General features: G+C 44.2%; 1 protein-coding gene and 1 long non-coding RNA gene across 3 annotated transcripts in view; both read left to right on the top strand.

Annotated features, from left to right (window-relative positions):
* The first annotated feature begins 9,107 nt into the window (after positions 1-9,107).
* On the top strand, positions 9,108-90,674 carry USP12 (ubiquitin specific peptidase 12). The gene is made up of 9 exons (XM_058277030.2): positions 9,108-9,302; positions 44,806-44,886; positions 59,233-59,446; positions 69,698-69,927; positions 75,260-75,336; positions 75,458-75,541; positions 81,156-81,353; positions 85,415-85,493; positions 87,470-90,674. Exons 1-9 carry the CDS (start codon positions 9,255-9,257, stop codon positions 87,569-87,571), a joined length of 1,113 nt encoding a protein of 370 aa, XP_058133013.1. The 5' UTR covers positions 9,108-9,254; the 3' UTR covers positions 87,572-90,674.
* Positions 90,675-131,978: 41,304 nt separating this feature from the next.
* Positions 131,979-144,179, top strand: part of LOC139436483 (uncharacterized) — a 14,165-nt gene continuing 1,964 nt past the window's right edge. For both annotated transcript variants that reach the window (XR_011645744.1, XR_011645743.1), the window contains exons 1-2: positions 131,979-132,157; positions 141,674-141,717. This is a non-coding gene — a long non-coding RNA (uncharacterized lncRNA). The remainder of the gene's footprint in view (positions 132,158-141,673; positions 141,718-144,179) is intronic.

Consider the following 144,179-nt stretch of genomic DNA (forward strand, 5'->3'; position numbering starts at 1 on the left):
CTCTCTGGGGAAAACCAGGCATGCCCTGCACGCATGTAACAGACCACAGGATCCTTGCATCACGTTTCCTCTACGGTCTTGTGGATGGAGTGGCAGGAGCACCAGGAATGTAAGGCCAGAGAGGAATTTCTGGGTTTGTCTCCCTCCTCCTCACCTCTTATTGCCCCTTCCCCCCACCCCAACTTCTTATATCATGCAAGAGCTCTTAAATCCAGGCTGGCCATTTAATTCATGAGTAAAAGGTCATTGTCTTTCTTTGCTAGTCAAAACCAATGATGGGAGAAGATAAGAGCCCTGTGCCAGCCCTGTGGAAGGAAAAGAGTTCAAGTCCATGTTCTACTTGGGAGAGTGGAATCTCAGTAGAACCAGGCTCACGCTGGTAAATTATCTGTAAGAAGAAAAATACCTTAATTGTACCTAGTAATTTAAAAAACATACTGTCATATAAATATGTCTTTTGTTTATGTTTTTAAAACATTCAATTTACTCACTTTTTTGGAAATAGTTATAGATTTGCATGGTTCAAAACTCAAAAGTACACAAAAAAGTATACAGTAAAAGGTCTCTCCATCACCCCATCCCACTATGTGCCCATTCCCACATGCAACCCCAGGAAATCACTAGTAACAGTTTTCTGTGTGTCTGATAGGAGTAAATGCTAAATAGATTTTTAGATTTTTGCTTTTGTTTAATATTGCTGTGCTTAGCTATTTTAATCGAGGATTTTTGTTTCTTAAAAGAAGAAGTGGAAGTCACGCCTCTTTCTCTGACTGCTCGAGCAGCTTGAACAGTTTAGGAAACCCCCAGGGGGTCGACAGCTTGCCCAGGTGCAGAGGTGGTGGGCTAACTAAGGCCCAGCAATGAGGAGGCGTGGTGGATGCTAAGATGCAAATCTGCCCGTACAAGTGCTAGTATGATCACAAGTTGGAGCCAAACTTCGACAATATGAACTCCAAACACGTTGAAACTCTGGTCAACCAGTTGGAAAGACCACTCTGAGAAATTCGAGAAGCAGGGAGTAGGGTGAGGCCAGGACGAAGGAGGAAGGCGTCTCCCTTAGGAAGTAACCTAATGGCACAACTAAAGAAATCAGAGTTGTGAGCGAGGAAGTTAGGCATAGGTGCTTGAGGCCTTTTGGAGTGCAGAGGATGTTGCATTTTGGGGATTTTTTATTTATTTCTGACGGACTTTATCTTGAGAGCTGAGCAAATGCTGAGGAGAAAATGGGGAACTCCAACCTGAAAAGAGTCTGAGAAGCAGGCCGAGGTCTGTGAGTGCATTTACCACATGGGATAGAGAAGCTAAAGCAGCTGGATCATTTTCATTTGCTCTGGAGTTGGTCATTCTTATGTTCAGGTGTTTATCCGTTCAGTTCATCCAGTAACAAGCACTTACTGCGCACTTACTCTTCTTTTCCAGGCTCAGGGGATACAGGGTTCTTCCTCTCACAAGCCAAGCATACCCTGCGAGGAGGGGAGGCCTACTGTAGACTGCGGGTAGGGCAGGACTCCTCGAGAAGGTTTGTGTGAAGTGAGACCTGATGACAGAAGTCTCCCTTGTGAAGAAGTGAGGGAAATGCTCCAGGGAGAGCAACGGCTGGTGCCAACGCTCTGAGGTGGCCTGGAGCCTGCTGCCATCTGAGGAACAAAATGGAGGCCAGCGTGACTGGCACGGAGTGAACGCGGGGAGGACAAAGCGAGATGAACCTGCAGAGACAGGCAGGCGCTGTTGAAGCACTTGACAAGTCCTGACGAGTTTAATCCTCAAAACAACTCTAGGAGGTGGTTAATATTACAAAACCATTGTAGAGATGAAGAAACTGAGGCACAGAGATGAAGCAACTTGCCTCAAATTACACATTAATTGGCAGACCTGGGCTCTGGCAGGCTCCAGGTCACGCGGGGTTTTCGGTAGAGGTGGGCAGGGTGTGATTTAAGTTTTAAAACGATCACTCTTTCACAGTTGCTCTTTTTTTTTAATTTTTTAATTTATTTCTCTCCCCTTCCCTCCCCCCTCCCCCCGCCGCAGTTGTCTGTTCTGTGTCTGTTTGCTGTGTCTTCTTCTTTGTCTGCTTCTGTTGTTGTCAGTGGCACAGGAATCTGTTTCTTTTTGTTGTGTCATCTTGCTGCGTCAGCTCTCCATGTGTGTGGTGCCATTACTGGGCAGGCTGCACTTTCTTTCGCACTGGGCAGCTCTCCTTACAGGGCGCACTCCTTGCGCGTGGGGCTCCCCTACGCGGGGGACACCCCTCCGTGGCACGACACTCCTTGCACGCATCAGCACTGCACGTAGGCCAGCTCCACACGGGTCAAGGAGGCCCGGGGTTTGAACTGCGGACCTCCCATGTGGTAGACGGACGCCCTAACCACTGGGCCAAGTCTGCTTCCACAGTTGCTCTTTAATGATTACTTAAGAGAGGTAATTGTTATTCTGAGGTTTTCTCACTATTCCCTTTGGCTCCAGTGACCTGACTGCTTTGTATGTGCTCACTTTTGATGATCTAAAGGAGAAAAAGCATTCTCTTCTCCAAACCCTTGTAAAACCACCAGTCACACAACTGGCACTTTACTACATGAAAATTGTGTGTACATGTCTACTTGGTGGCCAGCTTTTTGAAGGCAAGCATCTATTGTCCTGAAGATTCTACTGCCAAGCCTTTAGATTAGGAGGTACTCGACCGACACTTATTGTCGAAGGAAATGCAATCCAGAAACAAATTTCTGAGTGTTTGGGAGATGAGTGGGATAGGGTTTGTGCTAAAGGTTTCCGTCTAGTCTCCTTATTACTCCTTTTCACCCTGGGCCTCCTTCCTGACACAGAAGAAAAGAGGGATGCAAGTACTGGGAAAGGCCATCCCCATCTCAGGTTAAGCTCAGCAACTTTTGAACTGGTTCTGAACAGCCGAAATGGTGGCATTATCCTCACCAGCATCTTGCCAGCCTGCTCTCGTCAGACCCTGCTCAGTGAGGACCCAAGGACACAAAGAAAATATTCTGGTTCACCTCAGGCTCAGAAGAAGGCAGGGTTTCTCCTGTTAACAGACCTATCCGGTTAATCTTGACATTTTCTGCCATGCTTATTCTCAGCAAATCGCAGGCCTGGGATTCCAAACGGAACGTCATGAGGCACAGGGAGCAGGTTTTCAGGCCAGCTGGTTCTACCCCTTCTTAAGGCTGGGTACGAAGGCAGGAGTCGAGCGTGCAAGGCTTTGGCTGGCGGGTTGGACTGTCCCCTTGACATTCCGCACTCATTCCCACAACCTCCCCGCAGCTTGCCTGCCTTCCACACGCCTCTGGGCTCCGAGTTTTGTCCCTCCGCCTGGAAGACACGACCTTCCCCTCCCCCAAGGGCTCGTCTTATCCTTCCAGATCCTGAGCCCTTCCCCTGCTTGCCCCTCCCGCAGGCAGAGCCCGACACCCCTCCTTGGAGCCGACAGTACTTGGCCCCTTGTTTCCTCATCTCGCGTTCCATAATAACCGTCTGCTTGTGCCAAGGGATGTGTGCTTCCGAGGGCGCAGACTTCTCTTAGTCATTATTAAGTGTGCTCACATTTCAGTTTTAAATAGCATAAACAGGACTGTGTCTTTAGCCCTCTTCTTTCAAACCCACGGTTAAATGATGGGAGAGTTTAAGATAAATTGGCTATATGCCTTTTGCCCAGCACACCCGAGTCATATTTCCATTGTGCGGATGCCTCGACTTTACTCATTTCAACTAGAAGTCAACCCTGATTGAAAGTAAATCACTGATTGGTTGCTTCAGATCAATACAAGGGTATCACTGCTTTTATTTTTTTAACTTCTTATTTTGAAATGATTTCAAACTTGCAGGAAAGCTGCAGAAATAATACAAAAATAGTGCAGAGAACTCCAATATACCCCCTACCCAGATACCCAGATTTACCAATTTTTAACATTTTGCCAGGTTTGTTACATCATTCTTTATACCTACTATCTATCTATCTATCTATCTATCTATCTATCTATCTATCTATCTATCTACCTACCTACCTACCTACTATCTATCTGTCTCTATCATCATCTATTAGCTACCAGTTTTCTAAACCTTTGAGAGTAGGTTGCATACATCATGCTCTGCTACCACTTAACATTTCCACGTATATTTCCTAAGAAGGAGGACACACTATCGCTGTTTTTGATTGGCATCGTCTGCTCTGCGAGCTGGAGGTATGAAGTAATGCCACCAGGAGGGTCCGTTCATTCCCCTGCCAGGGTCAAAGTAGACGAGGGAACCACCCGGGGTTTAGAGCCAGAGGAGCTGGGTGTGGCTGCCCGGCAACGCTGTCATCAGCGTCAGCGTGGTGCTGGGTCTTTGCAGTCTGGGTGTCCTCTTGAGTCAAATGAGCACTGACTCATCTGTCCCTGGCTCGTTGTAAGGTTACCCTAGAAAAGTCTCTGTTTTTTTTTCACCCCCCCCCCCCCTTGCAACTTTTTGCTTGCTGTCTGCTCTCTGTGTCCATTCGCTGTATGCCCTTCTGTGTTTTTTTGCTTGCCTCCCTTTTTGTTGGGTCACCTTGCTGAGTCGACACTCCGTGGTTCTCGCCGGCTGGGTGGCACTCTGCAGCGCTTGCAGGCTGGCGGTTCTCTGCAGCGCGCGGACGAGCCTGCCTTCACAAGGAGGCCCCGGGACACGAACCCAGGGCCTCCCATGTGGTAGATGGGAGAACAGCTGATTGAGCCATAGCCCGAAATGTCTCTAAACTACCTGATCCGGAGCCTGGTCTTCGAGAGGCTCCCGAGAGGTAAGGCTGTCTTTGCCCACACTGAGCTTTAGTATTTTACATCTGAAAGTCCGTTGAATGCTCTCCTCCTAGTGCTGGGTTTTTTTTTTTTTTTTTAACAATATACTGAATTTTTTATTTTATTTTATTTATTTATTTATTTTTAAAGATTTATTTATTTATTTAATTTCCCCCCCTCCCCTGGTTGTCTGTTCTTGGTGTCTATTTGCTGCGTCTTGTTTCTTTGTTCGTTTCTGTTGTCGTCAGCGGCAGGGGAAGTGTGGGCGCGCGGCGCCATTCCTGGGCAGGCTGCTCTTTCTTTTCACGCTGGGCGGCTTTTCCTCACGGGCGCACTCCTTGCGCGTGGGGCTCCCCCACGCGGGGGACACCCTTGCGTGGCACGGCACTCCTTGTGCGCATCAGCGCTGCGCATGGCCAGCTCCACACGGGTCAAGGAGGCCCGGGGTTTGAACCGTGGACCTCCCATGTGGTAGACGGACGCCCTAACCACTGGGCCAAAGTCCGTTTCCCCTAGTGCTGGGTTTTATCCTCACAACCACACCCATCAGAGATAAGCATAATCATTACCTTTGTTTTCCAGATAAGGAGAGTGACAGGTAGAAATGCCTGAGTATATTTTGTCCCAAACGAGTTTCTCTGTCTTACTCTCTCCCAGGGCTGCTGTGACAAAGTGCCACCAACTGGGTGGCCTCAAACAACAGACATGCATTCCCTGGCGGTTGAGGAGGCCAGGTATCTGAAATCAGGGTGCTGAAATCAGGGTGTCAGCAGGGCCGTGCTCCCTCTGAAGGTTCTAGAGGTGGGCCCTTCCTTGCCCCTTGCGGCGTCTGGTGGCCCAGGCACTCCCTGAAAAGGGGCTCCAGTCTCTCCCTCCGTCCACCACCTGCTCATCTTCCCTGCCTGAGTCTCTTCTCCTCTCCTCCTCTAAGGACAACAGTCATTGGATTTAGGGCCTACCCCAATGCAGTGTGACCTCATCCTAACTGAGCACAGCTGCAAAGGCCCCATTTTCAAATCAGGTCACATTCTGAGATTGACGTGGACATGAATTTTTAAGGGACACCATTCAATGCGTAAGAACCTTCAACCCCATCCTCCCCGAATCAAAACGGCTGGTCCAGCAGAGGGAATATAGGTGAGGTCCCTGGAGCCGGGGTCAAACCAGTTCCTTCACATACTAGTTGTGCAACCTTGGGGAAGGATCTGTGTGCCTCGGTTTCCTCGTCTATAAGCTGGGGATGATAATAGCACCTACTGCACTGGGCTGGTAGGAAGACTCAGTGAGTTGATACATGCAACATGCTGATGGGTGCAGAGAAGGCCTCGCGTGTTCCTAAGAGTCACTGGGTGTTGGACGTCCCACCACCACCACTGGGCAGAACCTCACCCATTTCTGTTAGCTGGTGCCAACTCGATTGCCTTCTGGGAGAAGAGGAAGCAGAAATATGTGGAGTGGCCTGTAAGCTGTAAACTGGAGGCAAGGTGAGTACCCGAAAAGGTGAAGTGGCTGGAGGCCGGGAGAGGGCGGAAGTGGGTAGAGGTATTCCACTGAAAAATGTTTAAATAAAAGCACCAGGCAAGCGGATTCAGCTTGGCCCTGGTTTGTTCACGTGCTTTACCCGGAAGGCATTTTGTTGCTAACGATTCAGGCAGGCACAGAGGAATTCGTTGTGCACAAACACAACGGGTCCTTCCCTACGTACAATGAGGTCCTTGTTAAAGCCGATACAGGGGTAGGTAAACGAGAGCTTCCAGATCCAGAATACTCCCTGCATGCCCCAGGTGCGAGAGCACGGGGCTCCAGCCAAATCTTATCCTCAGCTGCACTAACGCAGAGTGGAACATGGCCAGGTACCGCACCTGGCAGAGAGAAGGATCTCTCTTGATAGTTGAGTTTCTCCACTCAGCCTCAAGCTGCGGAGATGAGACATTGGGAGGTTCTGCATTCTGCCAATTTAGATGGCTATCTGCGGGAGAGGACTCCACATGGTCCTATCAGGAACCACTTGAAAAGGCCTTGGTCTCCTACAACCTTAGTGTGAAGCTGCCTGTGTTTAGGACTCATGCACAAAGAGGCGGGGGTTGAACTCTGGCACATTCGAGCTGCTCACTGGAATCTCTGGAACCCACTGGAAGGACTGAATGACCATGGACATTTACCAAGATGGGCGAGACGAGCGGGGGCCAGGGGCGCGGCAGACGGGGCCCGGGCGGACCTTTGCGGTTTAAGACGTGATAGCTCATGTCCAAACGGTGGATGGAACACAGTAAAACAGAATTCAGGTAAGGATGCTTGCGAGTCTGGGTAGGGAAGCAGGGCACAAGCCTGCCACACACCTGCCCGGGTGGCCCTCAGATGGGCCTGGTCGCTGGCTCAGGTGTCAGGGCCAAGAGCGAGGGCCCGGGCTTCCGTGGAGAGCCAGGCTGGCTACCACCGGACATGGCTATATTCAACTTGAATTCATCGCCCCCCGCACAAGCTTATAACGGGAATCACTATGGAAACAGCATTCATGTCACAGAAATCTATTTTTTCACCAAAATTTTGTTTGAATAAAGCAATTTTGTTTAGATTTTGACGGCTTTTCACCTCTGAGGCAAGGCTTCTCTGATTTTAGAGCTCCGTCTAATTTAAGCCCCAGGCGCCCAGGGCAGCTTCGGGTCATCATAGATCGCGATTTTGAAAAAATATCACAAGCTTTCCAATGTAACACATTATAAGGCTAACTTCAAGGGGTTGTCATACAGGAAGATATACAGCTGGGCTGTCCGACTCAGCGCACAGGGTGCGGACGTGAACTCTACCAGACTAGTGGAGAGGATATGGGCTCGTCAGCGCTGCTTTAGGACTGCCCTCCTGGCCAGACTTCACTTCTGGTCTGGGAGCATCATTTCACTGCTGGCTCAAGTGCGTCCCTATTTTACAGGTCCTGTTGTCTAGGGCAATTATATTTAGATATTATATTTAATTTTTAATTAATTTTTTATTTTTTTGTCTTTATTCATTTTTTAAATATTACATTCAAAAAATATGAGGTCCCCATATACCCCCCACCCCCCTCACCCCACTACTCCCCCCACAGCAACATTCTCCTCCATCATCATGAGACATCCATTGCATTTGGTGAATACATCTCTGAGCACTGCTGCACCTCATGGTCAATGGTCCACACCATAGCCCACACTCTCCCATGTTCCATCCAGTGGGCCATGGGAGGACACACAATGTCCGGTAATTGTCCCTGCAGCACCACCCAGGACAACTCCAAGTCCCGAAAACGTCTCCACATCTCATCTCTTCCTCCCATTCCCCACACCCAGCAGCCACCATGGCCACTTTCTCCACACCAGTGCCACATTTTCTTCGATTACTTATCACAATAGTTCATGAACAGAATATCAGTAAGTCCACTCTCATCCATACTCTATTCCTCCATCCAGTGGACCTTGGATTGGTGTGTCCATTCCACATCCATGTCAAGAGGGGGCTTAAGATATTATATTTATAAACATAGTCTAAATTCGCAGCCACAGGCAGGCAGAAAGGTCGGCTCCCCTATCACTTATCTTTACTCAGAGATAAATTATTCAAGATATCTCTATATATCTTCACATATATATAAACTCAAAGATAATAGCTATATCATTTCTATCTCTATCTTTACTTAACTTCTCATTCCCTAAGTTATAATGTCTCGATCCGGGTACGTTTCCAATATATAGGGTAAAAAAAACCCCACAAAAACCCAAACCGTTTACGTTTGGGAATGTGTGGGGATGGCGTGCTAACCGGGTTAACCCCCACGCCCGGGGGTTTTCTCTCACCCCACCCGGAGCTGTCGGGCTCATCGCCTCCGTTTTCTCTTTCGGCAGTGGTGGCTAGCTGACTTTGGGCCCTGGGACCGGGCCGCGGATCACGTTCCTGCGAAACCGACCCAGACCGCTCCCGCCCCGCCGGCCCGGCCCCACGCAATCCGCGCCTCCGGCCCCACTCCTCCTCTCGGCTGCCGGCGGGCTCTAGGACCGCGCGGGCAGCGGAGCTCAGGAGGCGGTGCTACTCGCGACCCCGCCCCCGGCCCCTCGCGGGCGGGGCGGCCCCCGGCGGGTGGGCGGGCCGCGCGCGCGGGGGGAGGGGGCGCGCGCGGCGGGGGTCGCGGGGCGCGCGGGAGAGGGCGGTGCCGCTGGGCCGCGCGGCTGCGGACGGCCGGGCATTAGGGCCGCGGCGGAGCCGCCGGCCGGGCGCGCGGGGCGGGGTGCGCGGCGGCGGCTGCGCGGGCGGGCGCGCGGGCCGGAGGCGGCGGCGGCGGCGGCGGCTCCCTGCGCGGGGAGGAGCCGGGCCGGAGGCGAGGCCGGGAGCCCGAGCGGCGGCGGCGGCGGCCGAGCGGCGGCACACGGGGCTCGGGCCCGCCCGGGCTGCGGCGAGAGCGAGCGCCGGGCTGCCTCCTCCCGCGCCCGCCGCCGCTGTGACTGGGTGGAAGATGGCGCTGGGCGGATGGAAATCCTAATGACAGTCTCCAAATTCGCCTCCATCTGTACCATGGTAGGTGCGGCGCGCGGCGCGGGGGCGGCCCGCGGGGCCTAGCGCGGCGGCCGGGCGGGGTGGACGCGGGCCGGCCGCGGCGTGTGGGCGGCCCCGGGCGTTCGCCCCCGGCCGGCGTGCGAGGCTCGTGCCCGGGGCCGGCGGGAGTTCGGGGGGGACGAGGGTGCGGGGCGCGGACCCCGGGGCGGCGGGGGGACGCGGCGCCAACGGCTGGGTCTCCATTTTGGAGGGGCCGCGCGCCGGGCGGGAGCGGCCGCGGGCTGGGGCGGGGGTCCGCGGGACGGAGGGTCCGGCCGGGGCTGGGCAGCGGCCCGCGTCCCTGCCGGCGCGGAGGACGGAAGTCGGGCGCAGATTTCCTCCCTGCGCGCGACCTGGAGTCCCCCCGGCCGACGCTGAGGGGGCAGGGGGTGTGTGTGAGGGTGGAAAGTTTAAATAAGTGCCGCGGGGATTTTCTCCATTTTCGACTCTAGCCGAGAGCGCCGAGCCCTCCCGCTGCCGGCCGCGGGTCCAGGTGGCAGTCTCGTCCCCGGGAACGCACAGGAGCCTTCGCGTCCCTGTCATTTGTTTACTCTCATACACCAGGCACGTCTGTGTGTGGTTTCAAGTATTTCTGTGCAGAGACTTGACCGCAAGGGTGATTGCATTTGTTTTATTAGGGGTTTTAAAGAGACTTTAAGGGAACACTGGTCATGTCCTTTGAATGGCCCGAATTGAGCAAAAGATGGGCGCGTTTAAAACTTGGTGTTTTTGTGTTTGACCGCAAGGACCACGGTTTTCCACACAATGGGGCAGAACTTCTTTGATTAGCTCCTTATACCATGTAGGGATCATAATTACGAGTCATTCCGGAAAAAAGTTATTCTTCGCAAAGTGGGCCTAGTGCTTATACTATTGAAGATTTCTGAAATCTTTCCTTCTGTTTCAAGTCTCGCTAGCTTTTTTTTTTTTTTTAATGCGCCTGATTGCGTGTAGGAGATCCCTGAGCAATCCTCGAATCCTAAGATGGTCAGTTTTGTGTGTTTTGCTTTAAGGAGTGGAGAATCAGGTCGGAAAGATGCTTTAAAGGCAGCTTCTAGACACACTCCTGCACACTGAGGAACAGTATAAAAAATGACCGAAATCAGGCGAGTTTAAAATGAAAATCTACAGCATTAACGAAATCATATTAAAGAATGAATCCTTGAAGAGCTCATTTCCCCAAGTGGATGTTTGTTCTTTCTCACCATGTACCATTTCGGAAAGCATTGGTATTAAAGGACTACATTAAAGCGACTTTTGCAGATCGTTTGGGTTAATTATTTTTAGATATGCCAGATATTGTCTTACTCAGTTTCAAAAGGAAGGTGATAATTAAATCTCTTAAAGTGGTAACTTTGCAGGATTGCTGAGCTCTGCAGGTCATAGTTCATTGGCAGAGTCTAGGGTTCAAGGGAGTTTGTGGTGAGTTTCTCCATACTGACTAGTCATTCATTCATTCACTCACTCAGGAAGGGAATGACTTTGGCACCTGCTGAGAGTAAGGCACTGTGCTGAGTGCTGGGGCTGCAGCCGTGGGCAGAGCTCCTCCCCTGATGGTGTGTATTTTCCAGTGGAGGGAGGCAAAACATATTCATTACAGTATATGCTGTAGTCAGATTAGGAAGTGAGGCCCAGAGATTTGCCAGGATCTACAGTGAGTAAATGGCATTCTCATCTCAGGAATGTCGGGCTCCGTAGCCCTTTCTAGGGCTTCCCCCCCCCCCCAGGGCCATTAATTGCATTGGCATGTGTGTATTGTTGGCCAATAGGAGACATCCACATGTGGCCCAATGAGGTTGTTCCAAAGGTAGTATTAAAATTGGTTGGGTCCATATCCATATCTGATGTGCTCCCAAAATAGTGCTAACTATTTTGAAGTAATTTGCAATCTTATTCTTTAAACTAAACTGTGCGCATTCTTCTGGGAAATACAAAATTGACAAAGGAGTAGAGACGTTTTCCTCTGTGCCTTTGTTTTGAGGCCTTAGGGGAAGGGTTATCATTTATTTCTCTATCCCTAGTACCCAGGTCAGTTTGATCTGGAGCACTAACCTCTGCAGACAGTAAAACGATTTCCCAGAGTCCTTCCTTTCTCCTATCCAGACCTGGGGAAAGGGAGTTTGGTTAAGTACCCATGCGATGGGGGGTGCGGGGTATATGTGGAGCCCCTAGAGACGTAAGGAGGGTGATTCTTCTTGGATGATCAGCTGCTGTGAAAGTATTAAGATGAATTGGAATTGTATTCTAAAATAACAAAGTCTATATGATTGTTTCAGTTGTCAAAATAAGGTCCCTGGGCAAACCTGTCATCCCTAAATTGGGTTAACTGTTAAAACAAATCTCAGTTATGTCTTATTGTAGGTCACTGTCCTGTGTTTCCATGTGAAAATTAGTAAAATTTGTTTTTCTGAAGTTAATATTAAAGCCTGACCCAAAGCAGTGATTTTATTTTGATTGCAATGAATTTGCAATGCTATTTCTAGAAATGCCCCTACTTTTTAAAAAATTTGTCCACGAAATAATACATTTTCATTATCATGGGGTGTTTCTTTTGCCTATGAAATAGCTTCAGACTTAAGGACCTGGCACAGGGTAACTACATAATATTTAATATTATACCAAATAATATTGTAATCATGGGGAAGAAATGGTAGCCATTGGTAGAAATAGCTTTATTCTAATCTTAGGCACATGTTCAGTAATTAATATAAGGCCATTGGAATCTGAAACTTTTAATATACTTAAAAAGTAATCATTTCAAATACCATATGGAATTCTATAAAGGTTATGGTCTTATGTTATATGATAATCCTTTGCTTCCTTCTGGTAGCTTTCTCTCCCATCCCTCACCTTTGACTCATCTTTTTTTTTTTTTCCTTCAACTTTTTATTTTGAAACTTATAGGACAGTTGTAAAAATAATACAAAATCCATACAGAGAGCTCCAACATATCCCCCACCTCTATACCCCATCACCAATTTTAACATTTTGCCACATTTGCTGTATCATTTTATTTATCTTTCCATCCTGTCTGTATGAAGAGTTTGAGAGTAGACTGTATGCATCATTCTTCTTGGACATATAATACTTCCATGTACATTTCCTATGATCAAGGGTATTGACTCATATATAACCACCTTAAGTGCATTTATCAAGTTCAAAACGTTTAACATTGGTGTAAAGCTTAGTCTGTGTTCCAGTTTTTTTCATATGTTCCGATAATGTCATTTTGAGCCTTTTCTCCTCCATTATTAGATCCTATCCAGGACTGTGTATTGCATTTAATTGTCATCTCTTTAGTTGCTCTTAGGCTAATCTTTTTATAATACATCTCAAGGCTGGTTAATTATCTACCCTATTTGACCTTCCATGTCAGCCAATTTCACATAGACTTTATCACATCTTGTCTTAACTTGATTCTAGACTTTTGACCAAGTCACCAGAGATTACGTCCACCTCTTTTGTCACCGAGTTCCTTTTCTTCCTGCCTTTAAAGCCTTATTTTTTCTAGCTCTCCTGAAACTTTTACTGTCTCAGGAAAGATTATTTAATCGTTTGTGTACTTTGTGTAATTATTTTCTAAAACCTTAAATTTTTCAGGTTTAAATAATATAGTTTTGTCTCGGTTTCTCTTTCAGTAGCTGTATTTCAGAAACTTAATATAGTGTTTTATTATGTATTCTGCAGTATAGTAAATTAAAAGAACATTTGAACCAGAGGGTAAATTCTCATCTAGGCTTGACATTTAGGTCAGCAGGTATGTAAAAGTCTCATAAAACTTGCTGATGGGAGCCAGTGTGGCTCAGTGGTTTGTGTGCTAGCATCCTACATATGCGGTCCCAGGTTCAATCCCAGATTCTGGTACCTCAAAAAAAATAACAAACAAAAAAAACCAAACTTTCTGAGCATTGATTTTTCTCATCTGTATGTTAAAGGAATTGGACTAAACAATCTTCAATTAAAATACTCCTCTTAGGTTTGTTTCCTTCTAGACCAAAAATTCTGTATTCTCTGATCCTTTGAAAGTTTGTGATTATTGATATCATCATCATCAGAGCTTCTAATTATGTCTCAGATATTATATGGAGCATGAAATTAGACATAATTATATATTAATTATGCCTAGTTTCTCTGTTTTTTTAATGTGATAGAATTTGTGGAAAATTACAGTCTACATACAGTTGTCTTCCTTTAAAAGCATTTATTCATTAACAGGCTAATCCACATTGTTATTTGTTTTTGATGCTTTTTCTATGCCAGTATCATTGAAAAAATCTTGAGATCGCACATTTATTTCCCTAGCTGTGAGTATAACCATGAGCAGGTTCGTCTCTGCAGCATGGGGTCTCGTCTGTGAAGTGGTGAAGATGACTCTTTCATAGGGCTGTAGAGTAGTACCCGGCCCGTGCTAGTCACCCTGTAAGTGTTGGCTGATATTATTACTTATCTAAATGATTTCTGCCCCTTGGTATGGTGAGATGTATTCACAGGCACTATTCATTTACCTGTCAGATCAACAAATACTACTACTGGAAGTGGAATTAGTTTTATGAAATATAAGTATTTTTTTATAATACTTATATTTAATTTTCACCTTAAGAAACATTGGTTTATTAAGTTATGCCTCAGAAGGCACATGTTTATTTTGAAAATAAAAGTAAATTATAATTATAAATTAAATTGTATTACAAACTAAGAATGTAGATTATCTTTCCCTTTTTTAACTAGTTTGTAGAAGGAAATTTTATTCCTTTTGTCTGGGAACAAAAATGACTGGTCTAATTTGTGACATTCTTAGAGGTATCTTCTAAGTTTAGATAAATTGGGAAAACTACTTTTAGTAGAAAAATCTTATCTTATACTAAACAATGTGCGCAACTTTACGCCAAGGAGTGTGTTTTGAAAGTCAGCTTAGGGAAACGGACTTGGCCCAATGGTTAGGGCATCTGTCTACCACATGGGAGGTCCGTGGTTCACACCCCGGGCCTGCTTGACCCACGTGGAGCTGGCCCACGCGCAGTGCTGATGCGCGCAAGGAGTGCTGCCCCACGCAGGCGTGTCCCCCGCGTAGGGGAGCCCCATGTGCAAGGAGTGCACCTGTAAGGAGAGCCACCCAGCGCGAAAGAAAGTGCAGCCTGACCAGGAATGGCGCCGCCCACACTTCCCCTGCGGTTGAGAAGGCAGAAGTGGACAAAGAAACAAGACGCAGCAAATAGACACAGAGAACAGACAATGGGGGGTGGGGATTAAATAAATAAATCTTTAAAAAAAAAAAAAAAGAAAGAAAGAAAGTCAGCTTAGACTTGTTACTCTCCAGTTTTGCCTGAGTATGTTCTGGAATGGTGTGTGACGGTTCTCAGTGAACACCGGGCCATTAGTTGTGGAATTCCCTTAGCCCCACCTTTTGGTGGAATAACATCTCTTGTTGCCCTGCAGTATAATTAGCCAGCTAGCTTTTAGACACCCTAAAACCTGCGCTCTGCTTTCTCCTGTGCCTGGAGAGGATTAGGTAAATATCAGTAAAGTACTTGAAGGTGCTGGAAGTGTAAATGCTAGCTATTATGAAGAGTGTGGGTGCTGAGTTGAAAACTCTGTGAGTATCCAGTATTGTTGGAAATAGCTGTATATTAAGAATGTGATATTTAAAAATCCTTTGTACAGCATTTGTATTAGGAGGAGGTGAGAGAGGCCGTATCTATAAATAATTTGTTTTGGAAGGAAAACGATCGTCTTTGCCTTCTTTCACAAAAGTACTCAATGAAGAAGAATTTTTTAAATGCCAAATGTGACTAGAGTTGTGTAACATGCAAGGTGCTTGCCTGGAAGGGGGCGGCGGAGGTGCCACTCCGGCCCCCCACTCACAGGCTTGGGCTCTGCTGGCGCTGATTTCCCACCAGCCTTGTCTGAAAATTGTGGCACATCTGAAGAGGGGACGTAAGCTTGCTTAGGAGCTCCATCTGTAGGAACCCCGTGTCTGAGGTTACATATAATAAAAATTGATGTCCAACTTAAAAGCAGTGGAAGCTGCTTTCAGTGGTGAACTGACAGGTGTCCTCATCGGACTCTTTCACAGGTGCCCACCTGCCTGTGAGTGGTTCTGGAATTCAGGCTGTTAGGGGAGTGCGGGTACTGTCGCCTTCAATTTTATTTTAGGGACCTGATCACCTTCTGCCTTGATAGTGATCGAATGTTTTTCATGGGGGCAGGGAGGAGGATTTTTTTTTTTCTTCAAAGCTAACAGTGGCTTCTCCCCCCTCTTGGTAGAGAATGCCGTTTCTTCAGTGGGTACTCTCAGGAGGTGTTAGTGGAGACCTGTGTCGGGTCAGGGAGTGTGCTGGGTTCTGGGAATGCAGAGATAACCCAGATAAGCCCATTTGGCGTGCCCTGAATGGGTTACAGTGGTGTGAGACAGTGCTCCTCTTGGCCCCTGGACAGCCAGGTGGTACTGTGTAGGCAGGAGCACATGCTCTGTGTTGTCATATAGGCTGGGGCAGAAAAAGGCTAGGCACCAGCTCTGTTTTCCCTAGTGTAGGGAAGGATAACATACACACGTGAGTGTGAGGAAGCAGTGGTAGGTCCACATAGAGGAGAACGTGGTTCTTTTTCCTGGGAGAGTGGAGGGCTGCAGAAAGAAGCTGCATAGAAGGGGCATGAGCCTTGAACAAGGAGTGGTCATTTATTGTGTGGCTAGGAAGAGATGGGATTCTGGATGTGAGTAAAGGTAGAGGACCATGGAAAATGCTGCTTTCAGGATCTGCAGGTGGTTTGGCATTGAAGGGGTCTTGGAAGAAATACAGTGGGAGAGTTAGAAGGGGCCAGACCAAATATACCAAGAGTTTACCAGCCATAGACTCACTGAAATAATCATTGAAGTGTGTACTTAGTCCAAGGAAATATAAGTCCAGAGGAAAAGTGTGGGAATATAAGAAACATGGATGGGCACAGGACTTGATTTTTAAAAAGTCAGTAAACTTAATTATTATATTCATTGTTAAAAAATAACTTCTTTTTTTTTGAAAGCTAAGACAATAATAACCAGATGGGGAGGGGTGGAAGGACTATTCAGTGGATAGTTCAGATCTCTAAAGGATCTTGTTCTTGTTCAGGAGCAAAAAGAAAAAGAAAATTTAAAGTTATAAAGGCATGTTAAAAATTAAGGGTAAATACACATTCACACACACAGTGGATTTTTTTGCTTCCAAACTAGCAGAACTTTAAACTTTTATCACTGAGACGTTGAAGGCTGGAAAAAAGGAAGAATAAGACACACAAAGAATCTAATAGAAGACCAAAATAGAAGAAATAAGCTCTAGTTCCTTCATTACAATAAATCTAAGTGGATTAAACTCATCTATATCATGTTAAAAGAAGGTTGTCAGATTGGATAAAAAACAACGCTGCTTAACAGGAAACCTATGTAAAACAAATGGGTAAGTCTGTAAAACAATAATGCTATACTGTTATCACACCTGAAAAAGCTACCATATATAGGTTCCTTTTTGATATATTTTAACATACTTCAAAATCCTCATCTTTTTTTGGCTATTCTCATCCTCTTGTATCTGTGATCTTAAAGATCCCTTCAGAGTTAGGAAAGATTAGGCCCTATTGGTCCCATTTTTACGGAATGTGAAAACAAGCTTAAAGTCATCCCTTTGTATCCTTAGGATGAGGTCCAGATTTCTTGACTCCAAATTGTTTTCTCTATCAACAAGCCTATATGTTGCAGTTTTGATGGCTGGGACAAAATAATTGTTCTTTCTTCTATGAAAAAGAACTTGGGATTTTTTTTTTACCACTAACTTACTAGCGTGTGTATGTAGTGTTCCATATCACGTACTTCCTAATTATTTGTGCTTAGGTGTACCTCTTAGCTGATTTCAGTTATGAAATGGAATAGTAATTGCCTTACAGGGTTGTAGAGATCAAATAAGATGATACTTGTGAAAGTCCTTTGTACTATTCAAATAAAGTGAAGTCACTGTTGTGTGGTCACTATTGATAAGACCCTGCCCTCATAAGGGAAGATATCTTGGATTGTGGGAGTTACAGCGGGACTCACAAGTTACCTTTGACAAAGCTAGCCAGGTCAGAATTTGCAAATCAGTGTTTTAATGGTCCTGGTCTCATCAGGGTGCTCAGGTAATCCATGAAGCCACAAAGTGTTGGATCACCCTTAAGAAAACACAGCTTTTCAATGTGTTAGGAATTTATGTTTCATAAAGCTTTTTTCTTATTTTCTAATAAGGCATCTGTGGACTTGATTTTCTTCTTGACATACAGTACTTTTGCTAAATGCTGTAAGGGAACAGTTACTTTCCAATGTCCACAAACTTTCTGTAATTCCCTTTTAGTAACATTTTTTTTTTTTAAAGGACTGAAATTGTAGTGAATAATGAGTGTTACTTTCCACAGTATTGGCCTACCTGGGCTTTTAAGGGATCCCTGAAAAGAATTTTAGTAATTCTAATTTCAAGTTAGGGTCCTAGAAAAAGCCCATCCTGGGCACCGATATGTTTACCGTGAATGGCAGTAATCTGCTATTAATTCATAAAATGAAAGCATTCTTGTTCTCTGAAATGGAAAACATGTTTATAGTTTGGCTTCCTGTAGATGAACATTTATTATGCTTTGTATGTGATTATCTCAGTCTAAAAATATGGCCATTATAACTTTGAAGAACTGATTCTCATCTTTTTTTCTAGAATATTGTTCCATAATTTGCTGATGTTGGCAAGATTCCCTGGTGTTGAATTTGCTTTAAATTAAACACCTACTAATAAGTAGGACGCCTAAGGTGGTACCTTGAGGGGAGCAACTGGCACTTTGAAGTTTGCACAAGAAGATGTGTTTTGACAATAGTTCTCTTTTCTACAGAAACAGGATACAGTGTTTGGGTTGCAGAAGTGGTGGGCTTGGGTGGGTTCCCTTTGGTTCATTGAGTAATGAGCAGGTGAGGACTAGAAATCACGTGTTTCTACCCTTGGTTATTTGGTGGGCTTAAGAGTGAAACTCTGATGATTCCCCAGGCCGCTTATTTAAAGGTGAGCAAAGTTTGAACAATTTTGAAATATCAGAGGTGCAAAATTGGTTATAATTGATCAAAATCAAAACTAAAAATACTCTGGGTTGATTCTGCTGGCAGTTATTACGTTTTGTGTGTGTGTGTCTTGTTGTTAATTGAGAATGTTTCTTTAAAAGGGTTGTTTACATTTAAAAAATAGTCCCTTTAGTTTGCTTCTTAGTTTCATTTAGTTTTTTATTACTTTAAAAAAAAAATTGAGGCAGCGTACCTTTCACCCAAGGGAGCCCAGCTTAAGGAAGATCCCCATGTTTTTTGACTGATAAAAGCAGATATACTTAAACGATCACTTTTGCAAATAGAAAGCTGAAAGGAGGCAACTAATAGTTTCAGTAATTAAAAAAAAAAAAAGTTTTGTTTCCCTGTAAAGGTCAAACCATAACCTGATAATCATACTTGCATATTGGCCTCGGTGTTCTCCTGTTTGAAGACATTGTAGATTGTGGCTCTTAACTAAATGATACAAGTGAGCCTGTCACCTTCTTTTGTTCTCTGTAGTTTGTGGAGCTATTTTTTTATACTTTTAAGCCTGCCGGGTTGCCTTTCCAGGCAATCTGGGCTCATGCCATTGCACTGGTTTTGATTTCCTTGTGACATCTCCCCCCTGTGTATGTTGCGCTTTTCCACCCCAGACATCAGTTGCTTTACAGCCTACTGTCTTCCCTTTTCACTTGTGCGACTGAGTTGTCATCTCAGTGCTCATCACCTGGCTTTCTCTTGAGGCGCTTGCCAGTTTATGTTAATTGTGACTTAGGTTACCTTAACTGACCGGGTGAAGGTGAATGTGAGTGCTGTAATTCCCAGCCTTCCCAGGGAACTTTTATAGGGATCTGCCTTTTATTGAGTGAAGGTACATCACAGAGGTTTCCTTAGTAGGGTTTGGATGTAGGTAAATTTATAGGTGGTAAATCTAGAATGGATTATTAAAGAGACTTAGGATTTGGGTACATTGTTGGTTGATATCCAAGTGAACAAGGCCCTCTACAAATATTACTTAGTGGTGTCATACAGAGAAGGCTGAACTGAGTATGTGTGGTCCTGTTGAGAAATGAAATTTAATAACAGAAGATTTGTAAAGCCTCCAGAATTACATAAGCTGGTAGACATGGAGCATTGTTTGGTAATGTTACCTTATTTTCCTTCTATTATGATATTTTTAGGAACAATCTGTATTTAATACTGACTCTGAAATATAATAACTTGGTCATTCTTAGAAATGGAGTGTAGATATACCTTTGTACTTAGTAGTTTAGTAATTAATGAATTGTTTTGAACTATAAAATGAAGAATTTGTTAGTGAACTAAATTACTCAGGCTTAACTGTGTATTGAGTAATCTGACATGTGATTAACTTGGAAATAGTAGTTTCTTTTAATTCTGCATTTTAAAAGAGTATATATATATTTTAAAAGATTTATTATTTATTTATTTATTTCCTCTCCCTTGCGGCTTGCTTGCTGTCTGCTCTCTGCCCCTTCGCTGCGCATTCTTCTGTGTCTGCTTGTCTCCCTTTGTTGTGTCATCTTGCTGCACCAGCTCTCCGCAGGCACAGGCCAGCTTGCCTTTGCAAGGAGGCCCTGGGACATGAACCCAGGGCCTCCCGTATGGTAGACGGGAGCCCAAACCATTGAGTCATAGCCACTTCCCTAAAAGAGTATATTTTTAATTAACCACTTAATATTTTAAAAAGTAAAAAAAAAAATCCATCTCCTGCAAGGAAAAGGGGAGCATCCCTTTCCCCAGAGATAATCATTAAGACTGTTTTGTGTATATGTTACCAGCCCTTGCTTGTACATATACAGGGATGGTATTTGTGTGTTTGTGTCATTTTTTTACCCTCGCAATTAGAAATAGGCAGGTTTATTTGCACCTTGAATTTTTCACTTAGCATATAATGTGTATTTTTCTTTGTCATTACATTGTTTCTTTCTGGATCAAAACTCTGCATTTTCAATCTCTGTTATCTTCAAAGTATCATAATAGAAAGATTTGGTTATATAATACTATTTTCACATTTGCAATTTCTTACATACCAGTGGAGCAGTTAGGTCCATTTTTATGGTGGTCAGTTCCAATGAAGGTTCTTTGAGTAGGGTTCTGTCTAGACAATTGAGAGGCAGAGATGTATATGTTTCAATCTTTGTCCTCAGTGGGCTTGCGATCTAGTTGAGGAGCCCAGACACATACATAAGGAGGTAAATAATGACACCCACTTGATTTGGGAAGCCATGTAGGTTTTTTAACTGGAGGACTGGTTGGCATTTGGAGTGAAGCCTAGAGCAACTGGAGAAGGCCTTTGGGAGCATTGGGGAGGGGAGCTTGCAGGTTTCAGAGATACTTTCAAGGAAAATGAAAGTTCTCTGAGGAGAGGAAATGGCTTTGGAGAGGAGGTGTTAATTAAAATAACTAACAAAGTATTCACCAAATGCAGTGAATGTGCCACAATGATGAAAGAGGTTGTTGATGTGGGAGGAGTGGGGGTGGGATATATGGGAACCTCTTATATTTTTTAATGTAACATTTTTTGTGATCTCTGTATCTTCCAAAAAATGCAGTAAAAAGAAATAAATACGAGTTTACCCATTAAAAGTACTAGCGTACTTCATTTTGCCAAACTTATTAAATAGATTGGATTTGTATTGGTTTAGGCAAAGACCCCTTGGTGTAGTGGTTAGGGCGTCTGCCTACCACATGGGAGGTCCGCGGTTCAAACCCAGGGCCTCCTTAACCCGTGTGGAGCTGGCCCATGCACACTGCGGATGCGCGCAAGGAGTGCCGTGCCACCCAGGGGTGTCCCCCGCGTAGGGGAGCGCCACGTGCAAAAAGTGCCACCCAGCGCAAAAGAAAGTGCAGCCTGCCCAGGAATGGCAAAGCACACATGGAGAGCAGACACAAGATGATGCAACAAAAAGAAACACAGATTCCCATGCCACTGACAACAGAATCGGACAAAGAAGAACACACAGCAAATAGACACCGAGGGCAGACAACTGGGGCGGGGTGAGGGGAGGAAGGGGAGAGAAATAAATAAATAAATCTAAAAAAAGGTATGTATACATTGTTAAAAATCACCTTTACAGCCTACAGAACTCATTTTTGCTGACAGTTAAATGAAAAGATGAACCTTTGATCTATTGGGAAAAGGAAAGTGGGCGAGATCATACCCTCACTTCTTTCCTTCCCCAATGGATAACAGAGGAAAAAAAATCTGTAAAACAAAATGTGGGTCCATTTCACCTATGACACTCTTTCTTTGCTTTTTTAGCTTATATGTAAAACCTATCAAGTGAAAAGGAATTGGAGGAAGCAGTTTCATAGAAAATTTATTGTCAAAAGTTACCAAGGCATGGTTACTGTGTATTGGTTATTAGAAATACAAAAACAACTGTTATGTAGAATGTTTTTGTAGCAATATTTGTAAAGAATCACCTTTTACATTTCAGATCATTTTATTCATTTTTTTCTGAATAGTATCTGTAAAATCTATGAAATGAGCCTATAGATAGTAGTATTCTGTGTTTTATAGATAAGGAAAGGACAAATAGATTGCTTCAGACTTATCCGCAGTATGTCGGTATGTTGTGACTGAGTTGAGAGTTGTTTCTGAGATTTCTATAGTCAACCTAGGGTTTTTGCCCTGGACTATATTGTTTATAATCTAAGTGTGGACTTAAAAATTTTTTTTCATCTCTAACTATTTCAGTCTGTAGCACAAAGAATGAGGACTTTTTTTTTTTAATGCAACCATAATGTCATTTACTTCCTGCTCCCTTTTGCTTACATAACACACACACATACAAGTTCTCAATGCCGTTAAATATCCAGTCCTTGTTGAAATCCCCCTGTTGTTTCTTGTGGCTTTATATAATTGGGTCCATGCATTGCATTTGGTTGCTATTTCTCAAGTATGGGTTGTGTCCCTCTGCTCCTTTTAATTACAATTTCTCTGTTGAAGAAATCAGGTTGTTCCATAGCTTTTTATGTTTCACCTGTTCCCTGTATATTCTGTGAACTGGTAATCTAGGCACATGGCCCAGATTCCTTGGTTTTTTCTTTTTTAAAGCTGAGAGGGGGATGGTGGTGGTAAAATACTTCATAGGTGGTGTTCTACCTCCTATTACATCACATTAGGAGCACATAATGTCCTATCTTTCTTTTTGTGATGGTGGATGGGTAGGTTTAGGTGTTGTCAGCCTGAAAGCCTTTTAATTTCTTTTGTGATTTTTTTTCAACATATATATTTTTATTTTTTTTAGTGGTTGCTCTGGGACTTAGCATACTTTTTTTCTTTTTTTTTAAAGAAGGTACTAGGGATTGAACCCAGGACCTCATACATGGGAAGCAGGTTCCCAGCTACTGAGCTACATCTGCTCTCCAATATGAGTTGGGTTTTTTTTGCTTATTTGTTTTTAGGAGGTACCTGGGATTGAACCTGGGACCTTGTATATGGGAAGCAGGTGCTCAACCACTTGAGCTATATCTGTTCCCCCATTTTTTTTTCTTTGAGGACTTTGAATTTGTTATCCCACTGCTTCTGGCCTCCATTGTTTCTATTGAAGAGTCAGCTGCTAATCTTACTGGAGCTCTCTTGTATGTGAAACATTTTTTTTTTTTTTTGCAGCTTTCAAGGTTTTCTTGACTTTGATTTTTAGCATTTTTACTGTGATGTGTCTGTGGGTCTCTTGGCATTTTTGACATCATATTCTTAAATTTAACTTTATATTAAATTTCCATAATCTTTCTCCTGGACATATTGCTTTTTTTTTTTTCAGGCAATAGTCTAAATAAGAAACTGAAAGTTACCTGCAAACCATTATTTAGTTATTGGTAATTGGTAACATTTTTGGGTATATTCTTTTAGTCTTTCCTATGCATGGCAAATGTGATTTTAAAAACAAAATTTGGATCATTAAATCTTTAAAAGTTTCTTGTGTATATTTTCTTTTTAACAAATCAATTTTATTGATACACATTAGTAAACATACAATTCATCCAAAGTGTACAATCAGTGGTATTTGCTATAATCACATAGCTGTGTGTTCATCACTTCTTGGGGATAATTTGAATTAACTATAAATACTAGTGCTTGCAAAATCAGGCTTTTTTTTTTTTTTTTTTTGCTTCTGTCTCCTTCCATTTTGGGGACCAAATCATATTTATTCCCATTGTTTCTCATTTTCTCTGTTCAAAAAAAATTTAGCGTTAGAGTATTGGAGCTGTGAGGGACTTTAGGATCAATAACCCTTTATCGTGACAAGTGAGCACTGCAGGGGAACTGAATGGGGTATCGTGATACTTACCAGTGATGAGCAGGTTCTAAGCTTGACTGTCTTCAGCACAGTCATTTAGATTAAAGTATTGTAGGAGTTAGTTTAAGTTATTATTAATTTGTCCTTCCTTCTGTAAAGCTACCAAACTGGAATAACAAGCATTGGAAGAAAATGGTTCTGCAGGAAATCTTCAACTAACAAGCAGATTGATTTACAAAGTTCCTTTTTAAAGTCAGTTGTTTTGTGTTCATTACTAATTTTACCATAGATAAAAACAATGTTTAAGTACAGTTCCTCAGCCAAGTGGACCAAGTGTATTTTAGAATTATTCTCACTTTAGTTCAGCTACGTTACAAAAGAAAGTTCCTCTTCAGAGCTGCTGTTGCCACATGAGAAAAGTGTGGCTCAGAATTTTATGTCTTTGCTACCTGTCATTCTTCCAAGAATGAAACGCGCTAGGACATGTTTTATACTTTGAGTTATTTGAGGTGAACTTGCTTTTGGGGAGGAGGGAGGGTGGGTATGGTGAGAAGAGTGAGAGCTCTGCATTTTACATAGGCACGTATTCACGTTTCCCTTTTACCATTTATTTCTTAACTATGAATGTAGTTTAAATTACTCTTACCTCTTTGAGTTTATTTCCTCTGTAAATTGGGACCAAAAGTATTATCTAGTAACAATTGAGACATACTTAATATATGCTTGGGGTTGTTCTATGCCCTTTACATTCTTAACTCATTTGGTTTCCATGGTAACTTTTTGTCATTATCACTTATGGATTAGAAAATTGAGACACAAATAATTTAAGGAACTTTCCTAAGATCATACAGTAAATAAGCTAGTAGAACTGGGATTTGAATCCCTGGAGTCTAGATCCAAAGTCTTTGTTCGTAACTATTATACTCAATGGCCTGTCCCAAAAGACTGCTTTGAGGGTTATTGGGACAAATAAATAAGATAATATATGTATAGTGCCCCTTCTGTAAATATTGATTTCCTTCAGCTCTTTAGGTGAATCCTTTATTTTCTGCTAGGAACCTTGTATTTTCATGACTATGTACTCAGCCACAAACTATGGATTCCCTGCATCAGCAAAATAAGTAGTTGAATAGCATAGCACCTCTCTTGATTGGTCTACACATTAGCTTCTTACTGAAAGTGAAGACTTCCAGTGAAAATACCGGGTGGTTTCATGTGAGTGGAAAGGGGAAGGGAGAGAACATGGAGAAAGATGTGACCAGTGCAGCGGCAGTGCCGTAATAGCCCAGAGTTACTGGAGACCACTGGTACCTCAGAGCATTTCCTCCTCTGGAGAATAAGCCCCTTTTCTTTCCTAGTTTTGAATTGTACTTACCTCATTTCTTCCTTAACTTAGATTCTAATGAGTAAGTTAAAATTCTAGATTAAAAGTCATAGATGTTTGATGACAGAATTGAATTCTAAGGATTGAATACGTAGGCAGTTCCTAGATGTATCATCTAAAAATAAAGACATGCTCTTATAAAACTCTATTTTCTCACCCTGAAAATTAATGATAATTTTCTAATATCATCTCATATTCAGACTATGTAAAAATTGTGCCCCCATTTTTCAAAAAAATCTCTTCTGTGGTGGTTTTGTTTTGTTCTGAGTCACGGTCCATTCAGAGTTCATGCCTTGCATTTGGTTGGTAGGTCTCGCCTGTCTCTTAATGCTGAATAGCCTCTTCTTTTTCTTCATGACACTGTTTGAAGAGACAAGACTAGTTCTCTCACTTGACCCTTTCTCGTTTTGTCTGAACATTACCATAAAGTGCCTTTTAATTTGTTCCTCTATTCCTTGTGCTTTCTATAAAGTAGTAATTAGGTCTAAAGGCTAATTCAGATTCACGCTGAGTAGTTTTTTGATAACAGTACTTCATAGGTGATGTGCACTCCATAGTGCACCTTGTCGTATGGACCATGTCAGTTTATCACTCCCAGTGATGCTGAATTTGGTATCTTGATTGTTATAATTAAGAGATTTATATATACTATATACTATTATTATAATATATTTAATTAATTATATATTATGTAATTATAAGTGAAAGAACTCACTTTGCAGTTGGCAAGTAGGTTGAGGAATTTGGTGTTTTGCCAGTATTCTATTTCTCAAGGCATCCATCGGTTATCCTTGGTTTTATCAATTATTTCATTGGGTTTACAAAGTGACCATTTTCTAATTCTGTTATTCCGTCCATGTTTATTAGCAGGCATTATTCTGTAAAGAAGCACCTTCTTTCATGATGGGGGTTGAAGTATAGTTCTTCCTGAAAAAGCAAAGTAAATATTTAAGTCTTCAATTACCAGTTTTTGAGTAAGGAATTAGTATGATAACTCACTGCTAATGGTGTAAATGAGTTCCCTCCCTGGCTGTTCTTTTACTTTTTAAAAAAATATTTCTGTGGAATTATGTTTATTCAAATTTTTTTTTTAAAGATTTATTTATTTACCCCCCCCCCCTTGCAGCTTGTTCCATTCTTTTGCTGTCTCTTCTCTGTGTCCATTCGCTGCACATTTTATTTCTGTATCTGCTTGTCTCCCTTTGCTGCATCAGCTCTCTGTGGGCACAGGTGAGCCTGCCTTCACAAGGAGGCCCCAGGACGTGAACCCAGGGTCTCCCAAATGGTAGATGGGAGCCCAACTGCTGGAGCCACAGCTGCTTCCCTGTTTATTCAGTTTAATAATCAATTGAACTTGGTTAGATAGTGAATTATAGTCTTTTTTTTTCTTTTTTTAATGTTCAAATTATTCCAGTTTTATCCAGTAGGAGCCCCTCTAAGCTGGCTCCTGTGGCTTTTTGATGTAACTTCAAACTTACAGAAAGTTGCAAGATTAGTATAAGAAATTTCCAAGTATCCTTCACCAAAATTCACTGATACTTCAATTTTGCCATATTTGCTTGGAAAATGTCATTTCTGTACATGTGTACACACAAACACACATGATTTATTAAAGCATTGAAGAATTAAGTTGAATCATGCCACTTTACTCTTATACTTTAGGGTGTATATCCCAAGAACAAAGATATTCTCTTATGTAAAAACAATATAATTTAAAAAGCTAATTCTGTCTAACCCACGGTTCATTTTCAAATTTAGTCATTTGTTCAAATAATGTCTAGTATCAAAGATTGTCATGCATTGTAATTGTCACTCTTTTTTCCTTTAACCTAGAACCGTTGCTCAGCCTGTCGTCACTTTTATTTACCTTGACGCGTTGAGGTGTACAGACCAAAAGTGTCTCTCCTTTGGGTTTGGTTAATGGTTTCTCATGATTAAGTGCTGGCTGTGCATTTATTTTAGCAGTAATACTACAGAAGTGATGTATCCTTGTCATTGCATTAGATCAGGAGGTGTATGATGCAGGTTTGTCCTAATATTAGAGACATTAACTTACTTTTGAGCATTTGTTTAAAGTGGTATCTTGCAGGCTTCTCCACTGTCAAGTTACTGTGTTGTGTTTTTTGTTTGTTTTTTTTACTTCATAGTTAATCTGTGGGGAGATACTTTTGAAACTTTATAAGTAACTATACCACTCTACATCGGATTTGCTGGTTTTAGCTCTGTCATTCCTCTGTATTACTTGGCATTCTACTACAAGAAAGAGGTTTCTTTCCCTTGTGTAAATTTTGTTTGTTTATTTACTTTCAGCATGGGCTTTTTTCTTCAGTAGGTTTTGATTTGTTGCTATTATTACTCATTTTTAGGCTCAGATCACCCATGTCCTGTCTTTTGACATGTCTTCATCAGTCTTTGAGCCCTTCCTAACTATCTGGCACAAAAAGATACTCGTCTTGTTCTTTCCTTTCCCCAGTCCTGTAGTCAGCCATTTCTCCTAGGAGTCCGGGTTCCTTGCATTGGAGAATAGTGTTTTGGAACCAAGATCAGGGCTCTAAGTTTGTTCATTGCTGCTGGGGTGTGATGGCTTTTAGGCCCTTGTAGTGAACATAGCAAGGCAACAGTAAAACAAAAATGAGTTCACATTGATATTTCCAAATCAAATTTAATATTAGAGTTGGTTTTTTTGGTCCCCCCTGACCTTCTTTGAAAAATTTATTCCTTTTTAATTGGAATAGCTACAGAAGGCTTTAGAGAAATACTTGTGTGGTTTTTCTGAAGTTTAGTATACCTTAGAGTCAATGTGTTGTTTGGCTAGATAGTCACTGTTAACTGCATTGGAAATAATCCTTGTGAAATCTGATCTTTTGATAAAGTAAATAAACATTTTGCAATTAGAAAAACTTAAATTTCAAGTTCTTTCTAAATGATCGTATATCTGGATATCGCTTTATTTACATATGAAGAATAACATTAATGACATTTCCTATTTAGGAGTCTATTTAGAAGTCAACGTGGTCATTTAGAGAAGACTTAAGTTTTATTATCTATAAAATTAGGATAATATCCAAGAGGGATGTTTTGAGGATTAAAATGAGATCATGGATGCAGAGTACCTTGTCCAGTCCCTGGCCCCATGTTGATACTTAATAAATTGTTTCTATTATTATTATTATATTATTGTTATTGGGCTCCATAGTGCCCATAGGCACATGGGAAATATGAACAAATGTTTGATTATTATTCTTTGTGGATGTAGATTTAAGATTTCATATCCTAAAACGTTTGACTTTCTTTGTGTTTTCATAGCTGCATTTGATCTGAAAATGAAGAAGTCACGTAAATGTAAAGTTAAATAAATTTTCAGATTAAATCTCCTTGTGTAACCAGCTCCGGTATAGCAGAAAATTATCAGCCCCTGAAGCCACCCTCAGGCTCCCTCCCAGTCAGTACTGGGCACTTCCTTATGGACAGTGCATGCATTTTTTCCTAAATTTTCTCTAATTTGCCATACACAAAACATAATGTATATGGTTAAAAAAAACACCTTTTTAAAACCTTCAGTTGCATTAGATGAGAAACTTTAAATGGATTCTGTAAATAACTTTATGTTGCTTATTGTGATATTAAATCTAAATGCACTGGTAATAGATCTTAAAAATAGAGAGTAAACTGTTAGTTTTTGTCTTACCCAATTATAGGATAATCAACAGAATCTTTGTGAGGGACAAGAATTTTAGAACATCTTTTTCATTATCATTAGTTTATTAATAGTGTGTAAACAACAAATTAAATCAATATTTTTATTTCGGGGCAGTCGTGTTTTTGAATCCTGCAGCAGTGGGGAACTTGGCTGCTCTTTCTAATTGCTTTTTTTTTTTTATACCCCCCCATGTCATTTTGCGTGCTGTCTGCTCTCTGTGTCCATTCACTGTGCATTCTTCTGTGTCTGTATTTATTTATTTTATTTTCCCTCCCTCCTTGTAGCTTGCTTGCTGTCTGCTCTTTGTGTCCATTCACTATGTGTTCTTCTGTGTCTGTATTTATTTATTTTATTTCCTTCTCCCCCTTGCAGCTTGCTTGCTCTCTGCTTTCTGTGTCCATTCGCTGTGCGCTCCTCTGTGTTCTTGCTCAGTCTCCCTCTTTTTGTTGTGTCACCTTGCTGAGTCAGCTCTCCGGGGAGCGTGCAGGTGAGCCTGCCTTCACAAAGAGGCCCCAGGACGTGAACCCAGGGCCTCCCATGTGGTAGACGGGAGCCCAACAGATGGAGCCACAGCGGCTTCCCTCCAATTGCTTTTTTACAGTTGACCTTGGTTGGGGAAACAGTCCTTCTATAACCTAACTCAGCAGTAACTCGGGACTCCAGCGGGAAGAACGAGTGGCTGTTCTAGTTTGCCAGGTCTGCTATGACAAATACCACACAGTGGGTTGGCGTAAACAATAAGAATTTCTTGGCTTACAGTTTTAGAGGCTGGAAGTGCCCCATCAGGTGGTGCGGGGGGGGGGGGGGGGGGGGCTGGCTGCCGCAGGACCTGTATCTCCGCCCCAGCAGTGGCCATGCCTTTGCTCTCCTCCTGTCTTTCTCTCACTTTCTCTAACTTTAGTTTCTTTGAGGCCTCAAGTAATACAGATTAAGAGCCACCCCCATTCAGTTTGGCCAAACCTAAGTAGTAGCTTAGAAGATCTTGTTCACAAATGAGTCCACCCTTAAGCTGATTAACACTGTCTTCAAAGGGTCCTATTTCCAGGTGGGTCCATACCCATAGGAATGTGGTTTAAGATTAAGAACATGTATTTATTTATTCATTCTGCCACAGTGGTGAAAGGTACTGTTGTTGCCTGAATTCTAGATAAGATGAGCCCTATTTAAAAAAAGCTCTGTTTGGGGGTAGGATATTTTCACCAAAACCACTTCATTTATGCCAATTTAATTGTGCTTTTTAAAACTGGAAAATGAAGGAAAGCATGTTTTCCTTTGCCACTTCCCCTCCGTCAGCCTGCTTCTGGCAGAGCGAGCAGAGAAGAGCTGATGGTCGTTGGTCTCCACAGCAGACCTCGGGGTTTTGTCCCACCCTTGGAGTCCCCCTGCCTTGGGTGTGCCTCCCTGCTCCTCTCCCAGGAAGTTCAGTTTCACAGCTGAAACCAGCTCTCTGGCAGGACAGTCAGACCTGCAACGCTGTGGAGGAAACCCATGCCAGGTTCTGGGGCAGCCATCTTTCGTTCACAAATCTGAACAGCTAACCAAGGATTTCCAGACATTTGAGGAAAATCGAGAGCTTGAAAGAGAAAATGAGAAACATGGAAAATTCTCCTTTGAGAATTTTAATGAGAGATGGTTGTATAATGTTTCTTTGCCCCCCCCTTTGCCTTCCTATCCTGCTTTTTGTTCAAGCGATGACATTTTCTTTATTTTTTGCTAATTACCTATGAAATTTTAAAAGACAACTAAATTTTTCTTAAGTACCTCTATTTTCCCCACTGCACGATTCCAGCAACTTAAGTGTGTGCATTAGCTCCTCTTTAAGTAACCCCTTGCTAGGTATTGGTTTTCAGATAAACCTGTAGATAAAGTATGGTTATAATTAACTAGACTTAGTTATACTAGAAACCAGTGTAAATGTTATAATTCCTGAATATACAAAAACTCATAACCACCGGTAAATTGGGAGGTGGAGGAAGCAAGAGGGGAAAAGGAAAGGTAAACGTGTTCATTTCCTTTTGTTTCACAGCAGGAATTTCCTGCGTACCACATGAAGTTGGTAAATCTAGCTAGAGATTTAATATGGAAGCACTAAAAGCCTTAAAACAGTATTATACCTGGTAATACCTAATAAAAATTAGTAGGTGACACATGGAAAGGGAATTGAGAGGTTGTGTCAGTTTCTCATCTTACATGGCACAGAATTAAAAGCTACTGGCTGAGACTGATAAAACAAGCACCGAGAGGTATGGAATATATTATTTAAAATCATGATAATAATCACCACAAAAACAAAAACTTAACTGTTAATGGTGGTTGACTCCGGGGAAAGGAACCTAGAGGGAGGGAACAGTGAATAATACTTTTATGTTTTATTTGTTGCCTTCTCTATTGTTTGAATTATATTTAGATCTGAACTTGCGTTACTTATAAAATTTCATTGAAGGCGACAAGAGATTTGATGCTTATTCTAGCATTTGTAACAATTGTCCCTGGGAATTAACTTCAGACTTTTACGTAATTTAAAGAATGGTGTATTTCCCCTACCTACCTAGTAGCTTTCAAAACAGAGTGCTCTTAAACAAAGTCCATTTGTTGTCTCCTACTGGAATTTTCCGTTGTTGCTCAGTGTGGTAAAATGATCGCTTAGAAGAATTTAAATGACTGATGTTTCTAATTATACCTTTGCCGAGTGCTTTAATGCTGTAGAGTACTTTCACAGTACTTATTTGATTCCCACAACAGCCCTGTGAGGTAGAGAGGGAAGGTGTTTTCCTGTAATGTGAGATGAGGAAATGAAGACTGGTAAAGGGACTCGCTGAAGGTCGACTGGCTGGTGGAGTGGTGACGCAAGGAGCTGCTGGCCGTAGCCCTGGGTGCTTCCCCCCCTTTGGGCCTGTCCTGGGCCAGCCGACAGGCCACCAACCAGTATCTTAGTTCTGCCATGGGTTTCTTCCTACATCTGGTTTTTTGTATTCTAATTGTGTTTAAAAGATAGAAATCTGCATTTATTTTAATAGATGAATTTTATTGCCCCTGTTAAGATCCCACAGCTAAATATCTGTCACTCGGCCTTTTGTTACCCCTGCAGCTTGACAACTCCTCTGCCTCATTCCTCAGCCTGCTGGACTGTGCTCTTCTCAAACAATTCTCTGATATTCTTGTTTTGAACTGAGCCGAAGCAGCAGAATTTAAATTTTGTTTACTCAGAATTAACTTATCCTTCTGGGCCTGGAGTACTGAGCCAGGCACACTTGGCCTCATCTGAACCGTGCAGATACCGCCTTTCGCCCTAGGAGGTCTGGATTTCAACAAGTGACTTGCTCTGGATAAGGAGGACCTTGTGGGGGAAATGAGGGTATGCAGCCCTGGGAAGCCCAGCGGAGCACCCCGAGCGTGTTGGGAACGAGCAGGACGGCACGTGGTGCCAAGTGCAGCCAGTTCCTTTCTGTTGCCCCAACCATCTGTCAGAAGAGGAGTGCTGCTTTGTTTTTCTTTTTTTTCCAGAAAGAGGCTAAATACTGCATTGATGTGAGGAAGTCCCTTTGCAGGATTTCCCTAGCACCCTTCACAACAACTGCATACCTTTAGAGGGATGGCACCATTTTCTGGGACTTGGGCTGTGTGGTTGCTAAGTATGGTCCTTATTCTGGCAGAAAGAGCCTCGATTCTTCCAGAGCATCATAGCTGGAAAGATCACCAAGAAATCACCACATTTCATAGGTCAAGGGAACTGAGATGTAGCCAACAGAACCAATAGTGGTGTTCTTGTTTAATATCATATTCCTAGAGTCTCAAAGATAAGGAAAAGAGTCACAGGTAACTTTTTTTATTGTGCTAATAATTAACTCTTTCTGAGGCAGTTCTTCACATTATTTTATTTGAAGCATATGGAATATTTTGATTATCACAACAGTATTTAAGTTGGATGATAATTTTACTTTTTATTAGGATGAGCTGGAGTGTAGTATGAAATATGAACTCTTGTTAATATAATCTAAGTCAGGATTGCAAGGTACTTTACCCATACTTCATTATACTACAACATAGGATTTTGGAAAATTAGGAGTGTTCGTGTTTTTATAAGTGGCAGAGCTGAACACAGGGCTTTTCTGATTGAGCAGCATCATACAAATCAGTTACTCAAGTGAGGTTCCTGAAAGTTCTGCCTAGTACCATTCCAGGACTTTGTGTTTAGAGAGTTGAAATACTAGGTCATGAAATAGAATATAGAAATTGCCAAGTGTATGGGAGAATCAGCTTAAAATGAGCAAGTGAGCTCCCCCCTGCATGGCAGTAAAACCCAAATCTTGCCCTTTTTTGCCCTTCTGCCAATGGTAAAAGATAGGTGAGGCGCTAGTAGTGGAGCTCAGGTAGTTATGCTTCAAATGTTGAGCTGTCCTTGAGAGTATTTTATGAAATTTTTGGGAAAGGTGTTTTTTTTTCCTTTTGGTATTGGTATAAGGGTAGAGAATGTGTAAAATGTCATTTTGAATGCTCAAATAAATTTGTCATTATGCTAAGTTTGCTCATATTTGAGAGTTTTCTTTTGGATGTTATCATTAAGCCAGCTGTGAAGGCTTGGCAGAGTTGCTTTTGCAAAGTCTAGTATCACTATAATTACTTTCTGCTGGGGGTGAAATAATCAGATTTCTTTCAGTAGCTCATTGTCTCCCTGTGGGCATTTTTGGATTTGTCGTGTGGTCAGTGAAACTTTGCCATTCTTTGACTGAGTTAGAAGATTTAAGGTGACTTGGAATGCTCCTTTATTCTCCATAAGTAAATATTCTGTATACAGCACACATCTAGCTGTGAATTATAGCACCATATTTTTCATTAAAGATTTTGAATCAATAATTTGAAGATCATAGCTTTTATACTAGCCACTGATGATAGAAACATTGAGTTTCTAGCAGATAGTTGAACTCTCTGGAAGTTAAATTATATGTCTGTTGTTTTTGGTTTATTTTATCATTGAATTATAATTATGATTCAGATACGTAACTTGCTGCTTTGCTTTCATTTCTTACATGGTATATTTGCATACCTATTATTAGATGAAAAGGGTTATATAAGTGTGCAGTAAATTTAAATCTGAGTAAGTTTAAATTTGCAAACATTTGGCCAGTAATTAAACATAGAATTGGATTTTCCTGAGTTGATTAGATGAGGAATTTACATGTTTTAATATGATATAAATGTGCACTGTGGTGGCAGTTGAAGGGGAAAATAAGCGACTTTGATTTCTTTTGGGAAGAATAACTATCCTGTTCTTGAAAATTTTGAAAAACTTGCCAGAAGTCTTTCCCCATTGTTTTTCTGGGGGTGGGCTGGTGGGTAGAGGGAGGGTGGGATATAAACACAAACATACACACACATCATTAGAAAATAAATTTATATGATTTCTCTTCCTGCAACTTTCACAAATGACTTTCAGAAGATTTGTCATAGTAATAGGCAGAGGCCCTTCAGGAATGAAGAGCAGATAATAATTGGTTGTATAATATTTCAGTTCTCAGACTTAGCAAGATATTTTGACTTGGTACACATTAGGGTTGGAGACTGGCCCTCCCTGTCCATTTTGTGTCATCCATCATCCATATGGTGTCACACCTTATTGCACCCTCTGGCGCCTTAGAGTTAGTTCTCTGTGCTACTGCTGACTCCAAGATGCCTTTTGCAACCTTCTTTTTTTTAAAGATTTATTTTTTTCTCTTCTCTTCCCCGCCTCCCCCCACCCCCCTCCGTTGTCTGTTCTCTGTGTCCATTCACTGTGTATGTTCTTCTGTGTCTGCTTGTATTCCTGTCAGTGGCACTGGGAATCCGTGTCTCTTTTTGTTGTGTCATCTTGCTGTGTCACCTCTCCGTATGTGGGGCACAACTCCTGGGCGGGCTGCGCTTTTTTCACACAGGGTGGCTCTCCTTGCGGGGCGTACTCCTTGCGCGTGGGGAATCCCTACGGGGGGGGGGACACCCCTGTGTGGCAGGGCACTCCTTGCACACACAGCAGCACTGCACATGGGCTAGCTCACCACACAGGTCAGGAGGCCCTGGGTTTGAGCCGTGGACCTTCCATGTGGTAGGTGGATGCCCTATCTGTTGGGCCAAATCCGCTTCCCCTGTGTCTCTTTTTGTAGCGTCATCTTGCTGTGTCAGCTCTCTGTGCATGCAGCGCCACTTCTGGGCAGGCTGCACTTTTTTTTCACACAGGGCAGCTCTCCTTGTAGGGCATAGTCATTGTGCGTGGGGCTACCCTATGTGGGGGGACACCCCTGCATGGCACAGCACTTCTTATGCATGGCAGCACTGCACGTGGGCCAGCTCACCACATGGGTCAGAAGGACCTAGGTATCGAACCCTGGACCTTCCATATGTTAGGCGGACGTTCTGTCAGTTGAGCCACAACTGCTTCCCTTTTGCAACCTTCTGTGATACATGCTAGGAATGGTTGGATGCCATTTTTAAGTCTGGACCTATCCAAGAATCCTTTGTACTCTTTAAAGAGCACATTATAATTGATGGGATGGTCAGACCCCCAGGTGGCCACTATGGAAGGCCCAAACCAAAATTCTTACGATGATTTGGCAAATCAATGTGGAACCCTCAAATATTTTTTTTTTAAAAGATTTATTTGTTTTTCCACTCCCCTCCCCGCCCCTCCCTGTTTTGGCTATCTGTGTCCACTCGCTGTGTGATCTTCTGTTTCTATTTCTTTTTGTCCTGTAGGATTTATCAGAATTTGATCCTGGGACCTCTTATGTTCCCTGTCAGCTGTACCATCTCAGTTCCTGGTCTTCACTGCATTTCACCTTGACTCTCCCCTTCATCTCTCTTATGTTGTGTCATCATCTTGCTGTGTGATTCACTTGCACGGGCACTGGCTCGCCATGTGGGCACTTGCTCGCCATGTGGGCACTGGCTCTCCGCTCAGGCACACTTTCTCTTCTTTTTCACCAGGAGGCCCCAGGGATCAAACCCATGTCCTCCCATTTGGTAGGGGGAAGCCCTGTCACGAGCCATATCAGCTTCCCCTGAATATGTTCTTAACCATTGATACTGAATCAGGACTGGGAACTTCAGGTTTTTGAAGGGTTTATCGGCAGATGGGAGTAGTAGAGGCCACTGTGCTGGATGGGAGGGACTAGGCGCACAGGAACTGCTCTGTTTAGCATCTCCCTTGCCAGGCGTTGCTCTAGGCTTCTCTACATTTCTCACAGCAACAGGCCACGCGGACAGTGCAGGTTAGGAAATAGGGGCTCGGAGAGGTTAAATATCTTGTCCTTGGTTCCAGTTTGGTGATTCTATATTGTTGCTATTTTAGATGTGCAGTTATAGATGCCATACATTTTGGTCTCCTTTCATCCCACAAGCGAGAAACCAAGGCAGGGCACTTTCTGTGAGGTGGGAATGCAGGCTTGCTGCCTCGGGGTCTGCGGGCCTCGGGCAGACTCCTGCCCAGCCTGCAGCTGAAATGCTAATATGCCCACTATTCTCCTTGGCTGCAGTTTCCCACTGTGGAAGGCTATAATGAAAACGCCCCTGAATCAAAAATCCAGGGCCCGGCTCTTGTAGTTTGATCTGTTTCTGAAGCCTTTCCCACATTCACCAACTCGCAGTGTTAGCGCTGCCCTGACATCCAGTGCTGTCAAGTGGTAATATTTGTTCTCTCCTCTCTAACTTTAAATTTATCTCTAATAATTCCCTCCCTCTGTGTGACATCATGAAAAGCTAATTTTTATTCACTGTGTACTCTCTAATTGGGTTATGATTTTGAAATTTTTGTCTTATACTTTGTGTTTTTTATAGCATGGTATATCAAAACTTATAAAATTTCAACTCACAGTAAGAAATAGGTTTTACATTGTGACCCAGTGTGTACATACTTACGTATTGAAAAATGTTTCAGAACCCATTGCTTTCTCTTAGTAGGGAGAAGTACTTTGATCTGTTCTATTTTATTGAAAAAGGAAATTCTGATTGTGATCCACTAAATTGAGTTCACAACTCAATAATGGGTGCTACAGTTTAAAAAACATGTTCAATGGCTTTCCCCCCAAAGCCATTGATTGTATACTTTGGATAGGTCATATGGTATGTGAATATATCTCAGTAAAACAAATAAATCATTGTGCAAGAATAGCCAGAAATAGTAGCTATCTATGTATAGCAGGGGAAACAGATTGAGAGGTGAGGAATTTTCATTTGTTTGTCTGTTTTTTGTTTATTATTATTGAAATAATGAAAATGCTTTAATAATGATTGAAGTGATGAACGTACAACTATGTGATTATATCAAATACCATTAATTGTACACTTCGGATAAATTGTATGCTTTATTAATATGTATCAATAAAATTGATTTGTTTAAAAAAACAAACAAACATGTTCTGCAACTTCCAGCACAGTGATAGGTAGAAATTCAGATATTTATTTAATTTCACATTTCCTGAGGACTACTTCTTTGATATAGTTTTTGTATATAATGTAAATATTATATAATGCCTGAAAACTTAGGAAATGGAAATGATTTGTCATAAGAATTTTTCATTGCCTTGGATATAACTTCTGGAAACATGGCATTTTCCAGACCAGATATGGGCTTTAAAAGGCCTTCTCTTTGATTCTTCACCTTTTTCTAATTTGAGGGCTACAGATTTGTTTCTCACATCATCTTTATGCTTCAGATTCATCTTTTTTATTCCTCTCATTCGCTTCCTCTTGGCTGTGTTTCCACGGTCACATCCCCACACAGGCTGCTTCCTGTGCTTCCAGAACGCCTCTTAGTTTCCCAAGGTCACTTGCTTCTCTCGCCTCCGGGAAAGGAAGCCTTTCCTGCCTGACTTGGCCTCCCTGGTGTGTGACCTGATCTCACCCCTTTCAGTATTCAACTCAGATTGTAAACACTGCATTGTAAAATAGGATGTGAAATACAAAACTGGGAAAAATGTATTGGATTGTCTTATATTTGTATTAAAATGAAAGATACTTAGGAACTAGGAGTTCGCCTTAACTATCTTATATAAGAAAATGAAGTATTATTCTTAATGAATACATATTCTAGATAGTAGATACTCAGTCCTTTACGTTTTCATTACTTTTTAGTTTTTGCTGAATTTTATTAAGTTCTCTATTTTCTTAATAAGTATACATTGAACATAATTTAATTTTTCATAATGACATGTCTTCATAGACGCTATTTGTTACCATATGGCTGGCATTAGATATGGATTATGTGGGCCAGGAGATTTCCTTAACTTGTTTTCCAGAAAACATTCCTGCTTAAGAATTTGCCTTTTATGTAATTTGTATCTATCTTTCTTATACTGGCAGAATGAGGGGCAGTCGTCTGTTTTCCCTGGTTGCCTGTGTAAAAAATTAATTAGAAGCAGTCTTCTCTAAAATTTTCTTTTTTCCTAGGTGATATCTTTGACTTGTCAACATTTAAAATGTTATCTGCTATTTTAATATTATCAAAATAATAGATCAAAGATATCCTTGTTTTATATTTTTTCTTTCACTTTCTTGATATGAAAAAGGACCATTCCTCATCTTTCGAAGATTTCATACGAGGTAGGTATATTAGCCAAAGAGGTGCTGATGCAAAATACCAGAAATTGGTTGGCTTTTATAAAGGGTATTTATTTGGGGTAGGAGCTTACAGATAACCAGGCCATAAAGTATAAGTTACTTCCCTCACCAAAGTCTATTGCCATGTGTTGCTGCTGATGGCTGCGAGGTTCAGGCTTCCTGGGTTCCTCCCTTCCAGGGTCTTGCTTCTTTCTGGGTTCAGGGTTCCTCTTTTCCCAGAGATTGCTTCTTCCTGGGCTCAGGGTTCTTTCTTCCTGGGGCTTGCTTCTCTTTCCTCTGTGAGCTCACTTCCCAGGGCTCCAGCTTAAGGCTTCAGCATCAAACTCCAACATCAAAAACCCTCAACTCTGCCCTTTGCCATGCCTTTTATCTGTGAGTCCCCACTAACCAAGGGGTGGGGACTCAACACCCTAATGACGTGGCCCAATCAAAGCCCTAATCATAATTTAATCATGCCCAGGTACAGACCAGATTACAAACATAATCCAGTATCTATTTTTGAAATTCATCACCATATCAAACTGCTAAAATAGGTTTAAGGAGTTATTAACTCCGAGCCTACACATTCTTTGTATCACATGGTTGTTTCTGAGCATTTGATACTATATCCTAACTTCTATCCAGGACTTTGTTAATGTTTGTCTTTTAATTGACTAGCCAACATTTCGTCTTTAATGATTTAATGAGGTTGCAAGAGCTGATACATTCACATGTTGCTAGAAATGTGGGGATGGTAATAGAGGCATTGAGATTTTACACATGAGGCAGGCCAGGTCAGAGAGAGAAGTGTTTTGTTACAAGACGTAACAGCTAGTGAGTGGCATGGCAAGGATCAGGTTCAAGTCGGTTTCTCTACAGCAGCCCCATAGTGGATCCATTCTCCCATGGAATCGTTCCTGTAAAACATTTCTTGTTTTGAGTAAAACTTGTTTCTTTCTTGTTTTTTGTTTTTTATTTTTAAAGAGGTACTGGGGATTGAACTCAGGACCTTGTACATGGGAAGTGGCGCTCAGCTACATGAGCTACATCTACTCCCCTCATATGTGGGAAGCCTGGCACTCAACCACTGAGCTACACTGGCTCTCCTTAGTTGGTTTTTTTGCTTGTTTGCTTGTTTTTTGTTTTTTTTTTTAGGAGGCACCAGGAACTGAACCCAGGACTTCCCATGTGGGAAGCAGATACTCAACTGCTTGAGCCACGTCGGCTCTCCAAAACTTTAGTTTCAATCAGTAACATTATATTAATAGAAATATGGTCTAAATAAATATTAACCCAGTATTACCTTTTTTTCTTAAATACATCCATTGAGTTTTTACTTTGAATTGTTGCAATTTTTATACTTAAAAGTTTTAATTCTTTTTAAAAATCTGCTTAGACTTTAGGGTCTCTTCTCCTTGCTTTTTTATAATCAAGGCTGCTGCTGCTTGGCATATTAAGCATTTATTTTATGTCCTCTGATAGATTGATATTTAATATCCTTATGAACCTGTTCAGCTGTTCTGGGTTTCTGCTGGCTTTTATTCATAGTGCTTATTAGTTTTCCTATGTGTTTTGTGATTTTTGACTGAACTCAGATCTTTTGAAATTTTCTTCATGTGAATTTTTTGTGGGTTGGATTGAACTTGTCTTCTTTAGAGCGAATTTTGTAATTCTGACAGTTGTGGGGTTTGGGGGGACACTGTCAACTCAGGATCTCTTTGAAGTAAATTCTCTGCTGGAGGGTTTTTTTTTTTTTAAAGATCATATAGTATGTGTGAATTTGGGTCACAAACTTTCATTAGGGCTGTATTAGTCAGCCAAAGCGGTGCTAATGAAAAACACCAGAAATTGGTTTTTATAAAGGATATTTATTTGGGGTAAAAGCTTATACTCACAAGGTCCTAAAGAGTTCAACTAAAGGTACCAAAAAAGGTATTTTCTCCCCCAGAGTCTGTTGCCACATGTTGACAAAGGATGGCGGGTGATTTCTGCGAGGGTTCAGGCTTCCTCCTCTTCCCAGGGCTCCATGGTCCCAGCTTTTTCCAATCTCAGCTGCAGGCAGGGACAAGTCTTGTCTCTCTCCCGGGCTCGTTTCTTTCTGGACTCAGCCGCTTTTCTCTGCTCTCTCCACAAGGCCAGCTGTGAACTCTCAGGAGAACAGCTCTTCCGGGGCCTCTGCCAAGTCTAATGGAGCCTTCTCTGTGTACTTACTTCCCCGGGCCAGGATCAAAGCTCTGTAACTGTCTCCTTTGCTGTGTCGTTTCTGTGAGTCCCTGGCCACCAAGGGGGCGGGAGCTCAACGTCCTACTGATGTGGCCCAATCAAAGCCTTAATCATTTAATCAAGTAAAAGTGAAACCTGTAACTCCAGTCCAATCTGATATGCCCAGTTCACGAACATAATCCAATATCTATTTTCGGAATTCACAAACAATATCAAACTGCTACAAGGGCCAAGTTGAGTTATGCATTTCTGGAAGGCATTCATTTTCCCCTTCCACCTAGTGCCAAGATCATCCTTGAACAGGATTATTTCTTGTTTCCCCTTAAACCAAAGGGAATTTAACTTCATACTGGGATCTTATGTTGGACCCTTTGCTTCCAGATTCTATATCATTCAGCTGTCAGAAGAGACGCTGAAGGCTGTTAAGGGTTTGCACATACTCAGAATGTGAACTGGCTTGGTCAGTTGCTTATCTCCCAGGGTTCTCCCAAACACATTGTTTTTATTTTGCTTCTGTAGATTCCTTATTTTCTTACCAGCTCAGTCATGTTTTGTCATTTCCCTTTTTAATTTTAAATTTCATCTACCTTTTGGTTGTTTTCATTAGGATTAGTCATGAATATATAATTGTTTCTTCATGAGGAGTTCTTCAGTAACATACTGAGTCTAAAATAATCTTTTGCTTAAGTTAAGAAAATGGTGACAAAACAGAAAAATTTCTCTCCCATTTGTGTGTGTCATTACTCAGTTAAAAAAAAAAGGGAGGGGGCTCTTTATGGAAACTCTGTAGCAAACATTCTTAATGTGGCCTCTTCCCATTCCTATCTGTATTAGTCAGCCAAAGGGGTGCTGGTGCAAAGTACCAGAACTCTGTTGGCTTTTAAAAAGGGTATTTATGTGGGGTAGAAGCTTACAGTAACAGGCCATAAAGAGTCAGTTTAAGGTTCCATAAGGGATACTTTCTCACCCAAAGTCATTTGCCACGTATTGAAGCAAGGTGGCGGGCAATGTCTGTGAGGTTTCAGCCTTCCTCTTCAGGCTCTGTGGTTCCAGTTTCTTCTGAGCTCAGCTGTAGGTTGGAGGGCTCATCTCTTTCCCAGGTGCAGCACACAGGACTGTGGTCTCCGCAGCTGCAAATTATTTGGCAAATGGCTCTGCTCTCCCAGGGGCTCCAGCATCCAAAAACCCCGTTCTCTTCTCTACCTTGTCCTCTTTCTTTCCGAGTGTCTGCCCACCAGGGGGTGGGGATGCAGCATCCTACTGATGTGGCCTAATCAAAGCCTCAGTCTTAACCAAGTAAAGGTGAAACCTCTGAATCCGATACAATCTAATATGCCCAGAGGAACAGACCAGGTTACAAATATAATCCAATTTCTATTTTTGGAATTCATAAATAATATCAAACTGCCACACTATCCTTTACCCTAGTTAAAGAATCACTGATTTCAAAAGCCATTGTTAAATTTGGTAGGGTCCTCTTTCTTATATATGTGGAGGTGGAAAATAGTTGAGCCATTACTATTTTTTTGTAAGGTTTATTTATTTCTGCCCCCTCCTTGTTGTTCTTGCACCTGTGGTCTGCTTTCTGTGTCCATTTGCTGTGTGTTCCTCTGTGTCTGCTTGTCTTCTCTTGAGGCAGCACTGGGTACTGACGCTGGGACCTTCCGGAGTAGGAGAGAGGTGCTCAATCTCTTGTGCCACCTCAGCTCCTGGTCTGCTGTGTGTCTTATTGTCTGTAACCTGTGTCTCTTTTTGTTGTGTCATCTTGCCACGCCAGTTCTCCGCGTCGGCCAGCACTATTGCACGGGCCAACCCTTCTGCACAGGTTAGCACTTGTGCATGGGCCAGCACTACATGCAGGCCAGCACTCTGTGCAGGCCAGCTCTCTGCTCCGGCCAGCTCACTGTGTGGGCCAGCTTGCCTTCACCAGGAGGTCCTGGGAATCAAATTCTGGACCTCTTATGTGGTAAACGGGAGCCCAGTCACTTAAGCCACATCTGCTTCCTGAGCTGTCAGTATTGAATGTTGAATTATTCTAAATCTTGGGTGTATGATTCACCATTGTATGACATGAATTTTGTCAGGCTTCATCAAAATCCTCAAGCGATAGATACCTATGTTGGAGAACACTACTGAAGATGCTAAAAAATGTACCCCACATTTTTGGTGTGATGGTTGGTTTACACAAGTTACATATAATTCTATTGTTGGAAACATTTTAAAATTAAAGAACCATTCATCAGAAACTGGATTACTTAGTATAATCTCTTGCCTTTTTAATAACATTAGGCTAGGGTTAGCCGAGTACTCTGATTATTTCAGCAGAGAAAACCTGGAGTTTGTTCCTAGGAATGCTCCTCCTGCATTTGCAGAATAGGCTGTTGAGCATCGTTCCCATAGTGAACTACAGTTTACTGCACTTAGCTTGGTTTAGAACACTATAAGGTGGACTCCATTATCTCTTTCCATTTGGATCTGCTACTCTCACTACATCCATAACCATAATTTTTCAAGCTATTGAATTGTGTTGCTTGGAATTTTTTGGTTGGCTTGGACTTCCCTCAGAGTTTTTTCATCTGGTGATTGCAAAGGAGAAGGAGAAAAGAACAGCATATATGGGACACCTGCTTAGGTGCCAGGCACTGCCACATGCCTTACAAAAGTAAAACTCAGTTAATCCTGTAGCCAGCCTATAAAGCAGTTGGTGACAGTTGCCTCTTACAGTTGGGAAACTGAGGCACAGAGAGTCTAATAACTAGACCCATGGGCAAAACTACCAGGAGGACAAGGCAAGGGTGGGGGTAAGGGCTTTCTTAGCCATTGCATGAAAATACATGGTCTCTGTGGGGAAAAGAGGGTATTGGGGTGGTTGGAACACAGGGTATGTGGGACATAGTGATTGGGCAGAGTACTGGGGAGATGATGTTCACGTGTCAGTCTGTCCTTAGTTCATCCTAAGGACCAAGAACGCTTTCTTGAGGTGTGTGTGCTGGTATTTTAGTATTCCAGATAGACAAAGACAAATCTATGAGCTTGTATTTTGGGTAACAGCACTTTTCTTTCTTTTTTGGGGGGGGAGGTGGGTTGGTGCAGAAGGTTTGAATAAACCAGTATCTGAGTTTTCACTGGGGTTACAAATCTAGGCTTACTGATTTTTTTCAACATAGGTGAGGAAATTGGGGGACAAGGTGCATGAGCTGCCATGGGTAGGGAATGGGACTTGCAACATTTCCACTAATCAGATAGTTGCTGTACTACTTCAATTTCATCTTGGTATTCCATTAAACTAAAGTAACTGATATCCACATTTATAAATAAATGATATCTCTCAACTAGTTTTTGTATCAAGATTTTATATAAAACCTAGAAGTAATTCCAAAATTTAAAAAAAAGGTAATATCATGTATATATACAAGTACTGGTTGGCTGGAGAATGTGAGAGAAAATGTCTTGTTTTTGGTAGAATTTGACAACTCATCAGGTATCTTTAATTGTACTTATTTTCAGTCTTGACCTATCAGAAAGCTAGTGTGAGGAGGCAGTGCCTTCACAACAGTTTTGGGCTTCCCAGGTTAAGGAATTCAACTAAATCAAAAGATGGCAGGTGTGGGTTTTGAAGCACTGATGTATTGTTAACCATATGGACACTATGACTGAGGAGGCAGATGGTATGTGTGGACTTATGTGTAACTCTTCCAGGTGATATCAGGTATTTTTTGAGTGTCCTTATTTCTTTATGTCATTCGAGTCCATTCATTCTGCCTCTACTACATAGCATTCTGCCATCTCGTAACATATCTACTGCCCCGATAGCAGACACCTCTGCTGCTGTCGACTCTATGATATAAACACTACTGCAGTGCACATTTTTGCCACCTAAGAGTTCTGTGTGAAAATAGCCGGTATATACTTCAGAAGTATTGCTAGGCTCAGTACATACATATTTGATCTTACCAAGTTTCAGCTTCCTGAGATGGCTCCCAATAACAGTACATGATTCAGGTGCTTTAATTCATTACTTAAAAAACAAAAAGAAAAATACAGAAATAAAACTTAGAAAAAAGTTATGAATATAATCTTTGTTCCAGTCCTTTGTTCCATGAGAAAGTTCTTTTAAACAAGATTAAAGTAAAATTATTAAAAGTCTTTATTTTCTTTCAATAATGGTTTGTAGTTATAGGGGGAACATAGGTAATTTTAAAAGAATGTCTCTGAAATGCCTATATCATTGTGATATTATGAAAATACTATAAATACTAAGATTTTTGGTTTTCATTTTATAGGGCGCCAATGCCTCGGCATTAGAGAAAGAGATTGGTCCAGAACAGTTTCCAGTCAACGAGCACTATTTTGGATTAGTCAATGTAAGTATCCATTGATACTTTGCCTGCAGAATTATGATTGGAAGCAGTTTGGGAAACAATGAATTTACTTCCTCATTTATTAAAGAAAAGTTGTCATTTGTATCATTAGTATTAAATGCTAAGAAACTTGATTTAGCAAAAACAAAACCTAAAGTCTTAAGAGTCTAAGAGAGAACAGTTTCTGACTTGTCAGCCTGGTTTTTCCTATTCTGTCAAACATTCTTCATAACCCAAATTTAATATAGCCTAGACCAGATGATCTCTTGATTCTAATAAGAATTTTTTAACTGTCCAAAGGTACATGTATAAACATAGCCACATAGATACCTCTCTGTGTCTGTAGGGCATTGGGCAATATTGTGCCAGGTTCAAGAGATACGGAAGCACAAAATAAAGGGCAGACATACTCCCCATTCTTGTGAAGGTGAACTTAGTTCTAGTAATTATCTGTTACATTTGCACTTTGGAAGAACTTTCTTTAGCATTTTTAATTCTGACTTATCTTGTCTGAATCAAATCTGTGTTAATTGTTGTGGTAGCTTATTTCCTACTTTTTGTACTCTGTTAGATAGATCCCTTCTGGGTGTTTCAAAATATATATAGATAATACAGGTAGGATGGTAAGTTATCTCGATCAAATTGGTGTGTCAGTAAATGCTAGTATGTAATTATGACATATGAGATGGATTTATTAAGCAATTGGATAAAAGCGATCCAAGTCATGTGTATGTTTCCATTGCTCTGAGAATCATCTTGTGTGTGCACCATGGAGCTCATGATAAAGAATCAGTGATTCCCCGCCCTGCTCTGTACCTCCAAAGAAAGGACTCCTCACCCTTCTGGCTATTTTTTTTTTCTGGAATTTGCCTTCGCATTTTAAATAAAATGCTTATCCTGGTATTTTTATTAATCTTTTGACTACCAGTTATGATATATAAGAAATTTATCTCCTTTCTTCTACTGTCCCCCACCATCCAACTTTACTTTCCCCTTATTCTCCCATATGTTTATCTATAATTTTTAGTTTAATCAGTGTTGTGTTTCCATTTTTATAACTTTGTAAATATGGTTTCTGGGTGAGTCAGGTTATATTATGATTGCATTTCCTTTCTTTTTGTACAACTTTCTTTTGCCTGAAATTAGTCATTTTTTTTTCTCATGTCTTTAATATTCATTTAATCTTTCCAAACTCTTCAATAGAATTTTAAAAACTTCCCAATATCAGTTTGAGTCATACCCATCAGTTCTGCCCTACCCCACATCCCCCAATTTTCACTGTCTGCTCTTGTCCTGGGATTGGATGGACTCCATGCCTGCTGTGCAGCCTGTGCCAGGTTTTCTCCTTTGCACTACCCTGGGAATTGCCTTCTCTTCTCTCCTTGTTTTCTAGATCCCCTCTTCTTTCTTGGTTTTCTCCCTTGCTTTGGGAACACATCCTATACTAGCTTCTTTAGGAAGTGTGCTTAGGAGATGAATTTTGAGCTCTTGGGTATCTAAAAGTGTTTTGGTTATTGTTACAGCTAGGTATAGATTCTAGGCTAAAGTAACTTCAGAGTATTTTAAGCATTGCTCTATTGCCTTCTGTCTTCTGTTGGTCTCACTGTTGGTCGCTCTTGTGAAGTCAGATATGCAATTCTGGTTCTTGAACTTCTGTCTGTGACTTTGCTTTTGTAATTTAAATTTTTGGCTCTTTAGCTAGCTTATAATGTTCTGAAATTTCCCGAGTGTCTTGATGGCTTCCCCTCTGTTACTTGTTTTGGGTACTTGATGGGCTCCTTCAGACTGGAGACCATATTATAGTCCTCAGTTCTTGAGGATTTCGGGGACTGGATTCCTGCCTATCAATGTAATTTTTCTGTTCTTTTTGGCTATCTTATTAGTTAGATATTGAAACACTTAGGTCAATTCTCTATTTTTGTCTCCATTGTTGATCATCTGTTTTTTTGTTCAACACTTTAGACTATTCCTTAGAAATTTGTTAATCCAACTCTTCACTTTTTATTTCTAAGACTGTTGCTTTTATTAATCTTGTTTGATGAAGGCATTGATTCTATTGTCTGAGTATATTACTTATTGTTGTTGAGGTTTTATTTTGCTTATTGGATTGTTTCAAAGACCAGAGTTCATTTTTTCCCATTTCAAACTCATTCTTTGCTGTTGTGGGCTTACTCATTCTTTGCTGTTGTGGGCTTTCTTCACATTTCATTCCTATATTAAAGTGGGATTTTTGAAAAGCTGAGTGGGGACTGTGTACTCCAGGCGGGGCTTGTTAATCATGGTTTCTACTGTGAAGTGACCCCCTGCCCTGCAAACTGGCTTTTTTTTTTTTTTTTTCAGATTTATTTATTTATTTAATTTCCCCCCCTCCCCTGGTTGTCTGTTCTCGGTGTCTATTTGCTGCGTCTTGTTTCTCTGTCCGCTTCTGTTGTCGTCAGCGGCACGGGAAGTGTGGGTGGCGCCATTCCTGGGCAGGCTGCTCTTTCTTTTCACGCTGGGCGGCTTTCCTCACGGGCGCACTCCTTGCACGTGGGGCTCCCCCACGCGGGGGACACCCTTGCGTGGCACGGCACTCCTTGCGCGCATCAGCACTGCGCATGGGCCAGCTCCACACGGGTCAAGGAGGCCTGGGGTTTGAATCGCGGACCTCCCATATGGTAGACGGATGCCCTAACCACTGGGCCAAAGTCCGTTTCCCAAACTGGCTTTTAAAAAAGTGGCTCCTCACCTCCACCCCTGCCCCCACCTCGGCCTTCCTCCCACTATAGCCCTTTTCTCTGAGGCTTTTTATTTGCTTCCGAGAGGACTCCTCTGGTCTCTGCCTGGGAGTGGCTTAATGCAGAGTTTTACTTAATCCTGTTTCTTGTTGGTGCTTAGGTGCTGTCCACTGCTGTCCCCGAGGAGCCTTGCCTCCACAGCCCTCCTGTTCCAGGTCTGTGGAGACACGGAGCCCGCTGCCCTTCTTTGCAGTGCTGAGAGGAAAGGTTAATTATCTTACAACCAGACTCTTGATTTTAGACTTCTCTCCTTCCCTTTCTCCAATTCGTGAGCCTTCAGGAGCTTAATCGGCTTGTTTCTCATTTGTCTCTCCCTTGCTGACCGTTGGACTTCTACTTTTTTCTCCTCTGCAAATTTGCTTACCCCTGGACGTGTGCCTTCTGTCTTCTAATAGCTCTCTGACCTCCCTAGTCTGTGCCTGTTGTCTTTATCACTCTGCAGCCTTTTGAGTTTTTACCTGTTACTGTCATTTTATTGGGGTTTCACGGGGAATCGAGTTTAATGAATATATTTGCTCCCCCACATTTAACGAGGGTCTGGTCTTCTAGTTTCTGAAATTCTGATAGTTTCTAGTGGTCAAAGGCCTTATTAAAACTTGGGATGGCCAAACCCATTTCTCAGTTCTTGCTCCTGCTTCCCGTGATTTCCACCCGCACTTGGTTCGGACTCCAAAGCTAATGTGGTAAATCTGTGCCCTCCTTATGGCTTTGGGCTTTGTGGCAGTGTCCTGGAAGAATCTTTTCTTTAGAACAATAGTATTTTAAATACTGAAGTCTGATTCACTTTTAAGCTTGTCTAGTATAAATATTTCAGTTTCTCCATTTTCTCTTTAACCTTTTTTGCAGATGGCCTCAGTGAAAGAACATCCCAGATCAAAATCCTAGGAAATAAGTTCCAAAGTTATGTAATGATATTTTTTCCTGCTATGTTGCTTTTCATTTAATATACAAGTATCAAAATACTAGCAACAGTTGTGTGAAAAAAGGTTTCTAAGAAGGTATCACTTTGGACCTTTGGACCAGTCTAAATTCAAAAGGTGGAATTTGTGCTTCTTCCAGAAACTCTGTAACTGAGATTCAATAAAACGGAGATAAGCAGGAGGGTGTAAAGATAGTAAAAGAACATCAGAAGCCACTTTAGAGATTATTTGATGAATAGAAATAGAGTTTCTGATCTCTGTGCTTTGTCTTTAGGGCAGAGAAATAGCTATCACTAGGGAGCCAGGGCTCCAGCTGGTAAAGATGGACGAACACCTGGAATTACTCTCAGAAATGAATTGGTGGTTGGAGTAGATGCAGCAGAACTACCAAGTGATTTATGTACTTCCAGACTACCTCGCAACTGTGCTCTTTACTTATAACCTTTACCCGTTTGTCCTGTTTTTCAGCTTTTAAATTAACATCTCTTCTATTTCACTCTTGCTCCTCACCCTCTTTTTTAAAGAAAGAAACTTAAAACTTTAAAAAATTTGTGGTTAATCTTTCCTAATGGTTGAATTTTGTTAAAATTAGGTACCATGTATATACATTCTTATCTTCAGTCTGTTCTTAGGTAAATGTGCATTTCCAAGTTCATTTGAATTGCTTTTACAAAGAGAGTATGCTGAAAGAGTTCCCATTAAATCTGTCTGATATGATCACCTTTTGTGACAGGTGATAGGCTCAAATCCCAAAGACATTTATTTGCCTTTGGGAGATGTACTTATATTTGGGCAGTTAGAACCTTCATTTATGAGATGAAAAATTAACCTAGCAGAAAATTCAAAAGCTGTTACTTGCAGTATTGTTAGTGACAACCCATATTCCATTATTTTCCATCATAGCTATTTTTATCTTGTAAGAATATTCCCCCAAATAATGAATTTGTAGCAATTTTCTCGTTAATGAGAATTCTTATGTCTGTCACAATTCACATAATTCATAGAGGGGATTTTCTGTTGATTTATCTCCTACAGATGCATAACTATTCCTGTTATTTTTGCACCTCAGAAAGGAGAAATGCTAGTATTACCTGGTGGTTCAGAAACTATTTAGAACATGCACCGGAGCCTTTGGACGCTTTAACCTGAATTGTTAGTTGTCATTAGTTGGAATTCTGGCCAGGGAGCAGGAGCCATTATGGATGAGAGAGAGGAATACAAAATGAAACTTTCTTTCCCTTTGGGACTTATAAAGTTGATTTGGCAAACGTCTTGGTTCTGTTTTTTGTTTTTGTTTTGTTTTTCCAGGTACCGGGGCCAGGGATTGAACTGGGACCTTGTACTGGGGAAGCCGGTGCTACACCTGCTTCTGTTTTCTTTTGGACTATTTTCATTGTCAACTAGTTCCCCCCGCCCCCACACACACACCCCATGGCCAGAGCCTACTTTATATTGTCAGAGATCCCAGAGAATGTCCATGTCAAACCTGGTGAAAGAACTCAGGCCTGCTTGAGTCCAGCGGGGTCAGGTACTCTGGCTAGGCTGGATCAAGTGCCCAGACCAGGAGCATGGTCTAGGAAGGATCTGGTGACAACCACCCTACCGAATTCGCCTGGAGTAAGGAGTGTCAGTTCCTATAGGGAAGGGCGGGGCAGCGGGTGAGGTGGGGTGAGGATGGCCACGGGACCATGGAAGGCTGCTTTCAGAGTCACCACTCTCCTTCGGGTCCGTTCTCCTATAGTGAGGGTGGGGGAGTGTGGGGTAGAGTGTTATGAAACATGACTGTTGCCAAACAGAGACTGTGGTGGGAAGAGGGCATTCCTTAGCAGCTGATGGTCACAGGACGGGCGGCATCACCAGCTGTGACAGCGGGACGGGGGAAGGAGCTGCACTTAAAGCCTGTGGGCACCAGATGGGAGATGCGATCTGCGCATGACATGGTGGCGTGTTCCGTCTGAGTCCAAGTATCTTGGAGGAAGAGAGAAAGAAACTTGACAGTGTCACTCTTTCTTCATTTCTGTTGTTGCAGTCTGTTCTAATTTAAATGTAGATTTTAGAGATTATATGATCTAATTTCAACTAATGTAATTTTCCAAGTTGGACAAATGCTTAAAAAGGTTTTGAAAAGAGCTATGTAATGATGGAGTGCCGGGAATTGTCCTAAGTGCTTTTTTTAGGGTCTTGAATTATTGAGGTTATTTATTCAATTCTTAACAAAATTCTGTGAGGCAAGAGCTGTTATTATCCCCATTTTACAGATGAGGAAACAGCTGAGCAGAGTGTTTTTTTTTTTTGTTTTTTTTTTTAAAGATTTATTTATTTTATTTAATTCCCCCCCCACCCTGGTTGTCTGTCCTTGGTGTCTATTTGCTGCGTCTTGTTTCTTTGTCCGCTTCTGTTGTCGTCAGCGGCACGGGAAGTGTGGGCGGCGCCATTCCTGGGCAGGCTGCTCTTTCTTTTCACGCTGGGCGGTTCTCCTCACGGGCGCACTCCTTGCGCGTGGGGCTCCCCCACGCGGGGGACACCCTTGCGTGGCACGGCACTCCTTGCGCGCATCAGCGCTGCGCATGGCCAGCTCCACACGGGTCAAGAAGGCCCGGGGTTTGAACCGCGGACCTCCCATATGGTAGACGGACGCCCTAACCACTGGGCCAAAGTCCGTTTCCCTGAGCAGAGTGTTTTAGTACTTTCCCAAGGTGAAAGGAACGCGAGGCAGAGCCAGACGTAATGTGACCATAGGCAGTGTGGTTTCTGATCCTGTGTGCTTAATTGATTACCGTGGCGTGCTGCTCTCAAGGCAGACATGTACTGAATGAATTTTGTATCATGATTTACAAAATAAAGGCCATCAATGCACGTCTCTATGAAGATACCTTTTTCAGCTTTGACAGCCACTAAAACGAGTAACTGAACATAAACCTAAACAATCAAGTAACTTAAAATCTATAACCCATGATTAAAAAGAACTCAGTCTCATTGCTGTCACTTAAATATTAATAACTTTAGTGAAAACAACAGCTTATGTAGTAAGACAAAAATTGAAAACGTTCATTTCCTCTTAATTGCATTCGTCAATAGTTTAATGGTATACTAGTAAATATATTATTTGTAAATAAATATGCATATATTAAGGATGAGTGTTCAAAATAATCTTACTGATGGGATTTGATAAAAATTATTTGTGAAGAAAAAGGCATTAGAGGAAGCAGTTGAAAAGCAAGGATGGGCCATTGTGTTCCCTAAGTAGTTGGAAAATCTGATCAGAACTTGAGAAGGGTGGCATCTTTTAAAATTTATTTCCCCTGATTTTAAACCTGACAGTACCTTTGATCTTCAGAACCAACCTTAAAGCAGTCTTTTTTAGAAAATGGATATTCAGAAATAAGACTGTGGAGGAAATCATTCCAGATAACCTTTTTCATGAAAGCTAACTCTTGAAGTATTATTTTTAGGTTTTAGGAATTTAAATGAAAATAAATACTGAAAATCAAGGAAATGAAAGGAAAAGTTTCAAAGATATTAATAAAGTTGAAAGTTAGCTTATTCTGGAGAAATAGTCCTAGTTTTAACCTTCAATATTTTAAAAAATGGGATTGATTAAGGTAAGTAAAAGAAGGTTATAATAAAAGGCCTCAAAGAATTGGTTAGTGTTACCTTATTGCTTTGTATTCAGAAGAATAAGCAGAAATCCTGGGGCTGATTTCCGGTACTCAGCACAGATCCGGCTGATGTCTTTTGTTCCTGTCCACCTACTCTGTGAAAGTTGTTAGATTGCCCTGTTGCTTATTCTTCAGTAAAATGTCCATATTTGGAGATGGTATCTTCTTCAACTGATAGCCAGAGTTCATTGGTCATTAGGTTCATTAGATGGAGGGGAAAATCTAGTATTTCTCAGACTCATTTATTCTGGATAAATAATTAAAGTCATTTAATCTTAGTAGTATTGTGGAATCTACTGCCTTAATCCCTGGAGAGGAATCACTGAATTACATTCATAGTTATATATACTAAAACTAGTGTGTTACCACATACTTCTTTTGGGCTTTCTCCGGGAAACCTTGAAAGCTTCCTATGTATGCAGTCATTCCTTGGCTCTGGTTAGTAATCTGAACGTGAGAAGTCTTATATTCTTGCTGGCACTCATGTCCTCAAATGCCGAATGCTTTAATCTCCAAAACTTCCTCAGAAAGTCTTATTGACTCCTGCCTTTATGTGAGATTCTAATAATACAGCAAAGTCCTGGGCAGTGGGGGGGCGGGGGGGGCGGGGCTGTGATGAGGAAGGGCTTATCTATTTAGTCTCTGTAGGAGAGAAAGAAACTTATCAAAGAAGTTCTGAGTTTGACTGTAGCAGGTATTGACTGGGTGTTTTAAAGTCATTTTGCCCTCCTGAATTATTGGGTATGCTTAGTCTGTCTTTCCTCTGAATTCATACTGGTTAGAGCCTACATTTGCTATGAATACTACTCTGTGATGATAAAATTAAGACTTAATGCCCTCTCCCCTTTAAAAACTAGAGCAGAGAGATAAATAAAATGAATCTCCATAAACCCATCAACAAGCTTCATCAGTTACCAGTATTTTGCCAATCTTTTTTCACTCTCTATTTTTTTTTTCCTGGAAAAATCCTAGTTCTCATTAAAAAAAATTTTTTTTCTCCTCTTCTCCCCATTGTTTATGCTTACTGTCTACTTCTTGTGTGCTCTCTGTGTCTGCTTGTCTTCCTTTTAGGAGTCACCGGGAACTGGACCCAGGACCTCCCATGTGGGAGGGAGGTACCCAGTTGCTTGAACTATCTCCACTCCCTGCTTGTTGTATCTCATTGTGTTCCCTCATTGCATCACCTTGTTGCATCAGCTCACTGCTCTGGCCCTTTGTGTCGGCTCACTGTCTTGCTCATCTTCTTTAGGAGGCACTGGGAACTGAACCTAGGACCTCCCATGTGGTGCCCAATTGCTTGAGCCACATTCACTTCCCCTCAAATTTTTTTTAATTAAAAAATTAAAAAAAAAAAATTTTTACAAATCTCCTCCCAGTCATTTTGGCCATAAATATTTACGTATGCATCTCAAACTGGGAAAGACATTTTTAAAAACATGGCCTAACATGTTTTATTATCATGCCTAACAAAATTAAGAACTTTTTAATATCACCTAGTGCTTAATCCATTTTCAAATGTCTTATTGTCTTAAAGATGTTTTTTTACAATTGATTTGTTCGAATCAGGATCCAAGGAAGCTCTGCATTTGCAGTTTGATTATGTCTTTTGAGTTCTCAACCTGGTCCATGTACAGTACTTGAAAATACTCACACATGCAGACACATGCACACACGTACACACATTTTAAGATTTAAAAAAGGCATGAGTTTATACTGGTATTTCGAATTCCGTTTTCAGTTTAGAGATTTTTATTTTTCTGATTTATTTTATCTCTTTTCCCTTACACTTAAAATTTTGGTTCCTAATGATATTAACATAATTCCTTACTTGCTTTACCCTACAACATATCGATAGTAGTTTGAAAGTAATTATTAATATAATTCTAACAAAATGGTTACTTGATGCTGTTTAAGATTTCTTTGTGGTTCTTTTTAAAATTAGGCTATATTTCATTAGGAACACACAGTGAAAATACTGTTTTTCAAGTCACTTGAAGTACTTTATTTCTGTGTAGTAATTCCACCTACTAGATATACATTTAATTTCATTTTACATTGTTTCCAATTTTAGGGATTGTATTCTTTTTCTTTAATTTTGATTGAATCAGGTTTAGTTGTGTGTGTGTTTTTTAAATAGAGGTACACAATAAATTTCTAACAAGTATACATTTCAAGGGAGTCTTACTTTCATAACCCTGTCCACTCCATCCTTTTTCCTTTTCTCCTATAAATAGCCATTCTTATTAGTCTTGTTAAAATTTATTCTTTCATTATTATTTTTTTGAAAATATAAACAATTTTGTGTATATGGCTAGTTCATATGTTCGGTCATATCACCTATTTTTCTTGGGGTGGGGTTTCCAGATAGTTTTTTTAAAGATTTATTTATTTATCCCCCCTTCCCTATTTTCTGCTCTCTGTGTCCATTTGCTGTGTGTTCTTCTTGTCTGCTTGTCTTCTCTTCAGGGTGCTCAATCTCTTGTACCACCTTAGCTCCCTGGTCCACTGCATCTCTTATTGTCTCTCTGTGTCTTTTTATTGTGTCACCAGATAATTTCAAAAATATGTATATTCAACAAAAGATTCATTATCGAAAACATCTAATGAACTAAAAATCCATAAAAACAAAGACAAACAGCTCAGTAGAAAAATGAGCAAAATTGAAACAAGCATTTTACAGAAGAAATATGAATTGGCAGTATAAATATGAAAAGATGATTAACCTTATTTATAATTAGGGAAGAACAGATTGACATAACTATGAGATTCCATTTTATTCATCAGATTGGCCAAATTGTTAATACTGGATACTGGTGACTGTTGTAGAACAAAGGTCCACAGATATGGTCCTCAGCCAAATCTGGCCCTTGGTCAGTTTTTAAAATTATCTATTTATTTTTAATTGCATATTACCTATTTCTTAAGTACTGTTCTGTACTTAGCTTTTCTTAACATGTATGTGATTACAAGGATTTTACAGTTTCATAGTAATCCAGAGTCTTCGTTGATTGACTTTTGGGTATTGTTTTAGCAGTTTGGAGCCTGTGTCTATGAATGGGAGTGGAAAAGGAAGGTAATGAATATTTGTCAAACTGTGTCATTTATTCTGTGAGGTAGGATTATTTTTTCCCGGTTAATAGAGGAGGAAATTGAAGTTCAGTAAGGTATAGTGACATGATCTAGATCACATGGCCACTGAGAGGTAGATTGTAGTTCAGAATTTGATGCTCTGAAGTCTGTGTCTTTCTAGTCTATCAAGGACAATGAGACCTGGCATTCCTATGGTTGTTAGCCTGTCGCATTGATCACTTTTTATCCCCATACATTTTCTTTTTAGCTTTTTATTTTGAAAAACTTCAAACTTACGAGACAATTAACAACAATAGAGATCCCATACAGAGAATTCCAAAACATGCTTCTCCCTTCCCTGAAACCCAGATCTGCCAATTGTAACATTTTGCCACATTTGTCCTATTTTTCCATTTTTCACTTGATTTTTTTGAACACTTGGGTGTGGGCTGTATACATCATGCGTCTTAAACAATTACTCCTGCTATGTACATTTAAGAACAAAGATACTTTCTTATATAACCACCTTAAGTGCAGCTATCAAGTTCAAAAAATTTAACAGTGATAGAAAACTTATAGTCTATATTCTCATTTTTTCATATGCCCCAGTAATGTTCATTTGAGCCTCTTTTCCTCCTTTGTTAGATCCAGAACCATGTATTGCATTTGTCATTGTCTCATTAGTTGTCCTCTCCTCCCTCATTCCCTCATGTATGCAGTATAAAGTTTCCCATCTCAACCCCTCCTGAGCATACTATTCAGTGGGATTAATCAAATTCACAATATTGCAGTACTCTCACCACCTTCCATAATTAAAACTTCCTATATCCTTAAACAAACCCTATACCCATTATGCATTAACTCTTCATTCCCCCTGCCTATCTACCTCTACCCCTGGCAAGCAGTTTTCCAGTTTCTGTCTCTAGGAACTTGCATATTCTCCAATATTTTCCTTGTAGTTACCATGGGGTTTAAATTTATCAATCTAAATCTAAAACAGTCTTGTTTGCTTTGGTACCAACTTCAGTAGTATAAACAAACATACACAAACTATGTCCTTCTGCCCCTCTGTCTCTCATCTTTATATAGTTATTGTCACAGATGACATTTATATACATAATGAGTCTCAAACCACTGACTTTTCATTGCATTTATGCATATACCTTTTACATCATGTAGGAAGTAAAAAATGGAGTTGCCAACCAAAAATACAATAATGCCAATATTTATATTTGCCCATGTCATTTCCCTCATTGGAGATCTTTTTTCTTTATGCAGCTTCGATCTTTTGTCTTCCCTTTCAACCTGCAGAACTCACTTTAGTATCTCCTTTAGGACCAGTCTAGTGGTGACAAACTACCTCAGCTATTTTTTTAATCTGGGAAATTCTTATCTCTCCCTCATTTGTGAAAAGACTGTTTTGGTGTATATAAAATTCTTGCTTGGCAAGTTTTTGCTTTCAGCACTGCTGCCTTGCCTCCATGGTTTCTGACAAGAACTAGGCACTTATTCTTACTGAGGCTCCCTTGTATGTGACAGGCTGCTTTTCCCTTGCAGCTTTCAGAGTCTGTATCTTTGGCATTTGACAAATTGAGTCTAATCTGTCGTGGTGTGGATCTATTTGGGTTTATTCTGTTGTAAGTTCGTTGAGTGTCTTTGATGTGTATATGCATGTCATTCATTAAATATGGAAGTTTTTAGCCATTATTTCTTTGAATATTTTCTCTACCCTTTTTTCTCTTTCCTTTCTGGTACTCGCACAGTGTTTACCATCCAGCATACCAGTACATCTTGTCTTATCTTCAAGTTCACTGATTCTTCTGCCAGCTCCAGTCTGCTCTTGACCCTGCCTTAGGGAATCCTAAATTTCTGTTACTCTGTCCTTCAGCTCTTTTGGATTCCTTTTCATAATTTTCATCTTTCTGTTGATGTTCTCCTTGTATTCATGTTTGTGTTAGTTCTTTGTCCCTGTTTTTAGGACCATTTAAAAAAAAATGTTTATCTGGAATGCCACAGGTCTTGTCCTCTTCATTGATGGTTTCTAATGCTTTAGTCTTCTCCTTTGCTTGATCTATTGTTTCCTGTTTCTTTGTATGTTCTGTAGTCTTTTGTTGAAACCTGGACATTTTGATATATTAATGTTTTATCACTGGAATTTAGACTCTGAGGTGTCTGTTCCCTAAGCTTGTATCCAGTTAATGTTTTTCTTTGTTGTTGTTTTTTTAAGATTTATTTTTTTATCCCCCCCCCTCCATTGTCTGCTCTCTCTATCCATTTGCTGTGTGTTCTTTCTATACCTGCTTGTATTCTCATTAGGTGGTTCCTGGGACCTTCCAGAGTGGAAGACAGGCCGTCATTCTCTTGTGCCACCTCTGCTCCCTGTTCTGCTACGTCTTCTTATTGTCTCCCCTGTGTGTCTCTTGTTGTGTCATCTTGCTGTGCCAGCTTTCTGTGTTGGCCGGCATAACTGCATGGGGCGGCAATCCACGTGGGCCAGCTTGGCGCATGGGCCAGCTTTCCTTTAGCAGAAGGCCCTGGGCATCAAACCCTGGACCTCCTATGGAAATGGGAGCCCAACTGCTTGAGCCACATCCATTTCCCCAGCTAGTGTTTTGACAGAACTTCCATTGAATGACAGTAGCTAACAAAAAAGAAAAAGAAAGAAAGAAAAAGTAAAAAAAAGAAACAAAAACAAAACCCCATCTTTCCCAGTCTTTGCAGATTGACCTGTGCAGGTGCTGTCCTTGGGGTTTTTCCACCCAGTGAGTTTAGAGTAGCTCCAGCTGAAGTGTAGGGGCCTCCCTGATTTTCTGCCCACACCTTCTGTCTTGGGTGTGGGAATGTGGCCCTTGGAATTGCCCTGTTTACACAGTTTTGAATTCCCCCTCTTTCCTAGAAAACAGCTTCTTCACCCTTTAGGGTCGCTGGCGTTGCACTGTTCATCGTACTGCCAGCTGTTCCTTCACCCAGGTAGCATGACCTGACCACTCTCCCACAGCCTTCTATAGGAGAGCTTGGTGAGCCGCCTTCCATGCAAATGGCAAGCACAGGGATGCAGGGCCAAGTCTGGGAAGGGAAGTCCCTGAAGGCACCACCAGACATACAGGCTCCCAGTATGTGCACAAGGGGTTGCTCTGCTCCCTCTGGTACCACGACCAGGGGTCCAGGACTCAGCACTGGAGCGAGAATGGACTCAGTTGGTGAGGAGGTGGGAGGGAGCCAGCCAGGGCACCACAATCCTGTTGCTTCTGTGTAGCCTTTTTATAATTTGGCACTCATCTCTGTGGTCCTTTAATAACTGTTTTCTGGAACCCTGCAGAAGATATTTCTGCTAGTGCTTCCTGGTTGTTCAAAGTGACTGTCGGGGGAGAGAGCCCTGAAGCATCTCACTTTCCCATCTTGATTGGGGTGGGGCCCACTTGATAACTTTTACATCTCACATTTCAGAGAATCTTGCTTTTTTTTTTTTAAATGATAGAATACCTCACTTTTGTGTTTTAGAAATTTTGAGTTATATTTTTAAAGTACAAGTTAAAATGCCTAATATACAATCAATATTATAATTATAATGGAAATATATAAAGGAAAGAAAAAATTACCCAGAATCCTAAACCTTAATCAATTTCTGCTCAAACTATATTGTTCTTTAAATTAGTGTTCATAAAGGCCAAATTTACTACATATGAGTCCCTTCCATTTTAGCCTGAGATTGATGCATAGGGCATCCATTTAATGTTAAAATATTTAGCTAATTTGCAGTCAGAATTATTGTTTCTCTGTTTTCAGATACTTTTTACATTTATGAGGCTTATAAATTCCTTATCTTCTCTTTCTTTTTCTCGACTGTACACACAGAAATTCTTTCTCTTGAAAATGTACTTCCCAAAATGTAATGAAACTTTTTTTTTTTTTTCCCTATTCTAGTTTGGGAATACCTGCTACTGCAATTCAGTTCTTCAAGCACTTTATTTTTGTCGTCCATTTCGTGAAAAAGTTCTCGCATACAAGAGTCAACCTAGGAAGAAGGAGAACCTTCTTACATGTTTAGCAGACCTCTTCCATAGCATAGCCACTCAGAAGAAAAAGGTTGGAGTAATACCTCCTAAGAAGTTCATAACAAGATTACGGAAAGAAAACGGTAATTTCCTTCTACCTCTAAATGCATTGCTTATATCTACTAACAGGAAAATTTAATACAGCATACTGTATAATACAGCAAGCATTTATTGAGCATCTACTGTATGCCTGATGATATGTTAGCTACTAGGAAAACAAAGATGAGGTTCCTGTCTCTTTCAAAGAACATACTGTTTCATTGGAGCAGATAGTTAGACAATAATTAACATGCAGTGGGATTAATGTTTGTAGTGTGCTCATCAGAGTTCATAGGAGGGGAAAAAAATAAAAAGGATTGGAGGCGGCTCAAGCCATTGGACGCCTCCCTCCCACATGGGAGGTCCTGGGTTCAATTTCTGGTTCCTCCTATAAAGAGAAGGCAAGCACGCAACAGTAAAAACAGGAAAGCAGACTGTGAACATAAACAAGGGGAGTGGGTAGAAATAAATAAAAGTTTTAAAAGTCAGAAAGTAAGAATCCATACTTTTCTCCTTGTTGCCTGCTTGACTTATTGGGAATGATTTTTTTTTTTTTTTTACGTTATTGTGCATTTGTTGTTTTCATAATGCTTTCGTGTATCTTAACTCATTTGACACTTGCAACAACTTGAGGTGGAAAGCATGTTATTTCACCCATGTTGCTGTGAAAAAAACCCACAGAAGTCAAGGGATTTGGTAGGAGTCACACCATACGGAGGGGAAAGAAACAGAGCAAGAACTGAAACCTCTGGCTTAGGATAGATAAATTTTAATTCAGTCCCCCCCCCCATTTTTATATAAATGCATTTTATTGATACATATTAATAAAGTGTACAATCCATCTAGAGTCTCTTCCTTTTTAAAATAGTTGCTGAGTTGACCCTGCCTCTTTTTTCTCTTAAAATATTTTTTATTTAATTTTCACAGCAAGCTTATAAGTTAGATATTATTACCCTACTCTACAGCTGAGATAACTGTGGCTCAGAGAAGGTAAAGTGACTTGTTTGAGGTCACATGGTAAATTTCAGAGCTGGTATATAAATTTACTTTTTAACTAAGCCCAGTGTTCTCTCTATTATGACATGCTACCTTAAAAAAATTCACAACGAAGTTAAATAAAATGTAGAATTCTGAGTTTTGTTTGATAGAGGCACTTCAGTCATTGTAGAAATCAAATTGAGTTGTTTTTTTTTTTTAGTTTGTTATTTATCTAGTACTTCGCCAATAGAAATAGTATTTAAGAAAATCTTAAGGTTGTTATTAAATACACCAGTGTGTAATCTTGCCCTTAAATTAATGTAGTTGACACTGTTCATCATGACATGATTTGAGCTAAGCCTGGATCATATCTAGCTCCCTGAAGCATGGATATTAACTATTTGTTGTGACTCATATACATTTAACGATTTTATTTTCCTGTCATACAGATATGAAGCAATTGATTAGTTGCCCACAAAATTATCTTTTCAGTTTTCCCTGATAAAAGCTAAACATTTTTATTTTAACTGTATGGTATCTTCTGTTTTTAAGAAAGACACATATAACTGTTAGAATATGAACAGAGCAATTCTAGTCTGATCAACCTTTTTATCTTATCAATATGAAGCTGAAAGTTTGTACTGGTAGAAAATACATGTACATGGTAATTGAACATGTCCTCCTTTTCTCAGATTCCATGCATAGTTTAGAAGTGCTCAGCATGAGAGCACACGTTATTTTCCTTCTCATTTAACAGTACCTTGTTCTTGCCTTGTTGTTGAGCATGTCGCATGTGCTCTTACAGTATTTCCATGATCCTCTGAGCTTAGTCATTTTGATATTCCTTAGAAAGAATCAATTTTAATTTCTATTTAGTACTTAAACTTGGTTTTTAAATGTGAATTCATGTTCCCTGATCATTGCATAAGAGGAATGTAGCTACAGTGTGATAACAGTTGTTCCACAAATATGCTCTTTCACAATGAGATACTGGCTGAATGTCTGAATTGACTATGTCTTCTACACTTGAGTCCTATTTTGTGCCTCTCACTGTCTAGAAACCAGGAATATAAAAAATATCACACGGCCTTTGCCTTCAGGAAGCTGATGTTCTAGTGGGAAAGACAAACAATAACTAATTATGTAATATAACGTGTCATTGCTGTGAAGAACAAAGAGAAAAGGGGATAGATTATGAGGGAGTTGCTTGTTTAGATGTGGGTGATAGGGAAAGTCTCTGGTAAGGTGACTTTAGGTCAGAGATGTGAAGTGAGCCACAAAGCCATTTGAACAAAAATTGGTTAGTGCAGATGCCCTGAGTGCCAAAGGACAGCAAGAAATTTAGTGCGGCTCCAATGGAGGAAGATGAAGGTAAAGCCAGAGAGAAAGACAGGGCTTGGTGTTTATTTTGAAGGCCAGGGGAAGCCATTGGGGGAGTCTAAACGAGTGGGTGACCGTGTGATTTGCATTACGAAAAGATCCCTCTGGCTCTTGGATGGGGCAGGGTGGGCGTCGGTGGTGCTGGCAGCCATGGGTGGTCCTGGGCAGCATGGGTGGAGGCAGGGAGGCTACTGTAATGATCGAGGTAAGAACTGAAGTCATCTGTTTAAATTTACTAACTTTTCTATAGGCTGTTATTTTGGCAAAATGAAAACAGGTTGGTGAGCGAATGCATCTTGAAGTAATTATGCTAACTAGAGTTGAATCTCAGCTAGAGAGCTAAGGATCTTTTATGGTGGACTTGAACGGCATACCAACTGGCACCTGTAGCTGTGTGTTCTCATTCACTCAGTCTTAGTAATAGACATAGTTCAAATTGTGTTTTGCACCAGATTTATACTCTTCTCATATCATCTTAGCTGTTTCAACCTCTACCATTCATTCATTTATTAACTCAGAAATTGGCATACACATCTACCATGTAGCAGACAGTGTGCTGAGGAATGGGAGTAGAGCAATGGGTAAGGTACAAAGTGTCCTTGTTCTTAAGAAGCCTGCGCGGGCCTAGCAATCTGTCAGATGAGGAGAAAAAATATATATATATATTTAATTCTTGGTCTTCTTCAAGTAAGGAAATATTAGTTGTTAGCAAATAACAACAGTAAATTACCCATGTAACTAACTAAGTAATTACCCATGCTCATTCCAGTCAATTCTTTTCCTCCAAAAAAGAATAAAAGGTATTCTTGTGTAAAGTAAGCTAAAGCTATTTTTAAGCAATGACTTAGTTGTCCTTTTCCATATTTATGTTGTGGCTATATCAGGACTGTAATTGTTTATCATTACAGATTTATTTAATAATGAAATTATCTGTCTTTCCCATTAGACTGTCAGTTCCATGATGGAGGGAACCCATTTGTTTTTGCTCACCATTGTATTCCCAGCACATAATCCAGTTCCTGGCACATAGTAGGTGCTTACTAAATATTTGTAGAATGAGTGATTGAATGAATGAATTTGTTTAATTTACCAAAGCACGTTTGAAGTCCACCTTTCCTAATATGCTGCTTAGCAGAGAAGAAAGCAAACCATACAAAAACCAGGGTTTTAAAAATTAGACATACTACAATTATCAAGGATTGTTCTGAGCTGTTACAGTGTTTATATGGCCCTGGTCAGTGTTTTAAAACTAGTGACTGCTCGCAGGCACTGTAAACTTCAGGCACATTAGGTATACCATATTTATAGAAAATGGACTATTGTATTATTTTAGAAATAGTTTGATACAAGTTTAAAGAACATTGTCTGGTTCTCATTTTCAGGGCATTCAAGTCAGTCTAGGTTTTTCTCTGTGAAATCATTGTTCTGTGTGAAGAGAACATCCAAAAGATGTTTCAGATTTTTTTTAAAACGTTTGGACATTTTTCCTTTATAAAAGCAATTATTTTTATAGAACTTGCATATGGGCTGAAAAAACCTTTTTCAACAGGAAAATATTTAGACTTCTTTAGATTGTGGCATTGAGCCAGCTGTAGTAGGTAACCACCTAGTGATAAAAATCACCTCTGATCTTAATGAGGCTCTCAGCAGTGTTTATAAAATCTTTATACTGGTCCTCCCCCATTATCTTCCTTCTCTTCCAGCAACTCTAGCATAATTACCTTCCAGTCCTTATCTTTGTGAATTCCTTGAGGTAGGGCAGACCTTCTCGATTTGTACCTTAGGAATGGGTGAGTGAGAGATGAAAGCATTCTTGACGGGAGTCAGGGAGGAGAGAAACCGTGAATCAGGCCACCAGTGGGTGGGGGAGCAGGGTGTTGACAGATGATAGCAGAAAGGGAAGGTTGGTGGTAGTAAGGTCAGATTTTATGTTCAAGGGTGAGTTTTTATATGCAAGTGAAGGTGTAATGGTTTAGAAGTGGCAGCAGGGAGCTAGAAGATGCCAGTGATTGAAGATGTGAATCTTGTTTAGAACAGAATGAGGTGTCTAGAAGAAGCAATAGAAAGATTGGGGACGTAAGAAAAATCCTCATTCCCAAGGATGAGGAAGACATAATGTTCTCTAAGTGAATGTGGATGGCAGGGATCAATTGGGGTTGCATGGTTGGGTATTATTTTCATGGACGAAGGATTATTACATTGAGATGCAAGGTTGCAAGTAATTGACTTTAGGATCTCAACTTTGGTCTGGACCATTCCAAGGGCAGAACCAACTGAGAGTCTTTAGCACTATTTGACCTGATCTCATAGAAGTTGGGTGGGCTGCCGAGAGACTTTGTGGAGGTGCTGGCTGTCTCTTGGTGTTGGAAGTAGCTGCAGTGACTTCTGCTGTGAGTGTGGGAGTCGGGGATGGAGTCAGAGTGCCTTGGATCTACCATCTCCTGTGAGCTGGAACCAGTGGATCCACAGCATGCCAAATTCAAGCTCAGTTAGATGGGAAGTCCACATAGGCTGGTGTAGTCACGATTTTAGAAGTCATGGCTTTTCTTGTTCTTAAAAATAACAGGGAGGGAAACGGACTTTGGCCCAGCGGTTAGGGCGTCCGTCTACCATATGGGAGGTCCGCGGTTCAAACCCCAGGCCTCCTTGACCCGTGTGGAGCTGGCCCATGCGCAGTGCTGATGCGCGCAAGGAGTACCGTGCCACGCAAGGGTGTCCCCCGCGTGGGGGAGCCCCCACGCGCAAGGAGTGCGCCCGTGAGGAAAGCCGCCCAGCGTGAAAAGAAAGAGCAGCCTGCCCAGGAATGGCGCCGCCCACACTTCCTGTGCCGCTGACGACAACAGAAGCGGACAAAGAAACAAAAGCAGACAAAGAAACAAGACGCAACAAATAGACACCAAGAACAGACAACCAGGGGAGGGGGGGAAATTAAATAAATAAGTAAATCTTAAAAAAAAAAAAAAAAAAAAAATAACAGGGAGTTTAAGGCTAATTGAATCTCTCAGGTTAAACTTTATAGCAGGGAAATGAAGTAGGGTTCCAATTATATTCTTTTTTTATTTTTAAAGAAACTTTAGATTACATGAATGTTACATCGAAAATATAGGGGATTCCCGTATACCTCACTCCCTCCCCCTTCCCCACTTTTCCCCATTAGTGTGGTACATTTGCTACAATTGATGAACACATTGAAGTATTGCTACTAACCATGGTCAGTAGTTTCCATTGTGGTTTATACTTTGCACAATTTTATATTTTGACAAAATGGATACTGGTCTGTATCTGTCATTGCACTGTCATACAGAACAATTCCAATGTCCCCCAAGTGCCCCAGTTACACCTATTCTTCCCTCTCCCTCCCCTCAGAACCTCTAGTGACCACTACCTTTATATCTATGTTGCAAGTTCTTCTATTACTAGAATAATAATAAGTCTACTGTAGTCCGTAGTTGCATTTCCCTCTCATAATTTTCTTCCTCAACATTGAGGATTTTGATATGGTGATGTCCACTCTACTTCCAATTGTGAGGGGGCTTACATCCCATAGGGCAGATGGGTGGAATCGTCTTGCTGTTTTTGGGAGTAGGCTTCCTTTTGTAGGTTGTCCTGGGTGAGTCTGATGAATTGGAGGGTAGGTTTTGGCTGCAACTCTGCTGAGATTCAGGGCTCAACCGGCATGTGAATAGCTGGAATATTTAAGTCTCTGGGACCCACATTTTATGGGTATAGCGTTAATCATAGGTTCAAAAAGAAGGAGTGGGGCATAAGAGCCATGTGTAGACAAATTATAAATGAGCCCAACTCCAATACATTGGGTAGATCGGTTATTATATATTCCAAGGTGAGGCCCACTGACAGGGTGCCAAATTCCTGGGGTTGTCTGCCCTCCCTATAGTGTCTAGATGTCTCTAAGAGCCTTCAGGAGCCCCCTCTGCTTGAGACACTTTACTGCAGCAGTCAGTGAGATCCTCCTAAGATGTGCACAAGCTTAACCTCTGGAATGATTTCCTGACTTACTTTGAAATCTCTTAGCAATGAAAATTCATTTGTATTTAATATTTCCTACTTTTAGTCAAGGTCTTTTTTCAAATGCATCACCAGTTGGCACTTGATAATAATCCCTAAGTGCCAGGGAGGCTCATCCCTGGGAATCTTGTCCTACACTGGGTGGGTGGGTGGGGAAGTGTGAGTTTATATGCTGAGTTTGGCTTAGAAAGAGGCCACATTTGAGCAACAAGGAAGCTTTCAGGAGATAACTCTTAGGCAATATATAATACTAGGCTAAGTTCCAGTTTTACAAGAACAAGGTTCATAAGTACAAGCATCAATATCAAGGACCTGGCATAGTAGTTTGTCTTCCTTTGCTAGGCATTGCTCATGTACTTGAGGGATTCTTGCCACTCTAATAATGTAGCAGGACTTCCCAGAATGGGATTTCAGTATTCTTTTAGTTATTGTGTGGGTCTCCACCCACTGAGACAACACCCCATGTTCGCTTGAACACATTCATATTCCATAGAGGCATGCCCCAGGTGCATCCTTCCCACACATTCCCCCCACCACTGACACCCCATCCCAGTGATCCTTCCCTGCCACAGTTGTGACCCTTCTTCAATCTAAAACCTCTCCCAAAACCAAGACAAAAAAAGAAGTAAAAATAATAAATATATATAAAGATTTTTTGCATTGTCTTTCATTCCTGTAAGAGCTGTTATCTTATATATACAGTGACAATTTCTTCCAATTCCATTCTTAATATTATTGTATTTGATTTGAGATCCAAATTTGTGGAATGGTTTTGGGTATGTGAAAGCAATTAAATAAAAATAAATGTTTGAAAGATTTAATGTGAACTTTACCATAATACGGGTGGTATCAGGGAAAATTCTTAGGTAGAGAGATTCAGAGTCTGAATCACAGTTGAATATTTGCATTGTGCAAGCTTGATTGCAACAGTGAAACTGAAAGAAAGAAGATTTGTGTGTGAGAAAGGGAGCTGACTTGAAATAGATCATAATGAAAATGGAACAGACTAGACAGGCAGAAAATGTTTTTAAAAAATTAAAAGGGCCTGGGTAATGGGTTGTGAAGAATGTGTAACAGGCAGTGATGGTGAATAGGGAAGTGAGCTTTAAAGGGTTGAAGCTCTCTTTCATTTTTAAATATACAAATAATACATGCATACCTTCTTAGAGTGAAATTTCAGTACCAAAAAAAAGTTTCTCTTGATGCCCTGTCTTCTCCCTATCCCCTAAATCTCATCTTTTTCTTTAGAAGTAACTTGATCTGTTACTTCTATGCCCATATGGAAAGCTGTGTTTACATTTTGTGGGTTTTGTTGTTACCATTTGTGAAAAATAAATGGGCTCCTACTGCACATGTTTGTCTTTCACGTACTGTCTTGGGAATTTTACCTTTTGGATTCCTGTAGAATTGTTTTAAACTATTGCCCAGTGTTCCATAACAAAATTATACCATAATTTGAATCAGTCTCTTTTTGGTAAACGTTTATGGTGAGTTCAGACTTTGCTGTTATAAATGAGCAGCTATGTCCAGGCTTGTTTCAGTACTTGCACAGTATTTACCTGAAATTGATATCTAGAAGGAGAACTTGCTTGTGTTCTTTAAAGGACTTACCAGATTCCCCTTTAAAATATGCCAGACCAGTTTACCCCCAGTGACAATGGTTGAGAATGCCCCTTTCCCCATGCCCGGCCCAACACTGGACACTGTCAATTTTTATTTTGCCAAAGTGATGAGTAAAAATGACATTTTGCTGTTGTTTTAGTATGTATTTCTCAGTCACTTGTCATGCACTATTTAGTCATTTGTATTTCTACTCCGAATTGTCTTTATTTCTCTTTGCCAAGGTTTTGGTTGGTTTTCCTTTTTCTGGTGTTTTGTAAAGGAGTTCTGTGGCTATTCTGACTATTAAGCCTCTACCGATTCCAGATATTAATATACAAATACTGTCTTCATTCATGGTGTGTGTGGCCTACAGAAGTTGTGAACTTTTTATGTAGCCTATCTTCTGTGTGGCTTCTGGGTTTTGTGTTCTGTTTAATAGTGGTTACAGTCTCAGTGATAATAATAGCAGGTGTGCAGGTTTTTTGAGCACTGTAATCCTCCTAACAACCCTGGCAGGTGGATGCTCTTATTAGCCCTGTTTCTCAGGAGAGAAACTGGCACAGGGAGGTTGAGTAGATTGCCAGTGACATACATAGAATTAGAGGTAGACTCAGAAGACAAATACGACTGGCTTCCCCCGCTCCAGCACCTGCGCCTTACATATAACTCTTTGTTTTTGTTTGTTTTAAGACCTTACGATTTATCCAAAGTGTATAATCAGTGGCTTTTAGTATAATCACAATGTTGTGAAACATCCAAAATGTACAATCAATGGTATTTTTTGTTTTGTTTTATTAAGACCATGCAATCTATCCAAAGTGTATAATCAGTAACTTTTAGTATAATCACAAATGTTAACACTTTTTAAGAGGTCTTTCTGACACCAGATTGAAGCCATCCTTGTTTTCTTTTCTTTTACTATATCTCCCCATAAGTACTTATGCTTGTTCCCATTTTATTTTTACAATAACCTTGCTGAGGAGCATGGATGGGAAAAGCAAGGCCTTTGTGATAGGCTGAACATTGTTCAGTGGGCTGAACACGTTTCTCATTTTTCTTAGCCTTCTGAATTTTTTTCTATTGTTGATTTCAAGTCCTTTTCCCACTTCATGTTGTTTTCTGTAGATGAACTCTTTATATGTTGAAAGTATTGTTCAGATTTCGTTTTCTTTTGAACTTTAAAAAAATGATTTCTAATGAATAGAACTTAATTTTATGTAGTCATAGCTGTAGTTCTTCTAAAATGGTTTTTTATCTTAGACATTCCTTAGATTTTCTGTTAAACGTGTATGCTTTCATTTTTAAAGTGTAAACTGTAATCTTCCTTAAATTTATTAAATGTGCATTAGAGGTCTAAAAATGAAATTTCCTAAATAGGTTCTTTTTCTCAATTCTTTTTCTTTTTCTCAATTCTTTTTATTAGTGAATTCATTACCATTCAGTTGCCCTTGCAGTTTGTATCTCCACCGTAGGCAGGCTCCTTTGTAGGCTGGTGGAGTCAAACTGCACGGTTTGAATCCCGGCTCTGCCAGCTCCTAGCCTGTGATTTACCTCTCTCTGTTTTCCTCCTTTGTTGAATAAGGTTAATAACAGAACCACAGGATGGGTAAGGGGATCCAATGAGATTCTGCCTCGGCAGTCCTTGTTCTTCCTGGGCGCGTGTAATCAACCCACAAGGCACATTTCTCTTATATTTCTATTCTATTTACTCATTTGTATAACTCCAGGGAACGTTTTATGACATTATAAAATCTCACATTTAGAAGGGACCTTAAGAGTTATCTGGGTTAAAATGGAAAATTCCTAAACCTTGCTTGCACATGAGAATCACCTGGAGGAGCTGTTGAAAAGCCCCAGGTTCCTGGCTTCACCCCGACCTGCTGAACCAGGAGCTTTTGGCTGCATGGCCAAGTAGTTGATATTGTCAGCAGACTTCCTGTGTGATTCTTACGCAGCTGGCTTGGCAGGCACGGGGTTGCCCAGCTTCTTCTTTAAAACTTGCTCTGTTGTAATGCTTTTGTAACAATAGATTAGATGAGCTAATAAAAAGCAATAGTTTCCTGTCTTCCCAGTGTCTGTTTTGTAAATTCGTCATGCATCAATTAGTATTTTTTAAAAACAAAGTCCCATTCATCTTAACTTTTTATTTTCCCCAAATTCATGTATAATTTTTAAGATATGATAGTTCTGTATTTCTTGTATATTACCAACAATACCAAACATTTTCACTTAGTTCTTAGAGTAGGTTTTTTTGAATTTGGTTTTGTATGAGGTAATTAATTCTAAATTAACCCTCTCTTTATTTTTAGAGCTTTTTGATAACTACATGCAGCAAGATGCCCATGAGTTTTTAAATTATCTACTAAATACAATTGCTGATATCTTACAAGAAGAGCGGAAGCAGGAGAAACAAAATGGCCGTTTACCGAATGGCAACATTGACAGTGAGAACAATAACAGCGCACCAGACCCAACGTGGGTGCACGAGATCTTTCAGGGAACATTAACGAACGAAACCAGATGTCTTACTTGTGAAACTGTAAGCATGTTTTAAAATTTTACGTAGAACAAAGTTACTGTTCTTCAATGGGAGTTGGAGTTGGAAGTTGTAATCATAGGTGTAGTATAAATGCTTCAGATGTACTTTTGATCTGAAATGGACCTGTCTGCACATTTGTGATGCTGCTCGCTGACAAGGGACACCCGAGGTGACGGGGCGGCTTCGTGCTGCTTGAGCTGTTGGATTTTGTTTCCGTTTAGGAGATGCAGGGCTTTGCTGTAGAGCTGGAGCCCACAGGAACCTTAGCGGTCAGGGAGATGGTGCACCTACTTTTTCCTTTTCCTACAAATTAAATTTAATGTTAATTGCTGGAATGAAAACAAGAGCCTACTGAGCACACTCCGGGAGGGAAGACCAGCTTGCTGGAGACTGGAAACGTGAGTGTCAGGGCAGAAGCCTGAGTACTGGTTTTGCTTGGGATCAGATAAGCCAGCACTTCTTCTACATCCTTCCCTTGTTCTCTAATATCTCGCTTGAGGAATGAAAGATCAGGTGCTTTTCTAATCCCGCAGCACTATCCGGTTTTGGCGGTGGAATGGGCAGTGCCCCCTCAAACATTCCTTTCTCCCCCCTTCATGCAGAATCTGCTTTAGAGTTTATTGTTTCTTCAGCCTCCCATTTATTCTGGAACATTTTCATAGTGCCTCCCCCCCCCATTTTTTGGCCTTTCTCACATTTACTTTTTTTTTTTTTTTAAGATTTCTCTCCCCTTCCCCCCGCCCTAGTTATCTGTTTTCTGTGTCCATTCGCTGTGTGTTCTTCTGTGCCTGCTTGTATTCTTGTCAGTGGCACCTGGAATCTGTGTCTCATTTTGTTGTGTCATCTTGCTGCATTACCTCTCTGTGTGTGCGGCGCCACTCCTGGGCAGGCTGCACTTTTTCCACTCTGGGAGGCTCTCCATACTGGGTGCACTCCTTGTGTGGGGGGCTCCCCTATGCGGGGGACACCCCTGCGTGGCACGGCACTCCTTGCGCACATCAGCACTGCGCATGGCCAGCTCACCACACAGGTCAGGAGGCCCTGGCTTTGAACCGTGGACCTCCCATGTGGTAGGTGGACACCCTATCCATTAGGCCAAATCCGCTTCCCCACATTTACATTTTTTAAAAATACAGCAGCCTCCTCCCTTATACTGACTGTGCCTGAGGTTTCCTCTCAATTACGTGCAGGTTATGTGATATTGGCTGGGATCCTACTTAGTTGATGTTTTGTCTTCAGGGCACACACAATCCATCTGCCTTTCTTTGGTGAAATTAATTTTCATCATGCAATCAAGATTGTTGAGTATCTTCACTTTGTAACTGCTGGGTTTTATCTTTTTTATCCTCTCTGGGGAGACATTTAACACCATGCAACTATCCCTGCTTCTCATCAGAATTTCCCCCAGGGCAGCGTCCACTGAGGACTTTTGCCTAGTTCAGCTTTACTGTGATGCTTGTACTGCTAGTTTTTAATAGCATGGGAAGATAGCATTGTCCACTGGAAAAGGAAGAAAGGCAGGAGAAATGCTTTCGGCATGTTCGGAAGAATAACCTTAGTCCACTTGACTGAGTCAGATACATGGACTTGCAAAGACTAGTAAGAATCTTTTAAAACTGTAATTAGACATTTGGAAAATGATCACTATTAATACTGTGTAATTTTAATTAATGAAGGACACAGTGCCAGTAAGTAAATATAATTTCCTTTTACGAATAAAGTCTTACTGGTGAGCCTTTATCCACTTTATCAAGTGGAAGTATAGTTGAATGCCAGAGTACACTAACAACTGTCTCTGAAGCTATCAGAGTAATGATATATCAGAGTAATGATAGTTTTGGTGTGTGCTTTTCTTCATTGCCTTGCTTGGTCATCATTTAATTGCAGGAATGGTTCTACTGGCCAGTATTTGATGTAGGTTTTTTTTTTTTAATTTCAGTCAACTCCACTAATTATTTTAATGCAAAATTTTTTTAGATGTATAAAGAAAATTTGTATCTTAACAGAATTCCATGCTTTAGGAAACATGTTGCCCAATTATCAGAGCAGTATTTCAATTCAAAAGGTAGGAGTATCAGAAAACATGGCAGTTACTATATGCTATAATGGATTTTGGTCTGTATTAGAAGATGTCAAAGAAACAGAGCATTGTTAAATTAGCTTAGCATGTTGAGAAATGCAGGAATAGGTGAGGTTGGAAAGGTAGATTAGGCCCTTGTGTTTATTTTGAAGTTTCTTTTGTAGATTGAGAATGGTGGGGGTGGGGAAAGTTTTTGAAGGAAAAAGTGCTATCACCCATCCTTGTTCATAGTGTTCAAATATATATTGATTGATTTGTAATGGATGGATTCTGATCCTTATGATTCTTTACTAATTCTTTCTGTGATGTGCAGTATGTATTTGCAGATAGTCTGTGGGGAATTGAGGGTATGAATTGAGACTATTTCCTCAAAATCTAGGCCATCCATCATCATGCAGGTTCAGTAATGGTCACTGATACCACACCTTTATCCGACTGAGCTGGAGGGACAAATAGAGCTTCTTTGTTCAGTATTACACAAAGATTTGAGCACCTGTTGTGGTAGGAAGAAGATGGATAGAGGGTGGTAGAAGGTAGGACATTGCCTCTCATCTCAAGATGCTGCTTGGTTCCTAAAGATCATAATTTGGCAGTTCCGGCGCAATGTGTTAGGGTATAGGTGGGCACAGGGTGTGGGGGAACCAGGGAGCGGCAAGCCCTATCTGGATGGCAGTGGGCCAGGTGTGGGAAGGCAAGGGATGTGGAGGAGATGGTGTCTGTCGGAACTTCAGCAGTGCAGCTGGTAACATCCTGCTTGGCAGGAAGCTGGCTTCTGCAGCACCACCCTCCTCTGGAGTTCTCCTTCTCAGCCTCATTCCTTGGCTTCTCATCCGCTAAGTCGTTAACGGTACACGTCTCCAGGGATCACGTTAGGGTGCTTCTCTCTCTTGACTGTGAGGATTGTTTTCATTACCACTTGTGCTAGAGTCCCAAATCTCTATCTCCAGCCTGGACAACTGTACTGATTTCTAGACCGTTTCTCCCAGTACTTTGTGGATGTGGTGTGGTATCAGGCCAGGCCAACCCATGAGCAACCACATGTTTACAGACACTTCTAAAGGGTAAGTATGTCTCACTTGGCATCACAGAGCAGCAACACCATTGTAAACACAAACATACTAACTTAAGAGAGTCCAGATGGTCCAAATAGCCTTAACTTATTTATTTTTCACATCATCATAGAAGGTTAAAATGAAGATCCCTGGGCTGGCAGAGCTGGGACCTGGTTTGGGCTGGCTGCCTCGGACTAGATGCTGACCAGGGCACCCACCGGGTTCTCCAGCTGCCCAGCTGGTGACTGTCGGTTCCCGTTTTGGAGATGGGGGTAAGGTATGGAGGCCTGAGGTCGTGCCACAATGGCTGGAGCAGGAAGGAGATGAGTAGGGGAGTAAGTGTTTTACTAGAGTGCAGTAAGTGCAGAGAGAGGTAGAGCAGGCCGAGGAGAAATGACTGTGCCCACCGACCCCCAGCTCGGGCCCTGGCTGACCAGTCCAGGCTGAACGGGTGCCAGCAGCATGGTGCTAGCCGCCCTTCGAGCAGGGCTCATGGGGCAGCAGCGTGGCCTGGCGCCAGCTGGGGACTGGGCTGCACGGGGCTGGCTCACGTCACGGAGCTCGCGGGCCCTGTGGGGTCTCTAGAAGGAAGAATGGGCAGGTGGCTGGGGCCAGCCAGCGCCCGAGAGAGGACCCAGAGGAGCGAGGCTCTCAGGAGCGGCAGTCACGTGGTACGCGTGCAAGGCTTTCTGGTCATTTAATGATTTTATCATAGAAGATGACTGGCACAAAAACATGACTGTGTTGTGCTTTGTAACAAACGCAGAGGTGGAGTGAATGACACAGTGGCCCGAGGCCACTGTGGCCCGAGGGGCAGAAGTGGACCGTGGTAGGATTTTACAGACACATCAAGACGGGCGCCAGCGCTCCCCAGGCGCTCAGGCTGCAGCGTGGGGGCACAGCGAGCAAGCCCGCAGCCAGGGAAGGATGGGAGCCGAGCCTGCCCGCCTGGCTGGGCAAGGGGTCCGGGGAGGTGGCTGCAGCCCACCCTTCCCGGGGGCCGAGTGGGGTGGGAGAGAGCAGCAGCCACTGGGCAGGGGCTGCGCTCACGTGGGGCAGCGCAGGCCTGGCCGTGAGGAAGACCCCTGGGCCAGGCTGAGAAATTCATTTTGAGATAAAACCAGGCTCTTTTATCTTTATTTCAGCAACAAAAGCCACCCCCCCGTCTGGCTGTGGCTTCCCTCTACCACGCTGTCTCTTGTCACTCGGCCCCTTCCTGGAAGTGGCCAGGTACAGTGGCCTGAGCACATCCTGCTCGCTGTCCTCCAGCTGACTTGTCTTTTGCACGGGGTGTCTTGAGAACCAGCCCCGTTACCTTGTGATATTGCTGTTCCTCGTATTTTACCGCGTCTTAGGTGGCGGGTTCTGAGGTCCTAAGGTTAGTTTAATGCGGAGGTTAAGGAAAGTCAAAACCATCCATGAACTAGAGTGTGTACTTTACTCCTGTTCACTCATATTTGCCTAACTATGTGACACTTGCGGTGCATACTCTCACCACTTCGTGGTACTGCGCTTCTGTCCTCGGCACAGTCGTCAGACAGGAGGGCAGTGCTCAGGCGGGCATGTGGTCAGTGTGTGGTCAGTGTACAGCCTGCGGGTCCAGCCCGGGCAGGCCCCTGCCCCTGCACAGCCTCCTTGGAAACAGCTCGGAAAACATATGTCCTGTTTCAATTCAGATGAGCAGCTGTATCTTTTTTTTTTATAAGATGATTTCCCTGTAAGTCAAGCAGAACTTTATATTAGATGTTAGGAGAAATGAAAGGTTATAAATGAAGATGGTAACATGGCATTTTGGACCCAGCTCTCTTCACTGCGAAAAAGTGCAGGGAGCATGTTTTTCGTCCAGCATCCTCAATGGTCTTGGCCGGTGGCTTTTGGAGAATCAGTGTATATGGTACAAAGTGTTTCTCGCTTTAAAACAACACCAAGATTTCAGAAAATAATGAAAATTCACATCATATTGCCTGTGCCTTTAAGAGAATCAGTCACGTGTGCTATGGTGGTTTCCCTATTCATATGAGGAGAATTACTTCTCGGCATTCTTACGGATAATCTAAATCAACTAGTTTTCTTTTGAACTTGGGGGAAAATCATTCTTTCCATGTTTATTACTAATAATGTAATGCATTTAATTCTATCAATTGGAAACAGTGGTTTACTGATAACTGAAGAAGTCAAAGTTAATTTCCTGTTTTCACAGATAAGCAGCAAAGATGAAGATTTTTTAGACCTTTCTGTTGACGTGGAACAAAACACATCAATTACTCACTGCCTAAGGTATTTATTGAATTATTTATTTTGAGATTTAATGAATATTTTTGGTTTAGATTATTCTAAAATGAATACATGATTTCTGGAATACCTGATACCAAGTAAATTTATTTTGAATTTTACACAGGGGTTTTAGCAACACAGAAACCCTCTGCAGTGAGTACAAATATTACTGTGAAGAGTGTCGCAGCAAGCAGGAAGCACACAAACGGTAACTCGAGTTTTCTCCATTTTTTAGAGATTCTTAGGCAGTGGAGCTAGTAAATGTGCTTTTCTAGCTGAAAGGGATCTATGAAAATTTATATTGTGTAAAAGTCCTTAATTTTATCATCAATGGTTAAGCCTTATTAAGTAATTAATAGATAATTACAAAATCTCAGTACCCTCAGGGGGTGTCCTACATTTAGCCAGTTCAGTTACAGTCTGTGGCTTTGACGCTTTCCCAATTCTGTAAACTGTTCTTGGTCTGGAGGGCTGAGAGGAGAAAGTGCTGCCACACCCAGTGTCCTCTCTTCCACGGAGGATTTTGACCTCCTCATACTATCTTGTTAATGAAGACTGGATTTTTGGTGTTGGAATGGAATTATTATTTTTTAAACTTTATTTTGAAACAAGCTCAGAGAACAGTTGCGTGAACAGTATATGGAAAGCCTTTTCCCCTAAAAAAGGATCCGCTCTAGAATTGTTTAGTGTTACGTTTAGTGTTTATGACTCTTAGAGTTGCTTTAAAGACAGTTCCTTGGTCTCCTCTTGACCTTAATGATCGTGACACTTTTGAAAATTGCAGGTCAGTTACTTGTAGGTGCCTCTGGTTCGGGGCTGGCTCACATTTTCTTGTGATTGGGTTCAGGTAATGCATCTCAGGCAGGAGTCTCACAGAAGTGACGCCGTGTGGCACACAGTTGTTGTTTGTCCCATGTGTTGGGCATCCCCTAGACCATCCCGTGAATTGCTAGGATTTGCAGGGTTCCCCATGTAGTTGTACTTAGGGCTGAGGGGAAGGGTACAGAGCAAATCCAGCAGAGGAAAAAGGCGCACAGCAGAGTCTGAAGGAAACCAGGCCCACTTCCAGGAGGCCTCTCCCCAGGGAGTTACTCTGGCTGCACGTGACTCCACCAGCATTGGGCTGTGACTATATGAGAGGAGTGTTGTCTACCAAGGTAGCTCAGGAGAGACTCAGTGCCCAGCGTTTTTATTGGGGACTGGTCATGTAGGCACCCTCTGCCAGCCACGCATCAAACCTCCTGGAAGGAAGGCAGGTGCTCAACACAAACCACATTGTCACGCAGTTTAGACACGGTGAGCTACCCTTATCAATCAGGGAGTGGTGGTCCACTCGCAAAATCCAAGTTCCTAGAGGCTAACCAATGACCGACCTCAAAGCAGGGTAGCAGTCTTGGGTCTGGCCCCTTACTCTTGTTTATACATCCCATTACTTTGAATGCTAGGTAAGGTGTTGTCTGCCAGACTTCTGCACTGTGAAGCTACACTTTTGCCCTTTGTCATTCATTAGTTTTGTGTGGAAATATTTAGAGACTGTAAATATCCCATTCCTCATCAAACTTTGTGTGTGTATTTTTATAGTCAGTATGGACTTAAGGAGTCCTATCTTATTCAGCGCGTTACTGGCCTTATTTATTTTCATGCTCAGATTATCCCCCGTTTCGCCAGTGGGAGCCCTGTTGAGCTGACTCCTGTGTCCTTTTGATATGTCCATCATTCTTTGAGCACGTCTGTGCTTTCTAACGTGAGCTGTCCCAGGCTCAGTTCCCACCCTGGAACCAGCCATGTCTCCCAGGAGCCCTGGTTCCTTTTAGGAGAGGATGGTATTTAGAAACCAGGATCTGGGTGTAAGCAAGCTGCTTGCTTTTGGGATGTTCCTGTTCCCAAGCCCCCTTAGTGAACAGAGCTAGCAAATATATGCTTTTACATACATTCACATCTGTATGTATTTCTCTATTAAATAACATGGATGCACAGTGATAGCTCCCATTTCAGCCAGCACCCTGGGGACATTCTAGTTAGCTCCTTTTATATTTGTAACTCCCTTCTCTGACGGTAGAAATTTGCTCCCGTTGTCCTCACTGTATTTATTGTATTTACTTCCTTGGTCAGTGCTCCTGTATGTTACTTATCTCTCCTCCACTGTGTGCGCCCCCCCACCCCCCACCCCGCAAACCACAAGCACTCTGTCTCAAACAGATGTCTCCTCACCCTGCTTGCTTGCCTCCCCCAATCCCCTCGCTTCTTCCCCCACAGAAACTTACCTTACTCAGCCCCATCTAATGGATTTTTGTTTCTAAAGGAGGTAATGGGGGTTGAATCCAGGATCTTGTACATGGGAGGCAGGTGTTCAACCACTGAGCTATATCTGCTCCCCAGTGAGAACTGTTTTTTTTCTTTGTTTTTAGGAGGTACTGGGGATGGAACCTGGTGCTCAAACCACTTGAGCTACGTAGGCCCCCTATTTAATGGCTTTGGAATTGAATTGTTCGTGAAAGGAAGGGGAAGAGCTCAGATTCTTAAATAATTGTAATTGTTGTTGTTGTTAGATACAGACAAATCTACCAGGAAGAAAGATTTTTTTTTTCTGGGTAATGGACATAGGTCATCAAAACATTATTCACTGTCCTCTTCATTAGTGCAGATGATGGCAAATCAAGTAAGCTTGATGAGCTGCTCGAGGTAGATAGATGAAATTAATCCTGAAACTATAGTCCAAAGTGTCTGAGACTGGTTAAAGAAGAGAAAGTCAAGGACGAAGCAGAGCTAAAAGGGGAAAGCAACTTGCAAACTTGATTGACTACATGGAGAGAGTCCATCTGCCAGAGTAAGCTGGTCTCACATAGAATAGCAGTTACACAAATAATCGTGCTTGACGAGTTTGGAATTGTCCACAAAATTGAGCTGTTTATTTTGAAGGCATCCATGAGATTTTCGTATATTATTTACTATTGGATCTTTAGTAAATTAAATGAGGAGCACATATTCTTTGTAAAGAAATTAGAAAATACAGATAACTATAATCAATTAAGAATCAGTCTTCACAAAAGCATTGGTTACATTTTTGTATGGATCGTAGATTTTGTAAATGTGTGTATGTACACATAATTCCACAAATGGAATTGGATTTGATATTAGTTTTGTAACTTTATTCACTTAATAAATGGTGACCATTTCAATGGAAATAAACTTAACACTATCATCCTAAGATGTGCTCTGTAGTTTTCTTTTGTGTGGACATAATATGATCTACCAATCCTCTTTTAGAGGTTTATATTGTCCCCATTTTTTCACTATTGTAAACAGTGCTTTAAAGAACATTTTTGTCTGTATATATGTACACATGCCACATGTTTTTGGACACTTGTTAGAATATTTCCATAGGGTAAATGAAGTATGAGTTCATGGACAACTGTACAGAAAATATATTTCCCATTAGGACCTAGTATCAACCCTTCTGACAACCTGCAGTATGATCTTGAATAAGTTGTTTAATCTTTTTGGGCCTTACTTGAATTAGTTGACTTCCGAGGTTCCTACCAGCTTTAAAAGTTTGTAGTGCTAGGCTCAGAATAAAATAAGCTTGTGTTGATTATACAGATCACAGTTCTTACTGACGAAGCAAAAATCAATTTACTTAAAAAGGTTTCCATCTGGGAACACTGAAGAACACTCTTTCTGGAATGTGCCACAAAAGTGTTCTATGATTAAAGACGTTTGCTACCTAATAAAATGTCCTAGTAGATATTCACACTTCATGTTGTAGGTTCTAAGAAGACCCACAGAATATAAGATATTTAATTTTTTTGTAAGATTTATTTTATTTATTTCTTTCCCCTTCCCCTCTGTTGTCTGCTCTATCTGTCCATTTGCTGTGTGTTCTTCCGTGTCTGCTCGCATTCTTATCACGCGGCACTGGGAAACTGTGTCACTTTTTTTGTTGCATCATTGTGCTACACCAGCTCTCCGTGTGTGCGGCACCACTCCTGGGTGGGCTGTACTTTTTTTGCGTGGGGCGACTCTACTTGCAGGGTGCAATCCTTGTGCATGGGACTCCCCAACGCAGGGGACACCCCTGCGTGGCACGGCACTCCTTGTGCACGGCAGCACTGCGCATGGGCCAGCTCACCACACGGGTCAGGAGGCCCTTGGGATCAAACCCGGGACCCTCCATATACTAGGCAGATGCTCTATCAGTTGAGCCACGACTGCTTCCCGACATTTAACGTTGAATCTAACTTTTTACAGAATTTGTGCATAGATCACTTTTATATAGCATGCATGTAGGATTTTTTCCCTCAGAAGTCTTGTTTGAGATTATTTATGTAGTTTGTATTCTTTTTTTTTTTTTTTTTTTTTTTTTTTTCAGTATTTTTTAAAGTTTAAGGACTTACATCCTAATAGCAAATGGAGGGAAACGGACTTGGCCCAGTGGCTAGGGCGCCCGTCCACCACATGGGAGGTCCGCGGCTCAAACCCCGGGCCTCCTTGACCCGCGTGGAGCCGGCCATGCGCAGCGCTGACGCGCGCAAGGAGTGCCCCGCCACACAGGGGTGTCCCCCACGCAGGGGAGCCCCACACGCAAGGAGTGCGCCCCGTAAGGAGAGCCGCTCAGCGCAAAAGAAAGAGCAGCCTTGTATTCTTAGAAATGGGATTACTGGGTCAAAATCTGTATATGAAAGCTCTTAATTCACATTGCCAGGTTGTATCTCAGAAATTATTAGTTGTTTCCATTTATTTTGGCTATTGTTTTTAAAAGGACAGGTTTAGTTGAGTAGTAAATGTTTTAAGAATATTAAACTGCCTACTTCATTCAAGACTAGAATGTGAATTTGTTTTGATGCTGTAAGTTTGTCTTTATTAAAGGCATTGGCTTAGTAAAAAAAAAATTTTTTTTTTGTTAAGTGTTTTTGCTTTACTGAACTTATGAAGGAAATTCTGCAATGTTTGTCAAGTATCTGTCATGGGCAAGGCGTGTTGCTTAGAAAGTAAAGAAATAAAGTCGAGGAAATGGTTTCTACCCGGTGAGAGTTAGAGCCTAGAAGGAGTCACCTGGATTTTTAGAGTGTAATAAACTATGGATATAAAGTGAATCTATGAAGTGCTATTGGAGGAATGAAGAGAGGAGTCATTTGTGCCAGAGAGTATGGCCTCGGAGCCAAGCCTTTAAAAGAATGGGTGAAGTTAGGTTAAGTGGTTAAGTATCGGAGTGTAAAGGCAGTCTCAGGGAGTAGTAGTATGTAAGGGCATAATAAAGATAATTTAGAATGGAAAAAATACTCTTTCACAATTTAAAACACCGTAACTCTTCATTTTTCGGGTAATTTTATTCCCATTCTAGGATATATGTAGTCATATATAGGGACTTCTTATCTCTGGCAAACACCTATAGAGGAGTGGTCTTTACGCTTCTCTCATTTCAGTCTCTTATTCTCAATTTGTTACTGTATTAGATAGATCAAACAAATGGGTTTCCATCTCCACTTACATCCAAAGGAATTAAAGAGTTTCAAGGAACCAGTTTCTCCTCCACCATTTGTGGGTATCACATGCGTTTCATCTTATCAAAAGGGATCTGTGTTTCAAAAATATATACCTCCTGATGCCAGTCGATCTGTTTTGGAACCATACGGAGTGCTGAGTCAGTTATATTGTTGGATGGTGGTGGATGGTTGTGGGCTGGGGGTAGCTGAAGACCTTTAGAATGTGACTTGCTATTCCAGCTTTGCCAATATGAAAACAGTTGGTTGAAATATGAACTGTTGAAACTGACATAGTGGAAATCTTTTATGAACTTCTGTTTTCACACTTATTTTTAATAGGATGAAAGTTAAAAAACTGCCCATGATTCTAGCTCTACACCTGAAGAGGTTTAAATATATGGATCAACTTCATCGATATACAAAACTTTCTTACCGGGTAGTTTTTCCTTTAGAACTTCGTCTGTTTAATACTTCAGGAGATGCAACCAATCCTGACAGAATGTATGACCTTGTTGCTGTCGTGGTTCACTGTGGAAGGTAATTGCAACCTGGGGGCATAACAGTGAAGTGTCTTGTTAGCGAAGCAGTGTCCGAGAATGTGAGCAAGGGACTTGGACACAGTTTTTAGAAGCTCTTTATCCCTTGGTGCTTTTTCATCAATATAAGTTTATTTCTAAATGGATTTTTCAGATAATATATTTTATCATTTCCTCCTTAAACCTTCCACATTATGTGTTAAAATATTATATTATTGCTATGATTTGATTTTTATTCTTCTTGTTTAAATGATATCTAACAATACTATATCTGAATTCTGAGAACTTTACAGTCTGTTAGGTCTCCTCTCCTTCTCCCTCCCCTCCCTGCCACCCTCTTCTCCTTTCTCTCTTTCTCTCTCTCTCTTATTATTGTTAAAAATGATACTGCCTAAATAGATTTTGCAAAATAAGTAATTCCTGAGAGTAATTGAATATATTTATCATAGTTATTTAAAGCATTTAAAGTGGATTTAGAAGTAATGTTCAAAAAGCAGTTTTCTTATTTACCAGTGCATTTTTTTAGTATTTCCGGGTAGCCAATTTAGTGTGATCTCACTGTCATCCTCCTCTACAACATGGTATGTGTGTCTTCTCTTTATGAAGATGCACAAATATGTGTGTGTGTGTGTATATATATAATTTATAAAATGTAAGCTCAAAAAATTCTCAAAGTACAAGGGTGTCACTTAAGCAAAAGCTATCAAGATTTATATTTGAACATAGAATCTTCATTGACTGCCTAGAATTTCCTTTATAATTTTAGAACGGGGCACCCATCCTTTTCCCCTTGGTTTTGGGAGACTCGTACTAACTTGTTTTCTCTAACTAAAAAGCGGCACAGCTTTCTAGTCTTCAGCTGTTCCTCCTAACTTTCTTCTCAGAATGTGTAAGGAGAACTAGGATTAGTAGTGTTTCTCTACTGGTCTCTCACCCCATTACCCTTGTCACGTTACTCATTGTCAGCCTTGGCTCCTCAGCAGTAGGATCTTTCTTTTCCTCATGTGGAGCATTCTGTTTCTGAGGTAAGGGTGATACCACCTGAAAGGCGTAGAACGGTGTCAGGAGAGGGAAGAACCTCTGGGTGGCGGTTCCAACCAGAGGTTTCAGTTCCATTCTGCCATTTGTTGTCCGTGTGTCCTCATACAGAACCTCCTGGATGTTATTTTCTTTTCTTTAAAATCTGGCTAATATTACCTATCTCATTGGATTGTAGTTAAAAGGAAAAAATGTACATCACTTGTCTGCTACTACTGTTTTAATAATAAAATAATAATACTGCCTGCTAAAACTCTAACTTTACAACATTGTTTAGTTCTTCAACTTGCATGACAGTTTTACTGTGCTAGGTCGTTTGGACCTGCTCTCTCTCAAGCTCTTGAGCTCCATTAGTTGTGATTCTGATCACAACCAGGCCCTCTCCACATTCTCTCTTCTTTTCAAGTTAAACATTCCTGTTGCCCTCCTTACTTGCCGTTGCTTGTGTCTTCCTCCAATTTTAATTCCATGGTCAGTTATTTAAAGCATGTTCTCACAAGTACCCTCAAATTCTCTTGCCACCCTTCCATTTCTTCAACCCCATCTGTCATCATTGCTGCACAGAATTGCATAGAGGTGCTTATTAGCTTTGCTCACAATTCGGCCTAACTTCAGTGAAAATTCATTGTTGGTTGCTTCACAGCAGTTCTTCCAGCCTGCCCCCACCCCCACCCCTCCTCCCAGCTCACTGTCATTGCTTCATGCCTCTCTGACCTCTTTTGATGGATTCCTTGGTACTCTGTATCCAGCCTCTGTCTTCATTTGGTGCCGCTCCTCTGTGTTCAGGAGATAACAGAGGAGTTTCATAAGCCGGAACTTGCTCCTTTGCACTATACTTCATTTTTCCTGTTTTAGATGTCTGTCTTCCTCATGCAAACAAGAGCTTCTTTTTTTAAAAAAGATTTATTTATTTATTTAATTCCCCCCCCTCCCCCGGTTGTCTGTTCTCTGTGTCTGTTTGCTGCGTCTTGTTTCTTTGTCCGCTTCTGTCGTCCTCACGGGAAGTGTGGGCGGTGCCATTGCTGGGCAGGCTGCGCTTTCTTTCGCGCTGGGCGGCTCTCCTTACGGGGTGCACTCCTTGTGCGTGGGGCTCCCCTATGCGGGGGACACCCCTGCGTGGCAGGGCACTCCTTGCGCGCATTAGCACTGTGCATGGGCCAGCTCCACACGGGTCAAGGAGGCCCCGGGGTTTAAACCGCGAACCTCCCATGTGGTAGACGGACGCCCTAACCACTGGGCCAAGTCCGTTTCCCAAGAGCTTCTTAAGATGGGAAACAATGGGTTCGTTAGCAGAAGACTGATAGTATTTCTTACTCTTTTTGTTTTATGACATTTCCTGGTAGGTATGTGTCCTGTGGGAGTTTGGAGGGGTCACGTTTGCCTGCATCCTTCAACAGTTGAGAATCCCATGTTCAGCATGTCTCTGCCAGTCCAGCCTACTCATTTTGTATCCCCAGTACCTGTGTGTGGTGGTTTCCAGGAAACGTTTATAGAGTTATTAAATGGCATCCCTAGAGTCCACAGGAGGCACCACTCTGTGTCACTGCCCTCTCTGGATTGCTCACCCGCTTCCTCCTCCCTGCCCTCTGGTAGTTGAGGTTCTGCTGTCCATCCAGCCCCGTTGGCTCTGCTCGTACAGCATAGTCTATCTTGCATTACATTTTTGGTGTAGTTATTTGTTGTACTGGAAGTGTCTGAAGGGCAAGAAGTTGACTGGTATCCCCACAGTTAATCATTCACAGATACTGAATTAACAAGGGACTTTATGTTCAGAATGCAAATCCCTAATAAACCACTTCCCTAGATATGGACTTACTAGCTGCAGCTCCTCATCTCATTATTAGTTTCTGAAAGTAATTTTTGTCCCCTGTTCTTGAAACTAGCTCTGCTTCCAAGATAAGAACTGCTGAACTCATTTCATCTTTAACCCACCAGTCCTTAGCCCACCTTCCTCTTTCCTCCCAGGATTCTTTAGATGAACCCTACAACGATGAAGAAAATAGCCTCATGTACGCATTAAAAGCTTCTGTTTTAGTTCATATTTTTTTAGTCTTGAAGTGTTTTCCTCTGTAGAGAAAAGAGTAAAAAGTACTCTCGTTTGTGTCAGTCTGCCACCTAAGCTGCTCATCTCACCCACAGCACCAGAGTTTCCACAAAACATGAGACATTGTATTATAGAAGGTGGTTTATTCCAAGCTGACTGAGGCGGCCGCTTTTTAGAGTAGTGTTCACCTTAAGAAAAAATTTGTGTTTGAAATTGTTTTAAGTATAGAATCATTTATAGGATTACAATTTAATAAAAATTATACATAAGCTTTTATCAGATTAATCATGTTTAAACTGAGGTAGTTTAAAAAGCTTTGCCATGTATCCTTATAAAGGAAAAATCCTTTTAAAAGAATTTTAAAAAGAAATAATCCCTTCTTAATTTATTTTTATTCAAATCTAGATTTCTGTATTCCACCTTTGTTTAAAATAAGATGCAGAGGCACTTATAATACTAATTTTAATGGTACTTACCGTTTGGTAAATTAAAAAATATTTATGAAGTTTGAACTTGATTTCAGAACTGTGGATTTGCTCTCTTTGTCTTTTCAAACATTGGATCTTTCCTCAAGTGAAAAACTATTGTGAAGGGCATAAGACTTAAAAGTAATTCTATATTCATTGTTTTGTACTTTAAGTCAGCCCGTTCAGGCTGTGACACACACAGACAGAGCTAGAAAAATTTACCTAAATCTTCCATAGAAACAAATTTGAAAGTTATAAAAATGACAAGGATTTAATGAAATAGCTTTCTATAAATAGAGTATTGGTTATATCTCTAAAAGTACTAATTATCTTATTTTAAAATTGAATGCCAGTTCAAATCAGTGTAGCTTGATCTTGTTTTGGTAAGAATGGGTATGGGATATTTTTATGTTTCATTTTTTTTTTTGCTCTATAGAACATGAAATTTAGGGTATACAAGAGTAATATTTATAAGAATTGCATAAAATTAACTCTTCTTTCTCTTTGTTTCAGTGGTCCCAATCGAGGCCATTATATTGCAATAGTTAAGAGTCATGATTTTTGGTTGTTGTTTGATGACGACATTGTAGAAGTAAGTAGTTTCATAATCTCTTACTTTTCATTAAGGTCGTATATGTTTTTTGCTCTTTACCTTTTTCTGACAGTTTTTATTCATATTTCACAGTTGATGAATATTAGACAAATGTCTTCAGATTGTAGTTTAATTCCTACTCCTTACTCTTTAATATCTAATCCCAGTGCTTGAGTAGTCAACTAACCTTTAACATTTAGAATAAAACAGAGATAAGCTTTCAACAATAGAGCTATGATATTTAGTATCTTTCATTAAAAAAAATCATTGAACTATAATATTTGTTCATGAAAGTGTGCAGATCTCAAGCAAACAGCATGCTGAGTTTTCACATATGAGTACATGCACCCCCTCGGCCCTCCCCTACATGGGATCCCCATCCAGCTCGAGATCTTGCAGGCTGCCTTGGTCCTCTTTCTGCCTGTGTCCACAGCTTCCTCTGCCCCCTGCCTTTCCCCCAGAGCCCACTACTTTGACTTTTATTGTTGTGATTAATTTTGCCTGTTCTTGGGAAGTGGGTTTGGCTCAACGGATAGAGCGTCCACCTACCACATGGGAGGTCCAGTGTTCAAACCCAAGGCCTCCTCACCCATGTGCTGGGCTGGCCCACGTGCAGTGCTGATGTGCTCAAGGAGTGCCGTGCCACGCAGGGGTGTTCCCCGCGTAGGGGAGACTCACGCACAAGGAGTGCGCCCTGTGAGGAGAGCCGCCCAGCACGAAAGAAAGCGCAGCCTGCCCAGGAGTGGCACCACACACACGGAGAGCTAATGCAGCAAGATGACGCAACAAAGAGAGATACAGATACCCGGTGCTGCTGACAAAGAATACAAGCAGACACAGAAGAACGCACAGAGAGCAGACAATGGGGGGGGGGGGCGGGGAGTGAAAAAAAATTTTTGCCTGTTCTTTTTTTTAAAAAGATTTCTCTCCCCTTCCCTGCCCTCCCCCCCCCCCCCCCCCCCCCCAGTTATCCGCTTTCTGTGTCCATTCACTGTGTGTTCTTCTGTATCTGCTTGTATTCTTGTCAGCGGCACCGGGAATCTGTGTCTCTCTTTGTTACGTCATCTTGCTGCATCAGCTCTCCGTGTGTGTGGCACCACTCCTGGGCAGGCTGCACTTTTTTCGCAATGGGCAGCTCTCCTTGCGGGGTGCGCTCCTTGCACGCAGGGCTCCCCTATGCAGGGGACACCCCTGCGTGGCACGGCACTCCTTGCACTGTGCCTGGGCCAGCTCATCACGTGGGCCAGGAGGCCCTGGGTTTGAACCTTGGACCTCCCATGTGGTAGGCAGACGCTCTTATCTGTTGAGCCACATCCGCTTCCCTGCCTGTTCTTGAGTATAAATGAACTCAGTATTACTGTCTTTGTGCCTAGCTTTTTCCACTCATCATTGTGTCTCTGAGAGTCATTCTTATTATTGCCTGTAGTGCAGTCATTCTTTTTTATTGCTGCATAGTTTTCCAGTATATGAAGACACCAGATTAGAAATGTACCTTTCTGTCAGTTATTGACAATTAAAAATAAACTGCCTCGATCATCCTTTTGCATGTCTCCTGCTATACATATGCACTCATTTCTCTTGGGTACGTACTAGGTTGGACCTTATTAACTTGCCATTTTTGTGGGTTTAAAGTGGTTGACAATCGTGTCGTGTCGTGTAGTTCAGCCTCTGTCTAGGAGTGGACTTGCTGGATAAAGGGTAGTTAATTATTTTGCTCTCAGAAACATGGCTAAACGTCTTTCTGAAGTATTACACCATTTTACCTTTCCACCAGTTTATAAGAGAGTTCCATTTGCTCTGCATTCTCACCAGGACTTGGGCAGTGCCAGTCTTTAAGCTGTTCTGGTTGTACAGACTATTTTACAAATGAGAAAATGAAGGGCACAGTTCTCTAAGAAATGCTGAAGATTTTACTGGATTTTGGGAGTTCGGAAAGCTGGTTTATGTACTAATGGTGTCTCCATTTTGCCTCCCAGAAAATAGATGCACAAGCTATTGAAGAATTCTACGGGTTGACATCAGATATCTCAAAGAACTCTGAGTCTGGTTACATCCTTTTCTATCAGTCTCGGGACTGAATGGGGAACTGTGATGAAGAGATACTTTCTGCCTCATTTCTTCTCTCGTTATTTTGGAAAGGATCAAGCACTGATTTTTCAAGAAAAGAGAAATGCAGGAAGCTCAGGGGGCAGTAGCTCACTTTGCACACAATAAAGCAAAGACTGTGGACTGACCAGCCCTTCTATCATGTAGTTGATTTATTTGCTCAGGTATCATGCTGTCCGTGCAGTTCCATATACCTACAAGTAAGTGAAATCAGAGATACCCAGCTCCTCTTGTTAAACAGCCTTCCAGTAACTGACACGCATTTTCTCTTTACTAATTGCACCAGTAATAATCTGAACTCCTTGGGGTGCAATAGAAAGATTAGGAATCTGTGCTGGATTGTATTGATTATTTAAGGAGATATAATATTGGATACAATGCGTAAATTTGCCTGTGTTCAGTATATATAGAAAGTGGATTCAGTGTTTTTTTTTTTTTTTCAAGCATAAACCAGATACACTTTTGGGCCCAACACTTGTAGTTGCCTTCCTGATGTAATTAACTAACAGATACTAGAATTCAGTGTCGGGAAGACAAATATGTTTTGCTTCTCTGAAGAAGCTTATAATAATATACAGTATATGTATATGTAGGGAACAATTGGTCAAAAGTGGCTTTTTGTTTCCCCAAGGGGAAAGACTGGCTTTGTAATTATACTTTTTTTTTCTTATTTATTTTACTTAAAACTGGTAGAGTTTAAGTATTGTATGAAGTGCCCATGATTCTGTCGGTAAATTTGAGCATATTTTTATTTGTTTTTGTCAGTTTAATTAGTCCTTTTGTTTGTTTCTATTTTTAAGATGAATTTTAAATTCTTTATGAAATCAGTAAGATACCTTGAGAAAAATTTCAATGAGAGGAGGTAAATATTCTTTTTTCAGGAGGAACTGATATCTCTGGCTAAATATTTGTTCTTTTGTTATAGTTTCTGAGTCAGATATTTTATTCAGCTTTAATTTTAGCAAAATAAAAATATTAAGAATTCCCTGTCATTGTTGGAATGATAAAAGAAAATCTGCAGTGGTGGTATACCAGTTTTTAGAGTTCTTAAATATGCTAATGTTTCAAGTTGAGGCCATGCTTGGCAGATTGACGTCATAACAGTTCTGTTATTTCCAAATGTCGTCATTCCTTACCCTGGAGAGAAGTCATCAGTCATCGTGACCCCAGCAGCCCTGGTAGCCGGCAAAAAGCCCTTTGAAGATCACGGTTTAATGAAGTAGACCAGGAATGCAAGCAACAAGTTCTGGGTCCCCCCCTCACTTCACATTTACAGATCTTACTGGAAGAGTGCTCCAAAATTAAAATTTGTATTTGTTAGGACTCCATTCCCTTGGAGATTTTTAAAGGAACATATTAATATAAAATGTAAGCTGTTGCATTTGACACTTTTCTATGCATCAGTAAGTTGTCCGATGGTGGCCAAATGTAACTTGTAGAGAGTAATTGAATATTTAGACAAAATAATAGCAATCAGGTATTGGATGTTCTTTATCAAATCCTTTTCAGACAGTAATCTCGCTCCTTTTTTAATTGATGTAATTTTTTAAAGTCATTTTACTAAAACTTGTTGAATATGAAAAACAACAAAAAAGAATGTTTTTTTGTCTGCTGCTATTAACATTTATTATCTGTATCTTTTAGCTCAGGAAATGACTTCACCTATTCATTCAATGAACACATCTTTAACAGGGTCGTTTAGCTAATTGGGCTGTTTAACCGTGTGCTGGGAGAAAAATTAACAAACATCTTTTTAAGATACAGTTTGTAAACCTTTCCCTGGCTGGAATTGTTTTGTACAAATTATAAATAGGCTGCCTAATCTACCACCTTTGCAAAGAGAATCCCAACCAGTAATCGAGGGAAAGTCATAGCAAGGGAAGCGGATCAATTTTTTAATTTCAAGGGCTTAAACCAAATTTTCTTGGAATATTTAAAGCTGTATTTCTGCAGCTTTCAGCACAGAGAAAAAGAATAAAGTGAAGCAGAACCAGTTTTTACATCAGTTAGGCCACGGCATGTATAAGAAAGATAAAGTAAGTCATTTGTGTACAGGTATAGCATTGGATTTCTGTGTTGTGTTGTGTTTTTACATTTTGCACTTTTTAGAAAATCACGCTGCACAAGCGAAGGTTAACTTCCATGGGAAATCAAGTTCCAGCATTTCCATTGCGTTCTCTGGTGGCCACGCCCTTTGTTCACACCCACACTGCGTTTAACAGGAAGCTTGGTCAGGGGAGGGCTCTGGGGTGGTGGTTCTACACTTACTTTTTACTCTCTGTGCAGCTGAATCTAAGTAAAAAGTCTTACTAAAGTTGACCAGAAACTCAATATACTTTAAAAACATTTAGAGTTATAGTTGGAGAGAAAAATGCAGCTGTTAGTAAGAAAAGTGACCCGGATAGAAAGCATTGTGAGGTTGTTGGTTGATTGCGATAAAAACGAGGGCCAGGTTGAAGTTGTAAGTGGAGGCGGATTGCTATGTAACTCTGTACATTTTTGTTGAATGGCTGTCCCATATTTTGTATATTGGAATAAAAATTTCTACAAATGATCTTAACAAAGTAAATATTCTAAATTCAATTCCACTTCTAGGTCACATGGCTTCTGTCTTGGAAACTTTACCTTTAGGAGATTACGTAAGACAGGAGCCCCCGGGGCCTTAGGAAAGGGAAAGCAGATGTGGGTGACCTGGGTGTTGCCCCCCTAACCATCAGCGTTGGGTGTTTTCTTTCCTTGATGGCAGGAGGAAGACTTCACTTTCATAACATACTACTCTTGATACTTTCTTTCAAGACACTTCATTAAAGGTTCTCTCATGAGGTTCTTACCTGGGAGCTGGGAGGCTACGGCGCTCAGGTTCTGGCTCTTCGGTGGATTTAACTGTGTGACTTTGGGCAAGTCACTTAACCTCTCTGTGCTTCAGTCTCCCTCTCTCGTAAAATGGGAGTAATACCTACCTCACAGGGTTGTTGTGGGGATTAATTAGATATAATGTCTGTAAAGCATTTAAAGTTCTTGAAGAAGGCGCTATATAAATACAAAATAATATCTATTAAAGTTGGTTTATTTGTGCTTGTGGGTTTCTAAGTGTGGTTTTTCCTGTTTGCCTAAAATGTACTTGCAAATTGGAAGTATACGCTTAAAAGATTGTGTCACTGTTTTTGCTCAAAAGTTACTACTTTTGTTACCCGAAGAGATTTTCTCTAGAGCCACAGTCCACGTGTAAAACAGCGTCTCATATGCGCCTACATTTAGTTGGCACGTAGCTTGAATTTCTCTTTATGTAGCGGGATAGTCTTTTGAAAAGGGCAAAGTTAAAAATTTTCCGTGTAGTTATCACAGACTCGTGGAGGGGGAATACCTTAAAAGCCAACAATTTCTCCCACTTCTTCCCCCGCCAGCGAAGCAGCTGCGCCTGTCGGTCTCCGTCCCATGGTTATTCAGCCTGTCCTGGGGTCCCTGAACCTTGCTGCAATGTTGAGGAACCGGAATTGCTATCAGACTTAGGTTGCCCTTCCGTGTAGCCCTTCCTTTGTTCCTGGCAGGTCTTCTGTCCTCAAGACAGGTCTTTATGTTAAATGGCTTTCCAGCACACCACCGTTCACTGTGAGCCCCATTCTGAAAGCACTCTTGGTATTCACATCTCTTGTTCTATATTCTCTGGATAAACACAGCAGCCAGGTAGACGAAGTGTTGGTGGGAACCCAAGATTGCGCCCCCTTTTAAGTACATCAATGTGCCACACTCTTCATATTGAACTCTCAGCAAATGAAGTCCCCAATAGCTACTATTCTTCTCACAGACTGTTGAAAAGCCACGGCCCCTAGCCCGCCTTTCTTTTCAAATTCCTTTGTTATCTGGTACCTGTGCATGTTATTTGAAAGCTTTTCCCATCTCTCTTCAGTCATGTTTTCTGTAATAACTCATTGCCTGTCAGTTTTTACCTTGAAGAGCTGCCAAAATAACAGCCCAGTGTTTTTGAGTGCCTGCTCTGTGATAGGCCCTGTATTAGTCAGCCAAAGGGGTGCTGATGCAAAATGCCAGAATCAGTTGGTTTTTATAAAGGGTATTTGGGGTAGAAGCTTACAGTTACCAGGCCGTAAGTGCAAGTTACTTTCCTCACCAAAGTCTGTTGCCACGTGTTGGAGCAAGATGGCTCCTCTCTGAGGGGTCAGGCTTCCTGGGTTCCTCTCTTCCCGGGGCTTGCCTCTCTCTAGGGCTCAGCTGCCCTGCTGTTTCCACAAGGCCGGCTGTAGACTATCAGGCAAACAGCTCTTTTCTTTTCCTGGGGTCTCTGCTGTGTCTGATCGAGAGACTGCTCCTCTGTGGGCTCCAGCGTTAAAACCCAACCACCCCCTGGGGTGTCCTTTCTCTGTGAGTCCCTGCCCACCTAGGGATGGGGATGCAACAAAGCCTTAACCATTATTTAATGCCCAGAGGGACAGACCAGCTTACAAACATAATCCAATATCTAATTTTGGAATTCATAATATCAAACTGCCACAGGCCCTATCTCGGTTTTCTTTTCCAATTTAAAGACAATTTATTGAAGTACATTATACATGAACATACACAAACTGTGAGTGTATAGTAAAAGTTGTGAACTTAGAAAACAAACGCGTAACATACAGGGCTCTCATATGTCACCCCATCAGAAATACCTAGCATTGTTGTAAATAATTTGTAGCTAGTTATGAAAGCGCATCCTCAAAGAATACTACTAACTATAGTTCTGGTGTATTTTTCCCCCAACCCACCTGATTATCTTTTTTGTTCATAAGCCATATACTTTATCTAATGCATACTGTCAATGGCATTTTGTAAAATCTCTGAGTTGTGCATTCATCAGTTAGAACATTTTCATTATTCCAAAAAACAAAAACAACACTTTCATACCCATATGTTAGTGCTACTAGTTACAAGTCCTGTGATGGCCTTTCACCATTTCTATTCATTTGCAAACATTTACAAATAACTATCAATTCTGTACAGATTAAACCTCAACTTTCCATTCTCTAACTGCATTCTTTGGTGATTTATATTCTAGCTACTAACTCCTTGAGTTTGCTCATTATGTTTAGTTCACAATAGTGAAATCATACAATGTTTGTCCTGTGCCTGGCTTGCTTCACTCAACATAATGTCCTCCAGGCTCATCCACATTGTCATATGCTTCATGACTTCATTTCTTACAGCTGAATAAGACTCCATCGTGTATATACTACAGTTTGCTTATTCATTAGTTAATGAGCACCTGGGTTGTTTCCATCTTTTGGCAATTGTGAGTAATGTCACTGTGAACATTGCTGTGCAGATGTCTGTTTGTGTCACTGTTTTCAGTTCTGGGTATAAACCTGGTAGTGGTATTGCTAGGTCACATGGTAGATCTATGTCTAACTTCCTTAGGAACTTCAAATAGACTTCCACCATGGCTCTACCATTCTACATTCCCACCAACAGTACGTAAATGTTGCTGTCACTCTACATCCTCCCCAATAGTTTCTGTTAATAGTGGCCTTTCTAGCACGTATGAAATGATATCCCACTGTAGCTTCAATTTGCATTTCCCTAATAGCCAGTGATCTTGAACATTTTTTCATGTTTTTTTTTTCACTGTATATCTTCTTTAGGAAAATGTCTATTCAAGTCTTCTGCCCATTTTTAAATTGGGTCATTTGTCTTCTTATTAAGAGTTGTAGGACCTCTTTATGTATCATGGATATTAGACCCTTGTCAGATGTGTAATTTCTAAATATTTTCTCCCCTTGAGTAGGATACTTCTTTATCCTCTTTACAAAGTCCTTGATCTGCAGAAGTAATTTTGAGGAGGTCCCATTTATCTATTTTTTCTTTTGTTGCTCATGCTTTAGTTGTAAGATTTAAGAGACTGTCACCTACTATAAAATTGTAGATGTGTCCCTACATTATCTTATAGGAGTTTATGGTCCTGGTTTTTATGTTTAGGCCTTTGATCCATTTTGAGTTGATTCTTGTTCACAGAGTGAGATAGGAGTCCTCTTTCATTCTTTTGGTTATGGATATCCAGTTTTCCTAGTGCCATTTATTGAAGAGGCAGGCTGTTCTTTCCCAGAAAAGTTGACTTTGTAGGCTTATTAAAAATCACTTGACCATAGAGGTGAGTGTCTGTTTCTGCTTCTGAACTCTTAGTTTGATTCCATTGGTCAATGTATCTACATTTATGCCAATACCATGCTTTTTTTTTTTTTAAAGGAAGTACTGGGAATCGAACCTAGAACCTTGTACATGGGAAGGAGGCGCTCAACCACTTGTACTACATCCGCTCCCCAATACCGTGCCGTTTTGACCACTGTCATTTTATAATACACTTCAGCGTCAAGAAGCATGAGTTCTCCAACTTTGCTCTTCTTTATTTAGGATATTTTTGGCTATTTGGGATCCTTCTCCCTTTCAAATAACTGGTAATTGACTTTTCTATTTCTGTAAAGTAGACTGTTGGATTGGTATTGCATTGAATCTCTAACTCAATTTGGGTAAAATTGACATCTTCACAATGTTTAGTCTTCCAATCCATGAACATAGAATTTCTTTCCATTTGCATAGGTCTTCCTTGATTTCTTTGTGCAGTGTTTCACAGTTTCTGAATACAGGTCCTTTATGTTCCTGGTTAAATTAATTCCTAGATATTTGGGTCTTTTTATTGCTATTGTATATGAAATTTTTTTCTTCCTCTTCAGCTTGCTCATTACTAGTATATAAAAATGCTATTGATTTTTGCATGACCTTGTATCCTGCCACTTTGCTGAACTCATTTATTAGCACTAATAGTTTTGTGAGATATTTTAGGATTTTCTGAATTTAAGATCATGTCATGTGAGAATAGTGAGTTTTACTTCCTCTTTTCCAATTTGCATGCCTTTGATTAATTTTTTTTCTTGTCTAATTGCTCTGGCTCGAACTTCTAACCCAGTGTTGAAAAACTGCAGTACCATGGGCATTCTTGTCTTGTTCTCTGATCTTAGAGGGAAAACTTCCTAACTCTCCCCATTGAGTATGATGTTGGCTGTGGGATTTTCATATATGCCGTTTGTCATGTTGAGGAACTTTCTTTATATACCTATGAAGTGTTTTTATCAAGAACAAATGCTGGATTTTGTCAAATGCCTTTTCTGCATCAATCTAGATGATCATGTGGTTTTTATCCTTTTGATTTATTAAGGTGGTGTGTTATATTAATTGATTTTCTTAAGTTGAACCACCCTTGCATACCAGGAACAAAACACACTTGATTGTGATATATAATTGTTTTTATATGCTGTTGGATTCTCTTTGCAAGTATTTTGTTGAGAATTTTTGCATCTATATTCATTAGAGAGATTGGTCTGTAATTTTCTTTTTTTGTAATATCTTTATCTGGCTTTAGTATTAGAGTGATATTGGCTTCGTAATGTGCGTTGGGTCATTTTCCCACCTCTTGAATTTTTTGGAAGGGCTTAAAGAGTATTGGTGTTGATTCTTCTTGAAATGCTTGGTAGAATTCACCTGTGAAGCCAACCGGTCCTGGACTTTTCTTTGTTGGAAGATTTTTGATGACTGATTCAATCTCTTGTGATTGCTGTGTTGAGTTTCTGTATTTATTGTAGAGTCACTGTAGGTTGCAGGAATTTGTCCTTTTTATCTTGGTTGTCTAATTTATTGCCATACAGTTTCTCATAACATCCTCTTATGATCCTTTTTATTTCTGTGGGGTCAGTTTTAATGCCCCCTCCCCCTTTATTCCTGATTTTTAAAAATGTACGTCTTCTCTCTTTTTTCTTTGTTAGGCTAGCTAAGCGTTTGATGATTTTATTGATTTTCTCAAAGAACCAGCTTTTGGTTTTATTGTTTTTTTTCTATTGTTTTTTTGGTTCTGAATTTCATTTGTTTCTGTTCTAATCTTTGCTGTTTCTTTTTTTCTGCTTGCTTTAGGATTAGTTTGCTGTTCTTTTTCTAGTTTCTGTAGTAGTTCAGTTATTTGATTTTAGCTCTTTCTTTTTTAATATAGGCATTTAGGGCTATAAATTTCCCTCTTAGCACTGCCTTCGCTGTATCCCATAAGTTTTCATATGTTGTATTCTTGTTTTCATTTGTCTTGAGAGATCTACTAATTTCTCTTGCAATTTCTGACCCACTGATTGTTTAGGAGAATGTAGTTTACTCTCCATATATTTGTAAGTTTTCCCATTTCCCACCTATTATTGATTTCCAGCTTCATTCCATTATGATCAGAGAAGGTGTTTTGTATAATTTCAGTCTTCTTGAGTTTATTGAGAGCTGTGTTGTGACCCAGTGTGTGGTCTATCCTGGAGAAAGACCCGTGAGCACTTGAGAAGAATGTATAGCCTGCTGACTTGGGGTGCAGTATGTCTGTCAGGTCCAGCTCCTTTAACATATTATTCAAGTTCTCTATTTCCTTGTTGATCTTCTATCTAGTTCTTTAAATTTTTCAATTTTGCAATAATTGTAGATTCACATGCATTTGTAAGAATAGAGGTTCTGTGTGTCCTTTAACTTTCTCTGCTGGTAACATCTTGCATAACTCAAATACAGTATTGCAAATAGAAAGTCAGTCACTAAAATCCCACTGACCTTGATATTCAGTTTTCATCAGCCTTCTATGCACGTTCTGTGCAATTTTATCAGGTGTTGATTTTTGTGAACTCCAACACATGATACAGAACAGTTTTATCACAAGGATTCCTTGTGCTACCCTTCCATAGCCTCAGCCCTCTTGCTCCTTCCCTAACCCCTAGCCACCACTAATCTCTTAATTTCTATAATTTTGTCATTTCAAAAATGGGACATAAATGGAATCATGTAGTACGTGCCCTTCTGGGATTGGCTTTCTTCACTTAATGCCCTTAAGATCTCAAGGGCACCCAAGTTTTGTGTGTCCTCTTTCCCATTGTTGAGTAGTATTCCATGGAATGGATCTAGCACCGTTTGTTTACAAGCATTTTCTCTTGATCAACTGACTTTGCCTGACAAGGTCTAGCTATGATGGGATGTAAATAATTGGAATTCATATGCTCGGAATATACCTATTAGCCTGTACCCAAGGGTCACAAATGCAAGACCTTGTTAATACAAGTCGACATTAGGTAAAGAGTTGAAATGGCGATCACGTGTTTTCCTAAGATAATGAGACTCTGGCTTTGGTGTACCAATAGACTGTCAGAAAGGCTGTAGTGGCCTTGCCTTTAACAATTGAAGACCGATTGATAAAACAATATTAGTGGTGTCTTAAGTGTCCCAGGTTGCCATGACAAATATCACAAACTGGTTTGGCTTAACAGCAGGAATTTATAGGCTAGAAGGCTTGATTCCTCTTGGGGTCACTTGGCATGCTGGCTGGCGATTCTTGGGTTCCTCGACTTGCCTGACACATGGCAGTGCCCTCCCCTTTTCCTTCAGGTTCTGCTGACTTCCTGCTTCTGGCTTCCTGTGGCTTTCCCTGGCTGTGTTTGAACTTGTGCTGCTTATAGAGAACTCCAGTAGTTGATGATGGCCTACCCTCGTTCAGTGGAACTACACCTGAACTGAAGGTAATACCTTCAGGAGATCCTTTCTGCAGTAGGTTCACACCCACAGGACTGCAGGTTAGATTAAGAGCATGACTAAACTGGGGCACCTAATTCAGTCTACCATAAGTAGGCTCGTGCTGAAGAATGCTGGGTGCCTTTTGAAAGTTTCTACTAGAACGAACTGCATCTGTGTACTTTTCTCTGGCTTGAAAATTTCCTTTCATCTCTGGAAAGATCTTAGCTTTTACAGACCCTTGAGAGGCTTTAGAATAAGCAAATGCAGTTGGTGGAAAACTTGAAAAATTTTGGAGAGAAGCCAAGAGAATTTATTCCTAGATAGATCAAAGGCCTTTTAAATAAAATCTGACTAAACTGTCAAAGAACCTGGAAGCTGCCCTTTATGATAGAGGTACATGTTTCAGTCATGTAGGAGGTAGGGTGATTCAATCTTTCATTTCCATCTCGTGTGTTAACCTTGGTTAATTCTTACCAAATTTGCTACCAGCCTCTCCAAGTGAATTCTTTCATCAGAGGTATTTTTAGTAATGTGTAAAGTTTCTCTGACCCAGGTCTCTTGGCATCTTTCCCAGCACTAATCTAGATGTGAACTGGTGATCACTTGTTGACCTTAAGGTGTATTGTCTTCTCATTTGGTGGTTGAGCTAAGCAGACACTTGAAGTAGGCGGTGCGCCCGCCCTTCACAGCCTCCTGACCTTGGGCAAACTGTAAAACCTCTCTAAGGCCACATTCCTCATTTACAAAATGGCAAAATAATAACTTGTAGGAATATTGTGAGACTTGAGATACATGCACAATTTATGGCAATGATTCCTCAAATGGTGTTGGTTAGAAACTTGGGTTTAAACTGAAGTTTCTCAGATATTTGTTGAATATCTGTTATGTGGAAAGCATCATACCAGTTATAAGGAGTACAAAAATGACTTAAGACACAATTCCTGTTCTCATAGAGCTTTCAATGTAAAAGATATGTTCTTTTTTTTTTAAAGCAAGATAAAATGTCTTGGGTTCGGAGGAAGGAGTCACCCCATGCAACCTAACGCCCGGGCAGAGTGCAGGCTCCTGAGTAGACCACCTTCGAATCCCAGTTCCACCCCTTCCTGCTTTAACCTGTACACACGACTATACTAGAGTGTCCTTATCTATAAAACAGCCATCTACTTAACTCCATAGTGTTAGGATTAAATGAGTAAGGATTGGTTGAAAGTACTCAGTAAGTGTTAGCTGTCAGGTAATTTTTCAGCACATACTTACCAAGTGCCTACTCTGTGCCAGTTGCCAAGAACACAAATGGTGAAAAAAACAGACAAATCAATAATTAACCGCCGTGATGGAGTTTTGAGAGCCATAAAGTAAGGGCTGTTTAGCTCAAGGAGAGGATAGAGGGGGTGGGGAGGCACAGCGGTACAAAAAGGCCCGTATTAGGGGAGTGTAGGTTTCATATGGCTAGGTCAGAGAGTACATTTGGCAATATGGGGCAAAGAAGATAGTGTAATAATCCCAAAGGGTCTACTTTATCAAGCTAAGGAGTTTTGTTTTCCTAAAAGGGACACTGAGAAAACTTTGAATGGATTTTAAGTAGATAACAGACTTTTCAGATGGGTCTTTGGGGAAGACCACTTTCGTAGGAGTGTGGGAAGTCAGATCAGAGGGGAGAGCCTAAGAAGAGGAAGGCGAGTGGAAAGACTCCAGTAATCGAGAAGAGCCGAGGCCCTGGGCCGGGTGGATGGCACTGGGAATGGGGGGACCACACTGGTACACAAGATCCTGGGGCAGGACCTATGGGACTTGGCTGCAGGGTTACCTGTGGAAGGAGGCTCTTTTTCAGGGCCCTGTCCTAGGCCACCTGCGCCTTCCTCTGCACACGCTCCTCTCCGGCCACCTTATCCATGCCCACATCTTCAGTTACCATCTGATGCAGGGGCTCCCAGGTCTTTGTGTCTAGCCCAGGTCCCCTGAGTTCCAGGCCGATATTTCCACTTGGCTTCTGGTGGCTCCACCTAGATGCTACACAGACAACTCAAACTCAATTTACTCAACCCCCTTCCTGCCCCAACTGACCTGTCCTCCCTGCAGTGCCCCTGCAGGACGTGACACCATCATTCATCCACGTACACAAGTCAGAAGCTGGAAATCATCCATTCCTTTGTCCTAATCCTTCACATGTGTTCAGACACCAAGTCCTGTCCAGCCACTTCCTACAGCACCCTTGGATCCGTCTCTTTCTGTGCCTCCAGCCCACTACCCTGGTCCAGGCCACCATCGCCGTGTGCTGCCTAATCAGACTTTCTGCCTCTATTCTTAGCCAGCTTAAGTCCACTCCCACAGTGAAATCCGGGTCCTACTTTCAAAGTACACAATTCAGTGTGCAAATGCTGGAAGAACTCACCTGCTTTTTTTTTTTTTCAATATTTATTTATTTATTTCTCTCCCCTTCTCCCCCGACCTCGATTGTCTGTTCTCTGTGTCTTATTTGCTGCGTGTTCTTCTTTGTCCGCTTCTGTTGTTGTCAGCGGCACGGGAATCTGTGTTTCTTTTTATTGTGTCATCTTGTTGTGTCAGCTCTCCGTGTGTGCGGCACCATTCCTGGGCAGCTCTCCTTTCGGGGCACACTCCTTGCACATGGGGCTCCCCTACGGGGGGACACCCCTGCGTGGCAGGGCACTCCTTGCATGCATCAGCACTGCGCATGGGCCAACTCCACACGGGTCAAGGAGGCCCGGGGTTTGAACCGCGGACCTCCCATGTTGTAGACAGACAGACGCCCTAACCACTGGGCCAAGTCCGCCGCCTCACCTGCTTTAAACTCTTCAATGACTCCATGTTCCTCAGACTGAAATCCAAGTTCTTTGACAAGGCCCTTGATAATAACGTGCCCCTGATTCCTCTAGCTCACTCTTACCTTCTCGCCTACCCCGACCATGCGTGCACTCCCCTTCTCCACGGCACCGGATGGCTCCTCCCTCCTCGGCTATAAGGTGCCATGTTCTCTCTCCAAGCATTTGCACATGTTTCTTCTGCCTTAACACTCCCACCCCACCCCCAGCTTCTTTACCTTGAAAACTCATACTTATCCTTCAAGGTGTTCCCTTAACGATGTCTTTCCTGATCTCCAAATTTTAGGATGTGATTCCCTTCCTCAGTGTTGCCATAGCCCCCAGCCTTTCTCCATCGTAGCCTCACCATACCTTAAAGTAATGGCTTGCTTTCCAGCACCCTCCCCACCTGCAGACCACCCTCCCCACCTCTAGATTTTAAGTAGTAAGGACAAGGCAATGAGGGAGATAGCCATCTCGTTCTATAGTAGCTGACTAATGAATATTAAGTTCGAATGAATGGGCTTCCTAATTTTTGGTATGGGTGACAAATGGCCAATGGCACCTACACTTAGAGAACATGGGAGGAAGAATTCATTTTGGGGAATGATTTTTGATCTTGAGTTTGTTGAGCTTGAGGTGCTCAAGCAGGCCCAGTAGGGAATTAGATGTTGGGAGCAAGAACTCAGCAGAGGGCTGAGTTAGAGATGGACTTGGGAGTCAGAATATAATTGTTATTTGAAGCCATTAGTTCAGATGAGATCACTAGAACACAGCATGTATAAACTGAGCTGTTCAGTGGGTACCCAGTGATGCCCTGGAGAACACCAAAGAGGGGAAAGCAGGAAACCCAAGAAGCAGACAGGCATGGCAGCAGGAGCAACCTGGAGGAGTGTGTTAACACAGAAACCAAAGGGAGAGAAGATCTCAAGCACTAGAGAGTGGTTGACAATGTCCAGTGCTAAAGAACCAAACAAGATGAGGATAAAAGCGTGTCCCTTGGATTTGGAAATAAGGTGGTTGTCGTTGCCCTTGGCAGGGGAGCTGGCAACCAGCTCATGGAGATGTGAGGGAATGGGCAGGAGGCAGTGGAGAGACTTAGGACTGATGATTCTCTCACAAAGTTTGCCTGGGAGTAAGGAGCGAGAAGAAATAAGAGACTAGAGCAGGAGATGGGGTCAGGGCAGAATTCTTTTTTAAGGTGAGAGAGACTTAAAATTATAGCATCTCATGGGGAGCGGGTATAGCTCAAGTGGTTGAGCACCTGCTTCCCACGTATGAGATTCTGGGTTCGATCCCCAGTACCTCCTAAAAACAAATGAAAAAATCAACTCATGGGAGCCAGAGTAGTGCTCAGTGTTTGAGTGCTGACTTCCTACATACAAGGTCCCAGGTTCAAACCGCAGCACCAGTACCTCAAAAAAAAAAAAAAGAAATTATACTGTCTTTTTTTCTCCCAGGATGATTTTCAGTGGACTACAGCTCCTGCCTGGTTTTCTAGTTTTTTGACCCAAGCTTTTGTCTCAAATCGGTTAGAACCTGTAAACATGCTCTAAAAAATACCACAGGGAGGCGGATTTGGCAAAACGGATAGAGCGTCTGCCTACCACATGGGAGGTCCAGGGTTCAAACCCAGGGCCTCCTGACCCATGTAATGAGCTGGCTCATGCGCAGTGCTGATGTGTGCAAGGAGTGCCATGCCATGCAGGGGTGTCCCCCAAGTAGGGGAGCCCCACGCGCAAGGAGTGTGCCCTGTAAAGAGAGCCACCCAGCGCAATAAAAGTGTAGCCTGCCTAGGGTGGCGCCACACACACGGAGAGCTGACGCAGCAAGATGATGCAACGAAAAGACAGATTCCTGGTGCCGCTGACAAGAATTCAAGTGGACAAGAGGAACACAGTGAATGGACACAGAGAGCAGACAACTGGGGGGGAGCAGGGATGGGGAGAGAGAAAAATTTAAAAAATAAATCTTTGAAAAATATCACAGGAAGGCAAAAATGAAAATCCTTTTGCAATATATTGAGTCTTATTCATGTTATTGTACTTTGGAATTTTTGTGGCATCATCACAATATATTTTCTCTGGAAAGTGGGGCCTAAATCCTGTGTAGCATCTCGCATGTTTGCCTGCGAGGCTATCGACCACTTCCCTTTGCAGATTTGGTGTTTATAGGATCCAGTATTTAAACTATTTATAATCACTGTCATTATTTTTTCCTCCCTGGTTATGTAGAGATATCTTCTCATTAGAGAGAATTTAGAAAACACAAGAGATAAAGAAGAAGAAACTTCTTTACACAATTCACACAACTCAGAGAGAGCCCGTGTTAACATTTTGATATATTTTCCTCTGTGGTGTGTGTCTATGTGTCACCTCCAATGTCTGCAGTCCTTCAGCCTGATGAGAGCACGATGCCCTGTAATACACAGTAAAAATGGCTGAAGCTCACCCCATTTTGGTGGGAAACCTGGGTACCACTGCCTGTACCACTCACAAACCAGGCTTAGCACTTGCCATCAGTTATCTCAGTTTATCCTCACAGCCACTCTGGCTCTCTTTTATGGGTCTGCTTTAACTTCTGTGCATCGTGGTGTAGGGGAAAGACTATGAGCCTTGGGGTTAGAAGTGGTTCTCATGTCAGGGGTTTTGTGGGGTTAATTACTTGTCAGCAAAGTCACACTGAGAACGAAGTGGTGAAGCGAGCATGTGCACGAGGAGAACCCAGGCTCAGCCTCCATAGCCTGGCAATGCACCACCCTGTTTTCTGGGCCGTTATGCTCGCCACTTCCTCTGCTCTATCCCACCGGTCAGTGTCCTGTGCTCCTTCGAGGCCTGCCTGCAGTGCCAGCCGCTCCAAGAAGCCATTGTGGACTCCTGGGCTCGACGTCCTTGCCATGGCCTTTGTTTCCAGGACCTGCCGGCGGGCCAGCCCGTGCCGGCCTGGTGCCCGATCGCCAGCCACGGAGGGCTGGGCCACGCCTGGGTCGTATCCCCGGCAGCACGTGGCACAGGGACCTGCGGACAGAGCGGGGATTTACTGAATAGATTGGATGGAATCTTGAGGGGCCTAGCTTGACTTCACACAGGGACAACGGGTGGGCCTGGGTTGGAGCCCACCATTCTGGGCAGAGAAGGCCTCCTCTCTTGGGGTGCTCAGTAGGCAGGGTAGTGGAAAGGGGGTGAGGCCCGCAGTTAGAATTGGTTGGGAAATCCTTTCCAGGGCTGTTAGCTAAGTAGTCTCTGGAGCTCGGTTGCCTTGTCGACAGACTTCTCTAAGATGAGTGCCATAGGTGGATACAACGTCCCTACTGCGTGCAGGATGTGCCGCCCACTCAGCAGACAGTCATGGCCCCCAGGAAGCGTGGGGCACCCTGCTCAGCATCATATTTATCGGCTGTTTCTTTGTGGTAGGATTTCAGGGTTTAGGCAGGGTGTACCCAAGAGCACCGACATGGAGAAATCTTCCCCCTTGCAAAGCCGAGGGGAATGTCTGAACGCGCTGGTGTCTGGGAGTTCGCCTGATGCTCCTCTACTGTGGCCGACACCGTCCCCCAGGACTGGGCTGATTATTGGCCATGACCGCCGCGCCCCCTTCTCCAGTTTCTAAAAGGGTGTAGACTCTCTAAGCAATGTGTGGCTTTATCAGCGTTCCACTGGGGCGGTGTGGGAACAACTTTTTGGTTTCCGGCGGTCGTTCTGGAGCCGAGAGCTGGCACGGCTGACGCAATGCCCTGGTGGCTCAGAGACACAGCAGTCCATCTGGCCGTCCATCTGACTGCGTGCAGGGGCCTCTCCCCAGACACGCCTAAGGTGGCGCTATGGCTTATCCCTCAAGAGTGACTTGCTGTCAGAGAGACGCTGTCCATTTCATCAGTTCCTCACTCCTTGCATGTGTGAACCTTGTCTCAGGCACTGTCTTAAGTTTCCAAAATTAGGGTCACATTGGGTTTAATGCCAGCAGGCAGTGTTTTCTCAAGGATGAAAACAAAGATGGATTATTGCATAATCGATAACATTGGCCCCTTGATTAAAAACACAAACGTAATTGAGCTCAAAATCTTACTCTAGTTTGCTTTTCTACAAAACTAGATTCCAATAGTAATGAGTTGGATCTCTTGGACTCAAACATATTCCTGCATCAGTGGCCTCTGGAGAAAGTCTTCCCAACCCAGATTGCCTATGGATGGAATTTTAGGAATGATAGTACTAAGCATTGCTTCTAAAATCATTGAAGTCCTTATGGAAAGCCTTGGAAGAAGCATGCTTTGGAATTTGATAAACCTGGATTTAAATACTGGTTCTCCATTTAACCTGCTCTGTGAGTTTTGGTCAGATTATTTAACCTTTCTGAGTCTTATTTTTTAGCTAAAAATAAGGGGGGGGGGTAGGAGGAGTGGTTGTTAGCAGTAGCTACCTGATGGTGTTGGTTTTAGGCTTGCAGGTACGATGCCTAGAATTACATAACACAGCTCTTGGCATATGTTAGGGCCTAGGTGTATGGCAGCCAATAGTACAAGTGCATAGCATGATAAATTTAGAAGCCTGTTCAAATGGGTCGCAGAATGTGAGAACCCCGTCTTCATCTTAGACAGAGGCACGAAGCCAGTGCTTCTCAACACTGGGGGCACTTTAGAATCCCCTGGGGGCTCTAGAAAAATCCACTGTCCAGGCCTCCCCTGTCAAGACTGCGACTTGAATTGGCCTGGGGTGGGGCTGGGAACCCGCGCGTCTCTAAGGCAACACCAGGTAGAGACTTTGTACTCTGGGCCCTTGTGGCTGGCAAGGAAGGGCTGATCGGCATTGATGAGGCCACAGGGATGATTTACTATGGGGAGACGACACGGAATCTGGCCTCCTACAAGTCCAGCAGCTTTTTTTTTTTAAGACTTATTTTCCCCCTTCCCCTTCCCCTTCCCTTTCCCTGCCCTGCTGTTTTTGCTGTCTGTGTCCATTCACTGTGAGATCTTCTGTATCTATTTCTCTTTTTGTCTTCCCTTCTCATTTTTTCTCCTCTAGGATTCATCGAGATTCAATCCTGGGGGCCTCTGATATGGAAAGAGTTTCCCTGTTAGCTGTACCACCTCACTTACTGGTTTCTGCTATGTTTCACCTTGACTCTCCCCTTCATCTCTCCTTTGTTGCATCATCATTTTGCTGCATGACTCACTTGCGCAGGTACTGGCTTGCTGTGCAGGCACTCATGCGGGCACTTGGCTCACCACACGGGCACTGGCTCACCGCGTGGGCACGCTTTCTCTTCTTCTTTTTCACCAGGAGGCCCCAGGGATTGAACCCAGGTCCTCCCACATGGTAGGTGGAAGCCCGATCCCTTGAGCCACATCCACTTCCCTCCAATAACTCTTCACAGGTCCCTAGGGGTGACTGATCTCAGAGGCTGACACCTGCTGAGTGCAATGTCATCTTACTTATGATGAAAATAGACAGTCTGTCTTTGTGTGCCAGGGCTGCTGTGACACATACCACACAGTGCTCTGCTTAAGCAACAGGGACTGCTTGTCTCGCAGCATGGAGGCTGGAAGTCCAACATCAAGGACTTGGAAGGGCTGGCTTCCTCCCGGAGTCTGCAGTGTTCTGGCCATCCTCCGTCACTCGGCCGCTGCCTCTCTCCTTGTTGCTCCTCTCATTGCCAATGACCCCTGGCTTCTTGACTGACAGCATCTGAATTCTCTGTTTCCCTGCAGTCCTCTCTCTCACATGGCAGGATGGATATAATATGGCGGCTTCCTTTCTCTGTGTGTCTCTCTCTGTGTCTCCATTTATATCAGGCCCAGCAAGAGGGTGGAGACTCAACCTGAGTCACACCTCACTGACGTAGTCCAATCTAAAGGGCCTCACACCCACAGGAGTGGATTAATTCAAAAGCATAATCTTTCTCTTTTAGGGATTTATAAAAACTTCAAATTGTCACATTCTTATTAATTGATGTGTAGACTCATTTTTGAATAGGAACTTCAAAGATCCTGTGTAGATAAAGCCAAACGTGTCAAGGTGGGCCTTAGCCACATGAATTAGAAGCAGAGGAAATTCGGATGCTGTCAGTCAAGAAGCCATTTTTGCCTCCATTTCTTGGTACTGAGCTTTGGGAACCCTGTTAGGATGCCAAAGGGTCAAAGAGCCTGAATCTTTGAACTCGGCCCTGACACAGCCTTCCCCGCCTTGTCTCCAGGATAGAGGGGTCAAGACAAATGTCTGCTTTGGGGGACAGTGAGGCCCAATGTGGACCCCCAGAAAACTAGAGTGGGCCCTGTGGAGGATGCCTCTTGCTGGGCTGGATGTAGCGTTCTCCAAAGAATATATACAAACGGCCAATACGCACATGGAAAGATGTTCAACATCATTAGCCATTAAGGAATTGCAAATAAAACTATAAGATACCACCATACTCACTAGGATGGCTCTTATTAGAAAAATAGAAAATGGCAAGTATAGGTGAGTTTGTGGAGAAATAGGAACCCTCGTGCGTCGTTGGTGGGAATGTAAACCAGTGCCACCACTGTGGAAACAGCTTGGCAGCTACTCGGAAAGTTAAGTGTAGACTTACCATATGGGGAAGTGGATTTGGGTCAACTGATAGAGCATCCGCCTACCACATGGGAGGTCCAGGATTTAAACCCCAGGGCCTTCTGACCCATGTTTGCATTATTCACCATTGCCAAAAGGCAGAGGCATAATAGCCAGATGAATCACAAAGACAGAGGAAAAGAGGCAGGAACCAAGAATTCGTGCAGGGTGATTCCACTCAAGGAAGGTTTCGAACAGCCAGAGCTCAACTCTGTTGTTGAAGGATGCCTGTGGGAACGATCACACAAATAAAGAGATGGCTGACAGGAAAGTCAGCGTAAGGGGTTCTCTGAGGGGAGGTGGGCCCTTGTGCAGTGTGGTTGGCAATGGACAGTGCTTTGGCAATATTTTTTAGTGTGAATAACAACACGCATATGCACGAGTTTCTCTGGGGTCTGGACCTAGAACTGAAAGTTCTGGGTATTCATATCTGTAACTCTAAAGAGAATTCCAAACTGTTTTCCAAAGGGGTTAATTGGTTTATTCAAATCTATGTCCTTCCTGATTTTTATCTGTTTGTTCTATCAGTTACCCAGAGTTACTACTCCCGCTTGACGTCTCCCGCTATTGTGGATTTGTCTATTTTTTTCAGTCCTGTTGTTTTTTACTTTATATATCAAAGCTCTGTTATTAAACACATAAAATTGTTTTATCTTCTTGGCAAATTGGTCATATTCAATACAATTTTGATTCATATCCAAAAATTCTGACAACAACATTGTGCTTTGCCAGCCAGGCCGCCAGACACAGAGAACAATCCACATTTGATCGTTGGCATGATCTCTGCTAATGTTCTTGGTGCTAAAGTCTATTTTGTATCTGTAACCCTTCTCACCTCCAGGAGGTTGGGGAAAAGATAGACCAAAGAGAGAGCAAAGGGGCTGAGAGGGAGCCAAACGGGGAGAGCTGAGCAAGGCTGCTCCAGGGAAGTGTCCCGGTCCTGGCCCTCGCTTTGGAGATCACACCTCTAATCCCACTGGGCCCTGGGGAAGCTGAGCTGTCCTCAGCCAGCTCCCTCTTGGGCCCGGAATGAAGCGGGTGTGGGGGCTGGTGGAGCCGAGCCCCGGGGTCAGCCACGCTCACCTGCTGGACCCCCGGAGGCTGTGCCCGAAGTGAAATTAGAGACCCCATTACATAGAGACCCCTAGCTGTCTCACCATTCATACCCCCTCCCTCCTTAATAGTTGAACTGCTATTTTCTAGCTTCCTTTGTGGCTAGCTGTGGTCACCTGGTTAAGTTCTGGGCATTGGGATTTATGGAAATGTCACCTGCAGTTTCCTGTGCGTGCTCTTAAAGGAAGAGAGAGTTCTGTCTTCCTCGCTTCCTCCTTCCAGCTGGCTGGAGTGGGGATGTGCTGGCTTCAGTTTCAAGGGCCATCTTGGACTAGAGATGGGAGCCCCTGGCCCCCCATAGGATGGTCCCTGTAGGGTGGCCTAGCCCAGATGGGTGTCTGATCACACAATGCACATTTCCAGTTTTTCCAGAACTACGATTCCTGCCTTCTCTGCTGTCAGTTTCTTCTCTTGAGCTCCAGAGGGAAGCACCTGCAAATGGAGTTCCAGAGCAAAGCTGCCCAGTCCTCTGGGCTGAGGAACCTTAACTCAGTCGTCCTTTTAAGCTGTGGCTTCTTGAGCTTAGGAAGCTGGCTAGCAAGATAGGGAATTAACAGATGGATCTGGAACCTGGCAAGAAGTCCACATGGATGCCAATAACCCCAAGAGGGCTGCTGGAAGACCCTCCCCAAGGTTCTGCCATCCAGAAGAAGACTTCCTCCGGAAGGCTGGGGAAGCCCCGGATATTTCCAAGGACTTCATCATTGGGTCCCCACTGGGGGATTGATGGGTGGGGTGATCAGTCAAAACAGCAAACAGCTGGAACTCCTCCCGTGCCATTAGCAAAGGGGCGGAATAATTAATGGTTTATAAAGCAAGCGCCAAGCTCACTTGCTCTCTTGCCTTCGCCCTGTCCCGGTGCCTGTTCCTGCCCTCTGCGCCCTGCTCTCTCCATTTTTCCCCTGCGATGGTTACCCTGCAAGTAAAACCTGGGCATTTATAATCTATAATGGGGAATTGTAGTCTATAAATCAGCCTACTCTGTCACTCTTCAGCCCCTTCCTCTCTACCTGGGACCCCTGCTGTTATTTTCTCCCATTTCTCTTCTATCCCTGCCTGAATAAATTACTGACCTAACTCACCCAATGTGCTCTTGAAATTCATATCTGCAGCATAGCCAAGAACCTAGACCAAATCCAGTTACACTTCCACCAGAATGGGGGCGAGGATTCTTCTAGTGTGTTCAGGATCTGGATGTGTAACCCGGGCTTTTGGCTCATCCTCCGGGTTTGAGGCAGAGTCAAGACTGAGGGGTAGAAAGGAAAGAAAAAGCAGCTGGGGAAATGCCAGCCGTGGAAGATATTCTCAAGAGGCAGAGGCCCCCGAGCCCCGGCCACGAGGGCTGTGGACCCATGGCTGTCCCCACGGCCCGTGCTTCCTGGATTCGCACTCATGGCCCCGGCTCCTGGGAAGCTTCACCACTTGTGGAGAACTCGGCCCAGTACAGGGCTGGGCTGTGTGGAGCAGGCCAGCAAAGTAACACTAATTTTTGTCCCTTCTCTGCCGCTGCTCAGGAGGAGGCAGGCACAGGCCTTCCCCTCAACCTTCCCCTTTCCAATACAGCAAATGTTGAGTTTCTGTTACTCATCTCCTGCACTGTGCGCTCCTCTCTCCTCAGCCCTTTCGACCAGATCCATCCACTAACCCGAAAGGCTGAGTAATACCGTGACGGGATTTCAACTCCATTTCTCACTCTGAACTCATTCCTCTGCAGGCAGGTTTATCTCCTCACCACGGGGAAGTGTCTCCTCAGCATCTGGCACGTGGAAAGGAAGTTGCGGTGGTTGCTGAGTGGTTCCAGGGTCAGGGCAGGGTCCCGTCTGTCTTTGCACATCAAAGCGACCCATTGGAAAAGACTTTCTGGCCTTAAATTGGTCTGAAATTCCAGAGCTGCCTGGGAGTCTGCTTCTTCAGCTAAGAAGTGAATGAGAAAGGAGTGTTCTATTCAAGCCTGGTGACAACCTCACCTGTGAAGCTAAAAGAAAGGCTGTCAACATAATGAAACTATTAAAGCAGAGAGCAACCGCCTGCCTCCCACATGGGAGGTCCTGGTTGGTTCTGGTGCCTCCTAAAGAAAAAACAGACAACTGACAGGAAACAGACAATGAAGAAACAAAACAAAGCACACCCAACAACAAGGAGCAGATGAATGCAAACAAACAAGCAGAAACATTGAGCAAACAGATGAGGGATCCCTCTGGGGGAGGCAGGCACTGTTAAAGCAAGGAAGAAGCAAGTAAATTCTGTGTATATGAAGAAATTAAACCATGTTTGTGTGAGTGGCTATTTCAGCATCATAAAAAAGCACTCAAATATATTTGTGTATTAATTGTAATGTACTTATTTTGTGCATGTCAGCTATAAAATGAACTATTAAAGTTGTTAATAAAGGTATTTAGTATTTGGACTGCGCAGAAAGCATGACAATTTCCCCCAGTCAGTTATATTACATCACCGTGATGGAACATCCAGAGTCCCAGTAACTCCCCTCGCAAATCCAAACCCAAGGTCATGCCCACATTTGAATCCTCTCCCCTGTTGTATGTTTGCAGTCAGCAACTTGACCTGGGAAGTCCAACTGCACATGTTTGGGTCAACCCTTTGGACCTACAGTTCCATTTTTTTCCTATCGCCTCTTTTTAAAAAAAAGTTTAAAATTTTTAGTTCTCTTTCAATTATTTTAAATTCACTTAAATTAAAGTGGAAACGTCTATGAATTTTAACTCATGTGTAGAGTTAACCACCGGCACAATTAGCATAGAGGACAGTTCTGTCATCCCTGAAATTCCCTCGTGCTCTTCCCTTGAAGTTAAAACCCACCTCTCCCACCAAACCCTTGGAACCCCCTCTATGTTCTCCATCAGTTTAGGTTTGTGTTTTCTAGAATGTCATGTTGATGGAATCACATAGCAGGTAACCTTTGAACTGCATTCTTCTTACTCAGCATAAGTTGCTGTAAAAATTTCTGGTTCCTTTTTATTGCTGAGTAGTATTCCATTGTGAGAATGTACCAGTTTGTTTTGTTTTTTAATCCAATTACATGTTGAAAGACATCTAGATTATTTTCAGTGGTTGGCAATTGTGATTAGAACATCTGTAAACACTCCTATACAGGTTTTTGTGAGAACATTTTCTGTTCCCTAGAGTAAATATAGGAGTGGGATTGCTGGATTATATAAGTTAATGCTTAACTTGATAAGCAACTGCCAAACTATTTTCCAGAGTTGCTGTGCCATTTTATATTCCCATCAGTAATATATGAAAATTCTAGTTGCTCTGTATCCTTGTCAGCACTTGGTGTTGTCAGTATTTTTTATTTTAACATCCTAATAGGTGTGTAGTAGTATCTTAGTATGGTTTTTTTAAACTTTTTAAAATTGAAGTTTATCATTCATAAATGAACATCCATAAATAGTATAAGTAGTGAACCTACAAAACAGACATGCATATCATTATACTGGGCTTCTATATATTACCCCACCACCTATTCCTTGCGTTGTTGTGAAACAATTGTTACAAACTATGAAAGAGCATGGTCAAAATATTACTGGGGAGTAAATATGGTTCAAGCAGTTGAGTGCCTGCTTCCCACACAGGGGGTCTTGGGTTTGGTTCCTGGTGCCTCCTCAAAAACAACAACAAAAAAACCAAACAACAAGCAAACAAATTAAAAAAAACAACTCAGGAGAGCCGATGTGGCTTAGTGGTTGAATGACACTCAGGGGAACCAATGTGGCTTGGTGGTTGAATGACACTCAGGGGAGCCGATGTGGCTTAGTGGTTGAATGCCAGCTTCCCACATATGAGGTCCTGGGTTCAATCCCCGACCCCAGTACCTAAAAAACAAACAAATGAAACAACGACAAAAACATTGCTACTAACTATAGCCAAGATCTTACATTTGGTGAGTATTTTTACCCAACCCACCTGTTAATGACATTCTATATTAGTATTACATACAATTGTAGTTGGAGTCTTCAACACTCTTCTGTCTTCAGTAGAAAGAACTAATAGAAAACCAGCAAGGACACAGAAGAAATTAACAATACCATCAGCCAGTTGTGTCCAGTTGACATTTACAGAACAGTCCACAAAACAGCAGCAGATTATACATACTTATAAGTGTATATGAACCACCAAGATAGCCTACGCAAAACAAATCTTAACAAAGTTTGAAAAATTCAAACCATATGCAGTATTCTCTGTCTTGCCCTCCACCCCCAGCCTCCATCTCTGGCTGCCTTTCCCGACACGGAGAGATATTTGGCGGCTGGAATTACTGGAGAAGACAGGAAGCCTGGATGGCGGTTCTCTCCGGTCCCGCACGATTAGGCAGGTGGAGAGTTAGCTCTAGGCCTTCCTCTGCCTTGACTTCATGGATGAGGTGTCTAAACTCCCCTGGGCTGGTAAAAACGACCACCTGCTCTGATGAACAGCTGACAACCTGTTTTACCTTTGGGCGGGTGAATCGAGGGCAGCCTTCAGGGCCCAAGTTGGAAGGCAGGTCTGGGCCTGAGGGCCGCTGGTGGTGACAGCATGAGGCAGCTCTGCCGGCCGCTCACACAGGAGAAAAGAGCAGAAGCACAGGTTGTGGGAGCTCAGGAGCCGGTGAAGGAGAATGCTTCCGCTCGTGCCGCGTGGCTTTCCCACTAGGTCTGCCTCGCCTGTCGTGGCTGAGCCCGCACACGGGGGCGGTAGAAGGGGCTGAGGGAAGCCTTCAGGGTGGCCGCTCCAAGGCAGGGCCTGCGTCTGGCCGCTGCAGCTCCCGAGGTCCCCGCAAGCATTTGTGCAGCATCGTGCAGTGCGAGACGTTTTCCTGAAAATGGCTGGGGACTGGAGCTTGTCAGAGTGCCCTAACTTGATGGGGCTCGTAGAAGGTGGACTTTTTCCCTTGGGTTTGAGAGCAGCTCTGGGGGTGAAAGTGCAAATGCCCACCGTTCAGTGGTAAAAACGGGTACCTGCCCGCCGCCCCGCAGGTCTGCGGGACCCTTGCTGAGTTTTGGCCCAAGCTCAGCTCGTCTTTGCTGGAGGGTTGACGCCTGCTACTGTAATGTGGGAAGTAGATGGACTCTTGGAGGCTTTGTCCTCGAGCAGCAGCAGCCCCTCTGGCCCTGCTGATGGCAGCAGCTGCCTTTCTGAGCCTGGCGCTGGCGGGCCGAGGCGCTGGCGTTGCTGATGGAGCCGGGCCGTTTTATGGCTAAGGAAAGCTAAGCCCAAGAACTGCGCCCTGCTGGCTCCCGGCAGAGCTGAGTCAAGCCCTCCCACCTCGAGGGTTACGATGGCTCCATCTTCCCATTCGGTCTTCTCCACGATTCCTCTTGTTTTCGTTCCGTCGCTCTTTTTCCTGCTCTCCAGAGAAGCCGTCGGGAGGAGACCGTGTTTGCTCAGAGAGACCCTCTCCTGGAAGTCCTGGGCAGCCCCTGCACGTGAGGACCCCAAGTGTGGTGCTCTGCGCCTCCCCCACCTCCACTCTAGGCACAGCGCGATGCGGCCGAGCCTGCGGGTCGCCTGTCTGCGGAGTCGGGGTCTTACTCTTTGCAGTCCAGGTGCAGCTGGACTCCAGCGGGTCTCCGGTGGACAGAGCCTCCGCCTCCTGCCATGGCTCCCACGCTCCTGCTGGCCCTTCCCAGCTCACAGCGTTCCCGGCCATCCACCTCCCTGGGCTTCTCCAACACACGCTCGCTCTCAGGCTGCCGGGCCCCCGGAGGCGCCTCTCCTCTGCGCAGGAAGCCCCCCGGCCCCGAGAAGGTGCCCGGAGCCCACGTCCTGCGCGGCTGTGGCCCATCACGCCCGCTGTCCTCCCCGTGGTCCCTGCGCTCTCCCTGGCCTCGTGCGCCAGGAGAGGGCCCAGCTCAGCCCTGAGCGCAGCCCTGAGCGCGCAGAGGCGGGTGAGAAGCCGTTCTGGCCCTCAGGGAGCTTCCAGCCGACTGGACTAAAGTTGGTCAAGACTTCCGTCTTTTGCCGCCGAGACAGAAAGTGTGATAGGGACGGAAAGGAGCCCGCTGGGTCCCCAGGGCTGATGGCGGTGTTGGGGGCGGATGGCAGGTGCCAGAGGGAGAAAGTCATAGTAGAGATTCATCACAAGCGGCTTACTTTTGTTGTTTGTTCCTAAGAATAGGGAGATTTGACCATATTTAAATGGTAGGCAGTAAAAAGATAACGCAGGAGAAGAGCCTGAAGTCTCGGGAGAAGGAAGACTTGGTGGGATGAGGCGGCTGCGCTGGTGTCCAGAGGCTGCTGCACCCACGACTCACAAGCCTGGGAATAAAACGAGGCATTTGTTCTCTCCCAATTCTGGAGGCTGGAAGTCTGGAATCAAGGTGTCAGTAGGGCCGTGCTCTCCCAGAGGCCCGCGGGGAGCCCTTCCTTGCCTCTTCTTGCTTCTGGGGGCTCCACCGCCTCCTGGCATGTGGCTGCGTTGCCCTGGTTCCTGTCTGTGGTCGCCAGGCCACCGCCTGCCCTCAGGGAAATCTCCCTCTGCCTTTGCCTTCCGAGGGCACCCGTGATGGCATTTAGGACCCACCGGATAATCCAGGGTCGCCTCCCCCTCTCAAAATGCTCCCATCACATCTGCAAAGACCCTTTTCCAAATAAGGTGCCATTTACAAGGTCCAGGGACTAGCACTTAACACCTATGGGTGGCTGTTACTCACCCACCACAGTCGCTGGAGAATGGGCAGCTGGGGCCGGGCTCCAAAGTGTGAGCAGAAACGATGGGTTGGCAGCAGGAGAGACGCCTTACATGACCGGAGGAGGGAGGTGAGGAGGCGGGTGCAGGTCAGTTCACAGGCGGAGTCAGGGGTGACAGGGGGCAAGGGGGGCCTTGGTCGGAAAGGGGTCCTCAGAAAACTGAAGCAAGTTTGAAATAACTCCTGAGAGAGTTGGAGAAGTGACTGGAGACAAGGACACCAGGCCGTGCAGAAGCCACGCGGCGGGGACCGTACGTTTGTAATGGCACCAGACACACGACAGCGAGAGTTTCCCGGGTGTGCATGTGTGCGTGAGTGTGTAAGGAGCATAAGGCAGAGAGCTGCCATGATCTGGGGTCAAAGCGTGCAGGGCAGGTCTACAAGAGGGTGTGAGCTCGGGGTTGAGGGGCGTGCGAGGGGGGTCCTGGAGATGTGGGGGCCCAGGGCCTGGCCAGCTCAGTTATGTGTGAGCACAGGTAGGGTGGCCTGGGCTGGGTAGCAGGGCTTGGTGTTTCTGAACTGCAGTAGTTCAGGGGACAGTCCAGTGTCCTGGGGATGTTTGTGGGTGTCAGTGGCTGAGATGGAGAGAAGGTCGAAGGTGCTCTGAGGCCAGCCTGTCAGACGGGCCAGCCCCTGGTGTTGAAAGCTCCCCGGATGATGGTGGGACTTGGGGAGGACGAGTGGGAGCCAAGTCCAGGGCCTGTGGGTGCGGAGAGGCTGGCGTGCACGGGGGAAGGCACGGACCCGTGGTGAAGCGGGCAAGGCTGTTGTACAGCAGAGGTGGAGGTGGGAGCTGGAAGGCAGGAAAACAGGTGAAGGCCAGAAAAGAGCTGAGCTCTCTTGAAATATCAAGGAGGCAGGGGACGCTGTTCACTGGGGGAGAGTGGCAGAGGGCACAGAGGACAGGCCCGGGAGGGAGGGAGCAGTGTGGACTCAGGTCAGTGAGTAGAAGCCCGGGGCAGTGTGGGGCAGGTGCTAAGGGTGGATGTAGGTGAGGCAGGGAGGGGCTGATGGAGAGGTGAGGCAGGTGGGGTTGATGGAGAGGTGAGGCAGGTGGGGCTGATGGAGAGGTGAGGCAGGCGGGGCTGATGGAGAGGTGAGGCAGGCGGGGCTGATGAAGAGATGAGGAAGAGCAGGGCTGATGGAGAGGTGAGGCAGGGCGGGGCTGATGGAGAGGTGAGGCAGGTGGGGCTGATGGAGAGGTGAGGCAGGTGGGGCTGATGGAGAGGTGAGGCAGGGCGGGGCTGAGCTGTCTAGGGTTGCATGCTAAGTCTGGTTGCTCTGATGCAGACAAATCCTGAGGGCCGAGATGGTATGAGAGTTGGCATTTATGTTGGCTTCGACTACATAGTAGTTGACATTTTGTTCTGTGTTTGAAAGAAGTAGCTAAAGTTCAACATGAGCCAGTGAGAGGCAATTTCAGAACAAGGGAAGAAATGGCTTGTTCACCCGTTAGGGCCTGCCTTATGGTTTGTTGCAAAGGACAGGCATTAGCACGAGTGCAGGCCCTTTCCCAAGCAGCCTGTATAGTTTAGTCTGGGGCTGCGGAGAGTCCAGTGTCAAGGTCAGAAGAACCAGGCTGGGGGGCTGGCTGTGATGCTTGGGACCCCCTCACGCCTGGGTGTGCTGGTCTGCCGCCCTCCAGCCAACACTCCTGTGCAGAAGGCACACTGAGGGCCCTTCCGGGAGAGTCACAACTGCACACTAGGGAGGAGTTCCGACTCCGTAGGGACATGGGGATCTCGTTTTAAGCAAGAATGACATTTGACTCACCTAATCCAGACCTGTTTTCCCACAGAAATAAAGACAAAGGACTTCTTTGTAATTTGGCTTCTTTCCTTTTCTTTTTCTTTTTTTTTAAAAGAAAAACTTCTTGTTATAGTAACATCCAACTCAAAATTTTTCCATTTTTTTAAAATGCCGTAACTACTTTTTTAATGCCACAGTTCAGTAGTATTAATAACATTCGCAATATTGTGCTACCATCACCAACCTCCATTACCCCAACTTTTTTTAATCACCTCAAACAGAAACTCTGTTCGCATTAAAAAAGTAACTCCTCCTGCCCCTCACCCCCTGGTCCCTGGTAACCTGTAATCTACTTTCTGTCTCTATGAGTTTGTTATTCTAGGTATTTCATATACGTGAGATCATACAATATTTGACTTTTTATGTCTGACTTATTTCACTCAACATGATGTATCAGAATGTCATTCCTTTTTATGGCTGAATGATATTCCATTGTATGGAAAGAGCACATTCGTTTATCCATTCATCTGCTGAGGGGCCCTGGGGTGGCTTCCACCTTTTGGCTGTTGTGAATAATGCTGCTCTTGGTGTACAAGTACCTGCTTGAGTCCCGTTTTCAGTTCTTTTGGGTATATACCTACAAGTGGGATTACATATATTGACTATAGGACAATTCAATAGTCCATTTCCTGAGCAACCACCACAGTGATTTCCACAGTGGCTGCACCATAGGACAATGACTTCTTAAAGCACACAAGTCTTAAACCAATATTGTACATTCTTGCTTTAAAGTTGCTTCATATTTTCTCAGCAGTGGCACTAGTATTTTCTAGGGTCTTCTTTCAAAAATTAGCAGCAGGGTGTATCAGGGTGGAGTTGGGTCATCTTCATTACCGTGTGTTTTTGTCACATCAAACTTTTATTCCAAAGTTAAAGATTTTCAGTCTTTTGGTGCTTGCACTTCCTAAGTCCTTGACTGACATTTTTATAGGCACTCAAAACACTTTGAATTATAAGGCTAGTGAATGATAAAATATAGCACGCCAGTCATCACAACCACTCAGGATTTCTGATGTCAAGAACAGCATGACTCACCGCGACCTGAACCCACGCTTAGTGCCTCGTGGACAGCAAAAACCCCGCTTGTCATTCCCTTGTCCCACCAGCTTGGAAATGGTGGGATTCTTGATGAATTCTTATAATTTGTAAACATTTGAATTATTTCAAATTTTGAGAGCAAAACATGCCTTGATTACTATTTTCTGTGGCACTGTTTCAAACGTGCATGATTCACAGCAGCAAGAAGAGGTTCGTTCATTTAGCAAATTCTATGGGAGCACCATCTGTGGACCACATTCCCTCCTAGGTGCTGGTGATTCAACTGTGAACACAACAGAGTCTTAGCCAGCCAAAGGGGTGCTGATGCAAAATACCAGAAATTGATTGGTTTTTATAAAGGGTATTTATTTGGGGTAGGAGCTTACAGATACCAAGTCCTAAAGCATAAGTTACTTCCCTCACCAAAGTCTATTTTTAAGTTTTGGAGCAAGATGGCTGCCGACGTCTGTGAGGGGTCAGGCTTCCTGGGTTCCTCTGGACTCAGCTCCTGTTTTCTCCATGAGGTAAGCTGTAGACTATCGGGCGAATGGCTCTGTCTCTTTCCCGGAGGCTTCAGCTTAAGACTTCAGCATCAAACTCCAACATCAAAACTCAACTCTGTCCTTTGCCATGCCTTTTATCTGAAGTCCCCACCCACCAAGGGGTGGGGACTGAACACCCTAATGACGTGGCCCAATCAAAGCCCCAATCATAACTTGATCATGCCCAGGTACAGACCAGATTACAAACCTTATCCAATATCTATTTTTGGAATTCATAACCATATCAAACTGCTACACCCACCCATGAGGACTTTATAGTCTACTGGAGAGACAGGCAATAAACAAGTAGATCTACGACAGGATGCAGGTAGAGGCAAGGTCTATGAACAAAATAAAGCCAGGTGAGGGATGAGGATATGGTACTCGGGGAGCTGTGCAGATATCTGGAGTGGGAGCAGCATTCTTGGCAGAGGGCTCAGCACACCCAAAGGTGCTGGAAAAGAAGCAGCCTAGGTGACTAGTTAGTGACAAAGAGTTTGTTCTGGTGTTGACACAGAGGGTGGTGTAGCCTGCTGGTTGTGGAATCAGACCTGAGTTCCTAACCCAGCCCTCCCACCTGTTAACCGTGTGCCTGTAGGCAAGTTATTAACCTTTCTGAGTCTAGGTTTGCGCATCTGTGGGATCAGGACAAGAGTAAGTCTGAGCTCGAAGCGTGGTGGTGAGTATACAGTACAATGACCACAGTATGGGCCCAAACAGGGAGGCGCCACCATTGTTCTCTCCATCATCACCAGGAAGAGTAAGTCCTTTGAAAGCAACGTCTGTGTGGTCACTACTGTCAGGGCATGAAATTGGGCAGAGCACAGAGGCTCATCTCTGCCAGGAGACTGCGTAAAAGGTAATGTATATGTGGAAATCTAAACACGCTAGATCTCCTACTCCCGGCTCTAGAGATGGTGCTGAGGGCGAGAGCTCAGTTTATCATTATTATTATTATTTTTTTTTATTTATTTCTCTCCCCTTCCCTCCCAACCCCCTCCCCCCATTGTCTGCTCTCTGTGTCTATTTGCTGCGTCTTCTTTGTCCGCTTCTGTTGTTGTCAGCAGCACGGGAATCTGTGTCTCTTTTTGTTGCGTCGTCTTGTTGTGTCAGCTCTGTGTGTGTGCGGCACCATTCCTGGGCAGCTCTCTGGATGCAGGTAGAGGCAAGGCTCTCTGAACTTTCTTTCGCGCTGGGCGGCTCTCCTTCCGGGGCGCACTCCTTGCGCGTGGGGCTCCCCTACACGGGGGACACCCCTGCATGGCAGGGCCCTCCTTGCACACAGCAGCACTGCGCGTGGGCCAGCTCCACACGGGTCAAGGAGGCCTGGGGTTTGAACCGCGGACCTCCCGTGTGGTAGACGGATGTCCTATCCACTGGGCCAAGTCTGCTTCCCGAGAGCTCAGTTTAAAACGGCGTAAGAGTCAAGAGTGAGAGCGTGAGCGGGACCCCGTGCAGGCGCCTCTCCGGCTGGGCCTGTCGCTGGCGGGGGAGCCCCGTAGACGGGCTGCTGCCTTTTGGAGGCGGAGAGCAGCGGCCTGCGTGCACAGCCAGGCCCTTCCTCTGCACTGGGACTCTTCTCTCACAGCTCCCGGATGCCCAGATGTTCCAGAACCTCCGGCTGGCTGGAAGTGACCAGAGGCAGGGCCCAACCACCTACCAAATGCAAAGCGGGCACTGAGTTGGCCAAAGGGGCTCGCCCTTATCTTAGTCCTGTCCGTGGGGTATCAGCCATGCCCTAATTGCCTGCTACCTTCCCGTCTCTCCCTTCAGAAGGTGAGCACCTCGAGGCAGAAACTGCTTTCTTGTGATCCCAGCACCTAGCCCGTAACAGGTACCAATTATGAATGAGTGAGTGAATGAGTGAATGAGTGGCTCAAATGTCAAGGGAAGAAAAAATTCACAGCAATAATTAGCCTTGATATAACCTCATTATCCACGGTCTCTGTATTGCAAATTCGCCTACTTGCCAAAATGTGTTTGTAACCCCCAAGTCAATACTCACGGTGCCTTCATGGCAACTTCAGGGACACGTGCAGGATGGCGGGAAACCTGCCTCGCCTGATGCCCGTGTTCTCAGCTGGGGTCGAAAAAGGCGACTCTGCCTTCTGGCTTCAGCTCTCAGACTGTGACCAGTGTCCTTTGTGTGGTATATTTGGTGCCACATTTTTCACATTTTTGGCTTATTCCTGGTGATTTTGTTGTTTAAAATGGTCCCCAAGCATAGGGTTGAAGTGCTGTCCACTGTTCCTTAGCAGAAGAAGGCTGTGATGTGCCTCATGGAGAAAATAGGTGTGTTAGGTCAGTTTCCTTCAGGCCTGGCTTAGAGCTCAATGTTAATGAATCAACAAAATATATTAAATAAGAAGTTTTTAAACAGAAACAACACAAAACAAGGCTATGTAATTATCAGTTGATGAAATGTTGTGATTAGAGGCTTGCAGGAACCTAATTCTATATATCTCCTAGGTAAGAACAGAATTCAGCATTCCCGGTGACTTTATAGAACATCACTACCATGATTATTGAGAACCAACTGTACTTTCTTTGAGCATCTTTCAGTGGCAGCCTAAATTCATGGAATGAGCTCAAGTTTTGGAATTATAACAGCCCTATGTTCAAACCCAGTTTCCATTAACTCTTTTTTTTTTTTTAGACAAATAATTTTAATCATAGTATTTTTTTTTTATTAAAGAAGCTTTAGATTGCATAAATGTTACATCTCAAATATAGGCGATTCCATCTGATGATATTATTTCATAATCTGTAACAAATGTTCCACAGCGGTGTAATGTGTTGGTGAGTGGTTGTCGAGTGGGAATTCTACACATGCACATGATTGTTTGGTAAGTTCACAACTTCTGTAATAAAAATATATTTAAAAAAATAGGGGATTATTACCATATTCCCCCTCCGCCTCCCACATATTGCCCCATTAACAAATCTTTCATTAGTGTGGTGTGTTTGTTACAATTGATGAATATATATTGAAGCATCGCTGCTAACCATAGACTATAGTTTACATTATAGTTCACACTTTGCCCCACACAATTTTATAGGTTTTGACAAAATGTATAATGGCTGTATCTGTCATTACAATGTCATGCGGGAGAATTCCAATGACCCAAAAATGCCCCCACGTTACACTTGTTCTTCCCTCTCCCTCCACTCAGAACCTCTGGTGGGCACTAAAACAAATTCTTCCACTGCTAGAATAATAATAAATCTACTTTAGTCCAGAGTTGCATTCCTCCCTTATGTTTGTTCAGTCCTCAATCTTGAGGATTTTGAGATGGTGATGCCCACCCTGTTTCTGATTGAGAGGGGGCTTAGATCCCATGGGGCAGATGGGTGGAACTTCTTGCTTGCAGTTGTGGATACTTTCTGTTTTTGGGGATGGGCGTTGTCCACCATCATTCTTTTGTTAGTTGTCCTGAATGAATCTAATGAATGGAGAGTAGGTGTTGCAACTCTGCTGAGATTCAGGGCTCAACCATCATATGAACAGACTCTGTTCATATGTCTCTGGGATATATATTTAACAAGTATGGTGCTAATTATAGGTTCAAATAAAAGGGTCAAAAGAGCCATGTGTAGGGAAATTATAAATAAGTCTAACTCTGTCACATTGGGGAGCGTATATTCCAAAGTAAGGTCCACTGACAGGGTGCCAAACTAACTTTGCACTACCTTGCCCCAGGGGTGGGACATGACTCCTGGGGATGAGCCTCCCTGGAATGGAGAGATTATTACCAAGTGCCAATTAGCAATGCATTTGGAAAAAGACCTTGGCCAAAAGGGGGAAATATTAAATACAAATGAGTTTTTATGACCAAGAGATTTCAAAGTGAGTGGGGTGATCATTCCAGAGGTTATGCTTATGCACATCTCAGCAGGAGCTCATTGACTGCCACAGTAAACAGTGCCTGAAACAGCAGGGCTCCTGAGGGCTTTAGAGACATCAGACAATATAGGCAGGGCAGACAATCTCAAAGTTCAGCACCATTAGCTCTTAGATGGGATTATCTTGGATAAGTGACTTACCTGCTTGAGCCTTGGCTTTTTCACGTGGCCAGTCTAGTGCTGACAATGCCATAAGAAGGAGGATGCAGCTGCCGACCCCTTAGCTGGAGAGCTGCTGGTCCAAGAAGGGAGAAAAACATGTAAGTAAATTATTGTAGTAAGTGAACTCCACTTGGAAGGAGTGACAGGGAAGTTTCTAGAGGAATCTTAAGCCAAGGGGCATCAGGCAGAGCCAAGAAAGGGAAAAAGTGTTCCTGGTAGAGGAAACACAAGCCTTAGATGCGCGATGGTTTAAATAACATTTAAACATTTTTATCAATGCTTTTCTAAAATCAAATTTCAAATTTCCTAGAATTATTCAATGAAGGACATTTAACATTCTGCTATCATACATTCTCTGTGAATCCTTTTGGCCTTCAGAGAGACTGCACAGAAAGCTCCAGTTGCCTCCATTTCTGCTTGGGACATCTTCATTTGTCCTTGCGGTCAGCTTCTCTCCACCTTGGCCCTCTCAGTAATGTTACTACCCTGCTTTCTGCCACTGATTGTTCTCTTTGCTTCTGATTCTCCTGTCTGCCAGGCATCATTTCTCCCTGACACAGTTACATTATTTCTCTATTCTTTTATCCCCACATTTCCCCCCTGCCACTACCACGTGCCAGAACAGCTTTGACAGTCAATGGCAGTGTGGCTTTCTCCTGGTTGACAAGTTGGCCGATTCCCGCCCACCTTCTTAGGTCTTTTGCCCTGCCCTAGTGGTATCATGGCTGTTCGCCTCTGGAAGTTTCTCTGAGCTTTCAGGTTTGTGGGTGTCTGTGAGATACTGGGCATGGGTACGTCAGAGATGTGGTCATGGTGGTGCCCAGAGAACTTGGGCAGTGGGACGAAGAGAAGACGGGGTGATACAAGGCCATGCTTGGAAAGCCGTGGTGAGGAAGAGAAGCTCGAGCAAATGTTGGGAAGAAAGGAAGGGCGTGCTGGCTCTGGCCCTGGAGGGGGTCATGGGATGGGAGGGTTTTCTTGGATATAGGGAATGGGCCCTTCTTTGGAGTGGTTCCTGGAGTGCCGGCCTCCCCGGCCCCTGGCCTGCTTGGTGTCCCGGTGAAGCCCGCTCTGCTTGCTCTCTGCAGCAGGGGTCGGCAAGCTTCTTCCCTGATGGGCCAGAGAGCACTTATTGCAGGCTCTGCAGCCCTCACAGTCTCTGCCACAGCTATTGGCTCTGCCGTGCTCCTGCAAAAGCAGCCACAGGCAAAAAGTGAATGAATGGCCGTGGCTGTGTTTTGATAAAAATTTATTTGCAAAAATGAGCTGCACACTCCACCCCATAGTTTGCAGACTCCTGCTCTGTGCCCCGGAGCACGTTCTCTGTCCCTCCTTGTCACCCCTGGTCCCCTTGCTGCCCTGGGCATCATCTTCAAATGGGCAGGGCGCAGAACTGGTCTAATGAGATTTACAACTTGGAAGTAGCTTAGCGGAGGAGCCGGTTATGGGAAGTGAGTCAGCAGGGGTGGCCTCTCCTGGGAAGCGAGGTCTCCACTCCCAGGAGCTGCCTGGCGGAGCTGGAAAGCGGTGCCAGGAGAGAATACGGCTGCGGTGCCCGCCTGAACGCTGGGTGTGGGTGGGGGCTCCGTTCTGGCGATGAGCTCCCCGTGTGCCTCCAGCACCAACAGGCCCACCTTGCCTGTGGGCTTTCCTGGGTGGGTGGTTTTCTACCTGGAGCCTCAGATCTTGTTTTGACTTCCTGACACTGCTATTTACTGTAGGGCTGCAATTGAATGTGACTTGAGAAGAATTCTGATATAAAGGAATATAATCCAAAGATAAAAGAGGAAAAAAAGAAAGACAGGAAAAAAAGAGAGAAAGAAATTTTTTTTTAAATTTTCTTTTTTTAAATATTTATTTTATTTATTTATTTTATTTTTCTCCCCTCCCCCCCCCAAGTTGTCTGCTCTCTGTGACCATTCGCTGTGTGTTCTTCTGTGACCGCTTTTATCCTTATCAGCGGCATTTTTTGTTGCGTCATCTTGTTGTGTCAGCTCTCCGTGTGAGCGGCACCATTCTTAGGCAGGCTGCACTTTCTTTTGCACCGGGTGGCTCTCCTTACGGGGCACACTCCTTGCGCGTGGGGCTCCCCTACGCGGGGACACCCCTGCGTGGCACGGCACTCCTTGTGCACATCATCACTGCGCATGGGCCAGCTCCACACGGGTCAAGGAGGCCCGAGGTTTGAACTGTGGACCTCCCATGTGGTAGACAGATGCCCTAACCACTGGGCCAAGTCTGCTTCCCAAGAAAGAAAATTTTTAAGCTGCTTTATTGAAGTTGATGTGATGGATAAATTCATGTATCAACTTGGCCAGGTTATGGTGTCCAGTTGTTTAGTCAAGCAAGCACTGGCCTGATGGCTACTGTGAGGGTATTTCATGGATTTAAATCATTAGTCAGTTGATTGCACCTGTGGTTGATTATATCTACACCCAACAAAGGAGATTGCTTTCAGGGATGAGAGGTGTCTCCTAGCCGGTCTAGTGGAGCCTTAAAGGGAGACCTGAGGATTTCAGCTGGCAGGCAGAAGAATTTCTGTCTTTACTCCAGCCAGCCAGCTTCTCCTGGGGAATTCATTTAAACCTTCATCTGAGTTCCCAGCTTGTCGTCTGCCCTGTGGAATTTGGATTTGCCAATCCCCATAGTTGTGTGAGCAAATTCCTATAACAAATCCCAAAATATTTATATATATCCTGCTGATTTTCCTTCCCTGGAGAATCCTAATACATTGGAAAACAGTATTTAAAGTATGCACATATTTAAAGTATACAGTTTTGTAAGTTTTAACATATATATAAACCCATCACCACAATCAAAATAATCAACATATCCATCAGCCCCAAAGTTTCATTATGCCCCTTTTTAATCCCTCACCCCATTCACCTGGTTCTGTTACTATGGATTAGTTTGCATTTTGTAGAATTTTAAATAAATGCAATCATGCTGTATGTGCTTTTATGGTCTGGCTTCTTTCAGCGTAATTATTTTGAGATTCATCCATTTTGTTGCATGTCTCAATAGTTTATTCTCTTTTATTGCTCAGTAGCATTCCATTGCATGGATGTATTACAATTTGTTTTTCCATTCATGTGCTGATGGACATTTGGGTTGTTTCCAGATTGGAATTACAAAAAGCTATTTGTATACATTTAGGTACAAGTTTTTCTATAAATGGCCATATGCTTTCATTTCTCTTGAGCGAATATTCAGGAGTAGAATGAATGGGTCATATAATAGCTCTATGTTTATCTTTTGAAGCAGTTTCCAAACTGTTTTCCAGAGTGGTTGTACCACTTCACACTCCCATCTGCATGGAAAGAGAGTTCCAGTTGATCTTATCTCTTACTTCATCGACAAACACCGAAGTTGCCAGGCAGGATCTACCTCCGGCCTCCGTGCTTCGTATCGTCTCCCCCCGCATCTGGCCCCCTGTCCCCAGAGGTGTCGGTCTCTCCTTTCCTCCCAAGCTTTGCATCCCCCTCTTCTGTCTCCAACACTGGATATATTCGTTATCTTGATTTTGAATTATGAATTTTAGACTCAGTTTGTCCATGTCTACAAAAAAGCTTGCTGAGATGTTGACTCTGATCACACTGAATCTAGAGGTCAACTTGGAAAGGAACTAACTTCTTACCAATATGGAGTCTACTAACCCATGATAATTATCTGTATCTTTATCTACCCATTTACTTAGGTCTTTCTCCATTTCTCACAAGGATGTTTTGTAGTTTTCAGTACACAGGTGGTAAGTGGCAGAGTTCTAAGCTGGCCCCCAAGATTCCCAGCTCCTGGTATAATTCTTTCCCACCAGGTGTGGGTTGGGATAATGTGGGGTTTCAGTCATAAAATTAGTTTACCAATTAGTTTATTTAATCCCACCATCAGTCTTCCCAGAGTCTGCCTGTTACAAGATCCCCGGGGGATTTGTATGCTCATTAAAGTTTGAGAAGCTTTAATGTGTCTTTCAGCGGGCTGTTCTGTATCTTGCATCTGAGAACATCCTACTAGAATTGGTTTGACCTCATTTACGCTACAGGCCGAGGTTTGTGAATGTTTGGCCCGTGCCGTTTTCCGACTGTGTAATGCCCTTTTCTCGTGCTTGTTTCTCTGGACAGTGGCCTTTCTCCCTCCCCCCAGGTTTTCATGGGCCCAACTCCTACCACCTTCAAGACTGACTTCAGCCCCAACTCCCCCCAGGTCAATCAGATGCATCAATCAGATGCACTTCCTATGGCAGCTACTTGCCATATTTTACGTATCTTCAGTTATTTGACTCTTTGGCCAGAACCCTGGTGCCTTGAGGAAATAAATATTTTCACTTTTTGAATCCTTCACACCTTTTCCCATGTCAGGCTCGAGGTAACAGCTGGATCGGGTGTTTCTGAGATGAACGTGGATTTGCCTGCTCCACAAACGCTGATGTGGCAGGAAGCCGGGCCTGGGGTCAGGGAATTAGGGGGCCGGCCCGGCAGCTGCCTCTCCCTCTCTAGGGAGCACACTTAGAAGCGGCTGCAGGGACCCCTCCTCCCTTCTCTCTTTCCCAGGAACAAACGTCACAAGCCACCCAACAACCCAGGAAGGAATGTTTGGGCAAAGAGAAAAGACACCACAAATGCCAGATGGTGGAGCTGAAAGTGCTTCTGCGACCCGTTCTCTAGACCTGGGCCCATCTGTCAAGGACCCCGACGCCGTCCGCTGCTTCCGGGGCGGCTTGGTAATGAGACCTGCCAGGAAAGGAGCAGTCCCACCACTCCGCCGATGACGGGCCAAGAGCCCATGCACGGCGCTTTCTCATTAGGACACGATTAAAACGTGGTCCTCTCCCCGGCCGGGTGGAGCGGCGTCCGTTTCCCCGGCTGAGCTTTTTCCTAACTCCAGCCTGGCTTCGGCCTGGGCCGTTGCTGGGAGCAGGACCCCGGAGGGGCACCTGAGCCAACCCCCGGCCTGACCAAGGCCTCCACCGGGAAAGCAGAGGGGGGGCTGTGTTCCTCTTTCCGGGGGGGCCTGTGGCCAGGGCTCTCCTCCTCCTCAGCGGGACGCCCGTGCCCGGTGGGCACCGCTGTGTCCTGAGCTGCAGGGTGGCCACGGCGCCGGGCAAATGGCTGGCCCGACTGCCCGCTGAGGACCGCAGGGAGTTCGAGCGGGTGTCCCCGGAGGGCCCGCCCGGCCCGCGCCTTTGGGAGGCGGTGGGAACGGCGAGGCCGGAGCCGACTCCGTTTCTTTGCAAGTATTTGCTGGGCCCCTTTCACCAGGAGCCGGCACCGGGCCTTGGCCTTGGCCTTGACACTCGGAAGAGGAGCTCGCCGTCAGCAGAGGAGGTGGACACAGGTCCTCACCTGGCCTGGCCGTGCTGAGGTAGAGGCAGACGCAGGCAGTGAGGGGTCAGTGGCCGTCCCTGAGAAGGGGGCACCTGAGCCCCTGTCAGTGCCTGGGGGGACAAGCACACACCTCTCATCCTGTGGCCTCTTCTCCAGTGGGGACGGGGTCTTGCAGGGGCTAAGGGACCGACCTCGGGGCACACGAGGCCTTCAGGGGACGGGGAGGCCTGCCTGGCAGAGGGCCCAGGCCAGTGCATGGGGGCCAGAAGCGGGGAGCTGTCTGGGGGGGGTCTGAGGCCCCAGAGGGCCAGCTGAGCTGGGGGGCCGGCTGAAAGGTGGCACTTGCACCCCGAGGTGCCCAGGGGGCCTCTTGAGGGATTTGGAACAGGTTTGTGTCCTATCGCGGTCCCTCCTGGCGTGGCCAGGAGAATGGACAGTCGGGGGCACCTGAGCCCTGCGTCGCATGCCCTGGTGCGGCCAGAAGCCAGCTGGGACCGAGGCAGTTGCCATGGAAATGGAGCGGAGGGGTCAGGTTCTCAGGCAGCGGCCGGGCGCAATGACCGCAGTGTGGCGGTTGGTTTGGTGAGGAGGTGGCGTGAAGGGGAGACATGGGGCTCCGACCCACATGGGGGGCCGACCAGGGCCCCCCACGTTACTGTGACTATGAGTGCCTCGTCAGTGCTTGGTGCTCGAGAGTCCCCAGAAGAGATGGCTCTCGTGCCGGGAGCTCCCAGGCTCTCCCAGAAGCACCAGCAAGTGCGTGAAGGAGCTTAGGACATTTCTAAGGCGGAATAAACAGGTGCGCTCAAGGACCCGGCCGTGACCCGTGAGGGCCAGAGGCATCTGAAGGGGGGCCGCCCCGTGGGTGTCCAGGGAATCTGGTTCTTGGCCTTCTCCAGCTTCTGGAGGGGGCTTGGCCCTTTGCTCCCCTCACTCCAACCTCTGCCTCCCTCCCTCCTTCCTTTTATAAAGGCCTTTGTGATGACATTGGGCCCACCTGGAGCCCCCAGGGCCGTCTCCCCATCTGGACCAAGTCTTTTTTGCCATGTGTCTTAGTCAGCCAAAAGGGCGCTGATGCAAAATACCAGAAACTGGTTGGTTTCTATAAAGGGTATTTATTTGGGGTAGGAGCTTACAGATACCAGGCCATAAAGCATAAGTTACTTCCCTCATCAAAGTCTATTTTCACGTGTTGGAGCAAGATGGCTGCTGACGTCTGTGAGGGTTCCGGCTTCCTGGGTCCCTCCCTTCCAGGGTCTTGCTTCTTCCTGGGCTCAGCGTTCCTCTCTTCCTGGGGCTGGCTTCTCTCTCCTCTGTGTGGTTATTTCCTGGGGCGCTAGCTTAAGGCTTCATCATCAAACTCCAACATCAAAATCCCTCAACTCTGTCCTTTTTCCATGCCTTTTATCTGTGAGTCCCCAGCCACCAAGGGGTGGGGACTCAATGCCCTAATGATGTGGCGCAATTAAAGCCCTAATCATAACTCAATCAGGCCCAGGTACAGATCAGATTACAAGCATAACCCAATACTATTTTTGGAATTCATAACCATATCAAACCACTACACCACGCAAGGTGACATAGTCTCAGGCCCAGTGGATTAGGATGGGGTGTATTTGGGGGCCATTGTTCTGCCAACTACATGGGCATTTCAAATTTATATCAAAAATGTAAATTCTGTATTCCCCTCCATCCAGCCCACTGCTTGTTCCCATTTCCCTCCATCTCTGTGGCGCCATCGTCCACCCAGCCCAGCCCAGCCCCGAGTGCCGTCCCCAGCCGCTCCCTCCCTCTCACCTCCTGCATCCCGCAGCCACCTGTGTTTGTGGAGTGTCTACCGTGCCAGGCACTGAGGACATAGACACCAACGGCCATGGGAGGTCTCTGCTTGGAGGGCAAACAAACAAGACAAGGTTGTTTTGTTATCAAGGCTCTGACACACAGGGCAACATTAGGCCCAGATTGACCTGAGGCTGCTTTCGGTTGGGTGGTCAGGGGTGCCCTCTGAGGATGTGACTCTTGACCTGGAATTTGACTGATAAGAAGAAAGTCATGAAAGTCTCAAGGCCGTGCAGCCCAGAAGGGAGAAAGAGTTGTGGGGAGGCCCTGAGGTAGGAACAAGCGTGTGCTGTTCAAGAAACGGGAAGAGGGTGCGTGTGGAACAGAGAGACAGAAGTGTGAGATTAGATGACGACATGCGGCCAGAGAAGAAGGGAGGAGCCGTCTCATGGGATCTGATTTTGGATTTTAGCTCCAAAATTTAGGTTGAAATCTCTTTTTTAAAATTTATTTTTAATTTTATTTCTGCCCACTCCCTCCATTGTCTGCTCTCTGTGTCCATTTGCTGTGTGTTCTTCTGTGTCCGCTTGTATTCTCATTAGGTGACTCCGGGAACCAATCCTGGGACCTTCCAGAGTGGGAGAGAGGCAATCATTCTCTTGTGCCACCTCAGCTCTCTGGTCTGCCGTGTCTCTTATTGTCTCTCCTTTGTGTCTCTTTTTGTTGTGTCATCTTGCTGTACCAGCTCTCCTCATGGGCCAGCACTCCTGCATGGGGCTGCACTCCACCCAGCTTGCCTTCATCAGGAAGTCCTGGGTATTGAAGCCTGAACCTTCTATATGGTAGACAGGGGCCCAATTGCTTGAGCCACATCCGCTTCCCTGAAATCTCTTGACTCCATCTCACATCTACCCTTTTAGACCTACCACCCATCATCTCTCACGTGGCCTATTGCAATAGTCTCCCACCTGTGTCCCACCTCTAAATTTACAGCCCCCTCCACCTTGATGCATTTTCCACATCACAATCAAAGCGATCTTTTAAAGAGGAGGTAATATGTGGGTGCCGGCAACATCTGTTCCAGCTCCTCCCAGTGTGTCCTTCTCTACTGCGCAGGCTGGAAAGCCGAAGACCACATTTCTCAGACTGCATACAACTTGGGTTCTGGAGGTTACTCAGCTTCTGCCTCAATCTGGTGTTCTGTGGACACGGTGGATTTGTGAGGGTGAAGCTGGGAGAGAGGCAGCGCTGCAGCAGGCGCTCCCTTCGGCAGGTGGGGACTTAGCAGGTACGCTGTGGTTTGTGGAAGTGGGGTTGCGGCCACCATGGAGCAGCAGGTGCAGCCTCAGCTTCCTGATTGCCCAACTACCTGCCTGAAGTCCAGGTAAAGCCTCTCAGGTGGGAAGTCCTGCTGTGATGTTCCAGGAATGTTCCAGCAATCACTCCACCAGGCAGTCCCACGTGGGTTAGCAGATTCCTTTCTGCTTAAAAATCCAGAGTGTCTTCTGTCATCTTCTATTGAACCAATACACAAAGGTAAACCTGCTCATACTGCTTTCCTGCTCAACCGTCAAATAAAACCCAGCACCTGTAACGTGCCTCTGAGGCCTTACGTATGATTCAGCCTCCTCGAGTACCTTCATTTCAGCACACACCTCTCTCTTTGCTTGGCCAACTCTCATCCTTCAGCTCTCAGCTCAATGTTGCTTCCTCCAAGAAACCTCCCTTGACCCTGCCAATCGAAGTCAGGTCCCAATTACCCCTGGAACTCTCCTTCTTTGTCAAATGGCTCAACCCAGTGTGTGATGATCTATTGATTGGTCTGCTTGCTCGATGTTTGTCTCTGCCAGGAGCCTGTAAGATCCATCATGTGGGGGAGACTGGTCTGTTTTGTTTATTGCTGCATTCCCAGTGCTTGCAATTGCCCCGGGCATCACACCTGCTCAAAAAGTATCTGTGTAACTTGTAAATATATTGATGAATTGATGACTAAGTAGTGATTGCTCATAACAGCTAATAAGAGATCTAAAAGGCCAATAATAGGCAAGTGGCCAAATCAGCTCAGACACAGTTGGTTATTTTGCAGTTACTGAAGTCTGTTCCTGTTATACACAAGTGCTGATAGCAGCAATATTCACAGTAGCAAAAAGATGAACCGAGGGTCCATTGACACGGATACACAAAATATGATCCATCCATACAGTGGAATATTTTTGTAAATTAGTGGAATATTATTCAGGCATAAAAAGGAATGGCATGCTGAAGCATGCTACAATGTGGATGAGCCTTGAAGACATCAAGGTGAGTGAAATAAGCCAGACACAAGAAGACAAATACGGTATAATCTCATTTATATGGAATACCTACAGGAAGCACATGCCATAAAGACAGATAGTAGATTAGAGGTTAGCAGGGGCTGGGGAGAGGGAGGGAGAAGGAGGTATTACTTCCTGGGTGCAGAGTTTCTGTTTGGGGTGATGAAAAAGTTGGGGAAATGGATGCTGGTGATAGCAGCGTGATATTGTGTATGTAATACTACAGAATTGTACTCTTGAAAGTGATTAAAAGGAGACATTTTGAGTTGTATATATGTTCCTACAATAAAAAGCTTAAAAAAGATGCATAAAAATGTTTCTGAAGAATTTAACTACATGAGGAAATGCTTATGATTTGACATTGTGACATTGCCAAATGGAACTGTTTATTCAATATAATTAGAAAAAAGACCAGGGCAATGAAGTCTAACACTGAATGTGGTAATTACTGAAAATCCTACGAATAAACTCTGATCAAGTTTTTAATTTTCCACATTGAATTTATTTAACTTTTCTGATTCATTAACTCAGTGCCTGTATGTCCAGTCTAAAGAACAATGAGCGCCTTTACAACTAGGAGCCTGTCAATTACCCAATATCCTTTTTGGAAATAAATAGGGCCTTGTTTATTCTTCTTTGGACTAAAATAACAAGGAGGGGATGGCTACCTTTCCAAGGGCAGAAAATCAGGTTGGTTTACTCTCTGTGTTGCTAAAGGCCCAGTGCTCTCTTGGTCCTAGAGACACAGCTTGCAGTCCACATTTGTTTCAGCTCTGGTTGGGTAAACCACATGCAGGGCTCTCTGTGGGTGGAAGCTGCCATCTCGGTGGCAGAAGATCAGACCAGGGCTGCCCTGGCTCACTGGAGATGAAGGGTCCACTCCTTGGGGGAAGATTTTCACCACCATTCAGCTCCATGGCCAAGTACGTAAATCTGAATAACACGGTAAGGGGTGTGCGCTGTGTAGGTGTGCGTGCTTTACTAGCAACTTAGTGAATTTAGGCCTCTCTATCCTGTTGGAAACCTGCAGGCTTTATGTCCTTGAAATTTCTGAATGATTTATAAACCTTTTCTTTTTGGTGAGTGAAAAATGATATGTACAGCAATATAGCTGAAACATCAGATTTCTATTTCGAGGCATCTGGTGAAAAGAAGAGGTGCCTGTTGAGTCCATAAATATCTCCCCCCACTCGCCCAAACTTGGAATAATGTGAAGTCCAGGGTTTTAAAACATTTCTCTGAATGAGCTCTTCCCTGCTATTTGTTTTCGAGCTTCTGCTCTGGGTCAGGGTGTGGGTTGGGAGGACCCATTGCCACATTTCCAGGAATAATGAATCCCACAATGAAGGCAGAAAATATGTAGGCTCCCAATAGCAGGAAAACGAAACCTCCTTGGACAGGATACCAGCAATTTGAAATTATTTTAAAGAGGATTCTCGTCTTGTATTGCAGAACATTATAAAGGATACTCGATCAATGACCTAGTGCTTAGGACAGTTTTTTCATTAATTTAACAGAGCCACCCTTCACATTCTTTCAAGGCAGCGCACAAAATTTAACAGCCAAGGATTAGGAGAAAGAGACCCTGGGGTGCATTACTCCTAGCTAAGGTGCGCATATTGCCAGCGTTTACTGACTTCACCTTTGAAAGTAAGCAAGTCACACACTGCGTCCTTTGGTGTCAGAATCGGGAAACTTATCTCTGAGAACAGCAACTGCACATTACTTCCCAGAGGTGAAGGCTTAGCTAGAGCACATGAAAAGAGACTGTGAAGAAGGAACTTGATTTTGAGCTATTACTGGAGCGTTCCTAGCAATTGATGATGTCATTTTCCCTGTCAGTCTTCTGGGCGGCAGAGAGGAGAAATCTGTCTGTTGGCCTGTCTCCCGGCCGTTCCGCAGTCAGCCTCACGCTTCGCTGTGGGAGGGAGTTCAGCGCTCCCCCTTCAGTTCTGCCGCTTGAGTCGGTGCCCAGAACGCGGTAGCCGTGAGCCTAACAAACTTGCAGGTTGCGTTACCACGTGGACTTAATTCACTTTGAACATTTCTTTTTTCCATGTGTAGCGTTCTTTCTGAAAGCTGTTCCAGAAGCAGATGCAGACGTTTCCAGTCTGCAGCAGATGGAGGCTGGCATTAATTAATTTCTTGCGCAGTCCGCCTCTCTGCACCGGACTGGTACTTCTCGGTGGGCACCCACCTGTAAATACCTCCGCCGGGGTAAATGCACGGGGTGAATCCCTGGGTAGAGACGTGCCTGGGCCCGGGGTGGCTGACCCCTGAGTGTGACCAGAGTCTATTTTCACGTGTTGGAGCAAGATGGCTGCTGTTGTCTGCGAGGGTTCAGGCTTCCTGGGTTCCTCTGGACTCAGCTCCTGTTTCCTCCACAAGATCAGCTGTAGATTATCAGGTGAACGGCTCTGTGTCTCTCCCTGGGGTTTCTGCTGTGTCTAAGGAGCCATCTCTATTCCTCTGTGTTCTTCTCCTGGCTCAGGTCCTCTCTTCCTGGGGCTGGCTTCTCTTTCCTCTGTGAGATTGCTTCCTGGGGCACCAGCTTAAGAATTCAGCATCAAACTCCAACATCAAAACTCCAACATCAGAAACCCTTGCATCAAAAGCTCCAGCTCTCTCCTTTGCCATGTCTTTTATCTGTGAGTCCCTACCCACCAAGGGGTGGGAACTCAACGCCCTAATGATGTGGCCCAATCAAAGCCCTAATCATACTCAAACATGCCCAGTAATAGACCAGAGGGCAAATGTAATCCAATATCTATTTTTGGAATTCATAACTATATCAAACTGCTACACTGTCTAATCCTCACACACACAAGTGTGTGTACACACACTCTCATGCACACTTGCATGTGTATATACATACACGCATACATGTTAGCACCCACATAACACACACATGCACACTCACATGTGCCCCATGTATTGCTCCCACAGTGCACACACTCATGGACGTGCCCCCCACGTGTACACACACTGCACACACACCTGGTTGGCAGAGTCCCAGCCCCTGAGGAAAGAATGTTCCCCCAAGGGACAGGCAGCCCGTCAAGGGGCTTAGCCCAGGTGTGCAGGCTCTATTTTGCACCCCTTAAGCTGCACCCTGAGTTGCCGTCACCCTGGGTCCCTCCTGGGCGCTGGGCTCTGGTGCCATCGAGGCTGAGGCCTGGCAGCACTTTTCCACAACCTCGGGGGATTTGTGTGCTTGGAGGAGGCCTGTTCTCTGCTGCCCACAGCCTGCCCCTCCCCGTTTTAAAATGATCGCCAGACGTGCTGCCGGGCTGACAGCTGCTGCCAGAGGGTTCGCGGGCTGGTGTCCTCACCTGCCGCTTACCTGGAAGCGGAGGCCATCGGCGTCATGGAAGCGGGGCGGGCAGCTCTGGGTCCTTCCTGCCCCTCCCGCCTTGATGAGCGGCCAGCACACCCCCCCGGGCAGGCTCTGAGCCACTGGCCATCTGGCACTCTGAGCCCATCCCGGGCTGTTCCTAGAACACCAGGGCTTAAAGAGATTGTTGAAGGAGAAGGACACGGCTCCTGATTTAAATATATTCCCAGCCGTGGCTCTAGATTTTAACCGCGTGATTCTGAGACCCATGGCGGTGCCACCTGGGCTTGGTCCTGGAGGCTTCCACTCTTTGGTTGGGGCAGGCATCTGGGGTACGTAGGAGGCTCCGCAGGCAGTTGGTGCCCTGCTCCTCTTCGCTCCGGAGAAGCCCCTTGAATTTTTTTTTTTAAAGTTTTATTTTTCATTTATTTCTCTCCCCTTCCCCCTGCCCCCCTGTGCCCCCAGTTGTCTGTTCTCTGTGTCCATTTGCTGCGTCTTCTTTGTCCGCTTCTGTTGTCAGCGGCACGGGAATCTGTGTTTCCTTTTGTTGCATCATCTTGTGTCAGCTCTCCATGTGGGCGGCGCCATTCCTGGGCAGGCTGCACTTTCTTTCACACTGGGCGGCTCTCCTTACGGGGTGCACTCCTTGCGCGTGAGGCTCCCCTATGTGGGGGACACCCCTGCGTGGCATGGCACTCCTTGTGCACATTAGCACTGTGCATGGGCCTGCTCCACACGGGTCAAGGAGGCCTGGGGTTTGAACCGCAGACCTCCCATGTGGTAGGCAGGTGCCCTATCCATTGGGCCAAGTGTGCTTCCCAAGCCCCTTGAGTTTTAAGAATCACAAGTTCCCTGGTTTGAATTGAATATCTATATTAAGTTGTCTTAGCGGAGAAACCCTTGCCACATTACTGTTGCTTAAATAGATATTTCAGGTAATTTGAATTACGAGGCTGACCGTGGAGTGGAGCATGCCAGCTTCTGATGAGGTTTAAAGATCTCTCCATTTATTTATTCGTTCAACAAATAGTCACTGGGCGCCTGGTTTGCATCAGGCCCTGAGCTAGGCCGTCACTGTGAGAGGCCCAGATCCCAGGGGGGCATTGATTTTTGGAGAAAGGCCACAGGTGGGTGGTCGCTGTAATGGACATGCTCTGTGGGGAAGGGCAGGTTACCACGGGAGGAGCACCTGAGCAGAACTCAAGGCATCAGGGCAGGCTTCCTGGAGGAAGGGGCATCTAAGTTACAACCCCGCCAAGGACGGAGAATTAGCTGGCAAACAGGAAGAAAGGCACTGGAGGCAGAGGGGTGTCACGTGCAGACGCCCAGAGGCTGGAGGACACAGTTGTGGCCCCCTGGAGGGACTGAAAGTGCTTCAATATGGTGCTGAGGCTTGGGGGACATGGAGAGTGGGGAGAAGGGTAGGATGGTGAGAGATGCTTTTAGAGAAAAAGCAGGGGCTAGATTATGGACTGAAAAGAGGACACGCTCTTTGGTTTCTCTCCTGAGGGCAATGGGACCCACTGAAGAGTCTGTCTTGGTTTGCCTGAGCTGTTGTCACAAATCACACACAATGGGTCGACTTCAGCAATGGGAGTTTATTGGCTCAAGAATGGAAAGAAGAGAGATGGAGGAGCCAGAGAGGATGGAAGAAACCGGGGCTCGTGGAGGCACAGGGAAGAGCTTCTTTTAAGGAGGAGAAGGGAAGCAGATGTGGCTCAACTGATAGAGCGTACGTCTACCATATGGAGGGTCCAGGGTTCGATCCCCAGGGCCTCCTGACCCGTGTGGTGAGTGCTGCTGCGCAAGGAGTGCCGTGCCATGCAGGGGCATCCCCGCGTAGGGGCGCCCCACGCACAAGGAGTGCACCCCGCAAGGAGAGCTGCCCCATGTGAAAAAGGCGCAGCTCACCCAGGAGTGGTGCTGTACACACAGAGAGCTGACACAGCAAGATGATGCAACAAAAAAGAGATGCGGTTTCCCAGTGCCGCAAGATAATGCAGGCGGACGCAGAAGAACACACAGCAAATGGACACAGAGTGCAGACAACAGGGAGGAGGGGGAGAGAAAGAAATAAAATAAATCTTTAAAAAAAAAGGAGTGCGTTGACCCCATCTGCCTTGCTGAGCCGGGAGGAAGAGGAGGGCTGGAGGTGTGCATTGGGGGGGGTGGACGGTCCAGCGGCGGTCCAGTGGGACAGGGGCGGGCAGACAGAACTCAGTGTAGCGAGGGTTGAGGCGTGAATGGGAGGCCAAGAAATGGACAGAGTGCCCAGAGGCAGCCTCTTCCTGAAGCTTGGCTGAGGGCAAGGAGGTGAGGGCTAGGACGGCAGCCAAAGGCGACGAGGCGCTAGAGAGGCTCTGGCTAAGACGAGAGAGACCTGCAGGGCTTCAGACGCGGTGGCAGGGATCCCGCACGGAGGGGGGCTGGGGACAGAGGAGGGAGAGCTGCGAGAGCCCCAGGGCCAGGAGCCCGTGGAGGGGGCCAGGGGGCCAGCAGGAGGCTGGAGGGGGTTCCTGCCTGGCGGCTTCTAGCTTCTCTGTGATGTAGGCGATGGGATTGATCTCCGAGGGCCAGGGAGGGGGCAGTCAGATTTAGGTGGCAGGGAGAAGGAGCCATTGTCGAGAGCGGGGAGAGGACTCGGCAGAGAGACCCGGCGGATCGACGGCGGAGTGGAGGGTCAGGCGAGGCTGGAGGCTCTGGGTTCGGGGTGACGCCAACCTCCAGAGCGGGCGGTTTTGTCGGGCAGGATTCGGCAGCCTGCGGAGGGCTGTGTAGTGTGGCCCGTTGGGACCCGCCTGGACCTTCACCCGTGGTCCTGGAGGCCTTATCGAGGGAAGCAGAAGTCAGAGAGAGGCTCCGGAGGACGTCGCGGGGTGACGGGAGCCTGCATCACCAGGGCGCTCCGCTCTTTGGAGAGAGCCCGGCTTTGCTCTCGGCGCGAGGCTCGTGGTTTAGGCCGCCCAGTGTGCGGGGCGGGCCGGGGTGGCCCTGGCAGACCAAGGGGCAAGGGGAAAGCACCGGCGCCCCCGTGCCCGGCGCATCAGTCTTTCCTGCCTGGGGGCCCTGGGGGTCCCCGTCGATCGTCTGGGCTACACTAGGTGGGCTCTCGCATTTCGTAGGAACAAGCCCACCTAGTGGATTTAAAGCCCCTAGCCCATCCCTGCAGTTCACAAGTGAGGAGACCGAGGCCAGGAGGTAAAGGGATCTGTCCAACGCTTTTGCTTGACTTGCCCAGGTGACCAAAGGGCGTGGCCACAGCCTGGCTGGTCTCTTCACTCCCGGCATAGCTACGCCCAGGCCTCGGGCCCAGAGTCTCCAAACTGCGGCCAGAGGGACCTTTTCACGGCCCCCAGATGGGTCCTTTCATTTCCCTGCTTAACCCCCGTGGAAGGTTTCCCACGACATCAAGATTACAATGCAAACCCTTCAGCAGGGCTCCCGGCCTGGCCCCTGCTTGCTTCCGGAACCTTCTCCCTTGCGCTCTGCCACCACAGTGCCTGCCTGCTCCCCCTTTCCCACCCCTGAGACCCCATCCCCTGATCGTCACCTGCCTGGCTCTTCCTCACCACCCAGGCGCTGCCTCAGACTCGGGGACTTGGAGAGGCCCGTGGCGAGTACCACCCCAGCTGAGCCATCCCCACTGTCTACTTTCTTCATAGAATTTACTGCAGGTCACGACGACCCGGTTTTGACCGTATCTGCTTGTTTATGTGTCGTCATCTCCTCCGGGAGAGCAGGAACCTCGCCGCCTGGCTCAGGGCTTTGTCCCCCGGTGCGAACCCCCCTGGCATGGCCTCGCTGATTCCGAGGGCTCTCTACAGTGTGGGGTGCTCGAGAAATGTTTGTGGGGTGCTGCGTAAGTGGAAAGGTTTTCCTAGAGCTCGGTGGAGATTCTTGGGGATAATCCTAAATCCCTGGGTACACACACAGCTGTTTGAGGCCTATCTTGGCCATCTCGTTTTTATCTCTAAAGCCCTCACAGAGGTGCGGGCAGGGGGATTCCACAGGTGCCGAGCAGGGAAGTGGTTCTCCAGGTGACAGACCTGCAGGTCCCTCCTGAGACCACACAGCAGGCTGCAGCCGGTTAATCAGGAACCAGAGGCAAGTCCTCTGACTGTCGGATTTAATCCACCTGGAGACTGGAGAACTATCACCAAGCCAGGAGCTGTCCCCACATACCTTCTCACAGGTGACACGGTGGGGCTTCCTGAGCAGAGCTACCCGGTGTTCTTGGACAAGGCCACAAGGGAGTGCAATGTGTCAGCGAATGCAGTAATTTCTACATAAACAGAACTGGAAAGCTCAACCAGAGGCTGCGCTGGGGTTGGGACAACCCATCGGGGACATCTGGGTTTCAGATTTGAGGGTTCTGGAATCCCAGCATAGCCTCAAACGAAAGAAAACATGAAACAGTCTTGAAGGGCTTAGATTCCATTCCTCTTCGTCTGAGAGCTTTCGGGACCTGCCAGATTCTCAGAGAAGTGAGATAAAGAGCTGTGCCAACATCAACGCTTTCCCCCTTCCCCAGCAATGATCTTTTTCCATGTTCACGTTATATTTGCTGCAGCTGATTTACCGATTTTGAAACATAGCTACCAAACATGGTTCCATTTTGGTTTTCATTATGGTTTATATTTTAGATTGTACAATTTTCTAAAATTTTAGTTACATTACGGTTTACATTTAGCCTATAGACTTTTATACATTTTTGGTGAAATTTAACATGTCCTGTATCCATCAATGCACGGTCTCGTGGAACACTTCCATTGCCCCCCAGTTACCCTGCTTCCATCTGTTCTATTCCTCTCTCCCCCTCCCCTCAGGGTCCACAGGGACAACCAAGCTTCACGACTCCAAGGTCCAGAGTCACAGATACTTGCAACAGTGCTGAGGGCGTGACATACTAGTCTGTCCTCCCCCATTGGGAGCCACCAATTCTCTCGAGAGACACAATTCCCTCTGTTGGAGAACAAAAGATATTGCAGGGTCAGATGCTGGACCTGCCACAAGCCACTGAAAGTACTGGGGGAGTGTGAACTACAATGTAAACTCTTTTCCATGCGGAGCAGCAGTGCTCCAAGATGTATCCACCAAATGCAGTGAATGTGCCGCGATGATGAAAGAGGTTGTTGAGGAGTGGGGGGGGGGGGTAGGGTGTGGGAAACTCATATTATTTAATGTTACATTTTGATGATCTGTGTATCTTAAAAAAAAATTTAAAAAAAACATTTGAAAAAAAAAAGAGCTGCGCCATCCCTCCCACCCTGGACCCTGTGTAAAACTAACAAACAATACCCAAGACAGAGAGCCCGCTTGCTCGCCTAGACGGTTTTTATGAACTGAATTCATACCAACTGAATTTCAAGGGGATGGGGGCTTCCGAGGCCCAAGGCAGGCGGAGCCCGGCTGGGGCGGCCGGGGAGGGTGGGCAGGTGAGCCTGCGGGCCGGCGGGGGCCCCCTCCACGGGCCGCTCTCCCCGTCCAGGGCCCAGGTGGGCTGGCTCCTCCGGGGGTCCGGCCGGCCCGCGGGATGCGGAGGGAGGGTGGCGGCCGCTGCTGGCCCTGCTTATCCGCAGGACAGTGGACAGAGGGAGGAATTCCTTCCGCTCCGCTGGGTCCGCCTCCAGCGAGCTCAGTTTACAGCAGGCGGAAGCCCACCCCCTGAGGCTGGGGGGCAACCCTGGGGGCAGCTCAAGGGTGACTGATTTCAGGGAATTCCCCGACTGTCCCGTGACCCCCGAGGTTTCTACTGATGCCCCCTTTAACACGTTGAGCTCTGTCACTACCAAAAAAAAAAAAGTCTTGCAGGAGAGAAAACGGGGGTTCCCACCTGGGGTTCCTGGCAGGGGTGCGCCCCAGGGGAGGAGGCCTCCCCCTGCTGAAAGGTTAACTTTTCCTCCCCCGACGGCAGATGAAGCGCCAACAGAGGGGGGCTCTCACCCCTCTGGTTGGGGAACTCGGTGGGTTCGGTCGTGGGTCACGGGACTCGGCATTTGCGAATGCAGAGCCAGCGGGTGAGCATCTTTCGTTTGGCTCACCAACCAGCTCGTGCACACAAGCCCTTCAAAGGTGGGGTGGAGTAGCTCAAGGCTCTCCAAGACCCCCGCACACGCGTGTCCTCCACGCGAGGACTCCCACGCAGGGCACGGGCGCGGCCCCGCGTCTTCACCGGTGGGTCCTTCCACGCACCTCGCCACCTTCTTCTCCCGGGGTCATGATCCCTTTTGTAAGGAGGAAAGTCCTGCTCGGGGAATGGAAGCAACTTCCCAACTTCTCACAACTGGCTGAGGCAGGATTGACCTGCAATAAACTGGACAAATTAAAAAAAAAAAAAAAAAAAAAAAGAGACACACACAGAGACAGCCCAGCAGCGTGGCTGGGGGGCGGGGGTGGTGCGGGGATGGGGCCAGGGGTAGGGGCTGGGTGGGGGCTGGGTGGGGCTTCTGAACTTTCTGGGCGGTGGATCTGCGCCGCAGCCTGGTGGAGCCCACCGACCCCTGCCTGGAATTACATTTTTACGCGCATTAAACCACGATGCAGCGTTGCAAAGGAAACCAGTGTTATTAAAATGCAGTTATAGAACTCTTTTAAAAACACATTTAAGGCATAGCAATGCATGTGCTTCCTCATGAATGCGTGAAATAACAAGCGACTGCTGTGGATCAGATAGTGACTAATTTTCAAGTAATGATGAGTGTGAATATTTCAAGATGTCTGCAGCTATTGAAATGGGAACTGAAAACACCCACTATCTCTTGGTGACAAGATCACAGGTACTGCCAATACCGCTGGGTTTGTGTCTTTTATTTTTTCCATTTGTAGTCTAAGGAAACGTTAAGCATCAGAGGTGAGAATGAAGATGTAATTGTTTCCCATCCTGGTTCATGGGCACTGGGGCAGGAGAGGGACTTGGGGGCCCACGGTTGCTTGAAGGGGGAGGGAGGTTGAGGAAAGGGAAGAGGGGAGGAGAACCTTTCCCATTTGCTTGCAAGTTTTGATTTTCATAACTCAGTGGACACAGCCTCAGACTGTGCCTGTTAAGCCACTGAGCCAATGAGCGTGTCCCCCATTCCTGCTCATTGTTTCTGCTTCTCTTCTTTAGGAAGCACTGGGAACTGAACCTGGAACTTCCCATGCGGGATGCAGGTGCGTAACCACTTGAACCACATCTGCTCCCTGCTTGTTGTGTCTGCTTGTTTCTCTGTTCATTGTGTCTGCTTGTTGCATCTGCTCATTGCATTTGCTCATCTTTTTAGGAGGTACTGGGAACCAAACTTGGGACCTCCCATTTGGGAGGTCGGTGCCCAAGTGCTCAAGCCACGTCTGCTTCCCTGAGCATGTATTTTTCCTCTCACTGTCATGTTCTGAACTATAACAAAGGGCGGTGACATTAGGGGCATGTGGAAACTAGAACACAAACAACGGGGGTTAATTGTTGGAAGAAGCTCTACAGAGGGGGATTCTGGGCAGGGGACATGACTGGCTGGACTGTGCTGTTTCCAGCCAGGGCCCTTTCTTCTTTGACCCTCATCACTCCGGCCCCGCTGGAGAAAAGTCAGTGACCTTCTCCTGTTGTCGTTTGGCTCACTGGATTCGACGTGGTGTCTGGAGGCACAGGGATGGTGTGGGCCGGGAGCAGGTGAGGAGGGGTGAGGCGGGCAGGGCTTCTCGGCCTCCCGCTCTGGACATTTGGGGTTGGATGGCACTTGCTTGTGGGGGGCTGCCCGGGGTGCTGTAGCACGTCCAGCAGTGTCTTTGGCCTCCACCCACTCCAAGCCAGTAGCAAGCCCCCTCTTCCGAGCTGTGACAACCAAAAACGTCTCCAAGCATTGGCACCTGTTCCTCTGGCAGCACAAGCGCCCTTGGTTGAGGGCTGAGTAGAGATAGCACCCCACACTCTGACCCCCTAACTGTACCTCTGCACTCTGACCTTGCCAATCCAGTGGTCACGTCGCTGTACCGCATCTGCCAGAAACAGTTCGAACCATGTTCCAGCCCCGCTCACATCGTCAATGGTGTCTCCACATCTACAGGGGCGTACCCACTTCCTGGGCGGTACGGCGGGCTGAGTTACAGCTCCCAGAGGAAACTCGTTCTCCGTCTTGATCCCTTCCTGTGGGCGTCCACCCACCGTCCAGGGGGCCTTTTGATGGCGTTCGTTTTGGTTGTGGTGCGGTAGGTCTCAATCCTCTTTCAGAAGCGTATAAAGAGGAAGCCACGGCGAGGAGCCAGGCGCCAGAGGTCAGTGGGCCCAGCATGGGGAGGACGTCGCCACGTGACGTGACGGCCGGGGAAGCCCAGGACACTGCTGACCCCGGGGGAAGCAAGCCCTCCAGCCTCCAAAACCGGGAGCCAATAAACTACTGTCACCAAGCCACTGCCTCGTGTGGTATCCATCCTAGCAGCCTGGACGCTGAGACGGCGGGGCATGTGAGGCCTCCCGCAGTCCAGGTGGACTTTCTCTTTCTAGCCTCGTCTTCCATGGAATCTCTCCGAATCCCGTCCCGTCACCCCGGCAGCCGTTCTCCCCGAGCCTCTCTGTGACCGGCCTGCTGCGCGCCTCTGCATCTCAAGAGAGCCAAGCCGTTGCCTTCATGGGCTTCATGGACTCCAGGTGAGCACAGGCACCTCCCGCCTACGTGGAAGTAAACCAGAGGGTAGAGGAGAGAGGCGGGGCAAAACGGCGATCCACATGCACAGCGGCAAGAGCTGGAGACAGACATTTCATAAGAGATGAGAAGGCCGTTAATTTTGGGTGTGACACTGTGCACAGGGAATGTATAAATGTCAATAATCTATGAGAAAGCCAGGAGCACGTGTGGACATTCTCCTTTGGGGTTAGAGGAGGGTCACAACGTATTCACTGGACTTATATCCCGGAAAAGCAGAGGGATTATAGCAGGCAGTGCGTTATTTATTTGTATATCTGCTGCTAGAGCAGTAAATGTGAGCTCTGGATGGCAGCTAGTGCAATTGAGGCATACATTTGTCCAATTTATAGTGATAACAATACTGACATCAGTACGCCTTCCTTGTGCACTTAATATGTGGCTGGCACTGTTCCAAGCACTCTTGAATCTATGAGACAGATATTATTATGCCCCCCCATTTGATACATAGCCAGCAAGAGGCTGAGCGGTGTGAAACTGAACGGCTGGCTCACCGTAGGCGCTCATGGATGCTTGTCGGATGAATGATGGCCAGATAATCACCTGGTACTGTCAGAGCTCTGTGCCCGTGTCTCTCCAGGTTGAAGCCTCACCCTCCAGGGCTCAGCTCAAAGGTCGCCTCCTCGCCTCCCCGCCGGCGTGGTTTTGCTCACAGCACTTTGGTCTCAGCCAGAGTGCTGCTCCATCTTATGGGATAACTTAATGAGCCGCGTCCGCATCTCACTTGAGAGTCAAAGTGGGAGTCTCTGTGCATCCCTCTTAGTGCTTTGGGCTAGTGGGCGCTTAATAAATGAACGTCCCTGAAGCTGTAATGGGAGCCAAGATGTTTACTGGGAGAAATTCAGAGCATCTGGAACGCAAAGGACATCTTTGGTAAAGGTGCCGGAGAGGCCGGGGACCTCGGCTCTGATGAGTGGGAGGAGCCTCCATGCTGACCAG

This window comes from Dasypus novemcinctus, chromosome 15 (genome assembly GCF_030445035.2).
Source record: "Dasypus novemcinctus isolate mDasNov1 chromosome 15, mDasNov1.1.hap2, whole genome shotgun sequence".
Classification (NCBI taxonomy): domain Eukaryota; kingdom Metazoa; phylum Chordata; class Mammalia; order Cingulata; family Dasypodidae; genus Dasypus; species Dasypus novemcinctus.

Excerpts from the sequence above, each read along its gene's own strand:
- USP12 (XM_058277030.2), top strand. The coding sequence starts at position 9,255 with ATGGAAATCCTAATGACAGTCTCCAAATTCGCCTCCATCTGTACCATG. Across the intron at positions 9,303-44,805 it reads TCGCCTCCATCTGTACCATG|GGCGCCAATGCCTCGGCATT; the intron begins GTAGGTGCGGCG and ends TTCATTTTATAG. Across the intron at positions 81,354-85,414 it reads GTCGTGGTTCACTGTGGAAG|TGGTCCCAATCGAGGCCATT; the intron begins GTAATTGCAACC and ends TCTTTGTTTCAG.